Raw genomic sequence first — 109,643 nt, forward strand, 5'->3', positions numbered from 1 at the left:
GCCACTCCGAGGTCCTGGGTTAGTTTCCCAGCCGAGTCGATATAGAAAATTCATTAGTGTTCTATGTTGCCTTGGGTCGAGGTGTTTGTGGTACCGACGTTACTCCGGATTTTCCATAACATACGAGTAAGTGGTTTAGCTACTTACATTGTGATCACAGTAATGTGTGTGATGTCGTCCAAAATTTATAGCGATTTATAAAATCACCAATCAATTTTCAGGTGCATTTTTGATATACATAACATTTACATATATTATAAATTACAACTTAACATATATTTATATATACATTATGGCAAGGCAGGACAAAGGTTACCGGATGGTATGTGGTCACCACTGCCACATTGGTGCCGTATTCATTTTTTACATAACCAGTGGGCCACCCACCTTGGTAACAATATTGTTAGGTTAGATTAGTGGACCAACTCATACTAGTTGGTTACATAGTCGGTGCGTCATCGACATTGTTAACTATATCGTTAGGAAACCTGCATAAGACGAAGTTAAGAAGCGACCAGTTTATACAGAAGTTAACAAGATAAATATAATTTACTTTGCAAAATGCTATATGAAAAATACATACCATTATTTTCCTAATAGGAATTTATAAGAGTGCATCCTTTCGGGATAAATCTAGATCGTTTTCCTGGTCTTTCGTAGCGAATATTAAAATACGCGAGTATTTTATCGACTTTGAACCATGAATAAATGTCACGTTTATTTTGCTAACTTAAGAATTCCGTCTTTGAAGCTTATTTACCATTACTTTATAGACTCTATTACATTATATTCTATATGACATATTTTTTTAGGTATTAGCTAAACATCTTTATTAACATAAAATGTGTATATACAAATATGAATTAAAAATAGTTACTGTATAAATCTTGACCACGTGAAATGGTCATTTCCCCATTGAATCGCAATACCGATCCTCTGGGCTATAAACGAACCAGCCAGCCTGTCACAAATGAAGGCAATAAGGCGTTGTACTTGTATACTTTTGAGGAGGCATTTTGCACCACTATTCCAAGGGCCAAATAAGAATAACATACTACTAATTACATATATTACTGTTAAATGTCAATCATAACAATGCCTTATGTAATTATTGCGCGTTTAACTCATCAACAATTTATGAATTTATGACCGAAACTATAGTTTTTAATTTTTTTGTTGCATAAAAAACGTATGCATGAAACTCGAATTTTATTTTGAACAATGACTAACTTATCGTAACAAATCGAAGATAACTATAGCACGATTTAAAACCTACTAATGCCATCTTTTAATGACAACTTATAAAAATAATTTGATTAACATAAACGACTTACCTAAATTGAATCTTATTATTGTCATTCGGTCTGTAGCATTTATTAAATAATGGAAATCGTTTTATTAATCTTTGAAATTTATTTATTTACGTTTGACACGATCGTTCAGAAAAGCGGAAAGAATGTACCTCCATCTTCCGTACGTGCCGCGCATTGCTACGAGTCCAGGGAAGCGCCAGGCCCTTGTCACTCAATTGTAGTGTGAATCCTAAGCTTGTTACAAATTCAACTACTAATACTAATATGTAAATCGACTACATACGTATTAGTTACAAGGGCGTGTAATTCACGCTTACTACATCAATAATCTGAATATAAAGCGGGTTTAATTATATACAATATTATGTATTAAGATCTCGGAAGCGCGCTGCATCTTTAGATAAAACTAATTGACGCACACGGCTTCGGTCGCGTTTTATAAGCTTGGTTGTCATATGTTATATCTTCCTTGGAGTTCAAGTTTGCTTCATATCCAATTTCATCAAATTCGGTTCATCGATTTGGGAGTGAAAGAGCAACAGACATACAGAGTTACTTTCATATTTATAATATTAGTATCGATTATTTATACTAAGATCCCGGAAACACGTTGCATCTTTAGATGCGTTTTATGTATATTGCTTAAGTCGTTTTTCGTTCTCACTAAAGTCACGTCATTAAGTAGCTTGCATTTTATTTAACGTGAAAAAGGTAGTCCAAGAATTGTGTAACACGTGAACAGTATTTCAAGCTCAAAGCAATCCTTTAACCCGCCACCGATTACCTTTGAATCAGATATTACGAAACACAGGAATATCAAATAAAATATTACCGAGTGGATGATACCCGCGACGCCAGCACAAATCCCTACCACTGCTACCGAAGTTAATCTACTCTCGTCGGCGTTTTACTTAAAATAATTCTATATTTCATTTCTTTCTTTATAATTGTTCCTGGTTCGTGAGTGATTTATTCGCCGTGTACGGCGTCGGGAAAACTCTGACGCTATTACGGATGCTTCCACTCGGGATTCCTTTGAGCGTCAGGTAGAGGAAAATACACCGTGACACAATATCTGATTACTGGATGAAATCTGTTTCCGTAAGCCATGTTATGGTCAATGTCGCATTGAAAATCGTATATTCGTATAGGTAGGATGGGGAGCTGAGTAGAGTAGTTGAGATGGCCCAGTGGTGATAACGCGTGCATCATAACCGATGATTGCGGATTCAAACTTGGCCAACATCACTGATTTTTTCTATGCTTAATTTTTTTTTATGTTTTTCGATCAATAGTGACTTACCACCAGATGGGCCATTTGCTCGTCGGATATCATAAAAATAATAGTAAGTAAAATAAAAATTCTTCTTCTTTAAAGAAATTAAAATCATTCGTTTGTCCATCCTTCGTCACATGAAACAGTATAGCTGATTTTAGTGAAGATGATTACATTGACGTGAAACTACCTCGTATACATTCGTTTATATTTAAACACAATAAATACATTAGTTCTCAGACGCATAAATAATTAAAATAGAATTCGTAAAGCAATAAATAGAAACATAAAAATCCTTTAAAAGGTCCGAATCCGATTTTACGTAGACACACGCTGTAGGCATAATTTATTCATCAGTCGGTATCTCGGTCGGGGGGCAGAGCGGCGAAGGTGAATTTACTGCAAGGACCGCTTTTAAATTTTCAAGACCAGCTCGAGAACAAAGGACTGTCGGACTTTATCAGACGGTAAAGAGAGTAAAATGTCCGCTGCACAAGCGCATGGGACATAGTTTACAGCCTTCAACGACACCGCAGCCACCTGTGTGTTTCTTTACAATAGTGTTTAAGCCGTAACGCGGCCGCTGTTTATTTCGAGTTCACTTTAAACGTGACACGAATACATTCTTACTTTGATATATCGGGTGTCATTGTGACATTTTAAGTTCTAAAATACTTTTGGAATGGAAAGTGGTCACATTGCATCTGCCCCATACACTGACGCAGCCAGGATTAGACCACACACTGCACGAACATGTGGGAACGGCACTGTAGCCAGCAGTATGATTCCCTATTACTTTATGATATAAATATAACTATAAATAAATATAAATATAAATATACAACTGATTTTGTAAACTAACGGAAATTTAAACATCAAATACAAAATATTCTCCAGTCAAGTAAGGGCACTTTTGAACGGTCGTTGAATTAGATGCAAAGCTACAAACTGGACGTATATTACAATTAAAAAAAATATTTGTACAAATTAAAAAAGGAACTCTCAGGGTTTGTGTTCAAAGTAATATATGTATATTGTGTTACTTACGTTATATTAGGTCTCACCGGTGAAACCTCTGAGCGTTGTCTGTTATTCAGTGTTACCCCCAGACTGCATTATTTATGTTTTATTATACTAGTTATCTGCCCCGTCTTCGCACGGGTACAATTTATGGGGTCTACCCGAATGTTGTCAGACTACCAGACTTTTTTTAAGACTTGGATTGGACCAACCAAAGTTTAATTCTTTATAATAATAATTACTTGTTTCAATTTATATGCGCTATACGTTACACGGGGGAAATAACAATTGTTTCTTTAATTATAGATAGTTAAGTCGTTTCGCCTCAAACCGCCGTCGCAACTATAATTAGAAGAGCTGTAAAAAGTTGTAAAGTACGGATTCTTAGAGTCACAGTAAAACGCTTGTTAGTAAAACTACTTTTGTTACACTTCCATCCAACTTCTCTGATACCGCAATTTCGTTTTAATGCTTAACGAAGCCCATTATTGTTGACTGGTCTGTTTTGTGTCCGCTTTCATAATCATTTGTTTCTTACAACCTTATTTGACTACTTGTTGATATTTTGGGTTCAATGGCCCGGCATTTCAGATTATATAACAAAAGGAGGATGGAACTCAGCCAACATTAATTTGCAGCAACAAAACCGAATACCAAAGTGAATTTATATCTCGGTAGTGCGAAACAACGCTTCTTTATGTTATCATCATCATGTTCCTGCCCTTATCCCAATTTACTTGGGGTCGGCACAGCATGTCTTCTTCTCCCATACTTCCCTAACGCTTCTTTATGTTAATAAGTTAATAATTAAAATAACAACACTCGATCTCTATATCTGCCTTTTGTTTAATATTAAAAGTTTGTTTTATATGAAACCGATGGAATAAAACAAGGTTCATCCGTATGAACTACATCTCATTTCGACTCCATATAACGCAGAAACATAATATTATCCTCCTACGTCCAATTAAGTACAAAAAAATTCATCCTATGTTAGCTTAGTATAGTAGCTTATTCACATCTATAGGTAACTGTTTGTCTATAAGATTCTATCGTATAAACCTATTGAATTATTTAATTCGTAGCTGCCTCTTTTGTCGTTAGGTGACCTATCGGTATAAAGTACACTGGTAACTATGTTTAAATATCCATTCTATGCAGCTGAATATTAGTAACTCCAAAAACAGGCAAAACAAATTCAGTGCCTGGTCTTTTTCCTGTCGTGTTGTCAGTCATTGGTCAGCAATCATGTTTAAAATACTAAAATGTGCGTTCAAATCCCAAAAGACTTTTTATTGTTGACTTGAAGTTTCAGAAAGAAATGTCTGAACGAAATTTAATTCTGAGGGAACCTCTTTAAGTCAACTCACTAGCAAGCCCTTCGTCAAGTTCTTATGAAACAATTTTCGTAAAATCGCAGTAGATCTTTGTGGCATTACGATCATATTTGTATTTGAAGTAATGCTTTTATAGCAATAGAATATGTACGATTATAATGTTATTGAACTGATACAAAAATTGTTTGGATAAATAATAATTGATTACAAAATATTTACTTCATATTACTTACAGTTAATAAAATGAGACATTTTTTTTAACGCAATAAATTCACTATTGAAGATGTAATAGATGTGATAGCATGGTGTCTTCGGAAGAGTTTGTACAGAACCGTAAAAAATTTAACACACTAAAGTTAATGTACCCTCCAAGCGCCAAACAGGAATTTATAAGAAACTACTAGAGATTGCACAGCTAATTCGCCAGGCTTTGAGTGTGCATAACTCCCAGGATTTCCACCGACTTTCTGTTTTTGTGCGTTTTTTCAAATGTTTCCTCTTGATTTTATAATATTGAGTTGCTTAATCCTTACACCCATTTTTGAAAACATAACGTTTTGTTTTTTTACTTTCAAAATTTTGGCTATAATATTGTATTTTAGTTTTTTGAATATTAGTAGCTGAAAGTATATTTTATTGTGGTACACATTTTTGGAATGTCATTTTTATTTCAATAATTTGCGACAGTGTGCTACGAGACTTTTGACCTAGCACAGCCTCAGCTGAGCTATCATCTTATGAAAGTCCAGGTTTGACGTTATTTCGAGCTCAAAAAGCACAATGATGCAAACAGAGTCATATTCGCCCTTTCTGTTTTTGTAAAAGTTAGTAAGGTCGTTAGCGTTCATACAATCGAAAAAATATAGCGTTACCAACCGGATATCCGATTGGATATGCCACCCGGTTATACTGTGACATTGGTCTTTTGCTTATGGAAGCCTGATTCGATTTCCATGTTACTAACTTAAAAATGTTCCCGTTCCAAATTCCACCACCAATAATCATACCTCCTGAAGGTCATTTTTTTCTTCTTTAATAAATAACCTTTTATTAGTAAATGCAAATCCAAAAACCGATTATAATGTTTAAAAAAAATAATAGCGAATTGATCCACTTCAATAATTAATTTTCGAAAACACTGTAATATTAAATGCTTTATTTTGACTTATTGACAGTTTCCGGGTAAAATTTTATTAAGTAAATCAATCATTGGATCATAGCTGGCGCAGATCTAATGCAGGACATGTCTGCACAATTATCACGAGGCGAACTATGGTAGATTGTTGTTTAATACGATCGATTAATTGACTCTATAGTTTTATGTTTCCGAGCCAGCAAATGAAAAGTGAAGAAAATTCTCAAACTTCCGCCCTTGCCATCCTTTGCAACTTGTTTAAAAAAATAACCATTTCCTTAGTAAGAAGCGACTTGCTTTCAGTTCGCAGAAATGTTGTGTTATAATTTATTTAAAATAAAGCACCCCGGCGTCTCCGCGAGCTACCACTCAGCGCTAATACATAATACTGCGTATCTTGGAACATTTATTCAAGTTCTTTGAAATTAATTTCAATATTTTCTTAATATAATGGTCTAAATTATAATTTTGACGGGCAATTAAAATAGAAAATATTTGCAAAAATGTTTAAATATACTCTTCTATAAACTATTATAGCTTTAAATAACTTTTTAAAAGACTATGAATTGTCTGTTTTCGAAATGTCACATATGAACGCATTTATTTGAGTGACTCAAGATGACGTTTAAAGGCTAAGTATGAAATAAGAAAAATATACAAATTAACTTGTATCGATTATTGTTTTTTCTAATCGCATATTTAGCTGATCTGATACAGGAAGAATAATAAATAAGGAATAACAGCACACTTATTTAACACATATGTAGTCTGTATTAGCTGTTATAATATGATCACTATTGTAGACTAACATTAGGTTGAAAATTAATTTTATTATAATGTGCATTTAATTTTTTTAAATAATATAGACAACGAGGTTCGAAAACATTCTAAGGAACTCGAAAGCTAACGAAGACTGTTTGAGCTCTTGACTTAATTCAGTGTAAGCTTTTTTTGTTCTCCAAGAAAACAAGACTAACTCGACTCGATTTTTTTATTTCGGCGCGCGCTCCTTTGAGCGTCGGCGCTAAAACATCTCTCTCTCTTAATTTCTACAACAATTTGCATTTTACGTTCTGATCTGATTCCTATTAACTTTTTAAATGGCTTATATTCAGCAGATTTTAATAGTTTTTTGTATTGAATTTAACGATGTGACTTTAATTAGCTTTATACATAAATATGAATATTCGTCAACATCACATAGATTTCTCTGATCCCAATGTAAGTAGCTAAAGCACTTGCGCTATGGTAAATCAGAAGTAACGACGGTACCACAAACATTTACTAATGAATTGAAAACTAATGAACTTTTTCTGCATCGACTCATACATACACACCATTCGACCACGGAGGTCGTAATTTTTTCTAAATGTAAATAACTTTATACCACATTAGATTTAAGCAGATATAATAACACTAAGGCGTTTATCTAAATACCTATCACAACAAAAAGAAAGTGATGGCTTCGTTGTGCGTCGCAAAGTAGGTTCCAGAAGGCGTCGTGTGGGACTCGTTACGCACTAAAATTTTACTTCGTTACGGCCGTTTCGCAACGTTCCGCCAAACCTCCAATTTGAGAATTATCTTAAAGCGACTGCTGAATTATTCAAACGTTGAATTTTTGACGAGGATCCTCAGTCCGCGTTATTTGCAAATGAATTTATGGTAATACGACTCACTCAATACCCATAATAAGGCGAATGAATTTCAATCGTTACCATTCCAATTTATTTATTGTTTCGCGTCGGAATACCCGCGGGTCGAATCCTCGGTTACGATTAGTAGTTTACGAGTACATTTCAAGTCCTTGTCGAACGTCGCATCTTAATGCATATAACTTTTCATACTTCATCATTATTACATAGTATTCATCGCTTACCACTTTCTATATATGCTTAGATCTTTAAAATTACGCAACGGATTTTGATGCAGTTTTAATAGATAGAGACTTGAGAATTTATTTTATGTATAATACATGGACAATATATTGAAGAATACTGATATTACAAGGAGTTTCTAATTTGGATTTCTGATGTCGTAAATAAACAAATTCTTTAGTATATTCAGTATTAGTCATACACCCGTGCCGGGGCTCTTCGTTAGTTTTTATAGTATATAAAAGCAATTTTAATATTCATAATTTAAGGATGTACATTTTTAAGCGTACATAATAAATGTTGAGTGTCAAACATATTGTTTAAAACACACCAAAGAAAAAAAGGGTTGCAAAAATCTGTTATTTTTCCCTGCTGTCCACTGTCGTCGTCGACCCTTAAAATGTAATAAAGGCAAGCGTATGATGCTGATGAATAAAACTTGAAACAGGATAAACTTCAGGATTGCAATTTGAATAAAAAAATATTATTCATATATACATGTACATGTTTCGTCATGAGAATTTAAAAACTAAATTATTATTTTTATAAAAATGAAATCTATAAAGATTAGACTAAATTTTTCAACAAAAATGTATTTATCAAGTATGATTGCATTAAAATAATATTAATGATTACAGTAGGCGTAATAAATTGTCACGGATTCCAAAATTTTCGAATTGCGAGTCGCAATCTCTAAGAAATTTCCAATAAGTAGCCAGAAGCCCAGAGGGCAGAATGCTAACTTTGGCCATCTCCAGATAAAAGTATCAAATGCTATTATATAAGTTTTATCTCTGCGCTTCGGCGATATCAAAAGTAAAGCGATCACTGTTAAACGCTGGCAGCTCAAGTGTAAAACATATATTTATGTTAAACCTTTAAAAATGTAAACTGTAACTCAGTTTCGAACCATTGGTTTCAGGAAAAACCCCTATGAAACCAATACTCGATGAAAATCGACATTCAATGACTACAAACAATAGGCCAATTCGCCACGATTGGACGCTTCAGATAACGAAATATGAACAACAAAAATACACATCCGTAATGCCGCCATCGCAGCGGCTGACGCTTTAATGCACTGCTTTTATATTCCAAAACTGTTTTCTGTTTTCAATTTTAATAAATACCTCGTCTAACTTTTAATGAAATTAATTAAAACAATTACAACAGTGTAAAGCGCTTTTACATGTTGTTGTCACTGTCTAAAAGTCAGTCAAACGATGGCGCCCTTTGTAAAATCCGGCCACATAATCCCCGTGAATCTAACTCTTTTGTTATAAACTATAGGGATAAATGTCACCCACAGGCATTTTGCCCGCTTGACCCGCCTACACGGTCTCGTGTGACAGCGACGCCGTGCAGACGAAACATATTACATTATATACGCGTTAATTGTGATACATATTCGTAACTGCGAGTTAGAGTACTTCACACAATTGATACAGTTTAAGGGATTTAAACAATATTCGTTTTTGAATTTGACTATTTAGCCCGTGAGCGTAAAAATTATTGACGCGATATTCGACTGAACAAATATGTGTTCATTCTGTTTGTTTAGTTTCTGTGGTGTGTTTATTTGTACCACATACTCATATAGACATACACTGTACTTTGTAAATAATTGTGGCATTGCAAGAATAAAAAATATGACATAAAATGTATGACGCAGTTATAATTTCTAACTTTACATTTTAATATTGTTTTTGGGTATAATATTACAGTTATTTTTAGTTAAAAGAAAATAATAACATGTTACATAATACCTAAGTGCAATGTTTCTAAATTAAAATTTAGATTTTCTCAACTCAAGTCGCCTTTAATTTGCATCATATGAATGTGATCCTTTTAAACAGTTTGCTCTATTAACACTTTTGATAACAGCTGCTTTTAAGATCTATAATATGATGCGATTTTAGTACATATTCTATCTTAGTAAAAGCAATATAACGCCAAAAAAGATATTAAAATATATGCATATATGTACATACTGAAAATAAATAAAACTTAAAAAATTTATATTTTGATAATTTAATTAAAGTTAATTTCAAATTAATCAAAGTCTAAAAATGTTCTGCCCGTTTAATATATACGAGTTGAAACATTATTGTTTGAACTTGATCTAAAACACGCTCGAAAATACCTATTTATTTATACCAACTGAATAATGACATCATTAAAAAAGATAGCACAAACATAATATAATAAGAGAATTTAATTAAAAAAGTCTATTCGGATAATAGTGTGTTATTATTTACATATATGTATCGTGGAAGTGATTGTGCATTATTTACACCTTCATGACGCCCGTAGCGTAATATTTTCAGCGTAGAGGATTAATAGGCACGCCTCAATGCGTTCACAAAGGCCTGCGTAGTCTTTTTATAAAACTTTTATAACCCAACACGCTATTGTGCAGTGATTTAAACCACTGTATACTAAATAATAAAAATAACGGTCCTCGCTAGACACTCGAAACATTCGTGGTATAATGTAGAGAAATGAAAGAAATATTGTTGACTTGTGCAAAAAATTCGCTTTCAAATATTTTTGAATTTTTGAACGCGAGTTAATATTACTCACTCACTCTCTTCCTTAAACTATTCTTCTATTATCTTCTCTGAATCTTCTTGGCACTTAACATATGCCTGAATGCACATTTGGTAGTTTTTTTAATAACTAATAAATAAATATTGGACAACATCACATAAATTACTCTGATCACTGTATAAGTAGTTAAAGCACTTGTGTTATGGAAAAGCAGAAGTAACGACGGTACTACAAACACCCAGACCCAACTTAGAAAACTAGTGAACTTTTTCTACATCAACTCGGCCGGGATTTAAACCCGAGACCTCAGACTGGCGTACCCATGAAAAACGGGGTACATACTCGACCAAGGAGGTCGTCAAGTTATGTCTAAATATAATCTACTAGGGGACTGGATTAGAGAATTACAACGATTAATCGAAATAAAAAACTGTATTCTGTACGTCACAAACCCTCTTAGGGAATGTTTTGGCGAAATACGCAACAATTGATTTTAACGATAACAGTCCCCACGAGGATGCGTACTGGATGAAGAAAAATGGAAAGTTAAACACAGAAATGTATCTCCCCGAGGCATGGTCTTAACGTGTGGATTTTAAGGCTGCGGGATGCTGATCGCCCAAGCGTTATTGAGTTCTCAAATAGGTACCTACTTAATTTGTATTAATAAACCACGTATGGTTGTGCCTCTTTGAATGCCAGTTTCTTTAATGTACTAATCCATATTAATATTATAAATGTGAAAGTAACTCTGTATGTGTATATGTCGCTCTTTCACGACCAAACCGCTGAACTCGAACAACGAGAAAGGACATTGTCTACTTTTTTGCCTGACACATCACAACCAACAAACCAAAACGCGAACGAAGCCGCGGGCGATTACTAGTCAATATAATGTAACTTTTTATTTTTATTTCCTTGTTAATTAACAAAATTTTAATCGGCTCAAATCGATCATACGTCTTAAATTGGGTGAGCGATAGGTTTTTAGAATTATAAATATTATTGTGAGGATGTAGCTCATTATAGAAACTTTCTACAATAACCCTGTCAAAACCAGAGCAGGATTTAGGGGAGTGCAAAAGGTGCCAACCCCGGGGGCTAGGAAGGTGTCTCCAATTTGTGAGTCCTGAATTATTTTTAAATACAAAATACGATTCTAATAAACATTATAGATACTTTGTTTGTATGTTTGTTATATCAAAGGGCGCTGATGAGCAATTACAAAATCAATTTGAATACCGCTTCAATGTAACCACAAGAAGTACCGATGTGAAGGCGGAGTAACTACAGCCCCAAGGGACCTAAAGTCTTACTTCACAAAGTTGTGTTTGTTTTACTTCAGGTAGGATTAACAATATATAATACCCTCTCCGACAGAATTTACATTAAATAAGTATAAATAAATAGGATACATACACTACACATCACATACACTACTCTGATCCCAGTGTAAGTAGCTTAAGCACTTGTGCTATGGAAAATCGTCATTACATTCCTTAACATCTAATATGACGACCCAAAAGTATTGCATGAAACCAGTAAAACTATCTTTTATTTAAAATTTAATTATTTAAGCTATATGTATTTCAAAGAATACATTAACATTAAGTCTGTATTTGAATATTCACGAAACGTTTAACCAGGTAGAAAGAAAAATAGTAAGCTTAAGACAGAATATAAAAATAACAAGGGCAAACGATCCACAAAGTGGGATTTAGTGACATAGGGAAGCTCGTCGCGAGTCACTCATAACCAGACGACGAGGCGCACAGAATTTGTCTCGCCATTACAAAGTATTAAAGAAGCCGGAGGTTTAGAAAACAAAGGACTTAGCCTCGGGAGAAACAACGCGGTACTGTGATACCACTGTGTACTGTTATCGGCGTGACATTGCAGCTCAAAGCGAAAAGTCTGCGAGGGATAAACGAGTTCGCGCTTCACGAGTAAATTAATAACAAAACTCATTTTAATGATAAACAAAAACTATACATTTAAAACGTTCAACCGTTCAATTCAATTCTTGAAATTGAAACTTATTTAACGGAAAGTACGTGTAGCGACAAACAAAAGCATAATTTTGAACCAATGAATGCATACATTTTTATATCATTACATTATTTGCTGATATGTTACAGTGTAATGCCTATTTTTTTACACTAATCATATATGAGTCGTGTGGATTGGATTGGATGTGTATTGGATCAATACGTAGACACTATATTTTTAAGATAACCATTAATCCCACGCAAACTATCACTATTCAAGAAAACCCTTAATATATGTACATGTCTCGTTTACACGTTAATCGTACTGTGAAGAACCTCTTCACATTGTGAGACTCTTATGTACTTTTAATATATACGTATTGAGGACTGTTATATACCCAAGACCGCAGAAGAAAATTCTCTATAAATGTAGCCCGCATGGCGGAGCTTAGAAATTATTATCAAAGCCCGCATCTTAAGAAAGAATGGCGTACAATACGCGGCATTAATTCAGACGGGCGTGGATGTTTGAAGTGTCGCCCGTATGATGTGCAAAACGCACTTGGAACTGATACGATCTTTAATCTTCGCACCTTTTCGCGTGGTCCGCCTAGTCTTTTATAAATAGATGCCGGGAACGCTTTGTGTGATGAAATGAGACTAGCGAAAGATAAGAATCTTGAAAGTGCTCCAAGTGTGCGGTTCGCCGCGGGCGCCTCAAGGGCGAAGATCTATTGCATTTTTCGTTATGTAGGCCGATCTTTTTGTGTTTATTTAGTAAGGCCTAAATGATTTATTCTATTCACGAACTCGAAAGTTCAGTCACTCCTAAACGATATCCTTTGTTATTTTAACATTATTGTTGTACACGTACTTATCCTGTTCCGACATGCGCTGATAATATTTAATGAAAGGAAGATCCAGAATTGTAGTTTGGAAGATAACTGATTGTAGTATATTATTACTACATCTGAAGTAGAACCCGGTTCAATATTAAAGTCTAATGAAAGAAGCTAGATTGATTCATTAATTAAATCGGAATAATTTCAATTGTCGATTTTTCCAACTGCAAAAAAGAACAGCAAAGCTTCTCGTAACGTACACTGCACTGTAACGGACGTCTCGCTGTTACGGACATTTTTTAATTCCCGGTTACAATGGTTTTTATTATATTTTAAACTTCTATCCAGCGAACACTCTGGAACGGAAGCGGACAGACGTCGAATCAAAATATTTTTATTCAAATAGACTTTTACAAGTGCTTTTGAATTGTCAAGTGCTAACTATTCTACACGGGTTACGATATAAATTTCTTCAGTGGATTTCTTCACATTATGTTCTGCAACAGGCTTTACTCATAAGCTTATTGCTAACAAATTGTTGTTTACTCAGTGGCAGATGAGATGTATAGTCATAATCTGCTTTACCGATTGAGAATGACATATTGCGTCGAAACGATTTGATATTTTGATTCAAAAGGTACTTTAAAAAACTGTCAGTACAGTTTAAGGCTTGATAAATGATTGATGATCTTGAAAATTGACGAAAGTTTTTTTACTCTGACTTTAGGTACATAGCAGAATTTTATAAAAAAATAAACCAACTTAATGAATGATTCATATCAAATAAATTATAAAGTTCACGAAGACAACATCATTGAGTATTATTGTACATATTTATTCTCTCTGTAAAGGTCAACAAGAAGATAACATGAGCGTTTGTAAGAATTACAAATGTTGCCATGTTTAATTTTTCTTATTTTTTGTTTGCAAATGAAATAAAAGAAGATTTAAACCACAGTTACATGTAAAATTTTTAGCAAATAACAAATGTCATATTTACCTGACAAAATAATTAGTTCATTATTGCTATTTATAATTATTACAATGGTGTAATGAAATTGCACTAACTGTATCAATACTAATCATTTTATAATCTAAAACATATTTAGATTAATTACATTGATTACTTATTTTGAAATAAACAATCACAATCAATAACTATCTCAAAATAAAATCGAAAATTAATAATTAATTTCGATACCCATACGGCAAAATCATTATTTTATTTGTAATAAATATCTTAGAACAAAGATCTTCCCCTTGAATTAAGATTTGAATAATGATTTTTAGACAAGGGCCACAATAGAACGGAGTTTGATGACCGCTTCCAAATACAAGTTTCTATTACAATATTTACTGTCTGCGACAAATGACAATCGATGTATTGTTATGTTTGATGTAGGTACTGTTTTAAACTAACTAACTTTGAGCTAACATGCAAATAATAATAATGCTAGGTGGCTTTCAGAATTTCAGGATATTTTAATTTAAATAATTGTATTAACTAATATGACTTTGTAGTTTTTAAATGTTGAAAAGAGTAACTACTGAGTTTCTTGCCGGTTCTTCTCGGTAGAATCTACTTTCCGAACCGGTGGTAACTACATTTAATTGTTAATTTACGATTCAAAAGTGCTTGTAACAGCCCACTTGAATAAAGTTTATTTTGATTTTTTTGATTTTATAATCAAATATAATGATTTCCTAACTCAATATCGAGTTAATTGGTATTTTGACAATAGGCACATTGTGCTAAGTAAAAATCATATTTTGGTAATCATGCCATTATTTAAATATCCTTTTATAATAATATGTATTAATTATTTAATATGTTAACGATTAATATTAAGAACTAGAGTCAGTTATCAATGGTATATTGTGGTAACTTTTTTTCCGACCCTACAAAAGACAAGCCCTAGCTCTTTTCTCGTCTCGAACTTTCTTTTCTATTTCTCATATCTATAATGAAAGCAATTACAGGTCGTTTTAAAAATTATAGTGACAGCCTGTATTTGTTCCGTCTTTTTTTCTTGGAGAGGTTTTGCCTTTTTCTTTCTCTTTTTTATTGTATTTATTTACCGCTGTGATTAATTGTAAGCTGTCGTCCCCGGAGAATGAACACTGGTAACTACCTAGATTTAATGTCATGTAATTTTTTATATGTGGGATTGCTAATGCATTAGCTCAATTGTTTTCGCAATTTTTAATTTAATTTGAACATTTTATAATAATACATAGTTCAAAGCAAACATTCATCTGAGCGTTTCAGAGAGCAATAGAAGAAAAGTGTGTTTTATTTTTCACAGGTTTAATTATTAGTTGTTCTTTTAACCTCCGGGTTCGAAGAAATACAAATTAAGGAGCGATGCCTGAATTTTCCAGAGTTTTAACGAAGAAAGCCAGTTCTAACCACTGGGCGTAATCTCTCTAATTTATAAACTAAGCAAGCTGGCAAACGGCCACCTGATTTTAAATGGTCATCACTGACCTTAGCCATTGGCACTGTAAGAAATAGCAAGCATCCCTTATTGTTGCAATGCGTCCGCTTATCTTGGGAACTAAGAATTTATGTCTCTTGTGCCGGTCTTGGTTACACTGGCTTGTTCCCCCTTCAAACCAAAACACAACAGTGTATTTGGCCTATACAAGCGGTACAAAACTCTACAAGCATAAAAATTGTATCGGAAATATGTTGTTCCAGGGCCGTTAAGTTACTAATTATTGTTTTAAAAGATACAAATAAATAAATTACTGACAGAAATTAAAATATTCAAATTACATATACTATAAGGGTACCCGGTATCCACGTGTCTTCATTTTTTAAATAAATATTTAAATCCTCCTGCAGATCTTTAAATCACACTCACAACACAGAAAACCGTTCATTTACCCAATCAGCTGATTTAGTTTAGGTCTTAATCTATGAATTTATAAATGTCTGATGTTTAAATGTTTCTTTTTTATATACAGAACTGTTTCTCGGCAAAGATGTATTGCGGCTAAGAAATTTCGATCTGAAGTATTCATGTATCTTTATTAAAATATATAATATTTTTCAGCTACAAAAATATTTCATTTTTCTGATGACAATATACATGTAGGTGATTCCTATATCCATACATCTGGCTAGAACTAATTAAAAAAAAAACAAACAAAAGCGCGCGAAACTGAATTACGCCGCCGTTAATTTTCCGCGCAGACTATAACAGCGATATTGGCGCGACTTTAACTTGTCAAAAAGTGTTCAGTGTTTTGTTTTGGACGTGTAAGCTTAACTGAGTAAGTAGTTCACTTCAATATGTATGATATGGTGATTTATTTTTGTTAAGATAAAATCTAAGTTATAACTATTTTTGGTTTGTTAGTAAATTGTATCAAGCATTTTAAATGTTTGTCTTTTTTATATCTATTTCACTTCTGTACGCTAAATTTACGTAATTATCATAAAAAGGTCGTTGACATTCGATTGCATTTTTTATAATTATTGTCAGTTCATAGCTAGGTACCAAGCATTCTTTAGTTATTAACTTACCTGCCTCAAAGTTAAAAAATCAGGACTTTTAGTTTTCCACACTGGTTTAAGGCCTCGTCACCCAAAGGAGATAGTAATATGTTATAGCCTATCCCTACACGCTGTTCCAATGCGGTTATAAGCACGCATTAGATACAATAATTCGCGGTGCTTGCCTAGGTTTGAAACTGCAACCATTGGTTAACATCCATTATGGGCGACCAACACAACTTATGGGCGAACTCAGTTCTTTCTCTTTTTATGAGTTCATAATTAATTTGCCACATATACTTAATATAATTCCTGTGGAATTTGAGTATCATACAAAAATAAGACAAACGTTTCGATGCCACAATTTGCTTATAAAATTACCCAAAAAATTAAGAGCTTCGTCCAATTTAGTTACTGTGATATCAGTGAAAATAGATTTTAAGATCTTACCCAGCTTTATTTCTTTATAACTATACTATTTTTATATACAATATATTATTAGTATTTCAGTAATTTATAATGATTTGAATGTAATTTCACTTTTTACATAATAGGCTATTTGACAATGCGAAAAATAAATTGTGAATTATTGTAATCAGTGTATATTTTGAGTTTAAAAATGGTTATTTACTAATGAAAGTTGAAAATAATACTTAATTTATTTATAGACATTTTATAGGCGTATATTCAAAGTATTGTTCACAAATTCAGTAAAGTTTTAATTAAGCAAATCAATCACAGATAATTTCACAGTAGCTATAAATATCTTTATGTTAAAATATCACAAACACATATAAACACTAACGGCCGTTTTCAATAATCTATCTATCCCTTGTTTCAGTAACTAACGATAACCAAATCTATCATTCTGCCTTTACTTTGTTTTCAATTACCTATCGACGGTAAGCATTTCCTATCGATACTTACTATCTGTCATCGGGAGGACATATAGTTTACTAGAGATAGGAACGCACATATAATTCGTGGTTACTTACGTTTCTATATACGTTTGACGTTACTCTCGGATAGACGAAGCTATCTCTAGTAACGTCAATCGTTTATCCGTCAAATTCGGGCGATCGACTTGAACTTTTGAAATATTATTGCTCTAATTTTTATTAATGATGGAAAGTGTAGCAGTGATGATAGTGATATAGAATTATTACAAATTATAAATTATTGTTATACAGACAGTGACAGTGTTTCCGATATTGTGCGATCACAAAAGAAGTATAAGCCACGAATAAATTACACGAATAAGCTAAATGATTACGAATTTGCATATCAATTCAGACTGCAAAGGTGCTGTGTAAATGAATTAAATAATTTAATTCAACCCTATTTGAAGACTAATTTTGTCATTCTAATTTCCTTACATTACCTACATAAGGTACCTAATATAAGAATACACTCATGTTTTAACTTTTTTCAGAAACCATGGTATATTTCTCTTGCATTAGATACTTTTAGCGCTACGATTTAATACATTGGGCACTATGCTGGTATCTGTTGACTCAAAGTTTAAAATTTGCAAGCGGTTATTATAGCTGCTGTGCTACATAATATTGCGACGAAAATGAATTTACAAGAATTAGAACCAGAAATATCAATTGCAATTATACCAGAAGAAAATAATTTTGTTATAGATAACCAGAATTTTTTTATTCACGGCAATCACTAATAAATGATTACTTCAACAACACATAATTATACATATAAATATTGAATTTGTCAGCGTTTTATTTGTTTTTAAATATATAGGTATTTTACACTTAACAATTAAAAATCCTTCTTTTAAATGAAAAAAACTATTTATTTATTTCATTTTTTAATTTTAAATTTTCTAACTTTGCATTCTCTAATTCTAGCTGAAGTTTAGCAATAATGATTTCTTTTTCCTGTAGCTCTAATTCAACTTTTTTCTTTTTCAATGTTTCGTCTCTGGTCATAGGTGCTGCCTTTGTTGACTGAAGAAGTTGGTATATCAATGATGAGAGGAGATGAACGCATTGTAACTGTTAAACATAAATATTTCTCGTAGATATTTACATGAGCCATTTTGTCAAAATTGAAAGTTCAAACTGTCAAGATGTTTCGTTTTGTTATTGACTTTGGATGGCTAGCATTACCGTGACTTTGTTAAAAAGAATGCAAAATCACACAAAACAAATACTTATTTATATATTGATATTTAATTTATATTAAAATTATTTTATTACTCAATTTTATAATAGTAAACAAATAAAAAAGAAATAAATGAAAAACAAATTTTGAAAGTGACATCGTTTCGTGGTTATCGTTAAACGAAACGTTCGAAGAAGCTAAGATAGGTGAGAGGGAAAAGTAATCTATCGTTGGTCGAAGACAGATGGCACTTATCCTTGATTGTGAAACGCATATTAACGATAGATAAATTCTAACTGACAATCGAGGATAGCGATCTATCTGTAATCTTAGATAGGTTATTGAAAACGGGCGTAAATCTATTTAAAATACAGACTGTCGGAAATTAGCGATTCGTCGCATACGTGGTGCGCGGGAAATCTTAAATGTAACTGCATTCAAGATGGCTGCCTCGCTACCAGCGCCGCGACGCTTCACTAGAGCGCCGTTCGACTTCCATTGACACTCTTTTCCAGCCAGTACGAAAAGCAAGATGGCGCACCATGCGCCGTCATATTCAAAAATTCATAAATATAAATGCATTTTTTCAAACGTTTGTCATGTGATACAAAACGCTCCTGATTGGCCGGGCTTATGATGAAGTCACTTTCTTGTAAACTTTGCTTTTCTAACATATGTACCACAGATTAAAATACGGGAAAGTGACGTCACCAACCCCATTGTAGCGCCATATTGTCCAAGTAGTGTTTTTGCGCGCTATTTAAATATGGAATTTTTAACATATTTTTTGGCAAATATATACAAGAAATAAAACACAACTTTTACTGGGTTCCTTAACTTCTACTAAATAATATAAAATTGATTTTAAAAACCAGTCAAATAGCCTATTGAAAATGAAACCCATAGAAAAAAAATAATGGACTAAATAATGAAACAGCATCACGATGCTTTAGACGTAGATTGGCTTCACTGTAGAAATTGTGCTCAACGCGCATTCGCAGTTACAAGCAACCAGCTTAAAAATGACAATTTATCTCATTGCTTCATACTCTAGTGAGAATCCAATAAGGTTTCATTGATTGAATTATCTTCTGGATCTGTGCCAAAAATGGGTGTTCCACGGGGTCATTTTAGGTCCTTTTATATTTCTAGAATATATATATGTTAAAGGTACTTGTGAAATTGTTTCGTTGCTGGCGATATTTCACTAATTTTAAGGTTGACAGTAAAATATTAACTATGACAATGTAAGAAGTTCATTATCGCTGAGTTTTAGTTTTGAATGGTAAGTGGGATCAAATAAAAGACATCAATTTTACTGAATATATATTTATTGTAAAGTAACTAGATCAAATTAACATAGCAATAAATAGCCCAGGCTGCCTGCCAAACCTGTCCCTGTCACGCAACATTCTTCATTCCCTATCACGCTTTCCCTTCAACCCTGAGCGAGTTCAAAAATATAAGATCAAAATTATTTTAACAACAATAGTGCATATAATACACGCGACTTACAAAGCTTCGGATCGAATTACAAATTAGACGTCAGCGACAGTTAAACTGCGAACAGTACTACTCGGTAATCATAATACGTCGGTTTGGTGTTAGTCCTTACACGTGGTAACTACGAAACTAACCTACGCGGCCGACCGCGGATAATATCTATTTAAATATCTGTTGCCTGCGCCGGTGCCCTACGCTACTGCATGTGTTCGGATACTTTAAGATACTAATTTAAGCTACTCGGTTATTTATAATTATCCATACTCAATAAATATCAGGTCGTCTCGGACCGGGAGGAGGCGCGCCCGCCGTCGACGGGCGGACCGGCGGGGCGGGCGCGTCTCCCACAAACTAAACGCTCGGATCTATGTACAACGCCGGCCCGCGCACCGCGGACGACGGAGCGATGCGACATTAAAACAAAACAGTGCCCACCGACGGTCCTACTCTACGATCAATAAATAAATTAGAATTTATCTAGGCGCTCTAGCTAATAGTAAAGAGAATTGTTTTAAAATACTGACATTTACGACGAAAATAAAAAAAACATATGTAAGCCTAGCGAGTCCGGGTGGGCGCCTCACAGCACGCAGAACTCGTCGAGCAAGTTGCGCAGCTCCTTGTTGTGCGCCGCCTTGGAGCCCGTGGCCGGCGACGCCGCCGTGGCGCGCCCGTTGTAGCTGCAACACGCACACGTCAGCACGCACGCACACACAGCTTGCCGACTCGTTAAGTCACGACGCGCGCGGGATACATTGCACCACAAGCGGACGCGGAGGGGATGGGGTGCCGCCCGGTCGATATTCGACTTCTTTGGTGAAGATTTAGGCAGTAATATAAGTTGTGGGTCAAAACATATGGGATGAACACAGAAAGCGACGTCAGACAGCGGAGCGAGCGGGGGATGGGGCGGGGGGTGGGGCGATGGACGGCCTCGAGTTATTTTATCACACCTCGAGAGATGTCAGTCGATCGAGTCACAAGCGTTATGCGATCGCGGGAGCCTCGTCTATCACCCCGGGAGGGGAGCGGCTGCGGTGGATTCCAATCTCACCTAATGGTACGCGGTACGGTCTCAGTCAGCGGTCGCTCGGTTTGGGGGCCGTCGGCGCGCCCGAGCAGCCGACTAAACCAACCGACCGATTGCGATCGCGACTGAGGCCTGCAACCAATGGCCGACGTTATGGTTGGGCGGTTAGCGGCGGGGGGCGTTAGGGGACTCGGGGCCACATGCGGGGGACGTGACAGCGAGGGGCCGCGGTTGGCAAGCTATGTTTTCATACGCATATAATTTTTTGTTTTTATTTCTTTATAGTAGCGATACTATAATGTGCGATATACGTGCTATATAGCAGAAAAAAAATGAAGCTGTGTTACGACACAGCTTCATTTTTTTGAATTGTGCGTGAAGAAACTTCAAATTTTAAAGCGACATTCCACTTGGCTTAGCGTGTTGGCGTTTATTAATACTTGATCGATATTATCTTTTGGCTCTTTTATATTTAATTGCTTAATTTTTTACAAATAGTAAAGTAGCAAATACGTGCTTCTGTCTGTATGTCAGTCTTTGTTGCACAATATTGAAATAAAATATAACAAAATTTATCGGCCGCAGACTGTGTGACCCTTGGTTGCAGCACGTCTGACACTCGGCAGGCCAAAATTTTGTACCACTCTCGGTAACATTAACTCTTGTGCTAATTGTTTTGTTGAACAATTACGTGGACATATTGACATGTAAGTGACATTGTTAAACGCATCGTGACGCTAAGCTAAGTTAGGAATAGTCATTATACACTTGCATTACTATAACAAAAATATAGGCATGCAAGTTTAACTGCTCCCATAATTTAAAAAAGTATTTATAAATGTCATTATCAATCTATTCACTTTATTTATTTATTATTGATTTTTTTAAAGAACTAAAATTAGTTTAAGCAAAATATAAAGATTTTTTTAAACGTTTATATAAAGTGTTTTGCACCTTTCTTCAATGAAAATAAGCTAATCTATCTTAAATAAGTGAAGCTTTAAATAAACCTTTAAACTTTCAATAACAAAATATAGATGACATCACTAACAAGGGTTCCCACATCGTACCTTTTCTTACGGTATGTCGCGACAATATTAAAAGTTATAAACATGTGCGCTAAACGCAGCTCAGAGAACTGAGTTACTCTTCGCTATTATATTCATCCGTGAACAAAAGAATAAAAGTTAAAATTGTCGATCTGAATTAAATTCTCAGGAACGACCGACATTCAATGAGATCATATTTCCAACCTGTCCCAAGGTGTAACATACTAGAATCAGTTACACATTATCTGATCGCGCATGGATGTCGGAACCCTCGCGGGCGAGTGGGGGGCAGACCTGATCTGCTTCTGGTTCTGCAGCAGCGTGCGGAAGCGCGGCTCCACGTAGCTCCAGGCGCCCATGTTCTTGTGCTCCTCCTGGCTCCACACCAGCTGCGCGTTCGGGTACTTTGCGATCTCCGCCTTGATCAGGTCGTACGGGAACGGCGAGATTTGCTCCAGTCTGGCGGACGACAGGGGGAAGATTGTATAAAAAATGATCCCAGCCGGGAGTCTTTTTACACATTAGCTAGCGGGCCGTACCTGACGATGGCGATGTCCTTCTCGAGACCGCGGTCACGACGCTGCTTCAGCAGGTCGTAGTACACTCGGCCCGAGCAGAACGCCACCTTACGCACGTTGCCGGGGTTCTCGGCCGCCGGGCCCTCCTCGGGGATCAGTCTGGGGGAAGTTACGAGACCATACATTCCCTGCGACACAGTAGCTGTGATGTGAAGCTAGCGGCACGAGTCGAGCCGATACCTCTTGAAGGCGGTTCCGTCGCGCATGTCGTCGAAGGAGGACTTGCACTCGGGGTGGCGCAGCAACGACTTGGGCGTCATGAGGATGAGCGGCTTGCGGAACGGCAGCGCGATCTGGCGCCGCAGGATGTGGAACAGCGACGCGGGCGTCGAGCAGTTGGCCACCACCCAGTTGCAGTCGTGCAGCTGCCGCACTGCGGACACACGAGGCTAGTCACTCAGTTACAGTTACGGGCCGGGGGGTGGAGGGGGCACGGGGGCGGGGACCTACCCTCGTAGTCGGGGCTCTCGGGCGGCATGTAGTCGGGGTCGTCGGCGCTCATCTGCAGGAAGCGCTCCAGCCGCGCCGACGAGTGCTCGGGGCCCTGCGCACACACACAAGTACATAAATCCTTAGAATTGAAGTCAAATGTTCTATTCTTTCCAATAATAGAGCATGCTGATTGAGTAAAACGTATGTTCAAAGTATGCCTCGCAAATAAGTCAGCCTAGAGCTTGACCAGTATCGAGTGGCTAGAGTGAGTAGGAGTGTTCATTCACCATGCCCTCCATGCCGTGCGGCTGCAGCAGCACGATGCCGGACTGGCGCACCCACTTGGCCTGGCCGCTGGAGATGAACTGGTCGATGATGCACTGCGCCACGTTGTTGAAGTCGCCGAACTGCGCCTCCCACAGCACCAGCGCGTTGGGGTTGGTCACCGAGTAGCCCACTTCGAAGCCCAGCACGCCTGCAACACGCACGCTGTACTCTGGCCTCGCACACACGCACACACACGCACACACGCACGCACGCACGCACACACACGTACCGTACTCCGACAGCGAGCTGTTGCACACGGTGTAGGGCGCCTGGTCGGGGTACAGGTGAGCCAGGGGACAGTACGTCGCCTTGTCTACCTTCTGGTGGTGGAGCACGTGATGCCTGTAAACACAAAAACACATAACATTTATATGTGCCAGAGATATTACAAATACCAGTACTAGGAACAATTAATTTTCCTTATAGTGTATGGCACATGGTATCCACTAAGTTGGACCTTCTCCATATTGTAAATGAAACAAAATAATAAAAACGACCTACCTGTGTGAGAATGTTCCTCTTTCGACGTCCTCTCCGGACAGACGGACGTGAATGCCTTCCTTCAGTAGTGATCCGAACGCCATGGCCTCAGCCAGAGCCCAGTCTACGGTACGGTTCTCGACCATTTCCATGCGAGCTTTGAGGATACGCAGCAAACCCTTGTGGATTTCGAACTCAGCCGCGTTTGGAGGCGGCGACGAGAAGCGCTTGCCGATGTGGACCAGCGTCTCCTCGACCACGCCGGTGGGGGACATCTGGGGGCGAATCGTACATAATACATTAGCATCTGCGGGCGCCAATCGTAAGCCGTGCCGGACGGCAGCCTTGTGTGTACCTTGAGCGGGTCCTTGCCCTCGAAGAAGCCGGACCAGGGCGAGTCGAGCCAGTCCTTGTACTTGATGTGCGTCTCCTGCTTGGCCTGGTTGTAGGCGTCCTCGCAGATCTTCTCGTACTTGTCCTTGACGTCCTTGACCTCCTCGGCGGTGACGACGCCCTCGGCGATGAGGCGCTCGGCGTAGATCTCCAGCACGGGCTTGGTCTTGCGGATCTTCTGGTACATGAGCGGCTGCGTGAACATGGGCTCGTCGACCTCGTTGTGGCCGTTGCGGCGGTAGCTGACGATGTCGATGACCACGTCCTTGTGGAAGGTGGCGCGCCACTCGGCGGCCACGTTGCACACGTGCATGACGGCCTCGGGGCTGTCGCCGTTGACGTGGAAGATGGGCGCGTTGACCACGCGCGCCACGTCCGTGCAGTAGGCCGACGAGCGGCTGTGGCGCGGGTCCGTCGTGAAGCCGATCTGGTTGTTGACCACGATGTGCACCGTGCCGTGCGTGGTGTAGGCCGGCAGGTCCGACAGGTGCATGGTCTCGAACACCACGCCCTGGCCCGCGAAGGCGGCGTCGCCGTGCAGCAGGATGGACATCACCTTCTTGCCCTCGTTGTCGCCGCGGTAGAACTGCTCGGCGCGCGTCTTGCCCTGCACCACGGGGTCCACGGCCTCCAGGTGCGACGGGTTGGCGCACACGGCCAGCCGGATGTTCTTGTTGGTCACGCGGTTGAGCCGCTCGATGTACGTGCCCAGGTGGTACTTCACGTCGCCGGAGCCATCGTCCTCCGCCTCGAGGCCGGCGAACTGCGTGAACAGCTGGTGCAGCGGCTTGCGGCACACGTTGGCCAGCACGTTGAGGCGACCTGCAACGCCAGGTGGAGTTACTTCCTACCCCTCGACTCGGTACAAGCAGCAGCGTATCGTTCCCACCTCTGTGAGGCATTCCCATGATGATGGACTCGACGCCGAGCCGCGTGGACGTGTCGATGACCTGTTTCATGGCAGGAATCAGGATCTCGCAGCCCTCTAAGCCGAACCGTTTCTCCGACGACCATTTCTTTGCAAGGAAGTTCTCAAATCTGTCGAGATAATATTTACAATATTTTATAACAGATTCATGAATATTTTAATAAATAATATATTCAGATTATATTATTAAATAAAATATTGTATAGTTTAATTTACTTAATGTCCAATTTATTCCAAGTATGAAATTAAGTAAACTTAAAATAACGGATGATAGGCCCTTCCGGGTCTTATTCCCTGGGGGTTTTTTAGTCAGTAACATTTAACCTTCAAACATTATACTTCATAATGTATAACTTCATAATATAAAAAAAATACTTTATGAATATGTAATTATAAAATATGTATGACTATAAATAAATATTATTATTAGCTTTATATATCATTAGCTAAGTTTATTTAGTATTTACATACGGATTGGCACTTTACAAAGAGTGAAACTTATTAGCCATTATGGGTTTACAAGCTGCGTCGAGGATAAATAGAGCGTCCTTATCACACACTTTAAATCTGAGCGTGAAAGTGGGATCAAGTCGGATAAGCTGCGGATTATCAATCAGAGCAATGTCAAGGAAATAAAACTTTATCATCGCCGTGACCGCGTGTTGTATCAGATAAGATTACTTTCAACTTGAATACCAGCACAAAAATGTTACATCATTTTTTACTTACAATGTAAGCACTTCCCTATATATTATTTAAAATTATATAGAACTAACACTTATTAAATATAGATATATGTATGGCTAATAATGACTATTATTAGCCATACATATATAATTTCACAATGGCCACTTGATAGAATAAGTGGATTTTAGTCTACGTGTTCCAATCGAGATTACCCCAGTGAGTTTTCAATCGCTTCAATACTTTTTAAGGGATCGTGAGGATATTTGCTTGTTAATCATATAATCTGCCAGAAATTTATGGGTGAATTTTCTGTGAAGCAGCATAGTGGCATGAGCTGAAGACATACCAATGTCAGGAGAAGATGTTTCTGCCTCACTGTGCGACATAAACTAACCAATGCGCCACAAACCTGGACAACTGAGATGTTACGTCGCTTGTGCCCATAGTTACACTAGCTCACTCGCTCTTCAAACCGAAATACAACAATCATAAGATGCCGCTAGCTTGCTTAACTAACATAACTGTATTTTTTTTTTTTAATGTTAAAAAAGAGTAACTACTGAGTTTCTTGCCGGTTCTTCTCGGTAGAATCTACTTTCCGAACCGGTGGTAGTTTCACTTAATTGTTATATAACGATTCAAAAGTGCTTGAAAAAGCCCACTTGAATAAAGTATATTTTGATTTTGATTTTTGATTATTCTATAAGGAGTCGATGGGACCTGTCTATACGGGCTTGGTTGTGGGGAAATTACGAGTTTGCGCTTGAAAGGAGCTGTTCTCACCCAGTAGATCTCGTGAGACGAGCCAGGATCAATCTCTTCTGGTCGGGGCTCATCTTGGTCACGTTGGGGGGTTCCATTCGCTGTCTGATCCAGTTACATTGTTCCAGGGAGTTGATGAACATGAACTCTATACCGATGTTGTTGCAGTACGCCTCCTCGAGACGATTCAGAATCTCTCTAAAAGATAACAAAAAAGAAACATTTGTAATTGCAACACAATTGCCGTCGCTGTTTTGTTATTCAAGGTCTGTAATGATATTGAGAACAAAACTAAAGGTAACTTTAAAAATAACGCTGAAGCATTAGATAAGAAAGTATCACTATTAAATACACAAGAACGATATAATTTACAATGTAATAAGTTTGAACCATTCTTTTATCGTCAATACAATGACAACGTGCTCACTGACTTTTCAAACAGAACTCTATCGTTCAAATTATTGTTGTTTGATGACAGAATATTTTATGAGCGGGTGGTACCTACTGAGGCGGGCTTGAGCAAAACCCTACCAATGGTACCACCAGTGTTGCGACTATTCAAGTATGAATTAAGAATGTTATAGTATTCACCTGAGGGGTAACGCTTTCTCCTTTTCACCAATAAATGTGGTAGAGGGTAACTTGAACACCCTGTCCATATCGGCCTCATCTAAAAACACAGGTGTTTTATAAGAATACGATTGTCCGGATAGCGATTGGAAATATCACTCAGGCAAGAAATGACATCCATTAAAATAAAAAACTTTAAACTACAAATTAATAATACAAATTAATCTACATACAAGGATAAGCACATAAAAAAGCAAACTGCGATGGTAACATCATATCCCTTTACTAGCGTCTTACATTCGATGGCATGAAATCGACCGTGACATCCAGGTATCATGTATCTACACAATTTTCCTATCGAACCATCCCAAACCAGCGAGAATACCAAGCCGTCGTTTACGATAACCAATTAATAACAATATATATAACATGATGAGATATGAACGCGTATTATGTTCGCCGCACATAGCATTGGCCAAATTAATTGGTTTTTTATCCCTACGGTACCGATGTGCGATGCGTGTCGAAATATGCTATTGGCCGCGATCCAGGATCGGTGATGTAAAATTATCACTCAAGGTCACCTCGATCTTTCTAACTCCAACAATGTATGAGTACAGTGGATATAAATATACAATACACGGGTGTTTACATATCAATAATACATAAGATATGGGCATGCATATATAGGTCGGGTATATCGTATGCATATGCAAGGCATGCACGGTATAGACGGGTTCGGACGACGTGAGCATGCAGGCATGGGTGCGGTGCGCGCCGAGTGCTTGCGACACTTCGGCTGTAGTTATGGCGTCGTCTCGTAAACAACGAACACAAAATCAATACGATAAAACGCAAATAAAACGTAAAACATTATCTGACATTTTGAATGTAAGTTCGTAGTTGTACTTCGTTTTACTAGGTCGCCATAACTACCCATTCGGCTACGTCGAGCGGCCAGAGCGTCTCCTTACCGAACCTGTAGCTGTTGTGAATGACCTCCCGAGGATTTTTACCGGCCAATTTGTAGTTTGCTATTTCCAACGGGTCGAGTTTCGCTATATGGTGTCCTCGGATCTGTTTTTAGTTTTTAATTTGTTAACAAAGTATGCCAAAAATAAACTGCGTAACCCTCGGTTAGGTAGTTATTTTAAAATCATAGATAAGAAGCGTAAAGTAACAATAAACTAAATGTGACATTACATAAATATACATACCATATATTACATAATAATTAAAATATATCATTATGATTGAAAAATGGAGTCCTTCTTCCTGTTTATAAAACTATAATCTAAACATCCACATACTATGAAATACATATAATCATAGTTACTTAAAAACTAAACGTGTAAAAAATTGTGTACGATATCTAAAAATGTTATGACACAACAATATTGCAACGATTTATGTAAATACAAAGACTACTGAATACTATAGGGTGACTGCAGTTTACGCTCGTGCGATGCATCATAGTGTGATAAAGGTAATCGTTCACAGTAAAAACCCCTGAAACCCAACTACGAAAAGTCACCAACCATTTGAATACGTACGTATATAAATACATTATTATTACATTCTGTAAACTAAAACCATTCAATCGATACCCTACTCTATACATTTGTTTTATATAATACCACAAATCTTACTCCAAGGCGAAGCTGATGACATACTATTTCTTAAAATATGATATATAACGTAGTAACTAAACTAATACACCCGAGAGAACAAAATCAAAACGCCGACGGGCTATTATTACCTCATTACATAAGATATGCCACATCCATATTTTTAACACTTGCAATGACATCTGATAAGATTTTAGCGACGAGATTGCAATGAATTCATTATTTATACTGTTTACACTAAAACTTAAGTGTAATTTTATGAATATTTATTTACACTTGATTTAACAATACATAGACAATTGTATATATTTACAATTGTCATCGCAGTTATATTTTATATTAGAAATTCTGATTCCTGTAATATTCCAGTAGTCTACTATTACCATAATATTTTTATTGATACACACACTGGAATAGCCGAGATACCAGTGACACATGAATCTTACGAAAAATGCAGCTCCAAACTAAGTGGAATCAACTCGAAACCTTCTAAAGTTATAAGTCGTTGCCCAATGCTGTAAGAATTCATTTCATACCACATTGTGACGTTCGACGCTCGTTTTCTACGGTGAGATTCTATTTTCTTATATAATACCTCTACTGTGCCTAATGATACAAACAAGAGAGTAATCGACTAGTGTATAAATAACTCATCGCATACCATTAAACAATTAACTAACCTCGGTAATTGTACGTAAATGTACCTACTTGCCTATGTACATGTCTGTACCTAGATCACATGTTATGTGAATAATCTCATGTCCTATGTAGGTTTCTGGCAGCGATCTCATCTGAGCCAAGTAATATGTCATTTACTTTTACTTTTAGTACCATTTGTGAATGAAACCATTCTTATATTACCTGAATACATTATATAGAAACATTTCTTGCTTTACATAATCGTTCTAGTAAAGGAATATGAACGCTGACGGCATATTGTCTAAAAGTATAAAACTGTTTCTGTTGAAGTAATATTACAGATATAAAGCGAAGACAGAGCCACACAAGGGAAAATATGTTTTAGTATAAAGACCGAACATCAAAAAGCTAGTCTCAAAGTTACCATTAATAATGAACTCTCATTGCAGATATGAATATTAATTATTTGCAAAAAATATATAAAGATTAAGAAAATACCCGAAATGAAAAAAATCTAGCTATTTTTGATAAATAATTTGACAAGCTTTAGTTTAAATTAAAGCAACTGTTATTTATGTTGTAGCTAAAAAAAAATATGAAAATTTCAGACCTAAGTACTGTCGACAGAACAGATACTTAAATTTAGTTTTGGTTGAAGCTTAATTAGTTTTATAATTAGCAGATTGCAACGCCTAGGCATATGTTTATATTTTTACGTATAGTTATGGGCAATTTGCACGGCGCAAAATGTCTTGGTAGCTTGCCATAACGAGAATTAAATGTGGAAAGATAACAAACGAATAAGATACCAAGTAAACAAGCGAATATAATGCCAAATGTAATACGATCCAATAATTAGTTATAGGTTTGTAATTTTCGAGACATCCAAAGAGAGATTAAGTAACCAACACCGAAATTATAACACTCTATACAGTACGTTGAACCGAGACCCGCGCACCGTTGTAAAAGCGTCATAATAAAACCACTACAACCAAACAATCAGACCTTCATATTATTTCAAAAAACGACATTTTATTTAAGAGAAAACTAAGATTTTGTGAGAATAGTTACAAAACCGAAAATTCCCCAACCCGAGTGCAAGTGTGTAAAATAAAATCATACTAAAATAATCCAACCACTTAGCATTCATTGTAGTTAACTTTAGTTACAATCTTTAATTGTAAAGGTGGGCTTTGCGTAAACTCGTCTGAGTATTTACCCCCCATATATCAATACTTTATAATATTGCATCCGCCTGAAGGGCGAATGCGCTGCTGTCATTACAGACACAAGGGGCGTATCATTTTAGATTTGCGAAGCAATAACGACGTCGCAAGAAAACACTTGGTATTTCTGATATCAATGTCGATGTAGTTGCAACCACTGAACCATCTACTGCCCTACAATACAAAAAGCAATCATTGCTACGCAAATATTTTATCGAATACAAAGTAGCATGCTAAGTGTGGTCGTGGCCAATCAGCAGACCCAAACGCGCGTAGTACCGAGTAACCCAGAGGCAAGCGAGTACGAGGCGCATACCGAATCGCACGTGCTGCCTAATGACCACCTCGCTGGCGAAGGCCCGCAGGCCGCCGTGCCAGTCGCCGCTGGAGGCCGGGTCGCCCGTGCTGATGCCCAGCGGGTCGAGCCGCGCCACCAGGTGCCCGCGCGACTGCGCAAACGCAAGGTCAGCCGGACGGACATTCCATTACAATACACTTACATAACACTATCGGATCGTCTCGTCTGAAGGACATATCGGAAGCGCTCCCATCTGTCGTCAATAGTAGTATTTCTTTATACTGTGCTAGGAGACTGAGCCGCGGACTTTAATTTCTCTCTTATCTTTCTCGTGTTGTGATGTGATCCATGCCCCATGTGATCACGGTATTTTGCATTATATGCGCATATGTGGCTTATAAATTTAGCCAACATGTTATCGTTTAGATATTGAAAGAAGCAATAATATTACATGGGTTTTAAGCCGATTCCTGATCCCACAAACTCTAAGCACTACATACGTATATAATACTTTATATTCAAGGTCTAATGTATAACCTATGTATCCTTCTATATATCCTAACTGAGTATTAATTTATCAACATAGGACATGTGATTCGCGTAAATTCTAATTTCATACATAAATAAAGCTGAAATAAAAACATATACATTATACCTGTAATGCAATACTTATAAAATAATATACCGCATCATACATATAAGCCACCAGATAAACCCCCATAAGCTAAAGAAATCGTATGAAAAAACGTTCGTATTTTCATTACATGAATATTGAGACTAGCAATTTATTTTACGATCGGTCGAATTAGTCAGTTAATAGAACTTCTATAACATAAAAGTATTAATTTTGTTAAATCGCTTAAAGCTTGCTGAACTATCGTTCTACTGCAAATCAAACTTTAAACTGCGCCGCGATGTTTGTCACATGCTACGTACAGTTTGCGGACACTTAACTGAACGGATTTTAATAAGCAAGAGGCACTGCATGTACACCGAAATCATACTAGGCAGAAACGATAATCAAATTACATCTGAATACTGTTAATACCAATCTGCAGTGTGATTACTAAGCGGAGATAAAATGTGTGTAAAGCTATTATTGTGTTGGAACGGTTGGCGTAACTACAAATAAGATTATATGGAAATACAAGTTTTAATCAATCTCACTACCGCTACGATGTATTCAATCAAAATAAGCTGAGATTAAGAGACTCATAAAACTGGCGCCCAAGCTGGGGCTCAGAGAGCGACGAGTCGAGTTTCCTAGATTTAGTCACGCCAACGCAGACATCAACAACTACGCCGCCACGGGCCGTGAGGGCCGGCCGGCGCCGCTCGTACCGAAGTTGAAATATTTCCTCATGATGAGCTCGGAGCGCGGCGCGCGCATGCCCAGTTCGGGCAGGTTGGCCGTCTTGATGCCCAGCGGGTCCACGTCCGCCGCCAGGTGCCCGCGAGCCTGCCACGCACCCCCCACCACCTCTCGTTAGCCCACGCCCACTCGCTCAGCCCACACTCCCACACTTATCCGCTGGCTGAGTTACCAGTAGAGGAGCCGGCCTCTCGCAGATAAGTGTGGTGATGTCGCTTCACGAGTCAACTGAACTCGTCATCACTAAAGTGCTGATCGCATTTTATATAATAATCTATACTGTTTTCTTTACACTGTTATTGCGACCGCTAACTAATTTCAGCAAGCTTTCACTATTACATAACATAGTATCCATATTATTTATCACTACTACCTACAAGCTCATTTACTTTGTTCCTGCTTAATGTGAGTGTCAAGAGTGTATATATAGAGTAATAACATAGGAGTGTTAAAGGTTACATCGAGCGTGTACCCGGTGCCAAAACTACGTGCAGTTGCAAAATAACTATCAAATTAATTCAATGCATTACCCCATCTTCTTTACTGATACATATTATAATTTAATCTTTAACAAGGGACACACCACAAACGCACAGCCATTGACTAACTTAACGACGAGAGCAATAACCATTGGCAATATTAAATGGTACATGACCTCATTGTTTTGGCTCGAAATTAACTATAATATGTTTCTCAAACACCATATCAAGTAATAACAGTATGGGGGGGACTATAGAGGACAACACGTAAAAGATATTTGCAAACAATAAATAATGTGAATGGTCAATTGGAAAAGTGTTCACCTGGTAACTCCTGATGATGGCCTGGACAGCGAGGTGATCGTCGATGATCTTTTCATTGATGGGGGAGCCTGTTGTGTATACAATATTTTAAACAATTCTGTCGCTATTGATGTTGAGTGTATATGTTATGCAGATAATTGTCAGTAATTTCTGTTACACGTATTAACAATAAACTATACTACATTTTTTTGTTCGTCGCAGTATTTGTACTTCGTTATTGTAATTATATTAATATGAAGGACTTTTCTCTTTTTTAACCCGCTGAGTTTCTTTCGCCGGTTCTTCTCAGGTCAGGGTATTTTCTTTTCCGAACCGGTGGTAGTGTTTCAATTGAACATCAATAAGAAAGTGTAATGCTTCTATATTGAATAAAGTTATTTGAGTTTGAGGCATATTACGACAAACAAAATGTATATTTTTATGTAACAGTTCAAATGACTCGTATATAGGTCAATAAAAATAAAGAGGCGGTACTGTCCCAGACGTAGCTTGCTCTACAGACAAGTCACTGAATGTTACATGTTAAGGAAAATCGTTCATATTATCATAAAGAAACTCTATAAATTAAAAAATCATATTAATAAAACATTTTTAACAATAAAATTATCATCGGTATATATTACCACTGATAGTATAAATATAGCTGTAAGGTCATACTTGTATACGTTATTCTAATTTGTGATAAGTTTATTTTAAAAAAACACTATTTTTATATTCTTGAGCGATACGATAGACGAACATTTTATAAAATAATAATAATAATAGGGGTGTGACTTTTTTTTTTTAAATAAACAAACCTTAGTAACGACGTATCAATGTTGAGTCATACGTCGTGCAAGATAAGACTAGACTGCGAACGTAGAAAAGCGTAAATCGCTAAATACATTTTGTCGCAGTGCGGCTTCAGGCACACTTAGTCCGAGAGAACTGTATGAGGACTTAATAAAATCAATACGTGCACTACGCTTTTCGTGTTCTTCTAAAATATGAAAAACTACACAGAACCAAATATAGTTCTCAATCATTTTTAATAAAAGATAGATTCAAATTTGAGTAGAGTCGAATGGAATGACATACATAATAAAGTCGATTAATGGGTCGGTTTAACGATGGCGCGTGACATTTAGCGACACTCACCGGCCGCGATGGAGGGCATGCCGCCGGACGCCGGCACCAGCGACGTCAGCGGGACTTCGTTCTTAGAATAGGGCGCCAGGTTTGGCGGCGGCGTGTAGGCCACGCCGGGCTGGGCGCCGTTTGTCGCGTTGCGGAAGAACGCGTCCCACGACTACAACGATAATGATCCTGGTTATTCATTAAGCACATCTCCGGGAGCTATCTATTAAGCGTGAGATTCGTTCCGTATTTGATTTCGACAATTCATATCGTCAGACGGTTTCAAGTCGAAAATATATCTCGAATATATCTTTTTAAAACAACTTTACCCTCAACTGATAGGTCAAATACCTAGCAGTAAACGTGTAAATTATCTGGCAATTTAATGGAACTATAATTGATATCATGTTTTCCTCAAACCACAGTATATTAAAATACAAATCCACTCGTACATCACTCTCAGCTGTTTGAGACACACAATCGAGTCAAATATATCAGTACTGAAATACTGACTTCATAGTATAAAAACGTGTATAATCCCAATTGCAGCAAGCGACCTCAACCTTATCGTTTCGCCTTTAACCGCGAGAAATGAGAGTGCGAAGTCTGATGATAAAGTTAATTACGAAATTGTATATAACAATCGTGTCTACGATGTTATATATACACAGCAGGAGCGCGAAGATAATTGAACCGTACAAACACATATTTCGAGCATATTTCGAAGTCCACTGTCAAACTAATAACTATTGGATTTTTCGGTCACAAAATCCTCAATGTAAAGCATTTCCATGCATTGGAAAGGTCATTTTCTATAATAAAATTCCGCAGACATTTTAACTGTGCCGTTTCGTAAATTCAAATCATTTGTAAAAAAATACATTGGTAAAAAAGGCATATTATTCGATACAAGGTTTCATAGATGATAAAAAAGCGAAGAGTTAACACCTTTTGACTTCCAGACAGGATATATTAACACATATATTATATTTAACTAACATTACATAATCTTTTAAATTTTTAAAAAAAGTAACTACGGAGTTTCTTGCCGATTGTTCTCGGAAGAATCTACTTTCGTAACTGATAGTAGCGTTACTTAATATACTTGTTAAATGACGATTCAAAATTGAAAGTAAAAACCTACGAGAATAAAGTTTATATTGATTTGATTTGATAGAGCAGTTGGACTAATGTCTGAATCGTCTGCGGTCGCCGAGAGAGTTGGAAATCGATCAGTAGAATATCAATATAAATATGTTTCGTATAGTGATACATATTTATCTCTTCCGTCGAGCACGATATAAATCATAAACACCAATTAAGCCGATTAAAATTCACTTGCGCTCAATCGAGTTTCAATTATTATGAAATTTTCATGAGGGGCGTATAGATCTATTTCATGAGATAGGTGCGCCACTCCACATTTATTTAATAATTTCTTTATAACCTAAACATTAATAAAGTAATTTATATTTTTTGTTTTCTTTACATTTACGTCATACGCTATTGTCTCACGTGCAATAATTTATCTTGAAAGCACGTGCGTCACTCACACTTATGCATGCAGATACAAATTTAAAGAGGAGCGGACGCACCTCCATAAGCGAATGGATCTACTATTTCAATCGTTTAAAGTCGGAGAAAAGAGGTTGACTACCTGTATTTAGTTATATTTTTATTAATTTTAAAGTTTTCGTCTTAGAATACGACGTAGCCGTGCCCTTCGTATTGATTACCTAGTCACATTAGTTTTCTTGAGTCTCTTTCAGATCAATAAACAGTTCATGAATGTAGTTGCATAACACACCTTTCAGTTGAGCCCAATACGGACAATGAGGATTAAAACAATAATACTACGCTATAAATTAACTATACGTACCTTTAATTTATTGAAGATATCATATAATCAAGATTACATCGATAAAAACCTAATCGTTCAGGTTATATAAATATATGTATGTACGTTACTCCTATGGCAGGAAAGACAAATAAACAACTTTGACCCTGAATTGAGATGACATCATCAGTTAAGATCTGTAATAACCCACGGTATTTATTATGGATTCTCGAAAATAGTACATATTCAATGGTGGGGAAGTTCATAACTGAACATTTGACGTAACATTAAAGTGAATGTAACTATTTAAACATTTTTTTTAACCACCTTTGCCTTAGCCTATAAGACAATACAAACTTCAAAACTAAAGTGTTATAGCCCTTGTGCCTTTAACTCACCCTTTAAACAGCGGATGTACAATATATCTCATAAGCAGATGGTAACTAGACGGGCTTGCACGATACCGTACCGCACTAAGTATAAAGATTGTTAGTATTAATAAAGAGAATACATTGATCAATAACTATTTATAGTGTATAATATAGCCGAGGCTTGCGGATCGCATGAAATATGAAAAATATAAGTTTATATCTTTTCCATTGGAATATGTTATAGTTGATATGTGTAATCAAGTTAAATATACTTCGTAATTAAGAAAAAAAAAGAGTATTTTCTGAGTATTTGCCGGTTCTCTTCAATGTCATCAAAATTGTTAAAAATTATCATCAGTGTTAGTTTTAGAATTAATGTCTTGTTAATTGATGCTTGAAACGAACATTCAAATCATCTACAATCGAAATAAAATAGGTTTCCTTGAAAAAAAAACATAATGCATCAAAGACAAATATATTAAACGAACATATTATACGTCAATACTAATGAACTTAACAATCAGTAACCGTTGAAAACGTAATATCAATTTCACGTCCAACTTGACAAATTTGATTCATAAATATTAGTAGGCAAACAGTTTAACCAGAAAAAACCGATCTCAGAGCGGATTTACGTAATTTCGAGTGCTAAGCGGTTCGAGTTAGAGCTCGCGAGCAAATTGGCCTTGCGAGGAAATTTCACGCGAAGGCCTTGATGATCACGGCGACATTTAACCAGTTACGATTTACTTTGTACATTATTCGCAATTAACGTCATAAATCTGATTTAAATAAAACTAATTATAACGGATGAATCGCGTATATTAATTAAGTGTTCGTGGTCACGGGTCTACCCGTGACCACGAACACTTAATTAATAGCACATATATCGTGCCGATATCTCCTACTAAAATGTTATTATTCACGACATTGAACTATTTACATAATAAGAACCGCACTAAAACTTCGTTCCCGACCATTTGACGTCCGTGTGACGTGCGAGCCCGTCTGGGTAGGTACCACCCACTCATCAGATATTCTACCGCCAAACCACAGTACTTAGTATTATTTTATTCCGGTTCGAATGGTGAGTGAGCCAGTGTTAATGGCGCATTAGCTCCCAAGGTTGGTGGTGCATTAGCGATGGAATGGTTAATGTTTCTTACAGCGCCATTGTCTATGGGCTTCGGTGACCGGTGGCCCATATGCTCGTCCGACAACCAATAGCACAAGTGTCATTACGTAACTACGAAACTCCGTGTTGAAATTAGGAATTTTTAGACAGAAAAAGCCAAATCATTGAAAATGACATGTCATTGAATCAAATGAAGATCACTCACGCCACAGACGTCTCACATATATAAAATGACATCGCCGCATATAATTAGCGTCGATGAAAATTGTCAATTCCTAGACACAACACATAACATAGTTTTATCATTGACTCATGTCACGCTGTCAAAAACGCGACGATTGTTTTAATCTTATCTTCGCTGTACCGAGAATTGATATACTAGCTCCGTCCCGCGGTTCATACGAGATTACAATACAACCAAGTTCATCTCATTAACTCGAGTGCGTCTTCCCTGACTACAATATTCTAGATTAACACTTCACTTTTCTACCTCAGAGTGGGAGGCACTCTCATATTTCAATGGGGCGAGATTTCAACTCGACCGGAAACATCAATTAACGGATTTTTACAGAAAAGGGTATAGCAGATTTACTATAAGGAAATTGCACTAGCGTCAAGTAATAGTAGTATCATAGGACATATGAGTGACAGTAGAGTCACTCAATAATAATAGAATACTTGCGTGACGACGTAATATTTAAAAGGTTAAACTAAGAAGTCTGCTAGACCCTTTCTTAAGAAAAACGAAAGACTTCCAATAACCTCCCGAAATCCGAATTTAGATACTCAAGATCTACAGCTCATTAATCTTATCACAGGATAACCGAAAGATTATACATGAAATAGGCTATTTGACAATGCGAAAAATAAATTGTGAATTATTGTAATCAATGTATTTTATGAGTTTAAAAATGGTTATTTACTAACGAAAATACTTATTAAAAATTAATAAATACTTAATGTATTCAAAAATCCATAAATAAAAATGCATTTTTTCAAACGTTAGTCATGTGACACAAAACGCTCCTGATTGGCCGGGCTTATGATAAAGTCACTTTCTTGTAAACTTTGCTTTTCTACTATTTGTACCACAGATTAAAATACAGAAAAGTGACGTCACCGACCCCATTTCAGCGCCATATTGTCCAAGTAGCGTTTTTGCTCGCTATTTAAATATGGAATTTTTCATATGATATTTTTCGGCAAATATGTACTAGAAAAAAAAACACAACTTTTTCTGTGTTCCTTAACTTCTACTAAATAATATAAAATGGATTTTAAAAATCAGTCTAATAGCCTGTTAGTAATTATAATGAAGAGTTTTGCTATACTCACAGCGTGTACGGAGTTGGGGTCTGTCAACCAGGCGTTGTACATGGTCTCGACGTACGCTGAGCTCGACCCGTTGAGGAAAGGTTCCGCCGCCGTCGAACTCTTCAATCGATTGGCCTGGACTGTCATGGCTGCAGCCTTTATGCGAAATTAAAAAAAATATTAAACAAAATGATAAATAACCATTCGATAGGTCTAATCCCGCAGCTGAGGTAGGGCTTTTCGTTTACATGACCACGCTTCTCCAATTCGTAGCGGTGGTGAGTGGTGATACATACTAACAGCACTTCATACGACACAGATCGCCTCGCGTTTTCCTTCAAAGTCGAGCATAATGAATTATAAGCTAATATAACATGTGACGGGTTTGAACCGGCAATCTGGGACTTAAATTTGTCACTTGTTCCAAAACCCAGAGCTTTCTCGGCTCTCTTATATAATAATAAATATTCAAGTGAGACATGAAAAGATCAAGGACGAAAATTCGATCAAAATGTAAAAATTGCATATAAAATTTGATTGCATTCTTACTTGTAAATAATATTAAAAAAAATACTAAATAAATAAATATTCTCACATCTGTTGTGTGTGGGTTTAGATTCTAATTAAAATATATTAATGAACATACGGATATAATTATTATTTACACATATTATTGATTAGTCATTATTTATTATTGATAAGCTTATCAATGTAGAGAGGCTCGTCTCACATTGGATAACATATTTATTTAGAATAATTAATAGGATGTCGGGTCTAGTAGCAAACAGATTCCTTACTATGAATGAAGAATTACTCGTAGTAACATGATTTTGATATATCACTTGCCTTAATTTTGTCTGTATACCAATATTGCATTTGTTATATAATATTGCTATATACTTAGTGTACTGAGCTACGAAATCATAGACTTGATGATGTTGAAGTTTAAGGCCACATTGTATATGAAACAACATACACATAAGTACCATAACTAAATATTCTTTTTTTTTAATTGTAAGAATGACCACCTGACATGTTATTCCGCCAAAAGCCCCTATATTTAAAAATGATAAACGAAAATTCTAGGATTCATACTATCTTCAATTCAGCTTCAAGATAAAACCAAAAACATGATAGATAATATTTATCACACTGTTTTTATTAATAATCTGCAATGGCAATGTCATGAGAAATTATTAAAAAAAATAATCATTTTTAACTAACACAATCTTTATCAACTGTGACGTTCACAAAAATATGATATTATTATTGAATGGAAAATGTAATTCATTGTTACTCTTTATAAATTCAATTTTTACATTTTGTGTATTCCTCACTAAAAAATATTACTAACAACAATAAAAGCAATTTGTTTTTATTGAACATACAAGTAAAACCAGACATTTTACTCTTCAATATATTCACACATTTTGTTTCATTCAAATGTCAGATTAGAGAACTGTAATTTTAAATTTTAATAATTATTATACTTGGAGAGAATGTTAAATAATTTTTAGATATTATATTTTGTTTTTTATTGAGCTATGTTTTCATATCAAACTATATAGCATTATAAAGACAACATAATCAACTGTTCAAATAAAACCAAGTACATATGTTTATCTTATAACACAAAGTTTTAAGACAAGTAATGATAACCAAATCGTTATATTGTTGTTATTTGTCTCGCTGTCTCTCTGCATAATCCCATAATACAATATTTCATCGTTGAGTCACTAGTTACTACCTAGACCAACTATTTTGTAATATTAGTATAAAATACATGATGTTATAGGAACATCTTTAAGCGCACTGTTCCACAAGTACACAGATGATAATAATATTAATTATACTGAAACTGACTCACCTGTGGTTTGTTGAGAAGCCATGATGCAAATCTCTCTGAATTGCCTATTTTATTTGATGCCTGAAGTATTACTCTTGCACGATGCATGTTTGTTTTTTGTTTTTAAATTTATTCTGTAATAAAATAATTTGTTACAAACTTTTTGTCTACAATAAATTAAAATTATATTCATATGATAATAAAAAGCAACATCGTAAGTAATCTTTGATCAATGTTTTGTATTTTTATGCGATGTATTGATTGATATAGAATATACAAAATTCCTAGTAACAGTTATTACTCAAAGAAAATATTAAGAATACTTCAAAATATTTGGTGCATTGTATACTCATAACAAAAAATAGAACACTCATAACATAAGTACTTTAGAGAGTATTCAAAATTGTTGTTTTACAATTAAAATAGTAATACAATACATTTGTATTATACATTAGTTATACAGTTTTATTTCATTATTTTTTTATTCACTTTTTTAATTGTCTTATAATAGCACTTTGACATTTCATAATCTAGATCATTCAATCTAAATAAATATTAAAAAAAAAACCTTACACTATTTGAGTAATTGTATGTATTGTTATTATAGACTATTCAGACAATATGATAACTTTATAAAACATAGATAACACTTTGAATAACCAAGAAAAGTAGGTTACTGTCACAATCACAATGTCAACGTAACTGGCACACTGACAAGGTATTTTATGTTTTGGCCTTTGCTTCGGAATTTAAATAATATCACCGAAGAAAGTGTTGAGAATACTTAAGTAGATTTGGTAAATGTTGTGGCCAAATATTGCATTTTCTCAATTTGAAGTTTTACTTCTGTGGAACTTATGGTGACAAGTCTCATTAAATATTTAATAAAGTAATGTGAACTTTTAACATTAATGATATTAATAACAGCTGTCTGTTAACATATGGTTTATTCTTCTACATCTCAGTCCACATGAAAATTACACAATACAAATAGATTAATATTAGAATTAAGTAATCTATGTAACTAAAATTAACCTTGCACAGAAAGTGAAAATCTATTAAAGCAATAATCTTTAATTACATTTAAAAATTGAAAGGCCGAAAATGTGTAGACGAATAGTAGAAACAGTTGTCATAAAATAATAACTTAAAATCACTTGCTCATCAGAAATTTCAAGGTTAGGTTATGTAGTCAATTAAAAAATATATATATCGATAAGTTTGTTATCATTGAGGAAATTATTAAGATTTTTAAATTGTTTATTAACAAAAAATATTTATCATTTTTATCAATATGAACTACACGCCGATACGGTACGTGCCATTTATGACTAAAGTTGCTGCAATAGGTAAGGCTGTTACATCTGTTTTATAATATATTGCACGTACCTACCTTTTATAAAACTTTCTTCTAATAAATAGAGATGAATAATCAATACTGAAATCCCGTGATTCAAGGTTACATAACACGCACCTTTCTATTACGTACAAAATGAAATGTTAGCACTGAGACTTCAGCTGAACCTTGTAATTTCCAATAAAAAAGAACTGTAAAATATATAAAATTTCAGTTTCGTTTTACCTTTGACACTATTTCGAATTGGTACTTTCGTTTTTAAATTAATTTTGAAATAAATCAAAAAACTACACCAATCATCTTTTACAGCCGTTTCGTGCTTTTTTTCTCCCCCACAGATAAGGACTAATCTTAAAACGACAGCGAGAAACTGTACAAGTGTACAGTGGACGATAACGTAGTGCTGTTAAGTAAGATTCACCTACCATAGACAGCAATCGTTGTAAGATCAATACTTTAAATTTATGAAATTATTATGTTTTGGAAAATAACAACTGTTTTATGAATGCAATATTCTTTCTATTCACGCAATATTCCCTTTTTCTCGAATAATATTAGTAAATAATCAAGTTATTGTATTATTATCATGGTAATTTGGTTTCAGGTATAGTATTTATTTAACACGGTGGCGCCACTGATTTACATATAACTCTATTAGATAATTGTGAAAATTGTAGTAAATTGATTGACTAACACTATGTATATCAAAACAGCTCAGTCAATAATTATATTTGTATTTACCATTAGCAACATACCTGTATCGGCCATAAACTAAGCGTAAAACTTGTATCAGTTTATTAGCTAAAATATTTTAATATGTCTGTATATGAATTTTCCAGTCTTAATGTAAAATAATCGTATGTATTAAATATTGATAATAATTGTAAATTATAATACATGATCATAAATTTGTTATTTATAGTTATATTACAGTACTAAATGTTATTGTCACATTAATTGCTTATGATAATGCAGACTCCGAGGTACTTGTTTTAAAAGTAAAACATTTTTAAGGCATCTGATTGTCTTCTAAAGGTCTTAAGTTAAATTACTAATTTAAAATATATACTCGTTGTCGAAAAAAAAATTGACTATCTATACTCTGAATGATGGACTTTTGTTGTCAGATGTCAACTGTCAATTGTCATTTGTCAGTTGTCAAGAATATCTCCAAAAACTGAACGAAACCTGTTTTTAAAAGAAAGTTATCCCTGTTTTTAAATTTAATTCACATAGTGCTTCTATAAGTGTATCCTGAATATAAAATTAATAGTGCTTTAAAAGACTTAATATTAATCGTGACAATCCATCGATAAATAGACGTTTATTTTTGACTATGTATTTCGACTTTTAACAGTTCTAGCTACACTTACAAAAATGTATTCTCGACTTCTTAAAATACCAAAAGATATATCAGCCGTGCGTAACGTTCAACACATTCGCGAAGTTGCTAAGTCTATTACGCCAGCGACCATTCATTTACAAAAATATCATAGCGATTCAAAAAACAATAACTATGACCGTTTTCAAAAATATTCTTATAAATACATTTTATACTCATTAGCTGCAGGCGTTGTGGGGTATACGTCTTATAAAATATGGTAAGTTAAGGATGATTTATTATCTAACTGTGGTCTTAGATACATTTTGTTTTCATAAGATTTCTATATTAAGAAATATTTGATTTTCTATATGTATTTATATAAAGTCGAGGTATTTAGAATATAATCAGCCTAATTGCAGCAGTAAAAATCAATCAAGTTCAATATAATGATTTTGTGTAGGTTGCAATACCAAGTATTTCCAGCTATAACTGCAGCTGAAGACGTTGCTAAAACGGACTCAGAGAATGAAACTGAAACAAGAAAAAAAAGATACAGAAAAGAAAAAATTGGATTCAGGGACAGAAAGGTGAATAAAATGTTCATTATGTTTAAAATAGTTTAATTTACCTTTGATTTAAATACTTTTAGTTTCTCTGTAAATAGAGATTGTAATTTTTCTTTGTGTTCTATTTTATTTTTTTATTATTAAGTTGTTTTCTTTATTTTGTTATGACAGATAATTGAATATGAAAATCGTATGAGAGCTTATTCGACTCCTGACAAAATATTCAGATATTTTGCGACAGTTAAGTTAACATATGGAGAAAATACTGAAGTGTTTATGACACCTGATGACTTTTTGAGAGCTATAACGCCGGGCATGAAGCAGCCTGATGGTATTTTAATGGATTTTGCTATTCTATTTATACTGGTTTTAATTAAGCAATTTATCAATAAGACAAATGGATATATCCATTTTTAAATATAAGACCTAATGTTAAGTGATCAATTCCACCCATAGTCACTGGCAGTCTAAGAAATCTGACCCACTTTATGATACAAAATATGAAATGTTATGTCCCTTGTGTTTGTGGTTACACTGGCTCACTGATCATTTAATCAAGAATAGAGCTAGTGTCACTGATGTAGAATAACTTGTAAGTCACTCATACCCTTTGAGCCCAGGTAACAGATATTGTGTACAGGAAACATTTTGTCATAATTATGTTTTTATTTGGGACGCTGCTGGATAGATAATTGAATATGAAAACCGAATGCGTCAATACTCGACGCCCGATAAGGTATTTCGTTACTTTGCAACTCTACAAGCTCAACATCACGATCAGCACGAGGTATTCATGACTCCGGATGATTTTCTCCGTTCCATGACACCTGGAGTCAAACAACCAGATGGTAGTATTATTTATGGGTCCTGCTGGTGTATCCTTTGATTTAATTTATTAATGTGTCTTTGAAATAACAATAATTAAGTACAGAAGTGCTTCAATTCTCGTTTGAGTAGCAATGATCTCCTTTTAGTTATTAGAAGATCGATCGGGTTTTAAACCTTTTAGGATTTAAAACCCGAGTCAGGATGTAAAAAGTTATTTGTGATAAAATTCTAGTAGTAAGTTAATAGTGCTACAATCACATGCAGTAAAATGTGTGCAAATTTGTTAATCCTTTCACTCTGTTAAATCATGTTGGATTATAATAAGGCAACAGAAGCAGCCTCTACTACTCAAACATTCAATAATAATTAAATAAGACATGTACACTAAGTCTGTTGAGAATATAGTTCAAGAAGACATCAGTTGCTTAAAGCCTTTATTAATATAATGATTGTATTCACAGGTTTAGGACTAGATCAGTACAGAAGATATGATCCAAAAGTAAGTGACTAATTCATTTTATTATTCTGCAGTATTTAGGCCAATGGCAAGTAACTTTATCACAAGATACTTGCTCGGTCCTTGATGTGTGTACATATATTAACGCCAGTTGTTACTACTTCACTTTATAATGCAATTAATCAATATATAATATATGCTCTATCTAATAATGCTCATTTCAATAATAATAATAATATAATAGTAATTATTATTATATCTATAATAAAACATGTAACTTATTGAATTTTTAATAATGGATTTTTTTTATAAAAACATTAAACTCTCATTAATGGTGATAACTAATTATTATACTGATATCTGAAAAGTGTTTAAATATAGAGGTTAAACGATTCTAACAACATAGTATCTTTTCTCTCTTTCTCTGGCACGGGCACTATCTTTACACCAGTTTCTTCTTTTCAGAACATGGATGAGGTACTGACTATTCGCCTCTTCTTCACAAATACCTAGCGCTCACTCCTTTGTAATATTATTTTATTAATAATACGCACAGATTTTGATCTCTCGTCCCCACTATGCTGATACAATACTAGCGGCCTGTTTCCGTACCCATCCACAAACTAGACTACACCCCTTTTATTTCAGTTTTTATAGCATTTTTAATTTGTAGATTTTTTCCAGCTTTCTTTACTATTTCTTGAACTCAAAACTTTCGATTATTTAAAATTAGGAGCTTCAAAACTTTAATACTAAGTAGTCTTACGATGTAGCGCGCTTTCTATCTGCCGGTATATGTAATAATAGCGGCGCCTCCGTAGCAGCCTCCGTCAACAGGAACTTATATAGATGTAGTATTTATTTTAGTAGAGCATCGGTACTGATCTTTGACCTTTACCAATATTCGTTAGAACATTTATGACCCTCTGGAATGGGAATTAGATGAATAGTATTAGAAAATTTTTCGTATTTATTTTAGAAACTATTTAGGACATAGTTTAATGCGCCTTGCAAGTGAATAACATATAGGTGCTTAGAGTTACTGCACTCGAGAAAAAACATAAGTGAAAAGATTGAATCGCCCCAACAGACCATCAGTCACCGACTCAACCTGGACCTAGACGAGGACTCGATATTCTACAAGCTGGGATCCTCCGGCCTCATCACCTTCAGCGACTACATCTTCCTGCTGACGGTGCTGTCGAGTGAGTGTTTCGACCCACGTATTCTAGCCGTAGTCAAATAAAAACGACCGGTACGTGCGCAAGCAGTTTAGACACCCTCAGGACGAACTTTAGTTTTAATTTAGTTTTAATTTAGAGCCCCGCGCTCAACCTCAGGGCAGGGGACATTAGTTCTCGCCCGAAAGTCAGGTGACGCTGTGAAGGCCAGTAGGGCCAACAGTAATACACAACACACAAAAAAAAAAAGCGCAAGCAGTTTAGTCCCTGACGTAAGTGCGATAGACGGCGGCGTCGTAGCCGAACATGTCGAAGTCGACGGCGTATATGTCGAGGAGGCGCTCGAGCATGGGGCGGCGCAGCTGGCCGAAGTAGTGGCGCCGCAGCGCGGCCGTGCGGCGGCCGTCGCGCGAGCGGTTGGCGGCGCGGCGGCGCGCCAGCGCGGGCCCCAGCCCCAGCCGCCGCACCACCGCGGCCGAGTCGCGCGCCAGCGTCTCCACCTTCGCCACCACCGAGAAGTTGACGGCGCACGGCGTGCAGAACCGGTAGTACGGCGCCCAGTGCTCGTCGAACGCGTCCGCGCCCGCCGGGGCGCTCGCTATCAGGTACGCGACGAACTCGTAGAACGTCGGCCCGAACGACTTGATCGGCCCCAGCTCCTTCGTTGCCGCCTGCCGGTGCTCGGCCACGATCTTCCGCGCGAGCTTCCTGTAGTAGGGCGGCGTGATGTTCTCCAGCTTGTCCCGGTACGCCGACAGCAGCCGGACGAAGGGCTCCCGCACGACCAGCAGCGAGACGACCCCGGGCGTCGCTATCGTGTCTCGGAGTTCCTCCTCGCTCGGCCTCGGGAACTTCTTTCGAGCTAGTGTTAAAGGCGTTTGCCTCGTTCGGGCGAGAAATTTCTTGTCGTAGCCGGCTGTAAAATAATAAAAAAAAATTCATCAATTGAGAACCTCCTTTATCGAAGTCGGTTAAAGATAATTAGTTATAGATAATATCTGTACCTAAAATATTGAAATTGTACAACCACGACGAGCTGGCCGCCTTGAATATGTTGCACCAAACGAGATTGTGGGCGTGATCCACGAAGAACTCCTTGCTGTTTATATTTTGCGTCTGAAGGGATCGCTGTCGGCAGACGTCTTGCACCCGGACGACCCGCTTCTCCAATTCGGTGACAGTCGCGTTGTCGGGCTCGAGCCAGTCGTTGTCGGTCATCTCATCCGATTCGTTATCGTCGCCCAGCGCCGGGCCCTGCAACTGTCAACCCACTAGGTTTGAATATCAAAACGTCAACTGAAAGACAACACGCGAGTACACGGCCCGTTTACCAGCCACTTGGTGTAGTTGTCAGGTATCGACCAGTCCCTCGGCGCCTGGTTGCCGCTGCTCTTTAAGATGGTCATTTTCATGACGACGATGTAGAGCGTCGCCCAAAACAGAAACGTCAATGTTTTCGCGCCGCACCGCAGGCACGGGAAGGCCTTTGTTTTTATCCGCGAACGGAGCCGTTTCGAAGGGAATATCATGTCGCCGCGTCATGTGGTATACGAATTGTTTTTAAATGTTTGAAATTAGTTTAAGTAATACGTAAAATGAAATCAGGCGTTGCTCTTTACTAGAACATGTTCCGCGCCACTGTTTACGCGTTTCGTGTTTCGTTGACCGCGCGACTCGAGGGCCGGGAGAGCGAGTGACGCAGCCTCCGCGCACGGAGCATGAGCGGACTTAATGATTTTGTGATCTCGCCGCCGAGCTTCATTTTTATCTAGAAGCCGATAAATCACTTGGCTGTATTGTGTTTTTATTTCAGTACTTGTCATAATGAGTTATGAATTTAAATTCTGAAGCTTAGTATTTTAAGAAAATGAAACACAATAATTACAATACTAACATTAAAAATATGTATATGGCGTACATTTGCGTAAATGTTAGAAATAATTAGTAGTAATGGGGATACTAATTACGTTCATTCATTAGAATTTGATATTTTAAATGATGACGTAGGTACACGTTTTATTGAGCAGTACCTTAAAACGTTGCTTAGATTAACTTAGATTTTTCTTTTTGACTCTTGAAAAAAGACGAGTCATTGTTTAACTTTTACAAACGTTTTAAACGTAATCCCTTTGAAAGCAGTTTTAAGTAAAATAACATCAACATTGTGAATATTTGCTCAAAGATCTCATCTTATTTAACAGCTCCCGAATCTGTTGTTATAAACACGAAATAAATGATGCTTGTTCATTTCTTGTCGTGCCTTTGAATCATCAGTAACAATGGACTAGCTCTTGGTATCGGGTCACGTTCGACCATAAATGTCATTATGCCTATAAATGTGGTGTACTACAAAACCAATCTAATAAAATCTGAACAGTTCCACAAGTAAATATTAGACTAGACACGGCCGTAAGTTACTAATTATATCACGCCGTTTTCTAAAAAGTATAAAACATATCCCCCGCAAATATTTGCACTAGGTCACTTCAAAGAGCCGCACTGTTCAATCCCCCTTTGACTAATATTTGTATATAAATACGGCTCATTTGCCGTGCCGTATGCGTTCTTGTTGTTCCTATTTTACCCTCGACAATGGTGTGCTAATGGCAGCCGCTAATTTTGAAGAGCTTATTTATTTTCATTCACATAGCGTGCCGCTGATAGCGTGCGAATCAATATAGTCTAACTGAGATATTAACATTACCGAACCGCACGCCAACAACACGCCACTTAGTAACATAATGGGTCAGTATGCCAGTTTTTACGAATTAACTAAAAAAATCACATTGCATCAGAAAATACGAAATAATTAGCTTTTAAAATAAATTGTTATACAAATAATGTGAAATATGATCAACTCCAATAACAATTATTTATCAACCAACTTTGGGTCTTGTTTGAACGTATAGTATTTACGGTTACGTTGTATCTTCTCTCGCGTACGTAGAACAAACGATTGATTGTGTAGGGCATAGAATTTATTATACTTATCGAATGCATGTTTTAATATACATACAAATGTATATATAATTCGAGGTGGTCCGTTGGTCAAAACGCATGAACCTTCGATAAAAATCGGTTATAACCTCTCAGTTTTAATTTGATTGAGAGTTTATAATTTATCGCGTGGATGTCACATCTAGACACTTTGTTAAAGCTTCCTGACTGACACCGGCCAATATATCTAACATTCATAGAAATGTAACTTTCGTGTAAATAAAAATATTTATATTGATAGTTTAATTTCGAAAATAATAATTAGATTCAATGCTAAGTGTTTATAATATTGCGTCTATTAATATTAAGGCAGATTTTTATAAAAGGTTTTGATATTATCACTACTCTTGGTTCTACGTATTGATGCCACCGAAGCGTTGTTTATAATGGGAGTTGACGGTTTTTGAATTATAGCTAGTTTTATAAATTTTGCGCGGGTAAAGCCGCATTAAAATATAGATTAATGCTCATACATCTTTCTATTATATTTACATATATATTCACGTCATAGTTTGTTAATTTGTTTCTTGTCTTACGTTTTTATTAAGTTTAAGTGACAATTGTTGATACACGTTCCGTTACTTATATGCTTTTAGTGATAGTGTGTAACTGAAGTAGCACTTGCATAAGTCACGAACCAACAATGTATACTCTTGGTATACTCTATTCTGAGCATTCCAGGTAATATATCAATGTTATTATCCATAGCTAGCGATCCGCCCCGATTTCGCACCGGTACAATACTCACACTAAATTTACTACAGAATCTGTTCATTTACGATATCACAAACAGCTACCTATGACCTGTGTTTCTTTACTATATCTTCCATGTATTATATACATAAATAAATGTTTTAACAAAAAGCAAAACTGACTTCAAACAAAACACTATTTTAAAACAAATTATAATATAATTATAAAATATGCATTAAAAAAGGGGTAACAATAATTGCGTATTCAAATTATTTTTTAGAGTTCTATGTTAATTTAAATGAAAAATATTAGACTACTTCAAAATCGATATAATGTAGTTACAATTATTGTTATATTTGGAGCCGTAAATAGACCTAAATTATAGCACGTAAATTTTGTTTTTATTTTTTATTTTTGTTGTATTTCTTTTTAATTCTTTTTATCGTGTTTCGTGACCTATTAAACAGCTCTTTCTTTTTTTTTTCTTTCTAAATAAGATAAATACGCGAATGACAATTTTGACGACCTCCATGGTCGAGTGGTGTGTACACTGGTTTTCATAGGTACGCCACTCTGAGGTCCCGGGTTCGATTCCCGGCCGAATCGATGTAGATTACCATAAGTTTTCTATATTGTCTTGGGTTTGGGTGTTAGTGGTACCGTCGTTACTTCTGATTTCCATAACACAAGTGCTTCAGCTACTTACATTGGGATCAGAGTAATGTATGTGATGTTGTCTCATATATTTATTTACAATGTATATTGAAGTCGCAATAAAAGCGTTTAACACGCGAACCGGTGTCTGCAGCGTCGCGGCGGCACTTCGAAATCGCGTTCCGCATGTTCGACTTGAACGGCGACGGCGACGTGGACTGCGAGGAGTTCGAGAAGGTGGCCGCGCTCATCCGCCAGCAGAGCAGCATCGGCTCGCGCCACCGCGACCACGCCAACACCGGGAACACCTTCAAGGCAACCCACGCTACTTAAGCACACATCATTTCATCATTCTTCTTCTAGTCTCCTGGGGATTCCTGCCAGTGGAATCTCCCGGCTCGATGCTGGAAGTACAACAACAACAACAGCCTGTAAATTCCCACTGCTGGGCTAAAGGCCTCCTCTCCCTTTGAGTAGAAGGTTTGGAACATATTCCACCACGCTGTTCCAATGCGGGTTGCTGGAATACACATGTGGCAGAATTTCTACGAAATTTGTCACATGCAGGTTTCCTCACGATGTTTTCCTTCACCGCTGAGCACGAGATGAATTATAGAGATAAATTAAGCACTTGAAACAGCGGTGCTTGCCTGGGTTTGAACCCGCAATCATCGGTTAAGATGCACGATTTCTAACCACTGGGCCATCTCGACTCCAGCCACTAGGCCATCTCGACTCCTGTGATTATTGTGACCGTCGCGTTATTTGAAATGAATGAAGTCTCATTTGTATTTGTCAATTGTTAATATACTATATTGTTCACCACAAAAATAATATACATATAATTCAATTCATAGGATTAAACACAAAAAAAATATGAAAATGATACTAAAAATAAAAACAATTTGATGGGTTGTACAATGGGCGGATTTATGGCTAATTAGCCATCTTTTCCGAAGAATTCAAGTATTAATCATAGAATTTTCCTTTTGCAGGGCATAAACTCGGCGCTGACTACATACTTCTTCGGTCCCAAGCTCAACGAGAAGTTGACGATTGAAAAGTTTCTAGACTTCCAGCAACAGCTGCAGAGGGAGATTCTGTCGCTCGAATTTCAAAGAAAACAGCCGGGTGGGTTTCGTGAGCTCGAAATGTTTTCTTATGAAACTTGGATTAAATTACAAATGAATTAGGACTAACTTAAATTTATTTGAATATGGGCATTAAAGTGTGAAAATAAATAGAGTGTCAGTAGCGAGTAGGAGGGGTTTCACCCTCAGACATTCCTATTAGTGTATAAAGCTCCATATCCCTTATTTGGAGCGCATGATACTAAATGTACACATTTGTTCATTTCAATTCCACTGTCAGTCCAGAAACAATATGTAAGGTGCATTCCGACAGATTGTATGCGGTTAATAGGCTATTTGACTGGTTTTTAAAATTCATTTTATATTATTTAGCAGAAGTTGAGGAACCCAGTAAAGTTGTGTTTTTTATTTCTAGCATATATTTGCCGAATAATATCATACTAAAAATTCCATATTTAAACAGCGCGCAAAAACGCTACTTGGACAATATGGCGCTGCAATGGGGTCGGTGACGTCACTTTGTTGTATTTTAATCTGTGGTACATATAGTAGAAAAGCAAAGTTTACAAGAAAGTGACTTCATCATAAGCCCGGCCAATCAGGAGCGTTTTGTGTCACGTGACAAACGTTTGAAAAAATGCATTTTTATTTATGGATTTTTGAATACATCAAGTATTATTTTCAACTTTCGTTAGTAAATAACCATATTTAAACTCATAATTTACACTGATTACAATAATTCACAATTTATTTTTCGCATTGTCAAATAGCCTATTTCAAGTTGTTTCGTTTAATATTTCAGATGAAAACGGGCGGATCACCGAAGCGGATTTCGCGGAGCTCCTCCTGGCGTACGCCGGCTACCCCGCCAAGAAGAAGGCCAGGATGCTCAAGCGCGTCAAGAAGATGTAAGTCGGCGCCGGGGCCGGTGCCGGGGCCGGGGCCGGTGACGGTGACGGTGACGGAGCGTGCGCGTGTCGTTGCAGGTTCCGCGACCACGGCGTGGGCGTGACGCGCGAGGACTACCTGCAGTTCTTCCACCTGCTCAACAACATCAACGACGTGGACACGGCGCTGACGTTCTACCACATCGCGGGCGCGTCCATCGACCCGCCCACGCTGCGCCACGTGGCGCGCACCGTGGCGCGCGTCGCGCTGCAGCCGCACCTCGTGCGCGTCGTCTTCACCATCTTCGACGAGAACCGTGCGTGACGCCCCCCCCCCCCTCCCCCACACACACACACACCGCCCCGCTCGCCGCCCCGCTAACGTGCGCGTCGTCTTCACCATCTTCGACGAGAACCGTGCGTGACGCCCCCCCCCCCCCCCCCCACACACACACACACCGCCCCGCTCGCCGCCCCGCTAACGTGCGCGTCGTCTTCACCATCTTCGACGAGAACCGTGCGTAACACCCCCCCCCCCCCCCACACACACACACACACACACACACACACACACACCCACACACCCACTCGCCGCCCCGCTAACGTGTGCTCGTGTCCGCAGTGGACGGCCAGCTGAGCAACCGCGAGTTCGTCGCCGTGATGAAGAACCGCCTGCTCCGCGGCCTGGAGAAGCCCAAGGACACGGGCTTCGTGAAGCTCATGCACTCGCTCCTCAAGTGCGCGCGCGACACCAAGCCGGCCCTGCTCGACTTCTAACCCCTCCGAGGCGATGTGAGTCATGGCTCTGGTACGTTTCTCTCTCTGCGACTTGAGTAGTCATAATATTCTTTACCCAGATTGTATTTACAATATTATATTAAATGTAATTCAACCTACAGATCAGAAACTAGATTATCGACTTGAGCAGTAGTATTCTAAAAAGAATTTAAGCTTAATAACCCAATACGACTAATAATGGGGTTTATATACTCGTATAATAATTACGTATACTACATAATTAACTTAATACATTTCAACTTTACCAAATGAAGACTATACTCAAAGGTAACTCAACAATACCACATAATAATTATAATAATGTGAATTGAAGCTGTATATTACAAACCAAGGATTCATATTCAACGGTTGCCTTCTTAAAGTCTTCTAATAGTAGTATAATTGTCACTCAATTAAATTTAATATATTACGGGTTAAACGTTTTCCTACATATATATTTTAAATATGCATCACAGTATTTTCAGCGCCAAATATTTGTGGAATCCCTAATACGTGTATACAAGCTGTATTCATTTGTCCCGAAGTGGACAAAATAGACTATACAGGGAGATCACCGACGCCATCAAGTGTTACCACTACATAAAACAAAGATTTCCTAAGAATGTTAAGTAATTATATCTTATAATTTAAAGCTATGCGCTGATAGTCAGTCAGGGCGTTGGTTTTCATATTTATATAGTTAAATATAATGTCTATGAATTAAACAGTAAAACAACTTGCTATCTCTGTCTAATGTTTAGAATTTAAAAAGGATAGCTTCACGTATAGTTAGGTGTGAAACGCACAACACAATGTTTTGTTAATTTAATGTTGTTTAAGTATTTATACATGTTATTTAAATGTTATATTAGTTATATAAAACGTCTAGTCGAAATAAAGAATAATGCCCTTATAACATATTTTATAGCTAGAAACACCATGTAACTGCTTAGTTTTATCTCTTTCCCTCATCAGTAATAGGATATTTGAAAGAAGACGACAAAACATTGTGTAACCATACGACCGCTATGCAAAGTATATTTATTTTGTAAAAGGTATTAGTAATTATAAGTTTTATTTTTGGATACAATTATTATATAACACAAATTATTGTCATATTGAATTTTTTTAGTGTTTAATTATTATTAATATTATATAAATTTATTTGCCTATTTCATTTTATTAAAATCTACATTATTTTTACATGCATATATTGGTATTATATCATAACAAATAGATCTGGTTTGTGTTCATAGTTTTAAGGTTTTTATGTTTTTTTTGAACAAATTATTTGCATATAGTAAATATTGGTATACTTTTGTGTATTTCAAGTATGACAACATTTTAAATTAACTCGCTCTGTCATCGTTTCGAACTTTTGTTGTAAAATAATCTGTCCTGTAATTATGTGAAATAAATTTATTGAAAAGTAATCGTAGTGTTTTAATTTACGTCTTGTGGACGTGATTCAACTCCCTGAATCAATACCAGTAAAAGCGTCGCGAGACAGCCGCGACGCCCGAGATAACAAATAGGCAAGTCTGAACAACGGTAACCCATTAAGTCTGGTTTAACGGACCCATTAGTCAGTTTAAACGTTAAGACGAGACTGTCAACCCAGAAACGTCGCTCGGGAGCGATCGGGAGCAACGAACTGGAAATGAAATTTTTTGCGAATCGGCCCAGAAACAGCGCCCTGCGCAATAAATAGACGCCGCGCCGCCCGCGCCGACGGCCTCCGACGCCGCCCGACCGCGCCCGACGCCGCCCGACCGCGCCCGACGCCGCCCGACCGCGCCCGACGCCGCCCGAGCGCGCCCGACGCCGCCCACGCTCGGGGAGCCTTCGCGCGAGGCGAGCAGCGAGTTGTGTTCGCGTCCGACTCGATGCTGCGAAGCCGAGAGACGACCGACCGCTTCTTCCTGTTATAGGTTGTTATTTCAGATGTATTCTAGCCGAAATCGGCGTGCCGACTCGGACCTAGTGATGACATGACCCCGGGCTCGATTGTTCGAGCGGCCTGACTTTTCCCTCGCGATACTGACTCTGGTTTATTTTTGGTTGCAGTAGTAATCATTTGTTTACTCGACTCCTGCAGTTTGCGCCGTGCCGTGTAGACTTCCGAAGTTTTGAGGATGCCGATGTATCAGAGGCCGGCGTTCTGGAGAGTTCCGCACCAGCGTCCCGACCCCGACGATGAAGTCCGGGACTCCCGAAGAGGACTGGTATGTCGATTGTTATTCTATTACTATTTCCCTGATGAGGCTTTCGTGCTTTCGATATTTTGAAACGTGTAGTTAGTTTCTTGAATAATTATAGAAGAATATACTCGTTTAAATTTTCGTGATCGTAAAATTATTTAGGTTGTATAGATCGCTAAGAATGTCGAGCCCAGGCCGGTGGAGTCGGTTAAATCAGCTGTAAGAGTAATAAATATTCGGTAATATAGTTTACGTGCCAAGTGGTGATCCGATAACGGCAAAGACCTCTAAACGCATTCGGTACAATGATCATTTAGATAAATTATGACATATTTATGAACGACGAGGTATCGTCGGTAAATTTAACTGAAACCTTGACCGACGCATCGGGATTCGTGTCTTATGAGGCTGAACTCGCGCCGCCCCTTGCGCGCGTATAGATGTAGACGAGAGCGTGCGCGTGCGCGTGCGCATGTGTGCGTACGCCGTGACGTTGTACAGTCAGTGTAAGAAAACCTTCGTCAGTTTTTGAATCCATTCCTTTACCGAGTCGTAAACTCTTAGTACCTTTTGTAACTAAAGCACTAAACTGACAACTGTATGTAAAATTAAACTTGCATTGTTCGATAACTTGATTCAAAATAGTGTAACATCTTTGGACTACGCCTAGTTTTATATCAACATGAAACCTTTTTAATGACGGAAATAATCGTAACAAATTTAAATTAGATATGACATTTTCTACTGAATTGTCAAAATATGTCTGTCAATGTCATATATTCTCGATCGGTAAAACAGATTACCGCTCATACTGAGCACACGTAAATAGATCTTAAGGTGACGAGCCTTTTCTTACCCCGACTGTACTGTACGTCATTTACGCATATATGAAATAGATTAATCACGGGAAATTTAATTAATTATATACGATTGAAAATTAAATAAATAAAATATTTATTAAATATGTAATGAATAATATTCGTTCGAATGGTCATACAGTCAATTTTTTTTAATAAGATTTAGGAAGCAAACGAGTATTTTTGCCTCTTGATTACATATATCTTCATTAAAGTCGCTTACCGCTGTCTGTCACTGTGTATACTTAGATCTTTAAAATTACGCAACGGATTTTGATGCGGTTTCTTTAAATAGATAGAGTGATTCGAGAAGAGGAAGGTTTTTGTATATATTAAAACACTGATAATTTTAGAAGTTGCTAATGTGAGCTCGTAAGTAAATAAATTCTGTGGTATATTTAGGATCAGTATTGCACCCGTGCGAAACCGGGGATCGCTAGGTAGATTATATAGAAAAAGGAAGAGATAAATGAACCTTACATTTACATGTTTCAAGAAATCATTAAGCTTTACTTGCAAAAAGAATTAAAGAAAAACGTAAAATGTTAAAAAGGTTTAAAAAATATAATAACCCAATGGATGAACTAGAATTAAGATTACTTAGTGACCGATGTGATAGAATTACTCGAGATGCTTACAATAATTATAATGATAATCTTGAGAAGCAGGTTCAGAAAAATCCGAAAGCATTTTGGACATTCCTAAAAAGTAGACGCAATAGTTCTAACTCATATCCAGCTTCTATGACTAATGGAATTATAAACTCTAGCAACGCAGCCGAGATTTGTGATATGTTTTCATGTTATTTTGCTTCGGTATATGATGATGCCATTGATTGCCACATCTCACAGTCTTCCTCCTTTTTACAAAACATCCCTTACATAGGTTATAGTGACAACTTAGCAACTATAGAAGTGACACAGAATAAAATCTTACAAAAGCTAAAAAGCTTAGATATCACGAAAGGAGCGGGTCCAGATAATTTACCACCAATATTTATAAAAAGATGTGCGTCTAGTTTAAGTTTGCCTCTATACTTAATATTTAATGCCTCGCTACGCTCTGGGACTTTTCCAACTATATGGAAACAAGCAAAAGTCATACCAATATTTAAAAGTGATGATGAGAAGGATGTACGTAATTATAGACCCATATCGATTCTTTCCGTTTTCCCCAAAATCTTCGAGTCTTTAATTTGTCCACTAATCCAAGCGCACTTCTCTCGTTTTATTTCTGAACATCAACATGGTTTTTTACCAGGAAGGTCAACTACCACTAATTTAGTTACTTTCACTACTTCATTATCCGAAGCTATTGACTCACAGAAACAAGTGGACACCATATACACTGATTTCAAAAAGGCATTCGATAAGGTGCCACATATAATTTTAATCAAAAAATTAATGTATTATGGATTTTCAGGCCCACTGCTGCATTGGCTTTCGTCATACTTACGTGATCGTTGCTTTTTTGTTGTAATTAATGGTTTTAGCTCTTCAACAAAAAATATTGCATCTGGTATCCCCCAAGGTTCGCACCTTGGTCCAATCTTGTTTAATATATTTATCAATGACATTGTCTTTTGTTTTGAACATTCTACGCCTTACTTATACGCTGATGATTTAAAATTTACGAGAATAATTTCGACAAAGAAGGATTCAAATCTACTTCAAGAAGATCTAAATAGGCTAACAAGCTGGTGTAATTCTAATGGTATGCAACTGAACTACAACAAATGTCTGCACATTAAGTTTACCCGAAAAATTAACATCTTATTAACAAAATATAGCTTGAACGGTAATAACCTAAAGGAAGTTGACCTTATAAGAGATTTAGGTGTTTTATTGGACAGAAAATTGACTTATATTAATCACATAGACAAAGTAGTAAGCACAGCGTCAAAGATGTTGGGACTTATTATCAGACAAGGTCGAACATTTAAAGAAAGTAAAACAAAAATTATTCTTTACAATAGCCTTGTACGTAGTCATCTGGAGTACTGTAGTGTAGTTTGGCGTCCACATTATGCTGTACATTATTTAAGACTAGAGCGAGTTCAGAAAAGGTTCTTGTGGCATTTATCATACTCAGCAAGGATTTACAAAACAGTGATTTCATATCAGAATAGACTGAAATACTTTAAAATGATGACCCTTGACCAAAGAAGAGACGTAATTGACCTAGTATTTTTATATAAAATTGTACGTAATCAATTAGACTGCCCCAGTTTAGTAAGTAAAATTAATTTTAGAGTACCAACTAGATATCCGCGTCATACCATTACTCCACTTGTGCCCCCCCGTACTAGAACAGTCTTCGGTGCCAACTCCAGCTTTTCTCGATTTTGCAAATTATACAATAAATTCAGTCAACCTCTTGATATTAACTCATATCCGCCAGATGCCTTTCGTAAAGTAGTTGTCAACCTAGTCAGTCAAGTGTAATAATGATTCACGTTTTACTAATTAAATTAATTTTATTACATTATTAAATCAATTAAGGGAATTATATTGATTATATTACTTAAATTATATTGTTATTTAAATTTTAAAATAATTAAATTCCTTTGTATTCTTTTGTTATACTGATAAATACTTTGTTTTTATTCTGTTTTGCATGATATATTTTTATAATTATGAATTATTTCTTGTTTAATTTCATTTTCACTATTTTATTATGGAAGTCATTCTAAATCATTGTATTGTAAATTAATTTTTTTATTAAATACTAATGTAATTTTGATTGAAATTGAATATTTAATGAATTTTATAAAGTACTATAAGTAAATTTATGTTTTTTTTTTTTTGGTCTAGAAAATTATAGAAATTGTTAAAGATTAAAAGCTAAAATATTTATTAATTTTAAAATTTATGAAATAATTGATATTTGAATTGAAATGTACTTTAAATTTGTTAATGATTGAAAGCTATATTTATATTAATATGTATAAATTTGCGTTGTTATTTGTTTTTTTTTGTTGTAAATTGTTATTAACTCGCTTTTAGACTTTTTATCGTAACTAATATTTTTAAAGAATGGAATTTTAAATGCATGTAGTGTTTGCTTTTATATGATTTTACATATGCTGAGCATGATTATAATTTAAGATGTAACTAGTTAAGTATGAAAAGATGTAAAAATCGCTAGCAAACCTTATAAATAAATAAATAAATTTACTAAAAAGTAGGATATTTTTTTATCATTGCTGGTAAGTGATGTGCCTATATTTAATTTATTATGAAGGCATAATGTTTGCGGTACGTTTTCAAAAAAATTAAATATCTAGTTATAAAAAATGAATGTTGTGACGTACGCCTGTTATGATATAACCGTTTTATGTAGACTCGACACGTGCGAAGTCGGGATGGCTGGCTCGTATAATTTTTTTGATATCTAATTTTAAAACACAACTAGCTCTACCCGCAACTTCGTGCGCGTTTGAATATAAGAGGAAGTTATTGTTGTAGCCTAAGTTACTCCTTATAACATAAGCTATCTGCCAGTGCAACTCCCATCAAAATCGGTCCAGTGAACAGACAAAAATTGTAAAAATATTGTTTTAGTATATGTACCGTGTTTACATACATCTAGAAAAAAGCGGTTATTTAAATATGACAAAAAACACTCCAATTTTATTATATGTATGTATATCAAAAATGTATACATTGTAAACTTTTTAGTTACTAGATCGTTTTTATGCTTTGTTTATGTTTCCTATTTAATCACGCTGCCACGGCGCGGATACTCGGATACTAATGGAATTAGGAAATGCGGTCGAATATCCCGTGAAATGTTATACTCGTAGAATATATTTATAACATTTTATTTAAAAATAACAAAACTTATGCATTAGATTAACTAAGAATTACAAACGTTAACGTTTATCCGTTATTTATTTTAAATGTATAACATTTATTAATAGGTTGAAGTGGCGGAATTAGTTCAGTTTTGTAATATATACTCATATTACATAATATGAAAGTAATTCTGGCTGTCTGTCTGTTTGTCGCACTTTTAATACCAAACCGATAAACCGAAATTGATAAAATTATTATATGAAGCAAACATAAATCTGAAGGACATGGGCTCATTTTTTTACCCATCACATTACAACCATCAATTCTTCTTTCCATATACCAATTTTACTTGGGGTCGGCGCAGCATGTCTTCTCATTCCATACTTCTCTGTCAAATGTCACCCCACAAGTAACATTCTTTCTAATCATATCGTCTTTCATACAATCCATCCATCGTATCTTTGGTCATCCTCACCTTCTATATCCATCCAAATCCATGCTCAAGACCTTCCTTACAACACGGTCCTCATTCCTCCTCATAATACGTCCATACTATGACAGCCAGCTTCCGCATAGCTTCTCGGTTTCCGGTGCAACTTGACAACCGTGGGTGACAACCAACCTCCTAAAATGCGCGCGCAGCCGTGGATGACAACTAGAGTTCAATTTATTAAAAAATTGAAAGTGTCTGCACTGGTTGTTCCTACTGAGATGAAATGTTAAACCCTTCGTACAGTGGCGTAGCCAGGTTAGGAAGGGCCCCGGTGCATAGAAAAATAATCAGACCCTCACCTTCTCTTTCCCATCCCTCTTAAGAAACCTAGTGCGCAGGGTTCTGTTTTTCTAGCTTCTGAAGCTTAAGGTTTTGTTTAGAGGGGCCCCTGAACTCCGGGACCCTGGTGCACTGCACCACCTGGCCCTACGATAGCTACACCACTGCCTACGTAGTGTGTTTTTTTTTATTAACAGCAGAAAGACATTCGAATCGACTTGTCATCAAGTGACCTCACTTGATGACAAGTCAACAGACATGAATACTGTGAGTCAAATATTAAGCATTGTATCGAGAAATGTCATGTTCCTTGGGTAATTATGACAAGCCAGCGTTTCTCGACACCGCGCCGATAAAGAAATACCTCCCAGTATAGTCTTTGTCATTAACACAAGACTCGGTACTCGGTTCTAGATAGGTCCGTGGAATTTTCCAAAATAATCATATGGAATTCGATGATAACATCGACTGCCAATACACATCTATCAAATTATAATAATTAAAATTTTCCAAACATATATAACTTTCCCGTGTAAGCTGTCATTGCGTGCGTTTTAAATAGACACTGCCAAATGGCTAATTTATGACTTATATGCCAAATTGCAAGTATTTGTGCCAATGATTAATCATCTATTTATACCTATAAGGCTACGAGACGTGTTATATAGAACGGACATCAATCAGCAACGAAACAACGCAGTTGCAGAGCCCTGACCTTTACCTTGAATCTTTTCTTTTGAACAATTAACGATTCAAAGGGCCGACGAAACCAAAAGTGTTCGATGATACTTCACAAGTTTCGCTTGCGCGATGCTCACACGTGACGTGTACTATACATATACGAGTACGTTACTTTATAGGTGTGCGTAAGAAATTGTGAGAATATTGAGACTTTTAAGGAATAAGTGAATTTCAAAGGCTACAGTGACTAAGTCTGGAAACAAGATATAATTAATGAACGTGATGTAAACATCGCCAGCCTCGGCTGGTGTCTGCTGGACATCATTAGCTTCCGTTAAGCAACACATCGATCGCCGTGGGGTGTTCGGTGCTCGGCGTGCAGTGCAGGACAGTGGGGAGCGGCGGGTGTAGTTTGCGGTGGAGCTAATTCGGATCGCATAACGCCGCGTCTCACCGCCGTGCTCGCAAGTCCGCGCCAAAAGCGCGCCCGCGCAGTGCAACGCTACTCTCGCGCCATGGGGCGGCTGCATACGTTCGTGGTAACGCTGCGGCGGGACACCCGCGACACCAACTGGGGCCTGCGGCTCGTGGGCGGCTCGGACCTCGCCACTCCGCTCATTGTCACGCGGGTACGCCTCTAGCGCTGCGCTCGATGTCAACACGGACACCGGTGTAAACAAACCGATGAATGATTGCATTTCACTCGAACGAGGACCGTTGCGATTAATTCACCAGCGAAATGTAGTCAGTTGTTTGAACGAAATTCAAATTTCACATTCGTAATCATCATTAATAATGAACAATTTACGGGTAATTGATAACATAACTAAGACAATGCAGGCCTGTAATATGTAAAACTTCATATTGACTAGTAATCGTGGCTGATGTAATGCCGATAGCTAAAGCCGTTCGACAGACGTCCGCGAGAGTGACGGGGAATCGGTATTTGACCCAAATAGTGACCACCGTGACATCGCATTATATAAATCTGTAAAGAAATTAACATTTTAATTAGTAATATAAATATACCATATTTTCAGCATGAAACTTGTGCACCAACGCAATTTTGATTCACATCAAAAAATATTTTCTTGTAATTTCTTTCTCTTGATCAATTTCAATATCTATTAATAAAACTGCATGGTATCATTTTCACGGATTTCAGCCAGTGGAGTGTGAATTTCGTGCTCAGACGTTAAAATTCATCGTTGCGAACCTAAAACTTAAAACCTAATTTTGACAATCATTGTTTGCCAGAAGAAGTAATTTAGTGCTAATTTACCCAACCAATCAGCAAACAAAACAATATAGTTATCTTAAAAAATGTTTTTCCCTTAACTTCCTGAATAATATTAATAAAGTTTCGTTCATATTTATATTTATTTATTAATATAAAAAGAAACTTTTAGTAGAAGTATATCACTGCTGATAATCCGAGTTGTTCGCAATACATGAGTCAGCCGTTAGTGCCGATACAAACTGCGATCTTGTAGATATGCGTTTATTTATAAAAGCCGGCTAGGCTTAGATGTAATGCGTGTCAGCGGTCACGACAAACAACTCAATCGTTTTATCAAATACATCTCGAAACATAATTGTTACAACAAAATCAAAGTATACTTCATTCAAGGAGGTAGAAAGTCAGAAGTTACTTTTTTCCATCAATTACATTGGTTAGGAATGCTATACTATACTTATAAGCTAATTAATATCCCACTAACTATAATAACTCCTCTCTTTTTATCGTCAACTCCTACTCTATAATCCTATTTGAAATGATTTATTGATATATTTGGACGCTGCTTTACGTACATCTATATTAGTTTAAGTTTCATACCATTGAAGACATTCGTTTTTTTGGCAGCTATGGGTAATAATACATCACGTTGACAATGAAATATTGTTATGATTGGATTGTTAGAAAATTCCATTTAGGGTTGAAAAACGACGAAAATAATTATGTGGACTGCAATACATTATGATATTCTTTATTCGAGTGGGATGTAGCGAGGCCTTTTGTATCGCCATTTTGCAAGATAAATTTAAGTGTGAAGCCAATATCAGATCGATTCGGAGAGTGTCGAAGATATTCATTATTTTTAGTATATGAGTTTCTTCCCTGTTCTCGGTACGGATATTAATGAATATAATGTACAAGCTTTTTATCATGTCATATTATGGGGGTGTTCAATATTAGTTTCTTACAATAGAACCTTAACATTTAGTAATTGATAATTCGTTCCTGTACATTTCTTTAAAGAAACCTATATTCTTGAGAACAACCAATATTGTATTAGTATACTGTATATACTACATACTGTATACTGTATATGCTGTGGATAAATCGTAACTTCTTACTTCAAAATTAAAAAAGAACCTTTTGAAATCTTACACAATAGTCAAGTTGGAAACATGAACATACATATCATACATATTATATGGTCAATATAGTCGTAGTTGATTTGCCAGCAACCTGCATGTTTTGCCAGCTTTCGTCTGAAAAGCGTCAGACCGATAAATTATGTCTTAAAAAAATATAACGTCAAAACATGCTATTCTTATCATTATGAACAAACTATCCATATTTGAAATAAATTTTAAGCTAGCTAGCATCGTTAATCCTTTCTTCAATCCATAGTGTACACCCCCCTTGTGAATGATCTGTCGATGGAGTGGTTCCCGCCACTTTATGTTTGGTCGAGGCACTTACGCGCTCGATCAGATGCGCTCAACAAAACATCCATTAATCTCAGTTCTTAATACACCCACGGATTAAGATCTTCAGCAGCGCGGCTTATAGCTTACTAACAGTTATATGCTTTCTGTGAAATTTCCACTAACCGAGAGAATAGCTCGTTTGTTATAATGTAATGAAAAATCACGTTTGATTACTACATATTTGAATATATTTTCGTTATCTAAAATGAAACGTGTTCTACTCTAGAGAATTTCGTTTACAGTGAGAATGTGAATAAAGCACTTACGTTTTCATATAAACTGTTGCCTTAAAAATGTACTTTTATTTATTGTTTGCATAGTTTAGTTCAAGTCGGTATTCAAAACTAAAAACCCGTTGTCCAAGGATCATTACACTTAGTACTATCATTTATTGATTATAAAATTAATAACTTCCATACCGAAATCCCCAAGAAAATACCCTAATACTATTACTATACCCTAAAATCAGTGCGTTTTTTTTGGCAGTTTGTAAATCCACTAATACCAGTTTTCAATGACGCCTTACGGCAAAACTTTGTTCCCTAAAGTTTCTGTTCGATATATATTTTTATTCGATGCTATATAAGACATTGTTACGGCCCGTTTGTACATTGATTAATTAATGTCTTGTGTATGTTGTGCTTTTCAATGTTTGGGGGCCTACAGACGTTGCTTCGAGTCCACATCCCTTTGGGCGGTAGTAACCTTTTGAATGACCTTTTTCAAGTTAAATACTATCTTTATCTTCTATAAAATGATAAATAAGACAAATTTCCAGTAAATGAATATCATTTAGCCATCCCGCGTCCGTTGATGTTTCGTTGCCAAAGTCAATCTAGTCGCGACAGTGATGGTTTTGTTCAGCACTATAATTTGTATCTTCTTAACCGGGCTATAGAAGGCGCTACACTACAAGCGACGTCAAATACTTTATTATTGTCGGCGAGACAGAATACCAGGTCTCTTATAATCAGAACGATGCTGACACATTTCTTAATGTGTACCTAAAACTGCCAAATATTTTGCATTCTTACCCCAAATTATCTGAGAAATTTCCCACACGCAGTGTACTCATTATAAGCAAAGTATTATATTTAGTAAGATACTATTTCTTCATTTCATTGTCAGTTTTGTACTAACTAATAAACTGACTAACCTAACCTATCTCAACATCACCTTCCCGACCTAAAGTAACTAAAATACCCTTAAATTGTTAACCATATTTTCATGTTCACACGGCCCTGTTGTTTTGTTTGTGTGAATCGAGTGTGATCACGTACTTATCTGAATTTATCGCGATAATAAACGTTCAATGCGTGTATATAAATATAATATGCTGCACATCTCATCTTCGTATGGGTAATACCAGGATTTCGTACCGTGGAGATTATACCAATGAGATTTAAGCAGACAATTATTTATTTGATAAAATTAATAAATTATGATACTTAAACTAAATTAAATTTATTATCATACATGTTGTGGTGCTATATGCTGTTAAGTGACTGTTCTGTCTATAGTTTTTGAGTCTATATAAATCTCAAATATTAAGTTTTTTTCCATATGTTTTGACAGAAAACACCTATTTAACAACTAAGCTATATCTGAAGAATATGCAATATATTAGCATATTTGATAGTCTATATCAGATATAAAACTATTGACTAAAATTAAATGAATTGTTTATGTGAAAAATCAAATAATAAGAAATCTAGGTAACAAACAAAAATTCCCTTTGTAACTTTTGTATCATGTACCTTTTAGTGGTTAAGTACGTGTGTGTAGTAGTGTGTGATACTCTTTGCGTTCAATTTACATAAAACGTTTTGTTTCTCTTTAGCCGACATGTGATATCGACAGCAGCCTGTGACCGCAACCGCGACATTTGAGAGAATAATTACTCGCACGTTGGCCTAGTGGTTAACTTCTGAGGCTGCGAATAGCAATGGCCGGGATTGTAATCCCACGACGTGTCAATAAAATTGCACTTTTTTTAAAGCAGCTCAAATTGAGACAATGGCATATTTAGATTTGTGATATTAAGCCGAGATTGTCCAATGTTTAGAACGCGCGATTCTTAACTGATGATTGCGGGTTCAAACCCAGGCAAGCACCACTGAAGATTCATGTGCTTAATTTGTGTATATAATTCATGTGCTCGGCGGTGAAGGAAAAGATCGTGTATTCAACAAATCCGCATTGGAACAGCGTGGTGGAACATATTCCAAACCTTCTCCTCAAAGGGAGAGGAGGCCTTAGCCTTGAATTGGGAAATTTACAGACCGTTGATTTATGTAACAACGAAGTCTTGCTACAATACGGTAGGATTCTCATCGAATTATGTACGTGTATGTATGTATACATATATGTGTTAGCATCTGATCGGTCAGAACATATTTTTTTAAATGAATAATTAAACAATATCTAGTGTCTTTTTGAAAAATATCCTACCTTCATAATTCTGTACACTTATAATACATACATTGTACATAGAATTCTTATTTAAAATGAGGATGAACTTTCCTTAATGTACTTTCGAGGATAGATAAATCCGTTTATCTTAATTCGTAACAGTTACATATCTATCGTATACATATCGTATCGAGGCTCGGAGCATTCATTGCTAAACAAATTTATCCAACCTTGCGCTAATATTCAGCCATCATAAAACATTTTGATTGCGTGGATTTCCTTTAACATCTGTTAGCTATGACTCAATCAATCTACGTCCACAGAAATAGACGTTCCATCAAAATATATTATAATGATAAGTGATTTTTTCTGAATTGAAGCACTCCCATGCGTCATTCAAAAGATTTTCAGGCAAAAGTATTGAATATTGTAAACACTGCTTAAGTGTTCGTTAATATTTCCGGTCGCATAAAATTCATTGTTCTGTTGAAAATTTTCGATTACCTCCGTTATGTAATCCATCTCCATTGTTATTGATAACAACGTTCCTTTCATGTTGAAAACATAAAAGAAACCACTTAAAACACCCACCGGCATCACCTCGGTTTCCTGAGCGGATAATTTATTTCTCAGTCGAATGAAATTAACTCATAATCTCGCAATGGCTCGTTGGCACATCAGTATTAATTATAGTGTACATAATTTCAAATAAAATAATTAATCGTTTATATAAAGGAACATACATAATGACGCCTTACAACACGTAACAGTTACATGAGCCGTGACGCCAACTAAACCATCAAAGATGATCATCTTGAGGTCGATGATGTCGGCCGCGAGTGACGTCGCCATAGAACCGTACCGCCGACATCAAGTCAGTTGTTCGCGAGTAAATATAGGTGTGCGTCCTCGCCATTGACTCGCGGGAAGTGTGATGGATTTGCGCAAATCAGCCGGTGATTCGCCGGCCTCCATCGGCTGCGACGGTTGTTTTCAATAAAAATGTCAGTGACGGTTGGCACGACATCGACGATAGACGCATTTAGCCTGGCCTCGCGCCAAACTTGCATAGCTGCCGCCTCCCAACCTCCCCCTTGCCTGGTCACAAGGTCGTCCTAGATGTCAATTTCGAAGAAATGCGTATTTCCGAACAGCCTCTTTACAGCTTATGATAAATTCTCAATTAAAATTTCACACAGCAATTTCAAGTACATTATCTATTTAAAGAAAATATATCAATTACCCTGCGTACGACAGGCACTAGATGAATACTTGTCCTTAAATTGTTTTGGTAGTCTGAAATAAATAAAACATAAAAACATTGAAATAATGATGTAGCTCTTGTTTTTTATTCTGTAAGTATGACACAGTCGGTTACGTGTCAGAATCACCTCGGGAGAGATGAATGTACCTGTAGCCGCCTGAAACTAAATGTCACGGCCTATTTTTTTACCTTGAATAACAGGTGACATAATATTCAAACGGTTCACGTTGCTCACATGTGCTGATTTACACTGACGAATATTCATCTAAGATACTAAAGTACCGAATGCCACCGAATTAGAGTTAGTGACTGCACTATTGGACAGGTCTGTCTTTAATATGAGCTAAACTTATCGCTATATAATGTTTCGCGTACTGTAAAGTATGATTGCTAGTCCAGTACCTCTATCAATTTGTTAAACTTTCAGGTAACGCCGGGCACTCCGGCCGGGCGGGAACTGACGAGAGGCGATATCATCGCAAAGATCGACCACTACGACGCACGAGATCTCCGACATGAAGATGCGCAGAACCTCTTCAAAAACGCGCCCAATCAAATCAAACTAGTTGTGCAAAGGTAATGTAATTACATTCAATAACAGAAATAAACGTTTACAATAATTTAGTGTAATGGCTGCCGTCAAATATATGAAATAGTCTGGAAATGATAAAATGGTCTCAATTAAATATCAATGCCGTTGAATGTAATCGTCGCGATAACAACGTACTTGTTTTTGAAATTCCTTGGAATTTGGGTGTATTTTTAAGAGTGTAATATTAATTAACCTATGGAGGGCTTACATGGCGTCTTGCCCTCAGACAAAATCACCCAGTGGATAACGCATGAAGCATGCACAGAAACACTTATTTTTTTAACACTATACTAGTGTATAAAACACTTTTGTAAAACACTTATATCGATCAGTAATAACTATTAAATTAATGGTGATTGATGTAAATGACAAAAATATATATATTCCTAAAAACGCAAAAAATGGCAAATATCATTAGACGAAATTTGAATGCCGGTTAATTTATGACGAAATGTAATGTACGAAGCAATATTGTTATTTTTAACATTTACATAGTCTTTTGTGGACTGATTGAACATAACTATGCCGGGAAATAAATGGCAATTATACCCTAACCTACTTGATCTTATAGAAGTAACTCAAAAAGCAGGAGCAGATGTTCTTAAAACGTCTAGAACTTCTTTTTATTTTAGATATGAAAATGATAATATATTTTATTGAAGTAGGCAAAACCAATTTTGATTCAGCATTTAAGGTTATAATATGTAAAACTAACGCCGCTTACGAGTATAAAGAAGAACCGACTAAAAACTCAGTAGTAACTTTATTACACCAAACAAATAACATAGGTATGTTAGCAATGAAATTGGAATTATTGGAGAAGTTAATACCATGAGTCGTGGTAAGCACCAATTGTTCACGCCAAGCGTCCCTACAGGAGCAGTCCAAGTTCTCAGCTGTACACGATGCCGCGTTCTTCCAACAGTTTCTCAGGGCGCTCCCTGCTCATGCCTTCCTACTATCGAATGGCCGAGTAAGACACGCCGTTGAATGTCGTATATGTCGATGTTATTATAAACAGCAGCCTGTGTATTTAGCACTTTATTCTTTATTACACGCAAAACAGTAATGACCACACTCGCTTGTTGTAATTAGGTACTTTTATTTATATATTATACACGTATTTAAAGTAGTATCGTTGCCTATCTGTAATGCTGTTTTTAGCTTAACAATACTGTGCATATTTATTACATATTTATTTACTACTATGCATTGTAGTTTTTCTAGCTATTATTAAAGATAAAATAATATTGACTGAAAAGAATCGAGATATAACGATCTATATAACAGTTTACAAATATATTTGTGTTGGTTTGTTTCTTACTTTTCTAAAATGATTAATCGACTTCAAAACAAAGAAAATTATTAAATCGTTCGTAATTAAGTACATAAAATAAATTAATCCTTTTGATACATGTAAAAATAAACAATTCATATTTTTAATAGTTTTAAATTCAGCATTTAGATGTTTCTCTGATTTATAAATAAAAAAAATTAAAAACTTATTTAATTAACTCAAACAACTAACAAAATAGATCAAATATTTTTGTTATATGGATACAAAATTATTTACAAAAATATACACCCAATCAAATAAATTGAAATAAATTGCTTACTCAATCATTTAGATATACATATATAAAAAACATATATAAAACATAATAAAAAAAATATACAAAAATTAACATAACCCTTCGAGAACCCGAAAACAAAATGGCGGTTCTCAAAGAGAAGAAAAAGAAAATTATTAAATCGTTTGACGATTGTTACCTCAGAACTTCTTGCTATGTGAACCGTTTATTCCTTTATTTTAATTTGTGATCATCTCCATTGTTTTTGATCTCTTTTAAATTTGAAGTCGGTTAATTTTTTATATTATTTTGAATATATATTTACTTGCACCGTAATAATTAGATCTGTGTTATTTGAACGAATTCGATACATATATTTACCGTATAAAATTTATCTACATTTTATTCTTTGAAAACATTTAATATGTCAATACAACGCTCTTTCACACGCATGTCCCAGCCTCAGCCGGACCAAAGCGACGGGCTCTTAAGGCAGTCTAACACTTGTGTCTCGAGATTAATTACCTGCGCGTGATATTCTAAAGGTCTAAGCAGCCCCGTAACGTAACATGGTCTTGTTGTCAAATGAATATATCAGCCACCCAGCTCGCAGACCGAGTCGTTGTATTGACACGTGTGTGGTACCCCACTAATGCCCGCGTGTGGCGACGTGTGCAGGGCGGCGGAGCGCGAGGGTGCGCGCAGCTCGGGCGGCGCACCGCGCAGGTACCGCCTCCTCTTATTCCACCAGCCACAACCTCCGACTTCACCTATAAATGTTTGTTCACGGTAGATCAGTTGAACGGTGCCGTCTTTTTCTTTCGAATGACAAATAATTGATGAAGGAAGGAGAAAAGCGACATTTATCGGTGTAGTTTACTAATTCCATTATCTACTATTTTAATTTCATTTTCCTTAACCCTTGTAGACAGTGAGAAGCACGTTAACCATGAATACATGTTACATTTGTTGGTACAGAGCTATGTACAGATCAGTTAACAGTACCGCGTGTGTATGTAAACAGGACCGCAAGTCCTCTCCCGACGACACAATGGCGCGGCCCGGAGTCCCTCCCCCGCAGCACGCCCGTGCCTCCGCAGGCGCAATACGCTCAACAACAGCAGCAATACGCCCAGCAACAACAGCAGCAATATGCCCAACAACAGCAGCAATATGCCCAACAACAGCCGCAATACTCCCCGCAACAGCCGCAGTACTCCCCGCAACAGACGCAATACGCCCCCCATCAGACGCAATTTGCCCCCCAACAGACGCAATTCGTCCCCCAACAGGAGGGCGAGTACAGGACCATAATGATGTCTCCAGCGGCTTCCAATCGCACAGATGAAACTATCGACGAGTCCATACAAAGCCAGGTAATTATTAAATTGTAGTAATAATTGTTTTACTCATGTCGCATAATGTACATCGTTCCGACGGGCAAAAAAATATCTGCACCATTTCAGCCGTGGGTAGAAGTCGTAAGAGCTGTCTTTGCGATTTTTCTGTTGACCCTACTCGGCGGAAAATCAACTCACCGGCATTTTAAGGGTGGGCGTCCCCTAAATATTTGCCAAATCCCAAATAAACGAGAGTCAACCGAATAATAGTAATAAATTGTTTGCAATTAATATTATCCTAAATGGATATTTTAAGAAGCTTTTTTATCATTTCTGGTCATTGATATTAATGAAGAGTAGTTTTATAAAAATAATTAATAATACTATTGTGTTATGCAGTAGTAATCTGCCTTGCTCACTATTCAGTCAACACTCTTTACCGGGCCAAGTGAATTTTACTGGCAACACTATGAAAAGTTTTTCTGCCGAATGGGTATTTGACGTAGGTTAGTTATATTTTGTTTTAAAGATGTTTTCAGTAGAAACACGTTACTTGCGTAAGTACTCACGGCCGAGATAGTTTAGTAATGTATAGATGAATATGTATACTCGGACGTCAGCATAATCTATATTTCTATATCAATATTATAAATGTGAAAGTAAATCTGTCTGTCTGTCGCTTTTTCACTACCAGTTTCAGTACAAACCACTGTACCCCAATTTCATTAAATTTGGTATGTAGCAAACTTGAACTCCGAGAAAGGAAATGGCCTACTTTTTTGCCTGACAACCAACATCCTATAACGCGATCGAAGCCGAGGGCGATTACTAGTGCACAATATTCTGTCACGAAACACTCAACAAACTTTTTCAGTATCAAAAAACATATTGCTTTTACAACTATTGTACGAAAATTATCATGAAATTGATTATGTTGGCCTATCGTAAACATTCATCGTAGCGCGGCGTAGAGAATGTATTCGTAGTCTTTTTATATTAAAATTTAATATTTAGATAAATAATAAATATGATTTTTTGTAACCAACGAACATGAGTCCAAGCGTTACGCAAGATCGTGTGCACATGAAATCAAGTGATTTTATGTTATAATTAACCGTGCAAGGAAAGGCCTGGCCCTACGTGTCACTTCAGATTTATTTGTTGACTTTCGTCATGTTATATTTGTATCAATGCCAGATTATTCGGTCGAGCGCAATATTTGTCACACCATTCATCAAACGAAAAGAACTGCCATATTATTAGACAGGCCTAATTTCGAGCAAGTACAGAAATTTAGAGCATCACCTTGAGTGAAGAAACGGTGACTGCACACTCCACACCGCTCACGAGGCGATCGAATGCAACATTTCGTAAAGAGAAAACCGAATTACATAATCTGTGACGTACATCATTTTTTATATTTAAAGAAAAACAATATTAAGCAGAGATAAAAAAAATGCTGCTTAGCTTAGCACCACCTGCTACAACACCAATTCCAATACAATGGCCGATTACATGTTGAAAATATTATTTTAAGTGTTATTTGATGGTTAGATATATACAGACATTTTTATGGTCGGTATTCCTTTACTATATCCCAGATGTTACAGCTTTTTTTATTAAATACGGGCTTGCTCTTACAAACTCTTCCAATTACAACTTCGTTTAAAAAAGTCTGTCTCGCTCTTTGTGGTAGAATTAAATGAAAAGTAATAACGAGTTTTGGGTTTTTGGCTGCAAATGAAAATGAGTCGTATATTTATAATTGTGCAATAGAAATAATCATTAACGAAATCGATTTACAAAAGGCAGATAACGAGGCACGCGGAAGACATTGAGACCGAATTGATAACCTCTTTCTTTTTGAAGTCGACTTGAAAAAATATACAATAATAAATTTATCCAACCGCCTGCCGCTCGTCGATCTATAACGACGTTTGTCTATTCCAATAAGTTAACCTTCACTTTATCAGTAATACTTTCAGGAATTTCCCAAGTCTCACAGTCGAACCATTGTTTGTTTAAAAAAATTAGAGGAAAACTTTTTTATTTAATTTCGGGTTAATAGCGTATTCAACTTTCGATTTTAACTCGATGACAAACTAATGCTATTTTGTTTCTTAGTGCTAAAAAATATTTATTATCTTCATTAGACACGTCGCACCAGTTACTTCCCAAGTAAATAGGTTAACTCGACCATTTTTAAACCAAGACGAGCGTTTATAGTCTGGCATTTTGCCAAAACACTCTTTATTTTGTTATATTCTTAATTAGAAACATAATAAGACGGGAAAGCTATAACTAAGCCATGGACTCGTGTGATTATGGAAATCGTTTTGGATTTATGTATTAGAAATTCAATCCCAAGTTCCAGTACGTTCCATTCATTCATGTTCTGAATCACACATCGCTAAAATAGTGTAGGTGACGCTATGTGGATACATCCACATCTACTGTAGCCATTACTAAACTCATTACAAATACTTATCAAGGCAAAATGACCCGCCATATTAATGAACAAAATAATAATTTGAATATAAATATCTCATAGCCAGATTTTTTCAAGATATATGTATGCTCTACTCTCGCCTCTTATTTTCTGCGTTTGGATAAACTATTTATATTGTCCATTCGTGTGGCCGAGTAGTAAGTGAAGAATACTTCGTGCGTGTCCCACAATGCTCTAGGCTGAGTTTTCGCCCACGCTGGTGCCTATTTTTCCGTCATATTTCCAAAATAGAATGCATTGAAATGACTGTTTACCGAGAGGGAACGACTGGAGACGCAGTCCGCGATCGTTCGCCCTACGACACGTCCGCGCTACCGAGTGCTACGATGGCAGTCAACCCTAACTTTTTCCCCAACGGGTACCAGGACCCCAAGCATCCCGAGGAGGAATTCGTCAGCAACTGGGTTCGTCGAAAGGAAATACATTAAACATTATAAAAATTTACGAGTGATCCTAATTAGGTTAAGGCTAGGATGTGATGTAGTGATATTAATTTATCGAAAGTACTCGAGTTATCTAACCCCGTAGTTAAAACCGGCGTTGACGCGCAACGGTCTGCCAATCTTCAATGTTCGATAATAAACTAATTACGGACTACTCGGAACTCGCGAAGTGCTATAAATACGTGATGTAATAAGCTAATTCACGAAACGATTGGAAATTATTTTATGTTCACATAGATTTAACGATACAAACACGTCGGGGACAGTTGCGGGCCTAAAGCGTATGATTAAGTGACGCACAATATTTAGATTACAGATATACAAACATGACTAATACGGTCTAAACAGCTGTTTTGGTGTTGAAAGTCACAAAAAGAGGTTGTAAAATTTTTAAAACCTTCTCGGAGTTATTTTTATGATTAGAAATAAAATAAAAAACAGTTATGGCTCACGCGCAACTAACAATTTTATACAAAATTAACTTATTTTCATATCTTCGAACAAGTCTTTTAAGTGTTCAGCGTTCAATGTTCGACAAAAAACAATGTTTTCCATCGCTAAAATCACGCTTAGTCTTAATAAATAATGAAATAATACATTAAATAAATCTCGCTAAATTTAAATACCAATGTTGCCAAATTTATTCCGAGCCTGTTGTTTGTTTCTAAGTAACTTTACACAATCAATTGACCAGCTTTTTCGTAATAACAATGTGACTTAGTCACATGGTACTTCGAGCCAACTTCATGAACTCATGTGATTGATATTTATTCATGAACTCAATTTGTGTTTATAATTGCATCAAGAGCCCGTCTCTGAAAAGAATCGTGAAGATGTTCATGAGTAGATCTGAATTCCGCCAGATGGTGGATACTCTCCACCAATCTACACTGAAGCAGCGTTGAAGCATTAGCTCTAAACTTTCTCCTCAAGGTGAAAAACGGCTTTTGCTTGAGACACTTAAATCCTGCTACTTTTAATATAATTCTTGCAACGTTTCATTTAATATTAGTATATCATAAAATTGCCTACGAGATTATCTACTAGTACAGATACTGTATTGTGATTTAGTTAAACAAAAAAGTAATAAAAGACATGCGTATAATTTAACGTAAAACATTGCGTCAGTGACTAAAGCTACGGCTTTGTAAACATTTACCGGACGGAAATAAACGTCGAAGCTCGAAGCGTTCCAATGGCACAGTTCACGCTTTGGAACGCAGAAACAGTCCTTGCCGCCGTAATGTATCGTTCCATTTAAACTACAACATTATTAACTGCAACAAATCGCGTTGTTGCTCAATTTTTAGATCAATTTGTTCCCGAATCGATATAAGACGAGGGTGTTGTTTTCAGATGACATACATTCCCGAATTTAAATGATGTACGTATGCGATCACCTCGACTAGTTTGTCTAAGATATATTTAAAGTGACCGCGACCTACATCAGATCAAATAATCACAAATATAAAACGAAATCGCGTCCGAAATCATAACCCACATCAAATAACCTCGTACAGAATTAGACGCGTCGTCAACATAAGCGAGCGAGCTCATCAAACGCAATGTATAATTATCAGGATATTAGGTTATATTTGTTTAATCACTATGCCTTCTGTGTTACTTAGAATATGTAGTACATATATACTGTCGTGGCGGATGTTTTGCCTAACCAAGCACACTTAAACCTTTATTTAAAAGTAGGGTAGGGAGCATCACCACCTCGTAAATAACTCTTTTTTAAGCATTAAGTATTATAACAACATTATCATAGTTGGATTCTAATGTGAAAGGTGAGTCTGTGATCACAGGTAGTGGGGTCTCTGTCCCACTGTTGGTAGCGCTTAAAATGCAAATAAGACCGGTCTCTACTGCTAGGGCTGACCGCTGACTCATTGGATATATTTCTGATTAAAAAAAGGGATAGGTGTTTTTATAGGTGTTAAATTAGCTTCGATCCGTGTTAAACATCTGATTGGCCCGCAGCCGTACCGCACCACGCCGCTGGTGCTGCCGGGCGCCAAGGTGCGGCGCGAGCCCGGCCCCACGGAGAGCTACCTGCGCCACCACCCCAACCCCGCCATGCGCGCGCCGCCGCACCACGACTACCGCGACACGCTCATGCGCCAGAAGGTACCCCAACGATGCCCGTTGTCTGATTCTATATCGATGTGCGATGATGCGCTTCAGTTTAAATATAAAGTCATTTATAAAGTATACAACTAATAAAAAAAAAGTCAAGTTAAAAAATATATGTCTTAAGAGAGCTAGGCTTGTTACTCTGTTCAAATACACAATAAACTCGCATGCGCGCACGCACTACAATTATACACTTCTGTACAAAAGTCTTACCCAGCTTGGAGCAGTGCTATATTTTCAAATTGAGAACTGTAACTGCCAGTATTATTTATATTTATTTATAATTACTAGAAATGCTTGGCTAAGATTGATATATAAAAGTTAGCTCATGCTAAGCAACTCTGTGGAGGCTGCACATGTTATCAGCACACGCTGTAGTGTACTCGTACTTGCACATTTGTAACTTATAGATTTTTAACAAAAACCCAGGTGGCCGAGTCGGTGTTGCAGCGAGTGGTCGGTGAAGATTCGAACAAGGTGGTTGGCGAGACTGTGTGATGCTTAGACAGCTTTGGCATGATCGCATTTAAACTTCTGTAACGGACGATTCGTTCGTACAGCCTCGAGGATTCACTGATATATCGAACACTAACGTATCATACCTGTGATCTAAACATAAACTTTCAGCTAATGTAACATTTCAATTGTGAATATCAGTGAATTTTCAGTCATTACCTTCATCTGTCTATACGCCATCTTGTTTTCTGCGGGTTTTTTTTCTATCATCAGTGTACAGTTCTTTTTTTATTTATTTATTCAAATCTCAAATACATTTTGAGAGATATTACAGTTTAATTGATTTCATTTCAATCTTTATATAATTTGAGACAAATTATGACTGTCGATAAATTTATCTACTTGGATCTTGATCTATCTTAACTTCGAGTCACGTATAATATGAAACGGCAACGGTCACCGTTGAGCCCGTTGCTAATGTGCGTTGTGGTCCGCGTTGACAACATTGTTGGTGCAGGTGGTGCACAAGCAGTTCAACTCCCCGATCAACCTGTACTCTGAGCAAAACATCGCCAACTCGATCCGACAGCAGACGTCGCCTCTGCCGTGAGTATTTAATATTAGGACTGATCAAACGAAACATACTTCAGCAATTCCTTCCCCGTCATTTGGTACAAATCGCTTTGAAAAATCTGAAGGTCGTTTCAAGAAACGCTCATCTTAGAACTGAATTTCAAGATCATGGCTGCCTGCCAAGCGAAAATACCGAACATTTAACTACACGTACTAGATGAATGTTTAAAACTCCACTGGTGTTTTGTGAAACACTTTCTATTATATTCGCCGATACGTGACAGGTTCGATTCCTGTACAAAATGTTTGTATTTGTTAATTCATACCAAAGCGATTTGTTCACAGCCACTTTGTGTGTAATTATTGACCGCATTAAAGCAACATTACATTAATCCCAACTCGCTCAATGAATACTTTAATGAGTTTTTTTTGTGACGGCAAAAAGTAAGACCGTCAGAGAGTGTTTAGTGCCGCCAGGTGCGGATTTGGTTTTCACTTTTCCTCTTAGAAAGTAAACACGTAGCTCAGCTAAGCTGGATTCTATTCCAAAAATAGGTTGTGTATGATAAAGATAGATAAGTAGAATTTATTCTCAGAATTGAGAGGCTATTTGACGCATGAAATAGTGGTGCGTAACAAAAGATATTCCTGGAGAGTGGAAGGTATAACTAACGCAGGTATTTGGGGGTAGATTGAAAGGGTAAAGAAAAATTTAAAAACAACATGATCGATTTTAATTTAATAACAGAAGTCGTGAGAATTAAAATGAAAATTAGAAAGAGAAGAAATTTGCTTGAAAGAAATGTAAATATAAAATAGCAGAAGTATTTGAAGCGCAAGTAAAGCCGACTACGCAAGGCTAGCCTGGGGTGGCAAGGGAACTGTGTGCTAGTTATTATGTGTATTTGTTTTGTCAAATGACCAAACAGCATAGAAAATGTTTAAATTATTATTTTAAGAGATTAATGAATGATAAAAAAGGCTTTTTGTAGTGAGCGAAGGAATGGAAAACTTAAGTGCTCTAGAGAATTGAATAAAATGAGGAATGAAGAATTTTTTTTTTATTTCTTTTATAGTATGTGCAGACTAAAATAAATAAGAAATAGTAGGTAGCTACAAATAGCGAGCAAAAATAGTATTTCTGCTGAATATAGTATAGCGCAGTGCGAATAATAATATGTTACAAGAAGAGTTTGATATGAATGTGAAAGGTGTCTTTTAGCAAAGAGTAATTGGAAAAATGATGAATTGAAACTTGGAATGTTTGACGTATGGACAGAGTGCAGTTACAGCAAAGTATTCGAGTTACTCGGAGCGAATCAATTCGTTATTCCCTAATGTTGCAATCGCGGAAGGTCCATCTTGTAATGTCGTTGACGTGTATTTAAGAAACGAAAATGAGAAAAGATATTTGGGTCACCAACATCACATGTAATTTAATAAAATATTTGTTTGCTCAGCTCTAACGGCTATTACGGGCGGCCGCACGTAGTCAAGAGGCAAGTGTTTTACTAGAAACGCCGCCAAAACAACTGTCGACGCCCATCTCACATTACGCATTAACGCTTCTCTATTTATGTTTGCTACTTCTTCGACTCTCTCGAACTTCTCTCGGATCGCGCGATAGCGGCCGTCGCCGATCTCGTCGACACGTTGCCAAATAAAAAAAATCGAAGCGCGCCCGCACCCGCCACGCGCCGCGCGGCCGCGCCTCCTAATCAGTAACTAGAGTATGCAATAAGTTAATATTAAGGTAGTGAACTCATTCTACACCATTAATGTCAGTATCTTCATCGACCTGTCCTTCCTCCGCGCCACCCACTAAACCTCCCCGCGCCTAACCGTCTCTGTGTCGCGCCCGCTAACCACTAAGACTAACTCCCGCCCGCCCCGCGGCCGGCAGCGCCCCGAGCGCCTTCGACCCCGCCGCGTCGCCCGCCGCGCGCGCGCTCGCCGAGCTGGAGCCCGCCGCGCCCGCGCTGCCCGCCGCGCCCGTGCAGCACAAGCTCTTCAGCAAGGTACGGCTCAAAGCTGCGGTTGCCGCGCCCCGATGGGAGCCACTCATTGCATTTTTAAAGAACGCCCGTTTATTTCATTGCTAGAAACCGGCGCCGACTCCGACCCCGAAATCTGTGAAACAGCCGGAAACGAATCCGAAAGGAAAGCAGACGACCTTCGTGAGTAAACATGCAATATCTTAAATAATAATGCAAATGTGCGTGAACACGTTACTGTAAATGATCACATTCGTTAAGTACACGTTTTATTTGATGATCGTTGCCGTGCCCGAACAAGACTCGTGCGATCACCTCTGTGCCTCATCGCTTATCGAGAGGCGGATCATGGGGGTGAGAGCCATTGTGGTTGGGCACGGGAGACGTAACTTCATAGATCACATAATTACTAAACGATAGTACCACTTACCATAATTAGTTCACATCTTTCCTGTATTTATAATTTATCGCGCCCGGTGGTGAAGGAAAACATCGTAAGGAAACCTGCATGTGTCTAATTTCATAGAAATTCTGCCACATGTGTATTCCACCAAACCGCATTGAACAGCGTGGTCGATATATTCGGAACTTTCTCCTCAAAAGGGAGAGGAATTTACAGGCAGTTGTTGTCGTTGTCTCCTGTTTAAGCTAAGCTATGTGCTGTCAATCGAGTTTACTGTTGTGTGTTGGGCAGGTGAGCTCGCTGGCGGAGGAGCACATCCAGCAGTCCAGCTCGTTCAAGCGCCTGATGTACCACGTGCTCGGCGACACGCAGTTCTAGGGCGGCGCTGACTAACCTCTTATGTTTACGATGCTAACGTTTAATGCTCCCAAAGTGTGTCATGTTATTTTTCGGTGGATTTTCTAATACTCGAGTATTAGCGATATTATTTATTTACAATAAGTAGGAATGTAACTATAATTGTTTATTACTAAGTTTCGGTATCTTTGTACAGAAATACTATATACGATGTAAGAAATGTTGAGTGTACCGTCTAGTCACTTCGCCCCGACTCGCCCGGGGGGGCGCGAGAATGAGATTCGAACATTTTTAAATAAATTATTTATTTTTATGTAAAAGGTTTTTCATTTGAGCACCGTCTTAGCCCTTAGTGTAAGTAAATAAATAGTCGTCCTTCTCAAAATAACTATATTTATAACCTGGATTCAACAATTTACGTAACAAAATTAAATACAGTCTTACAAATTTCATGAACGATAAGTACACAGATCAAATGGAGAAATAATTTTGAGCAAAAAGAAAAAACAATAATTAACTTATATCACAATCACACGCGTCACACAGCCTCCTCGCGCGGAGCGTCGGAGCGTCGGTTACACAATACATAATAAGCGTTTTATAAGTCAACAAAGTAACAAATTGCGTACAATCGGTAAAACATAATTATTAAATAAGGCACTAACTACATTACATGAACGTTCAATAAACAAAATGCTTTGGAACGAATTCATAGAGCAGCGAAATGGGAGGTGTGTCTGTGTGGTGGTTGGATCGTCTGTCATCTTAACAAAATCATAAAAGCAGTGTTACCAACACTTGGCTGTGAGTGCTATATCGCAGAACGTATAAATGAACTGCTTCTAAATTATTATGCCCTATGACCATTTTTTGCGAATAAAGTTGGAATTGATAAACTGCAAACACAGACAGCTCCGGTTCTTCTCTGTAGCGACTACAAACAAACTTCGCTCGCTCGTGACGTAACAACATGGCGCGTATTCGACTAGTGAACAAAACAACTTCATACATGTGATGTGTTAATACTTCCAGTGATGTCCGAATCGAAATCAAATCGACGCTCACAGAGACACGTTAAATCAAAATATACAGCATTAAAACTAAGAACATTTCACAAACGAGACTTCTCAGGCCGCATTCACTCAACCGATAATCATGTACGGAACCGTTTTTACAATTTTCAGAATCTTCACATAGAAAAGAAAGTCCCCGATCCTTTAGCACCAAAAGTCGAATGTATTTTAATTTTCTATCTAACTACCACGATATCGTTATCTTTCATAATGACTATCTAAACGTAATGGCAACTTTATCGATACATCATATTTTAACATCGTCGAAATGTTCGTACAGCTTTGGACAAGAGAAGTGCCTCCCGACACGGAACGACTTCGTGGGAAACGATTAGCATAATATTGTCAAGATACTTTAAGATTAGTTTACAGCGGACACACAGCTGGTCGCACGACAGTTCTACAGATCACAAGTGGCGGTAATGTATCGGAGATAACCTCCGGCTGCGCAGGCCGGCTCCTAGCAGGAACTCTATGCGAATTACTATTCAAATATACTGATCAAATTATACATCTTTATCTATTATACAAATAAACATACCGTATAACTAATATAAGTGTAATATCGACAAAATTAACCACTCACAATAAATTTTGTACAATTTTGGTTTATCGATACAGATGATTATAAGGATGAATGACGACGGCCAAATATACACGAGCATGTAAATATGGAAACAAAATATGACATTTACCAGCTGTGGATATTCTACTTAACGAAGCTTCATTACTAAGTCCAGTACACACGAGTGGTTAATTTCATCACTAAGTGTATATTTTAAAATATAAATTTACATCGATTGAAGACAATATTGTAATGTAAGTAATATAACAGTTTGTACGCCGTGACTTTGCTTAAAATAATAACTCGAATAAAGTAGGCTAAGGTCTACGCGTGTAAATAATTTAGTATATTGTACACTTCGGTCGGCTGTCGATGACGTGAATCGGCAACTTTCACAGTGAACTTAATTTGTAAACATCGCAAAAGTATATTTTGTACATAACTAGTCCTTTATTTGATAATTTTTGAAATTATGGTGCAAAGAATTAACTTACATTATACAGGACGTTCGAAAACTAATGTAGCCTATTAAAAAAATATTTTCAGTCCCAGTTCTAATATTAGAACTACTTTACATAACACATTAACCTAAGGGAATACATCGAAAATGTACAACTACTTACATATATCTACCCTTCTCGAAAAAACATATATTTTTTATAAATTAATTTGGCGAGCAATGCTCCATCCGATGGTAAGAGGTCACCACCGCCATAGACATTGGCGCTTTAAGACCCACCGAGGATTTCTACACTCTCATGACTAAAACGATAAAGTAAAGTATGGAAGGAATATATAGTTACCTGACGCGCTCCGATGGCGCTCGAGTCGTATGTTCGTAGAGAAAAAATAAACAAAAGTCATATATTACATTACCCTACTTCTGTTTCGTATATAAAGCATCTAATATTACAAATGGGTACAGTTTTTCGACACATCCTGTATAATACAAAATAAGTTCGTATGTTACATATATACAATTAGAATGATCCTGTTTATATAATTACATTTGTTAGTTACATAACCCTATAAGTACATTTAGAGACAGAAACAAAAACATGTAATGAAAGAGAGCTAATAGGCGAGACAGATGTAGACAAGAATAAGAGATTCAACAGCAAGGGCGAGATCGCTACGAGGAGGTAAAGGCGACGAGGGGCTGCAAGGCGGCGCAGGCGGACGACAATTGACGAGTGGAACCTAACGACTAACGACTACAGATATATTTCCTTTAAAATAAATAATCGTAATGCAGTTCTAACTAACGCTAAACAAGTTTAATTGACGCCAATTCTCTTCATCATAGACTCCGTTGACCCGCACTCACTTCCTGTGCACATTTCCAGCCGCTAAATAACTACTTCAAAAGACTACAAACATTGATATTTTTTAGTTAGAGTGATAAATAAGAAAGTGAGATAAAATATAAGAGATGTGCGAAGAGATAGAAGTGAAAGTCAAAGGGAATACAACAGAATATAAATAACGTATTGTTTTAGATCGTATACTAAACCAAACTTGTAAATTTTTAACACTTCTACTAACTTGGGCCCTCTGTTAAGCTCACCGTCCACTAGACGCGATATTTTCTCATTAAGCGTTATCAACTATTAAGTGTTTTTAAGTATATAATGAGAGCGATTGCGTCGTCGAGTGCCACGATCACACAAACCAACCGACGCGACGCCATTGGCCGCACATCAAACTCGATGGCACCTGATTGGACGAGCCTCAAGACCCTTATCCACCGGCGTGGTTAGGATTTGTGACGGGGCTTACCCTAACTGGCTGCGCCGCTGCTAGGGATTGTACTATACCGTGTATACAACTAAAATAACATAACACTGCGTATTGTCGTCCACGCGGGGTACACCGTACAACATCAAATAACTATTGCATTGACGGAGTCTTATGAGTGTTTAGCTTCCAATAAATGTATTCATTGCAACAAATAATTTTGTGTAAATTTCTGGTGAAATTATCTGTTATATTATTACTTTTCATATAAAGAGTTAAATAAATGCATATAAAATCAGTTATCTTTTACTCCAATGAAACAAATTATCTAAATACTAGACAAATGTAACACTAGAAAAGCTAGGTAAATGTAATGTGGCGCTGTAACTCATAATGGCTTACAGCGCCATCTAGCGGAGAGTTGATACAAATCGGATGAAAACTCTCATTATATACAAATATACCGCAGATACAAATATATATCTGTGACAACTTACAGGGGTGATCGATATCTGTACATTTTCATATATTACAAGACTAGTAAGTATTTTTTTTTAAACTTCTTATTAATTATAACAAGTTGTATTTAAACATTTTAGATGAAAAGTAATAAATATAAAGTTTAAATAAAGCGTTAGTGTACTTTACGACGCGGAAGCGGTTTACGTACCATCAGCTAGGTGAGAACGTGAGGTACACATAGTTAATTGATAAACAACACAATAAAAGTATTCATAATTACATCTAGATGTTAGCACTTGCGACACTTAATTATTTTACCATCGTACTCAAATATAACACAAGACAAAACCGGGTCTGTTAAATGTTCACTTAAAAATCTGTGTTAACATAACATTAGTACGTACAAAAATACATCAAAATAATTAACTACTTACTTATAACATTTTGACGAGCTACTACACTGAACCGCTGCAAACGATAGTCGAAAGGGTTTCGCGACAAGGACGGACTTGCTTACAGGATACACACATTACAGATCATTTACAACACAGATTAAAAATGAAATAGAAACAAGTACATCGAATAATTAATTATCCATTATTTTTAAAAGCTACATATTACATCATTTATTTATAACTTAGGTTTACAAATGTGTTTGGAACAAATATAAGTCTTAGCTCGTCAAAATAAGCAAATAAGTGTCAGACAAAACGAAGATCGTTATTCTCTCCAGTCCGTGCAGTTCGCTCTCGCGAGTCAGAGATCATTCGAGGGTTGGGCGCCCACATCGCGTAACCTAACAGTATCATACGTACGCATTACGTTACTATTTACACCAACACTAAGTACTATTTACAAATTCGATTGTTCATGATTATACTCTTTATGGCAATTACTCCGATAGCTTACGACTAAACATATCCTGAAATGCATGACGCTCGTATAAGCAACTTTAATTTATTATCAATGATTCGAAACGATTACATTCGTATTTCACTCGCTGTAGGATAAACGTCCTCGCCACTCTCCTCCCGCTCGCACTCGCCGAGACCGCGAGCGCTAGTAGACGGCGTCGTCGGGGTAGAGCGTGAGCGCGGCTCAGGAGGGCGCGGGCGGCGCGGGCGGCGCGGGCGGCGCGGGCGGCGCGCGCAGCAGCGTCTCGCGGCTGGCGCGCAGGTTGGGCAGCGAGCGCGCCGCGTCCAGCGCCAGCAGCGAGCGGATGTCGGCCTCCAGCGGGTCCACGTCGATGTGGTACACGGCCGCGCCGCGCGGGTCCGACGCGCGCCGCGCCAGCGCCGACACGCGCGGCGGCGCGGCGCGGAACGCCTCGAAGCCGCCGCTCTCGTCCTCCTCGTGGTAGGCGGCGGCCGGCCGCCCGCGCCGCGTGCGCGCCGGCGACGCGTCCAGCGGGATCTTCTCGGGCGCGTTCTGGATCAGCAGTATCCTGCGGGCCGAGCGGGCGGTGCCCCACTGTAGTGCCGAAGGTATCAGCGCGGGGGGGGGGGGCGTTACCCCGGGGCGGATACTTATTGGGCGAGTGCTTCCGATCGCGCTCTCGGGTCTCGCGGTACTCGAGGTTGCGAGCCTGTGGTGTGGAGTATTTCGCAATTCTCGCTAGCCTTCCGGCGGCCGGGGGCGCCTCGCCGTCGAGGAGCCCTTTCGAGCCCTTTGGGGCGACGAGTTTTATAGGTATCCGCTTACTTAGTAAATAAAAAACCTTCAAGTTTATTTCATTTCTTTATTTATTTCATTACAACTTTAAACTCGTGCGCCTCGACAAATTGTCCGAGGGTGATTCGTTGCGATTACTTTAAATTGTTTATGTACGGTACACTGTAACACTCGACGCGATTAAAATGGGTTTGGATTGTCTGAGACGCAACTTCCTGTTGATAAACACGAGTTTTATCGTGGAGAAACAACTGGCTCTACTATAGTTTTTACCAGGAGTATTTCTTCAATCGCTTTATTAACTTTTGGAATTCATAAAATAATACATTAATCTTCATCTATTTATACTACTTTTGTAATAAATTAATGAAAATTAAAATAATTTAATCAAAATCAAAAATCAAAATCAAAGTATACTTTATTCAAGTGAGCTTTTACAAGCACTTTTGAGTCGTCATTTAACAATTAAGTGAAGCTACCACCGGTTCGGAAAGTAGATTCTACCGAGAAGAACCGGCAAGAAACTCAGTAGTTACTCTTTTTCAACATTTAAAAAAATACAGTCATGTTAGTTAACTTTTAAATTAATACAATTATTAAATTAATATATCCTGCCTGGAAGTCAACAGGTATTATTTCCACGCTTTTTTATCATCTACAAAATCTTGTATCGAATAATACGCCTTTTTCACCAATGTATTTTTTATAAACGATTTGAATTTATGAGACGGCAAAGTTAAAAATGTCTGTGGAATTTTATTATAGAAATGGATACCTTGCCCCAAGAAAGATTTATTGACTTTGCGGAGTCGGAAACTTGGCGTTATAAGCTTATCCTTACTTCTAGTGCATATACAATGATTATCACTGATTTTATCAAAGTGATCAATGTTACTGTGAACATACATGATATTGTTGTAAGTATATTGCGACGCAACAGTGAGTATTCCTACTCTGTTAAAAACATCCCGAAGAGAGTCTCTAGCTCCAAGATTATAAATAAACCGAATTGCTCTCTTTTGTAAAATAAAGACAGATTCAATGTCTGCAGCGTTACCCCAAAGTAATATGCCATATGACATAATACTGTGAAAATAACCAAAATAAACTAAACGAGCGGTATCAATATCAGTTAGTTGTCTAACTTTTCTAACCGCGTATGCTGCGGAGCTGAGGCTCCCTGTTAGGGACGACAAATGGGGACTCCACTGAAGTCTGGAATCCAATTCTATTCCCAAGAACACGGTAGTATCGGCTACATCAAGCGGGCCACCGTTTAAAGATATATTATAATTTTGCTTTCTAACATTGGGTAGGGTAAAAACTACACATTTTGTTTTTTGAGTATTCAAAACCAAATTATTTCCATTGAACCAATCTTGTATCTGTGATAAGGCACCGTTCACATCGTCATAGTCAGTTTTTTTCCTGTCAACTTTAAAAATCAGTGAAGTATCGTCAGCAAACAATACTATATCGCAAATACCTTTAACAAAGAAAGGAAGGTCATTTATATATACTAGAAATAGAAAGGGACCCAAAATTGAACCTTGTGGAACACCCATTTTTAGCGTAGATCCAGTAGACTTTATTCCATTAATGAAAACTTGCTGGATTCTTTGACTTAAGTATGAAGCAATGAGATCAAGAGCCCTACCTTTAACGCCATAATATTTGAGCTTATAAAGAAGCGTCTCGTGTTCTACACAATCAAATGCTTTAGATAAATCACAGAATACTCCAATAGCATTCTGTGATTTCTCCCAAGCATCGTTCGCATCTTAAGAAGCGCAATTCCCGCATCAGTTGTTGATCGACCTCTTGTAAAACCAAATTGCTCACTATGAAAAATTTTATTTGTACCAAAATGGATAAGAAGTTGATTTAAAATAATTTTTTCGCAAATTTTACTTAAAGATGGGGGTATTGAAATAGGCCTGTAATTACTGAGATCGCTCCTATTTCCATTCTTAAAACGTGGCAAGACTTTACTACTTTTTAACAAGTCAGGAAATGAACCCGTGTCCAAACTCTTGTTAAAATTTACTGCTATATACGGAGCAATATCGTGTATGATGTTATTTATGAATTTTACCGAAATGCCCCATACGTCGTTAGTTTATTTAATATTGAGTGTTTTAAATACTTTCATAACATCTATTGCAGAAACTGTTTCAAAAGAAAAATCAATTACGCATTTAGAAACATGATTATTTAATAATCTAGCTGCATCTAATGTAGATGATTTTAAATGAGATGTTATTTTATTAGGTATGTTATCAAAAAATATTTCAAATAAATTTGCAACTTCCAAATCAGAATTTGTGTATTTACTGCCTGTGTTTAATTTGATTGGTATACTTTCCTTATTAATAATGTCCCAAGTGGCCTTTATTCTATTATCGGAAGTCAAAATTTTGTTCTTTATGTATAAATACTTAGCATAAATACATACTGTTTTAAATATTTTGGAATATTTATTGACATATCCTAGAAAGGCTTCGTTTTGATTCCACTGCTTCATACCATATAGGTCGTATAATTTATTTCTACTTAATAAAAAAGATTTCATAGAAAGGTTGGTTTTTATATGGCAATATCAAATATTTTCTAAATTTTAAGAAAGAGTTACTTGAAGGCGCCAACGCCTCCTCCCTGGTCAACTTCTGCGACATGACACTCTATCAGCGAGACACCATCTCTAGCCAGCACCTCTCGCTGCTGATCATGACGTTTATAATGATAATGTTTTTTTTTGCAAAAAATATTTATTTATTCATGAATACCTATTTTTTCCCCTTCAAAGTAATCCCCATGAGATATTATACACTTGTGCTAATAGACCGGGAGATGATAATGACAAAATATTTGGTCATTTGTACCAGTATGGCGGTTCTTCAGGGTTCTAATTACGTAAAGGCAAAAAGGAAAATGATAGTCATAGCGCTCGCACCGGCGCGCGGCGGCCCAATCGAACGCTTCGGAAAAATAACGAGTGTAAAGTGTAAATAACGAAGTAGGCGGTAGCGTAATGCCATACTTCTCGCCGCCATACCACTGCAAAGGAGTAATTTTTTTTCGCCATACTTTGTGTTGTTTTTGGCCAAAAAGTCGCGCACAAGCAACGATGTGTGAGCAGGGGCGTTATCATGGTGCAAAAGCCAATTTTTGTTCTTCCACAAATCCGGACATTTCTAGCGGATTGCTTCGCGAAAATTGCGCATAACTTGCAGGTAATATTATTTATCGACTGTTCGACCCTGTGGCAAGAACTCATGATGCACCACGCTCCTGCCATCGAAGGAAATAATCAGCAAAACTTTCACATTCGACCGAACTTGGCGCGCGTTTTTCGGTCTTGGTTCGTGCGGCAGCTTCCATTGAGACAATTGAGCTTTGGTTTTCACGTCATAACCATAAACCCACGATTCGTCACCAGTTATGACCCTGTGGAGCAAATTTGGGTCGTCGCGGACAGAGTCCAACATCTCATTAGCAATGTTCATGCGATGCTGCTTTTGGTCGCAATTGAGCAATTTTGGTACGAATTTCGCGGCGACCCGTCTCATGCCCAAATCATTGATAAAAATCGAATGGCACGAGCCAATCGATATGTTTAGGTCCTCAGCAATGTCTCTAACGGTGATTCGACGATTTGTCAATATCATTTTCTCCACTTCATACATTTGTTCGTCTGTTGTTGAAGTGTTCGGGCGTCCGGAATGCTCTTCGTCGTTCACATCTTCTCGGCCTGATCTCAGAACATTTTGTATCACCAATAAACATTACTTCGGTCCAAGGTACCTTCTCCGTATGCGACAGTCAACATTCGAAATGCATCTGCGCACTTAATTTCGTTTTTCACACAAAATTTGATACAGGTTTTTTGATCCATTTTTTTAATAGGTACAAATCGAAGACAATCCAAAACACGTGCAAGCAAAGCAGCTATCAACAATTAAGTGAACATTCAAAATGGCCGAGCTTGTCGGCATAAGTGAGAGACATGAGCACCAACACAGAGCAACAAAAAGATCGAAATTCGATTATACATAACCCGCGATAATTCAAAATTCGCGATACTTTTTGCAGGTCTTTGTTGGCCTTTAAGGAAGGAGTGCGCTCTATTCTTGAAGGTTCCCAAGTCGTATCGGTTCGTAAAAACCGCTGGCGGAAACTGGTTCCACAAACTGGTTGTGCGAGGCAGAAAATGTCCTACAAATCGCGCTGTAGTGTATTTTCGGATATCAAGGTGGTGTGGGTGAAACTTCGAATTTTGACGAGATATCATCTCATGAAATTCAGTATCCGGGGTTAATCCAAACAATTCCTACGAAAATTCCCCGTGAAAAAATCCATATAAGGTACAGAGTGATCCAAAATCTCTACGCAAAGCCAAAGGATCAAGCAAATATGAAAGGGCTTGATCGTCAATAACGTTGCTCTGCGTTGAATACAGTCAAATGGAAGGAGCTGGTACTGGGAAGCATTCGCCTAGAGGTGAGAGCAGTATTCCATGTGGCGCCAACTTTGAGCCAAGTCTTAGGCGATGAACCGACGTGAAATACTGATTTGCCTTGCTAAGCAAACCGATCTTTTTTTATGCCAATTTGGCTTTACCTTCCAATTGGCCGCGAAACTGAACAAGGCACGAAATATCAACGTCAATTATTCCGATACTAGCTGTGGCGGTTAAAGCGCAAACCTGAGTTGAAGCGGACTAGGTTTAAGCCGGCCCCAGTCGAAGACGTGGTTTAATGAAGACTCGATTTCAGACACAAGCTTGTTACGGTTTTTTTCAACGTATTCCCGAGAAATGTTAGCCCGGCTGGCGTATGAGGCGTCTACGGTACTGTCGTCTGCATAGCAGTCATGTTATTGAACTGCAACAAGTCATTGATATGGAGAGGAAACAGAGTGGGTGATAGAACGCAGCCTTGTGAAACACCAGCATTGACATAATTTTAAATCAGAGCATGGACCGTCGACAACGACTTTGATGCCCCGATCTGCCAAAAAGCTGGTAATCCAATTGCATAATTTCTCAGTAAGCCCATAGAAAGGGAGCTTCGAAAGAGGCGCTTTTTGTCATACGCGATCGAAGGCCTTCGCTCTGTACAGACTGGCAGCTAATGCCACAGCAGACGGATGGACAGATGAGCAGGCGTTACATTCAGAACATACAATTATATGTTGAATGAAAAAACAAGGTTCCGAGTTTAATTTTAAAATTTGACTATTTTGACCGTTTATGTATATTACCCTCGGAGAAAGATAATTATGTACTCGTCAAGGTGGACATTTATTTCCAGACCTTCCGCGTATAATTAAATAAAAAGAACAAAATATAAATACAATAATCTTAAATGTTAAGAGAGTGTTTAACGTGCGAAGCCTTGGACTTGTTTTTACACGCAAACGATGTCATGAGTCACTTCACACTCGACGTGAGCCCGTCGCGGGGCTGCAGTCGAGCGTTTGCGCAATCATTTCACCGCTTACAAATACACAATATTTACATTCTTATTATTCAACACTTCCGCTGAGCATTCACTTACGTCACGGCTGCATATCGATATTATATCACGACCGACGTGATCGGCAAGGCTTCGGATCGTCTGACCCGCGTCTCGGAGGCCGCGCTCCATCGCGATTGGCGATTGTATCCTAAATATTATCTTTTCTCAAGTATAAAATCATTTCGGCTGGTTTCTGCACACTCAAGAGAGGATTTACTACCATAGCCGATTAAGGGAGTTTAGTTGAGCTCCATTAACTGTGCACTGTAATCGCTCACATTACCCGCACACTGAGCGGAAACCATTCCCAGAGGCCTGGCGTGACGTACGCGATCATCTTCAAAAGTCAGTCACGCACTTTTTCACGCAGTGTTATACAATGATTATGAAATAAAAGGACAGCACAATGTGTGCCCGGCCACATATATGGTCCAGAGAGGAAATGGGCAAACGAATAACGGCGGCGATGTAGATTAGTTGGTCGCGCATTGTTTTCGCTTTTATTATTTATATGCACCGCATTATTTATCATTTACAAACATCGCATTGCTACTACATCGTACTAATACTACCTACTCACACACTACACTACATCCAAATAAAAATATGTCACTTTATTGTTTTTGAATTCTAAATAATTAATTACAAATGCATTCACGTAGACACCTGTAGGTTACCCATTAGACCGACTCCTTATTACAATAATATATAAATAAAATGCATAGATTTCAAGATGTCACAATTTGTTTTAGGAATGTACTACGCGAAGTGTATGTAGATGTGGTTACCTGTTATGAGCTCTCCAGCGGTTGCAGAGGTGTAGGTACTGGCGGCACTGTATGTACATGAACACGGCGCCGCCCGTGAAGCCGACCGCCACCACCACCAGTTTCGTCCAGAACGGCCACGCTGCAACGACAGCCCCCCTCAGCGTCACCATCACATACACTAACACCTTATCACAACGAGATATAAAAGCAAAGGGCGACTTAGAACATAGCCGGTTCCTCTCAACCCTACACGATGATTGAAGAGTAGATGAGCATACTCCAATAAAGCGTATGCTGATATCAAAAACTTTGAGTATATAGATGAGCATACTCCAATAAAGCGTATGTTGATATTAAAATGTTTGTGTATATAGATGAGCATACTCCAATAAAGTGTATGTTGATATTAATATGTTTGTGTATATGTTCAAAGTGTAGGTGGTTACCGATGAGGCCGCGGTTGACCTCCTCCACGGCGCGCTCGATGAGCACGAACAGCGACCACATGACGCACAGCGCCGCCACGCAGTGGAACAGCACGGCGCAGCACAGCCGCCGCCGCTCCACGCCCGACATCTCCAGCAGCCGCCACTGCCCACACCACACACTTTAAGCCACGCCCGCACCGCACTGCACCTCTATTGTCAACCTCACATATGCCGCTAACCAAAAATTTATAGCCTCTAGATTCATATCAGGGAATGGGTTTTATTCATATGAAATATAATCACAACTTATAATAGATATAATGGTATGAGTGTACATTTTTGTTTATCTTGCTATCTTGCATCGATGCAGGAAATCAATAGTTGTGTGTGATGTCATATAGATAATATAGAATACAGAAACTGGCTCTTTTTGTTCCTCATTGCTCGATTGTGATTAAATGGCAAACAAAGATTGGTCTCAAAAAATGTATATGAATAAATAAACACTTAATAGTAAGTACCTCACTAAATGGTTTTATTTTTGTATGCATAATAAAATTGAATTTGCATAGTTCACATGATCTTGTTTCGGACGCCGTGAGCCACTGTTGGAGACAACTCTGATGGACATACTTTAAGCTTCCTATAAAAGAAACAAACACTTGAGATACATAATCAGACTGAAGAATTGTAAATAATTTAAAATTTAAGGTACATTATTTTATATTTTAAATAAAAATATACAAATGCAAAAACCACAGACTTATAAGAATAATAAAGTACTTTTTGTGAAAAAATATTATATACTGTTACTTCACTGAACGTCAACATAATAATACCTACAGTAAATATGACTTGTGTATTACCAAATAAGGTTTTTATTAAATTTACAAAAAAACAAAATGAAAGCAAGGAGAACCTTTAATACATGCCTAGAGTCAGTTTGCATAACATACATTCTTAGTTACGGCTGAGATCAAAATTGAATGAACTTAAGTAATGTGTGGAAAATTTTGAATTTGTTCCAGCAATATTACTTAAGAATGATTATACACGCAACATTATCATTACATGCAAAACATTGAACATTACTACTAATTTAGACAACTATTTTAATTAGTATTATTACAACTAATTGTTGTGTAAACAAAAGTCAGCTGTTTGAAAAAAAAGAAATATATTGAGTGATATTTAGCTGACTGTAATCGTGAGTAGTTTCATTCCAGTTAAGTCACATTTAACACATAGTATCGTGACCGAAATCTTTGAACAGGTTTTTATGACAGTTGTAATAATAAATTATTCATAGTTTACTTACCAGAACAATAACAAGGTGCGAGTAGAGGATTGTGAACTTCACTTTCGCAATGGCAAATACGGCAAATGTCTCCACTGGAATTGCTGCAGGAAGTTTGGCTGCTACCAGACCCTGCGCGAACAGTCTCTCTGCCACATCCCCCGCCCCATTCCCAGCTTTCGATATCAGACGAATTTTTCACATTTATTTGCTGCACCGGCATTATGACACTAAAGACTCAATGAAGATCCCGTAGCATGATAATCCTTATTTATAGATATTATAATTAACAGCGGCCGAATATTCGTCATTCGACAAAGCGAATAAACGTTAAAATTTCTCACTCTCACATATCGAAAAAATTCAAACTTTAATGTACAACTTAAAAATACACTACTAGAAGAACAATTCATCAAGAGCCTTGCATTAAAACTACATTTATTATTTTTTTACATCCGATAATAAAATTAAAAGACAAAAACATCAATAGCTGCTTAAAATGATAGGATTGAAGAAATAGATTATTAAAATAAAAATTTCTCCACAGACTATACAAAGAAGATACAAAGAAACCTTTATTAATCGATAAAAATCGTTACGAGCACCCCATACTTTTTATTTAATTTTAATATATCCTGTATCTCTGGAACATTTTAAACAAGTTTAATTAGCAGATTAATTTTATCAATGCATGAGGCCTAAAGATATAAAAATTGTTCATAAAAAATTATGGTCATTCGAGTTTAACTAATTCATATCACAAATAACTTTACTAAATTTACGAATTTAGTGAATTAATAGCTTTAATAAAGGTGTTAGACATTTTATCCGTAGAAAACTAGTAGGTCCAGACATATAAATTCCTTTATTAATACAAAAGCATTTTACAAATACAATTTAATTATTGTTGTTTAACTTGGCGTAATTGTTTTTATAGTAAACAAGCTAAATACATTTAAATACTATAGATAAATTATAAATAACCTATTATATTTTATTCCCGAAAATCTATACATAAACATATTTATAATAAATTTGGAATTTCTTCTAATAATATTAAAATAACCACTTTTGAATACATGTATTTTGTCTGTATATTTGTTTATTAGCTGGGACAAACAGACAGGCCGTAAATTTTTTAAATATATTATTTTGTTGCATGTGTGTCTCTGCAACGGGAGGAATTTAACGATAATTCAATGGCAGATAGCTGATGTAATAATTCAAACGCGCACGAAGTCGCAGCCACAACTTGTATGACTACACAAAACTAAATACTATGATTGTTCCCAAATCCCAATGACTGCATTACAAAGAAATCTTAAATTATTATTTTATTTATTAAATAATTAGACCAAGAAAATGCATAAAAAACCGTGAAAATACCCAGTTAACGAATACATAAATTACGAATAGGGATAAAAAGAAATTCCTCAAAGCTACAGAAAATTTATTTTAAATGATAAATTTTAAGTTAATATTAAATCATAATTTTACTACAAAAAAATTAAAACATTCATTCATGTACTAATGTTCTGTTTATTGTTTATACAAACACATACTTTATTTATTTGCGCAATTTTAATTAGTAGTAAAATTATTTGATACATTATATTAACGCTAATCGACAATATCGATATACAAATCGAGTTGTACTTTCGATTGAAAAAAATATATATTTCAATATAGTAACACTTTCCAACACTTTTTTATTATATCAGTCTTTCATTCTATCTGTAGGCTTTTGGAGTTTCGAAGCCGATCGGCGTGCAGTGGTAGAGCGCCGGTAAAGTTTTTCGCTTAAAAATAAAAATGAGTGTTTCACCTGAAATAAAGGCCGAGGCCTTTTCATTAGTCCATCAATTACTCGTAACTATCGATAAATCGCTTGCGGACAAATTTCTAACCAAGACTAAAGCGGTAAGTACCATGCAGTTTTTAACCACGTGTGTCGTGGATCACCACACGTGTTCTTTTATTTTATCTCATAATATACTCAGTCATCTCTTGTTTTCTACTTCCTTTTGTTTATTATTATCTTAATCAGTAATTATTTCTAATTACGAAAGAATAGTATCGCTTAATAATTATTTTTGAAGCAATTGTACATCTTCCTATATTGTATACCACACATCCCGTTTGGGTGCTTTCTGGATTTATATGTTGTTTTCTAACCTGGAATTAAATCACGTGCTCAACATGCACAATCCTGCTTTTACTGGATGTTAACCACTGCATGACAGGTATGTCATGCAGTGGTTAATTTCCGTGTTTTTCAGCTAAGTTAATAGGAAACGAAACATTTAAGTTTCATCCTGGGGTGTCCTAATGTTATTTTTGTCATCTGCAACTAGTGATACTTTGACACTGCTTACTCCCAATTTCCGTCAATATTATTGAAGCTAAAATTTCAATTTCATTTAGAAAGATTTTATTACAAAAAATTTGCTGATTTAGTACTTCATCAATCTAATCAACAATGCTGTATTTTCTTTTTGGGTACCTTAAAACTAATGCTTGCTTAGCACGTATGAGATGAGAATCCACTGCTGATACCTTTTTATTAATCATAATAATAATTATGGATATCATGTTATTACTCATTTGTCATTACTTATTGCAATATTTCTTATATCTTATGCATTGTGGTTTGTTGGACTTAGATACATCATCGCTTTTAAGATTTTTTTAGGATCTTTTAAGACTTTTAAGGTTATTTCTTAAAAGCGATGATATTAAGAGACAAATGGTCTGATTTCTAAACAGGCGCTCATTCCAGGTAAAATGAAATTCTAGGCTAACCCTCTTTAGTCAGACCATATTTTAATAATCAGTATTTCTTTGCTTGCTTAATCTATTAGAGTGACTCAATAGTGACAAAACATTCATCCATAAATTAAAACATGTTTTTATTCTTTCCAGAAACCACGAGCCAAGAACCTACCTTCCCTTATGGATATTATTTTATCACTCAAAAAGGTACAGGGTAAACCAACACAAAAGAAACAAGCAGACAGGTATGTACACTAATGGAATACACTATATTAAATTTAAAAATATTAAGGAGCATGTTAGGTCAATTTTTGTACATAATTTAAAGCTTCTATTTTCTTTGTTAGTTCTGATGACTCCAGTGAAGAAGAGAAACCTAAAAAGCCTACATCTTTAAATAATTCAAATGGTCCTGTCCAAACAAAGAAGCAGGAATCTTCAGACAGTTCTGAAGATGAAAAACCACCAGCAAAGGTAAATTCGTATACCAAAATTTATTTGATATTCCAATTTATTATTTATAGTTGCTTTTATATGATGAAAAATTGTATTTGATCCCTTGTGATATTATAAATATTATTCGTCACTACCTCTGATTTATATTTCTTTTTTATAAGTATAAAATATTGTAGAAACATGTTTAATAAAAGCTATCTTGCAGGTTAATTCAAATTCAAATCAAAAACAAGTTAAAAAGAAAGACGAGTCATCCGATAGTGAAAGTAGTGAAGATAATGCTACTTCAAAGCCCAAAAAGCAACCTGTAAAACCACAGGTTGTTAATGCTGCCAAAGCCGTTGCAAAGAAAAATGAATCATCAGACAGTTCAGACAGCAGTGAGGATGAAAAGTCAAAAGCACCTAAGACAGCTACAAAACCGACTGCACCTGCAGCAAAAGCCACACCTCAAAAACCTGTCGCTAAAAAGCCAGAATCCAGCGACAGTGATGATAGTAGTGATGACGATAAAACTAAAAAAACTGTTCAAAAGCCTGCAGTGGCAGCAAAGACTCCTAATAAAGCTACCCCTGCTAAGAAGCAACAATCATCCTCTGATGATAGTGATAGTAGTGATGATGAAAAACCTAAGGTAAATTCCACTAAACCTACCCCAGTCAAAGTCAACCAAACTAAAGCTCCAGTACCTAAACCTACACAGCAGGCCAAAAGGCAAGATTTGTCAACTGATAGTGACGATAGTAGTGATGATGAACCAAAAAAAGTCACAAAACCAGCCGCAAAGCAACCTGTTGCACCTGCTAAAGCCAAACCTAAAGGTAAGGCTGAATCTTCAGATGACAGTGATGACTCAGAAGATGAAAAACCAAAGGCTGTTCAAAAACCAGCTGCCAAAGCTGCAGCTACACCAGCAAAGGTTGCTGTTAAGGTTCCAATTAAAAAGCAAGAATCATCATCTGAAGAAGACAGTAGTGATGATGACAAGCCTAAGTCAGTAGGTATCCATAAACCACCAACACCTGCTGCTAAACCCTTGAACAATATTAATAAGAAACCTGAATCATCATCATCAGATGACAGTGATGATAGCGAGAGTGCCAAAAAAACGGCACCAACTAAAGTCACAAAACCTGCCGCAAAAGCGGTCCCTGCTTCTAAAAAAGAATCATCTTCAGATGATGACAGTGATGATGAACCACCAAAGCAAACGAAAAATGCACCGAAATCTCAACCAGCTGCTAAAGTCGCTACAAAGAAAAAGTCTTCATCAGAAGATAGTGATGATAGCAGTGAAGATGAAAAACCTAAAAAAACTGCAAAGCCTGCAAAACCTGTAGTCAATAATATTAAAAATACAAAGAAATCCTCATCTGAAGATAGTGATGATAGCAGTGATGATGAAGCTAAACCTGTTAATAAGACCCCATCAAAAACCACTAAGTCTCAACCAACAACTCCCAAGGGTAAAGCTAAAGAGTCATCAGATGACAGCAGTGATGATGAACCTGAACAAAAAGTCAAGAAACCCGCCGCTGAGGATGACAGTGATGACAGTGACGATGAACCTCCAGCTAAAGTACAAAAGAAGGAATCAAAACAGGTAACAAAATCACATGCAAGTTGTAGTATTGTTTTATGTCAGTATAATACTACTACTCAAAAACATTTGTTAAATGTCAGTAATGGGTAGAGGCTTGTATCCAGTCAAGGAGAAGGTACAAAACTTAGACTAATATATAGCTGCTCTACTGCATATGTACATAAGGCTTTATAGTTTGGAATCTTATAAGAGTTTTATAAGATTCCAAATTCTTTAAAATATGTTACAACTTACAACAGTCCATAAATCTGTTGCAGACTATATCTCTAAAATAATATAAAATGTATTTAATTATATAACCAAATCCAAGTCATCACTCAAATATAAATATGACTAATGGGAAAATAAAAACAAACAAAATAATTTTACAAATCAATTCACAAATAACAAATTAAAAAATATTACATACATACATAATTTTTTTAGACATTTCAATTTATGAACATGATTTTAAGTCAATTAAATTGTTTTGTGTATTTATAGATTACTGTGTTAAAATTTCTTCTGTTGCTTATGCTTATATATAAATAATTAGAGAATTGACAAACAAATTTTAGAAAATTACGATTTTAGATATTACATTATTAAGGAAATATTGTATTGTAAATAATAAAATATTTAATTTGCAGCAAAGCGAAACTGGTAAGAAAAGAAAATTCTCTGGAGGTGAGGACCCAACTCCAGCCAAAAAGCCATACAGCAATTTTGTAAAGGTATTAATGACTCTTGTTTATTTTATATTAATTATATACTAAATTTTAATTTATAATCAAACTTTTTTGTGTCTATTAAATTCATACAACAGTTATAATTGATACATTAAGCATAGAAACTTTCTTCATTAACTTGTTTGTTCAATTGTATTTATTTTAGGGAACAAATGTGTCCTCCACACCCAGTGACAAAGATAATAAAACAAATAATAAACCCTTCAGGAGAGTCTTATCAGAAAATGTTGAAGTGGATCCTAGACTTAAGGACAATTCATTCGAAGCTAAGGTAAATGCCCTGAATGTTAAAAAAGCCAAGGCAACTCTATGTAAAAACCACTGTCCGACACCAATCATATAATCTTCTATGGCTTAATATTTCGGGCATTTACTTTTCGTCGTTTGGTAATTACGTAGGGTTGTCTTGGTGTTTTAAATTTTTTATATCTACCAGGAGGGTGAAAACGGAGATAATGAAGAGGGTGATGATGAAAACAATCAATCTGGTGGTTGGCAAGATCGTGGGCGCGGAGGATTCAATCGAGGAGGGTTCCGCGGTCGCGGGGGTTCTAATGATCGGGGTGGACGGGGAGGATTTAGAGGTCGTGGTGGATTCAACGATAGGGGTGGCCGAGGTGGAAGGGGGGGTAGGGGAGGCTTCGATAGAGGAGGACGGGGTGGATTCGACAGAGGGGGTCGTGGTGGATTCGACAGAGGGGGTCGTGGTGGTGATAGAGGCGGAAGGGGAAATAGAGGTGGACGAGGAGACCGTCACTCGTGGGGCGGCGACAGGGGAGGATTCCAAAAGGGAGGGTTTAACGACAGAAAAAGTTTTGAAGGAGGAGATAATAACTCCCAAAATAAAAAAATAGTATTTGATTAAATAGGTGAGAATTGCTAATAACTGTCTTCCTGCATGTTTTAACTTATTCGTTATTAGTCGAATGAAGTGTCATTTAATTATATATGACATGGTTTTATGACTTTAATTTATTTGAAATTGTGGTATATTGGCAACATTTCGTACTAATGCGCGACGTATCTGTCAAACAGAAAGGAGCTCGAGGATCGTGGGGCGAGCGAGCCAATGAGGATTTGAAACGCACGCGCGGCAAATCTTTCAAACATGAGAAAACTAAGAAAAAGCGAGGCGCATACCGCGGCGGCGCCATCGACACGAGCGTCCATTCCATCAAATTTGAAGATTGATGTTAACTGACTAGTTATTTTTCTTTTATTTAAAAATATTCCATATGACCAAACAAGAAAGTGAAACTTAAAATACTTATCCCAAGTGATCCGAGATGAAATAACGAAAGTCATTCGTTTGAAGGATGGTCATGTTTATGCAGTAAGAATTTCATAGCTAGTGCTAATAGTGTTTAATGTTCGTAAGTCATTAATTGGTAGGGAATATTTTGACTATCATTTTAATTGTAGTTAATCTTTCTATGTCTATTTAAGTGTTAAATCTATTTCGACTTGTTTCAATCGTAACTGACATTATCATACAGTTGAAGTATTAAACTATTTTTTCTATTGTGTGGGTGAAATGCCTTACAAATTCTTATATAGCGCTATACAATATTGTATACAATTATAACATTCTTAATAAATTCAGCATTCTATTAATTTTATTAAAATAGGTTCGGTTTTACTAGGCAATGTTGACATTTACAAGCAAAGTGTAAATAAGTTATTGCAGAACTAAACAACGTTATTTTGTACATAAGCTTAATGTTACTATAAGTAAGTGAAATATAGGTATTTGTTTATTTTATATAAGTGAATGATATTTTAGTTAAAGTAAGACCGCCTTTAAAATACGACAGAATGTGTTTTAAAATAAATTGATTTGTCTATTTTCTTTTTTATAATTAAAAAACCCAAACTCTTATCGAATTGCGCTGGTGTCTTCATTATTATACAAGGAACAAAAAGGATCCTAATGTAGTAATAAAACCGGTTCACGTTGGCTGGAGTGGATGCTTTCACTATTAAGATTAGAATAGACAGTTCAACCATTCAAATGATGGAAAAAGTCTAATAAATTAATTGTTTTAATAAAAAGTTTAGTGTAATTTATAAGATTAGTAAATAAAACAATATATTTTGTAAACTTCGATTTTTTGCTTTCTCGTAAGGCCCCTAGCACTTCGCGTATTTTAAACGCATAGATGTAGTTGCAAGCAAAATTAAAACGCCCTTGTAACTTAAGCATATTGAGCAATAAGAAAACGTGCGATTAATGTGCGTATACGCATAGATTCCTATAGATACTTCGATACAGGCACGCTGTAGCTTCGGCGTAGCTTCTACGCTGCGGTGCCGTAAACGCACATTCCTTTAATCATCAGCCCTTTTGTACAAGGGATCTTGCGAATACTCATCTGCGTCCACGTCAATGAAGACATCAGCAACAGCAATAATTGATACGGATTTACACAAGTTGCTAAAAGTGAGAAATTTCAGTGAGGCCGGCGATCGCCGCGTGCTCATTGACCAATAGGTCAAAGTTTCGTTCGAATTGTGTCTCATTTGTTCACCATAAATTAAGCTTTTCTTATCGCGTTCTGTTCATTGTATACAATGTCACCACCGACACGAACATCTTGAGACAATAGAAAGGGTCATTGTTGATGAAAATCCTCTAAAATGCTGGTCACGGAGGAGAATTACAATTATTATCGCAAATATTTTTGTCGACACCACCAGCCAGTATTCCAAGTGAATGATTGTTCAGTAGCGCAAGTTTGACTTACAAATCTCTGCTTAACAGACTTGACCCCGAGAAACCGGCAATATTGCTTCGTATTGATGCGTTGGGTATGCTCCAAATTATATATAATTTTAATAACTAGTCTATTACTAACTAACTATTATATTCTATTCTTGTTACTTTATTTTAGCGCCTATTTGGTTTTTTGTAAAAAAAATCTAATTCTGCATCTGCAGATGTGAACGCAAAAATATCAGCATCGGGGATATGAATAAATTAGCATTCACAACATCCCTACTTTGTACGGTCATAAAATAGTTATGAACGCCCGTTTGTATCGCTTGGGGCCTATATATTTTTCGTCAATTAAGACATCGTAAAATTGTTTGATGGAACTAGGAGTTTTACCAATTTAAAAATTGGATACTTAAATTACAGTAACTACATAAAAGTCGAGCCTATCTATGTATTTAAAAATGTTACATATCATATATCTTTTTTTTGTTTTTTTCTCGCTGGAAAAACGCATTACGCGCTTCCCCCACATGATGGAAAGTGGGGGGGGGGGGTGTGGGACTCCCCGGAGCCCTGGACGCCAAGTGCGCCCAAGTACGCCGGGTTTAACCACTAAAAAACCAGCGATACCCTCTCCGTCTTTCGATGGACGCCACAGGATCGCTTACGCATGCTACCGTGACGACATATCATATATCTACATTATTGTTTAAAAAAATGAAAATGGTATTAATATAAGATATCAATCTTCTTTGGCCGTCCTAAATGTTTTATCTAATTTTATGTTGTCGTCCAATATTGAAAAGAGTATGAGTATTATATGGTATTGATTATGTTCCTAAAAGAAATACGAGTTCCTATAATGGTGATATAATATGTAACCAAATATTGGTAAAATGTTTAAATGTATGTTTAGGAGGTTCTTTTATCCATGCAACTGGCTAGAACTAATAAGAAAAAAAAACAAAAGCGCGCGAAATAAATTAAATCGCCATTAATTTTTCATTTTGGGCGCGGACTGTAAAGTCGATACCTATTGTAGTGGCGCAACTTGTAACAATAAAAAGTGTTCATTGTGTTTTATTTTGGACTTGTCAGCTCAAGTGAGTAAGTATTTTAATAATAATTAAATACATAATTTTTCAATATCTGTGATTTGATGATTTAGTAATGTTAAAAGATAAATTCCAAGATAGAATTATTTTTGGTTCGATAGTAAATTATTTTAAATCCTTGTCTGTTTTATTAAACCTGTTTCACTTCTATACGCTAAATGTGTATTTATTTTCTCAATATAGTAAGATGATATTATTGAAAATACAATTTAAAAAAAATGGTGTTTCACATGAAGATGTAAATTCGATTTCCAATTCACCACATATCAGAAATGAATGAATTATTGTATTAATTCATACTTTTTGCAAGTGCAATGGTCGTAAGAAACCTTTATCGGGTTATATCGAATCCTAAATATAAGTAAAACGTAAACATTTGAAAGATGAAGTCATACATCTACACAGGGAAACTATTTTCAATAGACAAAATATGCCTGATTCAAATTATTTTTACTAATAACATTTATGATGATTGTGGATTTAAAGCATAATTTATTAACTTAAGAATTAATAACATTAAATGCTTAAATATATACAAATATGAACTAAAACTAATTACTATATAAATCTTGACCGACTGGAATGGCGGCAAGAATGCTAGCAGCATTTCCCCGCATTGTTGAATCGCAATTCCGATCCTCTGGGCAAAAAAATAATTCTTATCTTAATAAACTACATTTAGTATTAAGTAATGAAATTTCAATTTTACCGAAATATTAACATAAAAATGTATATTATACATACAATAGACAAAGAGTGGAACATACCTTTGTCTATTTAAATTGAATTAAAAAAAGTAAAATGTCAAATCAAAGTGCCACTGTCATGTAATATGTATTTCAAAATTATTTTTCGAAAAAAAATTAATTACTAATAGTCTCTGATACATAATGCTGAAAAATATTAAATATTATACAATTATTAGCAATAGGGGATTTAAAAACTTTGGTCATAAACGACAGCCGCCTTCGCTATTTACAACACTTTGGCACGGATTTCTTACTTTCTCGTTTATTGGCATGGCAATAGAATGGAAAAGGTAACAAAGTATCGTTGTTTTAAATATGATATTAATAAAATTCAATAAAAATAAAACTTAACCATACCATAAAAACAATCTACATTAAGTAATTTTGTAATATATTTTAGTAGTTGTTTTTGTTATTTGTATTCGTATAATGTCTCGAATTAAACATAAGTAATACTTAATCTTATTGAACGTTAAATGACTTTAATTTAGTTTTAATTTTATTATATATACATTTTTCTGAAGATATATTTGTTTCAGATTTACAAAATTCCTTATTGGTAAGGATCCCGAGAGTGACAAATCTCCATTTGATTAAATATAATGTCATTTGTACATAGTAGTGGTAAGGAATTAAAATAAATTAGTTAAAAATTTAAAATGGTTTTAGAAATCCTAGTACTGCTACAAATTTATATGAATATTGATGATTTACCGTCAGAACTTTCAGGTATTTTGGGCATTTAATTTTGCTAGTAAAAAAGTATAATATTATTAGGCAGTAGTCAATCATTCTTTTGAAGCAAATTTCTATCTTCTCTCATGTGTATAGCTATCTCAATATCAGTAGTTAATGAGATTTCATTACATAGATTGCATAGTTACAGACTTAATGTTAATTATAATTTGCATTGAGAATTTAATCTTAATTATTCAAAAATAATTTTTTAATGCTTAAATCTGACCAAAATTGAAAAGGTGAATTGCAAATATAAAAATAAATTTATAGAAAATCTATAGAATACTTGTGGAATTATTTAGAGATAATAATAATAATCTTTATTTGAAAAATATAAGCATTACAATATTTACACCAAGTTGCTTAAATCTACACTAATTAATCAATAATTTTTTAAACATTCTTACTAATTTAAATTAAATATACAATGAGGACAAATTAAATAAAATTTAGTAAAAAAAATAAAATTAAAATTTATAAACAAAATAAGCTTAAATCTATTTAGGAACTACAAAATTATTCTTTAAAATTCTGGAATATGTAAATTTGTTTGAATATTCAAACAGTAGTATAAATAGGATCATAAAATATGTCTACATCTCAACAACGTATAAAGTTATTCAAAAGTTTAACAGCCCTAGCAATGGGGCTGTTGCTAGCTTGGGGTGAATGCCACATAGGTGGGTAGCAAAACAATCCACGAGTATGTTGCCGTCTTCCAACACCACAGATATGTAAAAATGGCAAAAAATTGAAAATCTTAGTGTGTCCATGTTTATTTTTGGCTGTGTTATTGAATAACTATTGTGGTTTTTGTAAATCACAGTTTTAATTATAATGTTAGATTGAATAATTTTAGTGCTTGTCTGCTTAAACATTTTTTATCATGATATCAAAGCTGACCATTGACCTCGACTTCATCAATTCACCATAATGAAAGCATGTATGTGCTGGAGTATTCCAGCTTGCAGATATTCCTAGAATGGATTTAAATTGTGATTCATCATCATCATCATCATCAGCCCGCAGTGGACGGTCAATTTCGTCAGGTGGCTCCTTCTAAGAGATTGTACGAACACCTTAGACCCCCGATTCTGCTCAATAGCTCTTTCAAATGCAAGAGTATTGGAGCACCGGAGGTCGTGTCGTACGCGCCTGCTGATCTCTTGGTTTAATTGCCGTTTCTCTGACGAAGTGACAGGTGGGTTTTCACGTCGTTTCTTCATGAGCCCTAAAGTCTCTTCCGAAAGGATGGACTTCCTGCCCTTACGCTGCATGCCACAATATCTCGTGCCTTCTTCCCTGAGAATTCTAACTACATTTTCGTTGTTCTGGTTTACGTCAGTTGTGGTTTCTCGATATGCCATCGAATAATTCTTCCACTTCATCGTCCGAGTGTGTCGAGGTCGGTGCGTACGCTTGCACCACCTTGAGGCCATACCTCTCGGTGAGCTTTATAATGAGGTACGCTACCCTGTTCGACACACTGGAGATTTCCACAACGTTGTCAGCTAGGGACTCGTTTACCAGAAACCCAACGCCACCCAACTTAGGTGGTCCGATTCGAAGGTTACGGTGTCCTCTCCCTCTCTACGGACTTCACATAGCCTTAATATGTGCCACCTAATTTTCCCAAGTTCTACCTCAAGTTGCGCTAGATGCGAGTCAAGCCGTAGCGTGCGTCCGTTGTACGTCGCAAGGGTCAGTGGGTTGTGGTGGCCTCCCGTAGCCCGGTGATTCTTAGCACCCCCCGACGATGGTAACGGCGGGCGTTACCACAGTCGCCACCATGACGAGGAATAGCGGGGCTCCCGGGAACTGGGGGCCGTGGCTTGCGTGTATGCTGCATGTGGAGGATTTTGCCCATAATCGCCACGCTGGGCAGGCGGGTTGGCGATCGCAGGACGTAGCTTCTCGCAGCGGTGACGCTGCTGTCCGTCACCGGCCTGTGGTATTTAGCTACGCCTATTTTGATTGATTTATACCGCCATCAGTCGGTCGCCAGAGCCTCGTTTGCTGGTCGGCAGGATGCTCCACGGGCAGGTGAGGTTGGCTTGGGGCACTAAGGTGTAGTTTGCGCCCCCTTACATCCCAATTTGTGATTATTCGCTTTTAGTGTGAAGAAATTGAAGCAATTAAAAAGTTATAACAGTGAACTCATTCTCAATGGCATACAGAATTTATTTCCTGACACCTGATACCTATTAGAGTTAGAGGAATCGAAGTTTCGGCTTTTTTATAGTATAAGTTGCAATCGAGCAAGTGTCACCTGAGGTGGAGCGACTACCACCATCCATGAATATCTGGAACACCGCGAGACTTGCATTTTTGCCGACTTGGATCTGTTTAAAAAACCGTCGGCTGTCTCTGAATCTCTTTCGAAAGCTGGTTCCACATACTCTAAATATAGCTGCGCTTATTTATATATGTGCGCGATAACTTGACGACTTCCATGGTCAAGTGGTGTGTACACCGGTTTTCATGGGTACGCCACTCTGTGGTCCCGGGTCGATTCCCGGCCGAGTCGATGTAGATTACCATTAGTTTTCTATGTTTTCTAGGGTCTGGGTGTTTGTGGTAACGTCGTTACTTCTGATTTCCATAACACAAGTGCTTCAGCTACTTACACTGGGATCAGAGTAATGTATGTGATGTTGTCTCATATTATATTATATATTATTATTTAAGCATCCTATTGAACAAAAATAAGATGTGAACGATAATAACTGCGATAGTATAAAACTGTGGTGCAATTATTAAAGCTCGCCAACAAAGCGAATTTGCTCTATTAATTAAGACACTTAAATTGCAGATATTTCTTACATAATATATGAATACAAAAAAGAAAAGAAAAATAGAACACCAAACCACTAAAGAATTTTGAATTGACCGATTACAAGATTTAAAAAAAAAAAGGGTTCGATTCCTGGCCGAGTCGATGTAGATTACCATTAGATTTCTATGTTGTCTTGGGTCTGGGTGTTTGTGATACCGTCGTTACTTCTGATTTCCATAACACAAGTGCTTCCGCTACTTACATTGGGATCAGAGTAATGTATGTGATGTTGTCTCATATTTATTTATTTAACTTGGGGAGCAGGAGTTGCGAACAAGAGTAGTACTCCACGTAAATTGCGCGACGTGAAGAAACGCTCTTGGGCTGCTGAGCACATCAAGCTTATTAAGTGCCAATTTGGCTTTACCTCCCGATTGACTGAGGAACAGAATCAGGTTCGAACATCAACGCCAAGTATTCCGATATTAGCTGTTACAGCAATGAGAATGTTTTCATATGGTGAAGTGGAGTGATTTTTCAGCGATTAAAATACACTAGGTAGGTACTACGTTATATATTTATGTTCTTATGGTATGTCCATAAGATGCCTCCTCCAGATTAAATTAGGGAACATTAAGTAGACAAACTGTAATTAACATTTTTAAGTACCTCTACATATACCTCTTATATGATGTACTTATATGATATGATGCCTTGTCGTGTTTGATTTAAAAATAACAAAAACTTCAAAATATGCTTAAGCTTAAATAAAGTGCAAAATAACACTTTCAAGGAAATAATTCAAATTTACAATCGTTCCGATTTAGATGTCGAAATCAATTTTTTTCTAGCATTTAAGCATTAAGGTCTGGCCAGTACGCTCACCAAACTCTAATTCAAGATTTAATGTGTATAGGTATTGTACTCCCATCACGACGTTATTATTTATTCTCATTCATTATACATATATTATTCTCATGAATACGATTAATAACCATACTCTTTGTGTATATTAAATATAATCGGCTCAATTACATTACGCCTCATGCATCGAGCTACCTGCACTGGAGAAGAGTAAAAGAGATAAATTTGAAAACTTTTCCTCCAACGGAGAGATCGGACCCTTACCCATTTGTTTGACATTTACTTGCCGATATTTTATTTACTTAACTAATTTATCCATCTTTATTAGTTGGCCATGAGAAAAGAGATGTTGCGAAACTGCTGAAAGAGCTAAACCCCATATCCCGAATTTCCTACCGAAATCTTAGTTCTCAAATACATAATTT

General features: G+C 36.6%; 5 protein-coding genes and 1 long non-coding RNA gene across 26 annotated transcripts; 4 read left to right on the forward strand and 2 right to left on the reverse strand.

Moving 5' to 3' along the window:
• Positions 1-20,277: 20,277 nt before the first annotated feature.
• LOC124530285 (2-oxoglutarate dehydrogenase, mitochondrial) lies at positions 20,278-43,061 on the reverse strand. 7 transcript variants are annotated; one of them, XM_047104370.1, is made up of 19 exons: positions 42,871-43,061; positions 41,310-41,422; positions 39,464-39,598; positions 34,807-34,957; positions 33,670-33,737; positions 28,678-28,780; positions 27,725-27,803; positions 27,155-27,331; positions 25,646-25,794; positions 24,719-25,578; positions 24,385-24,638; positions 24,113-24,225; positions 23,844-24,031; positions 23,575-23,668; positions 23,305-23,497; positions 23,086-23,223; positions 22,841-23,005; positions 21,522-21,629; positions 20,278-21,147 (listed from the first exon to the last, which is right to left on the reverse strand). In XM_047104370.1, the coding sequence occupies exons 2-19, from the start codon at positions 41,394-41,396 to the stop codon at positions 21,048-21,050; spliced, it is 3,162 nt and encodes a 1,053-aa protein (XP_046960326.1). In that variant the 5' UTR covers positions 41,397-41,422; positions 42,871-43,061; the 3' UTR covers positions 20,278-21,047. The 7 variants fall into 7 exon arrangements, with proteins under 7 accessions (XP_046960326.1, XP_046960321.1, XP_046960325.1 ...); XM_047104365.1 differs by lacking the exon at positions 28,678-28,780 and adding an exon at positions 31,513-31,645; XM_047104369.1 differs by lacking the exon at positions 28,678-28,780 and adding an exon at positions 32,836-32,953.
• A 712-nt stretch (positions 43,062-43,773) lies between these two features.
• On the forward strand, positions 43,774-55,529 carry LOC124530286 (calcium uptake protein 1 homolog, mitochondrial-like). Of its 3 annotated transcripts, XM_047104373.1 has the most exons (11): positions 43,779-44,246; positions 44,430-44,556; positions 44,707-44,866; positions 45,825-45,862; positions 46,286-46,297; positions 46,911-47,025; positions 51,500-51,660; positions 52,341-52,476; positions 53,239-53,344; positions 53,423-53,640; positions 53,946-55,529. In XM_047104373.1, exons 1-11 carry the CDS (start codon positions 44,023-44,025, stop codon positions 54,098-54,100), a joined length of 1,452 nt encoding a protein of 483 aa, XP_046960329.1. In that variant the 5' UTR covers positions 43,779-44,022; the 3' UTR covers positions 54,101-55,529. The 3 variants fall into 3 exon arrangements, with proteins under 3 accessions (XP_046960331.1, XP_046960329.1, XP_046960330.1); XM_047104374.1 differs by lacking the exon at positions 46,286-46,297 and having other exon boundaries at positions 43,780-44,246; XM_047104375.1 differs by lacking the exons at positions 51,500-51,660; positions 52,341-52,476; positions 53,239-53,344; positions 53,423-53,640; positions 53,946-55,529 and adding an exon at positions 47,287-47,933 and having other exon boundaries at positions 43,774-44,246.
• A 356-nt stretch (positions 55,530-55,885) lies between these two features.
• LOC124530288 (vacuolar protein-sorting-associated protein 36) lies at positions 55,886-81,499 on the forward strand. 12 transcript variants are annotated; one of them, XM_047104377.1, is made up of 12 exons: positions 55,887-56,031; positions 56,168-56,325; positions 69,230-69,378; positions 70,272-70,367; positions 71,644-71,691; positions 71,990-72,341; positions 77,244-77,390; positions 77,826-77,873; positions 78,370-78,458; positions 80,329-80,443; positions 80,528-80,602; positions 81,114-81,499. In XM_047104377.1, the coding sequence occupies exons 2-12, from the start codon at positions 56,236-56,238 to the stop codon at positions 81,198-81,200; spliced, it is 1,296 nt and encodes a 431-aa protein (XP_046960333.1). In that variant the 5' UTR covers positions 55,887-56,031; positions 56,168-56,235; the 3' UTR covers positions 81,201-81,499. The 12 variants fall into 12 exon arrangements, with proteins under 12 accessions (XP_046960344.1, XP_046960333.1, XP_046960339.1 ...); XM_047104378.1 differs by having other exon boundaries at positions 55,936-56,031; positions 56,199-56,325; XM_047104379.1 differs by having other exon boundaries at positions 56,011-56,031; positions 56,171-56,325.
• Positions 81,500-86,081: 4,582 nt separating this feature from the next.
• Positions 86,082-95,212, reverse strand: LOC124530289 (E3 ubiquitin-protein ligase MARCHF8). Its single transcript, XM_047104389.1, has 5 exons — positions 94,723-95,212; positions 93,926-94,047; positions 93,423-93,567; positions 92,995-93,115; positions 86,082-86,460 (listed from the first exon to the last, which is right to left on the reverse strand). Exons 1-5 carry the CDS (start codon positions 94,922-94,924, stop codon positions 86,115-86,117), a joined length of 936 nt encoding a protein of 311 aa, XP_046960345.1. The 5' UTR covers positions 94,925-95,212; the 3' UTR covers positions 86,082-86,114.
• A 1,206-nt stretch (positions 95,213-96,418) lies between these two features.
• LOC124530198 (nucleolar protein dao-5) lies at positions 96,419-102,104 on the forward strand. Of its 2 annotated transcripts, none has more exons than XM_047104213.1 (7): positions 96,419-96,621; positions 97,624-97,718; positions 97,821-97,947; positions 98,135-99,532; positions 100,162-100,245; positions 100,406-100,531; positions 101,296-102,104. In XM_047104213.1, the coding sequence occupies exons 1-7, from the start codon at positions 96,514-96,516 to the stop codon at positions 101,449-101,451; spliced, it is 2,094 nt and encodes a 697-aa protein (XP_046960169.1). In that variant the 5' UTR covers positions 96,419-96,513; the 3' UTR covers positions 101,452-102,104. The 2 variants fall into 2 exon arrangements, with proteins under 2 accessions (XP_046960169.1, XP_046960168.1); XM_047104212.1 differs by lacking the exon at positions 100,406-100,531 and adding an exon at positions 100,697-101,129.
• A 2,796-nt stretch (positions 102,105-104,900) lies between these two features.
• LOC124530506 lies at positions 104,901-105,500 on the forward strand. Its single transcript, XR_006966473.1, has 2 exons — positions 104,901-105,130; positions 105,380-105,500. It is a non-coding gene; the product is annotated as an uncharacterized LOC124530506 (long non-coding RNA).
• The last annotated feature ends 4,143 nt before the right edge of the window (positions 105,501-109,643 follow it).

Source organism: Vanessa cardui, chromosome 6 (assembly GCF_905220365.1).
Source record: "Vanessa cardui chromosome 6, ilVanCard2.1, whole genome shotgun sequence".
NCBI classification, from domain to species: domain Eukaryota; kingdom Metazoa; phylum Arthropoda; class Insecta; order Lepidoptera; family Nymphalidae; genus Vanessa; species Vanessa cardui.

Excerpts from the sequence above, each read along its gene's own strand:
- LOC124530285 (XM_047104365.1), bottom strand. The coding sequence starts at position 41,396 with ATGCATCGTGCAAGAGTAATACTTCAGGCATCAAATAAAATAGGCAAT. Across the intron at positions 31,646-33,669 it reads CCATCATCAGGAGTTACCAG|TCGCGCGGGCACCTGGTGGC; the intron begins GTGAACACTTTT and ends GCGTTTGCGCAG. Across the intron at positions 23,669-23,843 it reads CGCACGGCATGGAGGGCATG|GGCCCCGAGCACTCGTCGGC; the intron begins GTGAATGAACAC and ends GTGTGTGCGCAG.
- LOC124530286 (XM_047104373.1), top strand. The coding sequence starts at position 44,023 with ATGTATTCTCGACTTCTTAAAATACCAAAAGATATATCAGCCGTGCGT. Across the intron at positions 44,557-44,706 it reads TTGGATTCAGGGACAGAAAG|ATAATTGAATATGAAAATCG; the intron begins GTGAATAAAATG and ends TTGTTATGACAG. Across the intron at positions 52,477-53,238 it reads ATTTCAAAGAAAACAGCCGG|ATGAAAACGGGCGGATCACC; the intron begins GTGGGTTTCGTG and ends TTAATATTTCAG.
- LOC124530288 (XM_047104376.1), top strand. The coding sequence starts at position 62,924 with ATGGGGCGGCTGCATACGTTCGTGGTAACGCTGCGGCGGGACACCCGC. Across the intron at positions 70,368-71,643 it reads TCCTACTATCGAATGGCCGA|GGCGGCGGAGCGCGAGGGTG; the intron begins GTAAGACACGCC and ends CGACGTGTGCAG. Across the intron at positions 78,459-80,328 it reads CAGCAGACGTCGCCTCTGCC|CGCCCCGAGCGCCTTCGACC; the intron begins GTGAGTATTTAA and ends CGCGGCCGGCAG.
- LOC124530289 (XM_047104389.1), bottom strand. The coding sequence starts at position 94,924 with ATGCCGGTGCAGCAAATAAATGTGAAAAATTCGTCTGATATCGAAAGC. Across the intron at positions 94,048-94,722 it reads CGCACCTTGTTATTGTTCTG|GAAGCTTAAAGTATGTCCAT; the intron begins GTAAGTAAACTA and ends TTTCTTTTATAG. Across the intron at positions 86,461-92,994 it reads CGCTGGAGAGCTCATAACAG|GATACTGCTGATCCAGAACG; the intron begins GTAACCACATCT and ends CTCGGCCCGCAG.
- LOC124530198 (XM_047104212.1), top strand. The coding sequence starts at position 96,514 with ATGAGTGTTTCACCTGAAATAAAGGCCGAGGCCTTTTCATTAGTCCAT. Across the intron at positions 97,948-98,134 it reads ATGAAAAACCACCAGCAAAG|GTTAATTCAAATTCAAATCA; the intron begins GTAAATTCGTAT and ends GCTATCTTGCAG. Across the intron at positions 100,246-100,696 it reads CATACAGCAATTTTGTAAAG|GAGGGTGAAAACGGAGATAA; the intron begins GTATTAATGACT and ends TATATCTACCAG.